The sequence below is a fragment of the Ascidiella aspersa genome, chromosome 8 (genome assembly GCF_963924565.1).
Source record: "Ascidiella aspersa chromosome 8, kaAscAspe10.2, whole genome shotgun sequence".
NCBI lineage: Eukaryota > Metazoa > Chordata > Ascidiacea > Phlebobranchia > Ascidiidae > Ascidiella > Ascidiella aspersa.
In genome coordinates, this window is record NC_139454.1 from 9,714,365 (window position 1) to 9,850,063 (window position 135,699).

The 135,699-nt window shown below is 37.6% G+C and overlaps 7 protein-coding genes and 1 long non-coding RNA gene across 10 annotated transcripts; 6 read left to right on the forward strand and 2 right to left on the reverse strand.

Moving 5' to 3' along the window:
* Nucleotides 1-5,815: 5,815 nt before the first annotated feature.
* Nucleotides 5,816-29,318, forward strand: LOC146136002 (thyroid peroxidase-like). The gene is made up of 19 exons (XM_083395100.1): nt 5,816-6,324; nt 7,412-7,512; nt 9,851-9,993; nt 11,713-11,844; nt 12,529-12,737; nt 13,432-13,586; nt 14,429-14,584; nt 16,056-16,149; nt 16,965-17,064; nt 18,236-18,400; nt 19,198-19,463; nt 20,219-20,307; nt 21,497-21,675; nt 22,830-22,989; nt 25,201-25,366; nt 26,249-26,410; nt 26,984-27,135; nt 27,485-27,585; nt 28,158-29,318. Exons 1-19 carry the CDS (start codon nt 6,225-6,227, stop codon nt 28,252-28,254), a joined length of 2,727 nt encoding a protein of 908 aa, XP_083251226.1. The 5' UTR covers nt 5,816-6,224; the 3' UTR covers nt 28,255-29,318.
* Nucleotides 29,319-34,045: 4,727 nt separating this feature from the next.
* LOC146136003 (thyroid peroxidase-like) lies at nt 34,046-35,973 on the forward strand. The gene is made up of 4 exons (XM_083396123.1): nt 34,046-34,060; nt 34,193-34,358; nt 35,240-35,401; nt 35,951-35,973. Exons 1-4 carry the CDS (start codon nt 34,046-34,048, stop codon nt 35,971-35,973), a joined length of 366 nt encoding a protein of 121 aa, XP_083252249.1.
* A 32-nt stretch (nt 35,974-36,005) lies between these two features.
* Nucleotides 36,006-37,402, forward strand: LOC146136004 (uncharacterized). The gene is made up of 3 exons (XR_014501570.1): nt 36,006-36,128; nt 36,498-36,598; nt 37,171-37,402. It is a non-coding gene; the product is annotated as an uncharacterized LOC146136004 (long non-coding RNA).
* A 748-nt stretch (nt 37,403-38,150) lies between these two features.
* LOC146136005 (transient receptor potential cation channel subfamily V member 6-like) lies at nt 38,151-57,083 on the reverse strand. The gene is made up of 17 exons (XM_083395275.1): nt 56,902-57,083; nt 56,565-56,674; nt 55,892-56,049; nt 55,383-55,523; nt 54,088-54,197; nt 52,230-52,369; nt 49,471-49,624; nt 48,808-48,896; nt 47,764-47,905; nt 46,803-47,021; nt 45,198-45,362; nt 44,649-44,827; nt 43,209-43,318; nt 42,360-42,505; nt 40,962-41,096; nt 40,022-40,128; nt 38,151-38,674 (listed from the first exon to the last, which is right to left on the reverse strand). The coding sequence occupies exons 1-17, from the start codon at nt 57,007-57,009 to the stop codon at nt 38,668-38,670; spliced, it is 2,220 nt and encodes a 739-aa protein (XP_083251401.1). The 5' UTR covers nt 57,010-57,083; the 3' UTR covers nt 38,151-38,667.
* A 5,103-nt stretch (nt 57,084-62,186) lies between these two features.
* LOC146136006 (flavin reductase (NADPH)-like) lies at nt 62,187-64,371 on the forward strand. The gene is made up of 5 exons (XM_083395432.1): nt 62,187-62,276; nt 62,459-62,626; nt 62,698-62,787; nt 63,098-63,255; nt 63,585-64,371. Exons 1-5 carry the CDS (start codon nt 62,204-62,206, stop codon nt 63,720-63,722), a joined length of 627 nt encoding a protein of 208 aa, XP_083251558.1. The 5' UTR covers nt 62,187-62,203; the 3' UTR covers nt 63,723-64,371.
* Nucleotides 64,372-64,389: 18 nt separating this feature from the next.
* LOC146136007 (flavin reductase (NADPH)-like) lies at nt 64,390-68,014 on the forward strand. Its single transcript, XM_083395431.1, has 5 exons — nt 64,390-64,913; nt 65,139-65,306; nt 65,376-65,465; nt 65,937-66,094; nt 67,058-68,014. The coding sequence occupies exons 1-5, from the start codon at nt 64,841-64,843 to the stop codon at nt 67,280-67,282; spliced, it is 714 nt and encodes a 237-aa protein (XP_083251557.1). The 5' UTR covers nt 64,390-64,840; the 3' UTR covers nt 67,283-68,014.
* A 3,792-nt stretch (nt 68,015-71,806) lies between these two features.
* LOC146136008 (uncharacterized) lies at nt 71,807-91,174 on the forward strand. The gene is made up of 7 exons (XM_083396124.1): nt 71,807-71,896; nt 77,296-77,489; nt 84,961-85,201; nt 87,113-87,257; nt 87,670-87,852; nt 88,703-88,791; nt 90,809-91,174. Exons 1-7 carry the CDS (start codon nt 71,807-71,809, stop codon nt 91,172-91,174), a joined length of 1,308 nt encoding a protein of 435 aa, XP_083252250.1.
* A 12,255-nt stretch (nt 91,175-103,429) lies between these two features.
* LOC146136009 (uncharacterized) lies at nt 103,430-112,771 on the reverse strand. Of its 3 annotated transcripts, none has more exons than XM_083395465.1 (6): nt 112,654-112,760; nt 111,288-111,446; nt 108,671-108,898; nt 108,182-108,361; nt 107,726-107,899; nt 103,430-104,950 (listed from the first exon to the last, which is right to left on the reverse strand). In XM_083395465.1, exons 1-6 carry the CDS (start codon nt 112,724-112,726, stop codon nt 104,301-104,303), a joined length of 1,464 nt encoding a protein of 487 aa, XP_083251591.1. In that variant the 5' UTR covers nt 112,727-112,760; the 3' UTR covers nt 103,430-104,300. The 3 variants fall into 3 exon arrangements, with proteins under 3 accessions (XP_083251591.1, XP_083251590.1, XP_083251592.1); XM_083395464.1 differs by having other exon boundaries at nt 111,288-111,449; XM_083395466.1 differs by lacking the exon at nt 111,288-111,446 and having other exon boundaries at nt 112,654-112,771.
* Nucleotides 112,772-135,699: the final 22,928 nt, after the last annotated feature.

Genomic DNA, 135,699 nt, shown 5'->3' on the forward strand with positions numbered 1-135,699 from the left:
TCTATTTCGACGTCAATCACCGTCTCGCGACGTGCATCTGCCAAATTTAAAGAGCCCCGCATCATCCCAAAAACAACTCCAGGCGCCTTAGGTGCTTTGCTCGGCTCTGTTGTCCTCGCGGCGTCAGCGCTAAAGAAAGAGTTGTTTTACGCCAATACCGAACTCTTATCTCGGCGCAAGTGCATTGTTGTGGGAGCGGCGTTTTCCCGGAAGCTACGCCTTGTCTAGTTCACACAACACGCCAGCTATAGGAAGGACCCTTGGGGCCTGTTGCTTTAGTTGTGACAGCAACGACATTACATGGGCACCGGGCGTGTCTCCAGGGTAAATAGGGACAGCAGACAAGATTTCATATAAAAAGTTAATGAATGGAGTTATATTTTTTAATTGATTTTGTTTGTGGGTTTTGCACGCCATTCTAATTCGGATAAATTTAGATTTTGTAAATGCCGACCTCAAACCAGATATTTACTCATTATAAATCAACATTTATTTGACATTTCATCATATTTAGACTGCAAAAAACAAGTATAGAAGTCGTGGCTAACAAACAAAAAACTGTCGTAAGTGCAAATTAATGGATTTAAGAAAAACGCATTTTAATGTTTTTTGTTTTAATTTTTTGGTTTTGTTTTAGTTGACCAAACAGAATAATTTCAATATATATTATTAAGTTATATAATAATACGCACTAAAAGTAGTCGTCCTGTTTAATTTCAAGCATTGATTTTATTCTATATTAAAGTAGTTTTGTATAGTTACAACAGTTTTTCATAATTGAATTTTTCTGTTTAGAAGTTACGACACTTTCCAACCAAACTGCTATAACCATTTTTGAAACTATAGGGGTGGTTTAACTTCCGAAATGCTCAATACGAACAGAATTCCATGTTAACACACCCCTCGTTCTGTTTTTGACGATTTCAAACTTTGTTACGCAACTCTTCATAAGTCGTGAATTTGGATAACGGCTGTAACTGTAAAAAAAGGTAACACAAAATCCTAAAACTAACGTAAATGGACACATACAACACAATTTTAAGAAACATTTTAAGGAAATATTGCTTCTACTACACTTTTAAGAAATTCATATTTCGAGAACTATATAGAAGCTAAAGATACGACACTATCCGTAAAAAACGCGCAACCAATTAATAAGCACAAAACTCGAAAAAAAAACAATTTTGGCATTTATGGACTTACGACAGTTTTAGTTATTAGCGACGAAGTACAAAATGATTTTTTTTGCGTATAAATATCTGTAGAAATAACAAACTGCAGAAAATTGCCTACAAAAACTGAGGATGCCTATTGGTATACGGCGAAATATTGAATTATTTTCTTTTGGGCGGTAAATTACTTCATGCATTTTCACCTGTCTTAACAAAACAGTCTCAATATCAACTAATTCGAAAGCAAGATTATTTTTACTGGTTTTATTATGGGAGGTCACTTATATACGAAATTTTTGGGCTTTTTATATACACCAGGTTAAATTGAGAAGCAACATATCCCAACAGTAAAATTTGCCGCTCCACGAGTGCCACCCAAGGGCACGGCACCACGAAAAAACTAAAAAAAATCTTTCCGACATCCCACTTTAAGACGGATGGCTTAAAGTCGTCGAAAATATTACAATATTGACCATAGGGCATTGTGCGCAGTGAGTGACCGCCCCTCGCTTGTCTTTAACCAGCAATTGAGCGTTTTGTTAGCTCGCACGCAAGTCGCACGTGTTACGTTTTTGGCGTGGGGCTAACGGTCACCTATTCGACTTTTGAAACAACTACCCCAGTCAGTGTTTCTCCGACTTTGTTTTTTTACCAAAACACGCAATCGGAATTTCCATATTATTATATAGGTGTCCGACGCCATTGATGTGGGACACGTCGGCATATCCGGGATGAATTTATAGGCAATTTGGAACAGCAGCGCTTCCTAAGTTATTGCGCAGTCGAATCTTGCCGCGCTGCGAGTAAAAGAAAAAATATTTTAAGATAAAAAACAAACCTTTGTTTTAATTTTAAGAAAACACTGCATTAAACAATTTCTTTTATTGGTCGCCAGGTTTCTTTGCGACTTAAGGTCCTTAAGTGCGCCCTGAAGTAAAAAGGTTAAAATAATACTATTGTTTAAAGACTTGTAAACGGCCTCTTTAGAAAAACTAAGCAACAAGAAAATTAATAACAAAGGGAATTTCCTTTAAAACGATCATTTCTTTAAAACAAATAACGTGTGGGAACCGGAAACCAAAACCAACTTTCCCTAATAGAGCCCTTGCACTTCAATATGTGATTTTAGACAGATTCTATAGGAATGTAAAACGAATAAATTCTTAACTCAGTGGCTAACAGTTCACAAGACCAAGTGTCTAATATAGCCAACCAAGCCCAAATAACATGAATGCTCTTAAAACATATTTCTCTAAGCAATACTAAAAAAACGTTAGGCAAAGTTAACCGACAAGACTGAGAGTAGTCCTAATGATTTTTTTTCAGCCAGAATACCAAAGTATACGGCTAGATAGACATGAAAAATGGCCAAAATTATATTTATGACAAAGGTAGTCGCAATGTAAAACTATTGGTAAGTTATAAAATAATAAAATTGTAATGGTCAACCCATTTCGTCCTCCAAAAACAGAAAACTGGGAGCATTTAGGTTAAGGCAGCCAAATGTTATGTTATACCGCTAGGTGGCGCCTATGTTTTAAAATGTATTTTATGAAAAAAACATTTCCTTAACTGGTCTGTCGGTTAGAATCCAATATATAAGCAAAGGCATGGTATTTGCGGAATTATTTAAGGTGATTTTCTCGGAATTTTTTTATTAATTGCAAACTTAATGTTGGTTGTGCACTGTTAACCTACTAATCAATCAAACTAGGTATGTGGTTCAGCTAAGCACAATAGACACATGTTGTTGGCGCAGCAAGCGAAAAATGAATTCAGATCCTAGTCAGCACCTGTTTTAAGCTAAATCAAACGCATAAAACTGAAGAATGGTTTGCCATTGGGAACTAGAATACCAGCATGGATTTCGTCGGGTTCTTAAATTTGAAAGGAAAATTTGCGTGTTGTATTGCCTTAAGTCAGTGTTTCTTAACCTTTTTTACTTGGTGGCGCACCTAGAGACATTTGAAAACGAGGCGGCGCACCTTGCGAGCGAAGTGAGCGCGAAATTTTTGAGGTGTCCCGGTATTTCTCATAAATTGCTTGCAATTTTTTGTTATATAGGCTTTATAGTTGCATATCTTTAAAGGAACTCTAGCCTTCAGACCAAAATAAGAACAAAAGCAACTTCGGAATGAAAGTCAGTTAGGAATATGGCGAAGATAAGACTAATAACTAATAGTCCCCCCTATAACTATCACTAACTCCCCTAATATTTTCGACCCTAACCCAATTGCTAACACCACCAACTACCCGCCCACAAGCCCAAACAGGTGTCAAAACAGCGGCGACCAAGAGTCGACAGCAAACGGCCAATGCCAGGCAGGTCCCCACAATCATTCCACACACTTTCCCTACAGTCTTGGGCGTTATGTTGTCCACTTAAGTCTTTTTCCGATTAATTTTGGACTTATTTCAACATGTTTAGGTCTTATCTAGACTATTCAATATCTTATTCTGTCGTGGTTATTACTGCGAATTTGGCGTTATTATGTCGATGGTCTTACCACTATGGTATTATAGATTATTATTAGATTTTGTTACTTTGATGGTCTTATTGTGTTTTCTATTTAATGGTACTGTGGAATCAATGAGCTAAGCTCAATAGAAAGTAAAACATACATGTTTTACATATCACAATATTATTCCTTTTGCGGCGCACCTGGCAACCTTCCACGGCGCACCGGTTGAGAAACGCTGCCTTAAGTCAATAAAAGTAAATTTAAATCGATGTTTTAAAATGACCTGCTTTAAGTCTTTCGGTTTAAATGATAAGTCATTTACCCAAATGATTTAATTTGAATGTTAGTGCTTTATTTAAAAATATTTCAGAAGATTTAGATTAGGTTCGTTATTTGATAAAATAATGTTTGTTTTGTTTTTAATCTTCGCTATTCGTAATGTTGCTAAGGATGGATCGCGTTATACGATTTTGCAAGTTGAATTTAGTTTGGATTGCAATAACGTAACATGGATGTGACTTGTTGTGTTTTTGCAATGACGTGGACTGCAACTCTAGGTATTTGTTTAAAATGACTTGACTTGAACTTGAGTTGCTTTGCGAGAGATTTGATTGCAAATTAAGTCATATCATAAAGACACGTTTACATAGTAGCAATTTGAATTAAAAAATAATTTCAAAAATACAGAATACTAAATAAGTTGCCGCGTTTTACTAACTTTTAGGTTATACACTTTGGAGCATAATGGTTGGAGCTTATAGTAAGACGTAGTAAGAATATCAAAGCCTGGGTAGCATTTTAAACGTTTAGAATATATTTTTATTAATTTTGAACATCTTGATGTCAAATAAATAAAGAGATATTCGAAAGGTCCAAACTTTTACCTACTTCTATATTGGCAAGGTAATAATATATGTACTTCTAAAACAAGTCTCCAGCATAATTATAGAATAGAAGCATTTTAATTTTTAAAACCCAGTGCAACAATTTAGTGCTGTTTCTAGGACAAATTAACTTTAACACACCCCCCCCCTCCCCTTTTGGCTGAACACGCCTTTTCCGTCCATGGGCACTAATGGCCTTTCGTCGCTTTTGACCCAAAAGCTAGTTGAAACATAACCCACGGTCGGACGGTCACCCTTCCGCATTTCTCACCTCAACAACTTTCATAGAGATTCGGCGAAGAAAAAGGGGCGTCGCCTGTATAAAAGGGGCGTAGGCTGTGCTATCGCCCCACTTTAGGCAACCACGCGATCGCGTTGCGAAATAGCTCATTTCCCCCGAAAAGGGTTGAAAGACTTGGGCTAGCCCGGGGTTTGTGGTTATCCGACGTAGGCTATACCCAGGGGTCGAAATGCTGGGTGAAAAAGTCGTACGTTTAATTTCGGTATCTAGCGTTCGGCAAATCCGCGCCTATCGCATTTTACGTTAGCGAGCATTTTTTGCTTTACAATACTAAATAACTTTTTTGCGCTAAACAAACACGATAACCGACTTTTTTCGGATGCCACTTTACGAGTTCGGGCTGGTCGACGGTCCTTTTGAAATACGACCATTTCGATCCTTGTATGTGGGTGACTGGGTAAGGAGCTGTATTTTTCCTTTGGGTTGGTCAACTAACAATGGGTGACACGTGAGATGTCGAGAAATGCGTGGCTAGTTTCTTCGCGGGTCGCTACCTAAACTTGCATTGGACTTCGATATACGTCTACGAGAAAATGGATTCCTGTCTAACAAAATGTATTATTGTAGTCTGGCGGCTGTAGGTAAAGTTTAAACAGTTGTATATAAGGTTTGGTGGCGTTTACGTATTTTTACAGTCACTGGAAATGTCGAGCATAGGTCTTAAGTGGGAAACCCCGCAGTCTATTTGCTTTTTTCGGTTCATTGAAACAGTTTTGCGTTTAGCTATCGAGGCAACAGTGAGGTACAGCACGGTGCCATTCAAGCATCAAGTTAATCGAAAGTTTGAACGTAACTACGGCAAAGTCAGAATCCCGCCTACGCTAATTCACTTTCAGACACAACTCAGTCAGAAAAAAGATGCGGATTACCTGCCGAACAAAACCTTAGACGCTGTATATAAAACAACAAGACAAAACGCATTTCTCAAAAAATTCAGTTTTAGCAGTGAAACCTAAAATGCTACCGTAAATTGCCGACAGACTCGTCGAAAATGTCACGCATTTCGTGGAATGTAGGCTTATGCCACACTGTGATGTACAAAGCGTGAAAATTACTGTGTTTTTTCGCTAAACAGCAGTTTGAAGTTATATGGTTCACCAAACACATTTCTTCGAAACAGGAAAGATTTGACTTTGCGGACAACCGTGTTTATATAGTTGACATTATTTAACAGTTTTAAAATAGTTTTCACAGGTTGTTGTTGTTATGAGATGATAACCTTGCGCACAAAACATAACACTTGCCTACATTTATTTTCAGAAAAGCTATAATCGGGCAGTTGTTTCCGACTGGAAAGCACACTCAATCGATTTACAGGCTTCGTTCAAGGCGAAACAAAAGAATTGTTGGAAGTCTTTCTTGCGACACAGCCTTACTTTGATTTTCGCCTGAAACAAAAAGGGCCATGTTTTCTTGTAAAATGGTGATGTTTGTGTTGGTCGCGACGGCCGCCACTGGAAAAGCAAGTGAATCCATTCAAGGGGGCCGGGAACTAAGGACTGAAGGTTGGTTGTGTTTGATCCGCGACACCCGACGCGCTGTTGAATCAAACTTTGTTGTTTTTGTCAAGGAAACGTTTGATTTTCGAAATTCGCAAGCGGGAAATTTGTCTAGTCGAGCCTGATGTATATATAGCACTTTTTGTTTTGTTTTTTCGCTATGGCTTTTACGAAGCCGCGTCACCGCAAGATCACGAAATGTCAATGGGCAAAGTGGTGCATTGCACGCTAAAAATGGTTTGCTATTCGGCTGAAAGGTTTTCCAAAGCCTTACCAGACCTCGAATCTAAAAAATAGCTTTCGGAAATTTCAATTTCGACTGTGTTCGTTCTCAGCTTAAACGTAATGTAAAAATCTCCAACTAAAGTATTTATAGGTGGCAAATAATTTGTTTACATTCCCTTAAGTTGCAATCATAAAATATAAGCTGCCCGCTTTGGTGCCACGATACTCGCCTATGATACGCCGAGTTGGCCCAAGCATTTTTACTCGTTTAATTTAACTTTGATTGAGGGAAACTCACAAACAAGTATCTGTGGTAGTCCGATCCTAGTCGTGTATCGGTGCAGATCCGATATAAATTTAATATAGAAATTTGAACCATCGGATTTAAAAATTACCACCACGTTTCGCTACAACTCTCCCGTCTAAACAATTCAATTTATTTGTTGTTATTTGTACAGTATATCATTAAATTGCTATTCCTACATCCCAAAAAACACTGGCAAAAATCTGCGATACAGATATAGATTTAAAATAGAATTAAATCTGTTGCTTGAGTCAATTATTTTGCCGGATAAAAGTATGTTTTTAATTGAGGCCTAAAAAATTATAAAATAGCTTTTTCGCGCGCTAGAAGTATGCCACGTGACAAAAAGTTTAGAAGCGCTGAGTTAAAAACTTAAAATACTGTATCTCACGATTTTTTCAAACGAGTGTATTGCGTCCGAAGGCGCATCGTAATTTTTGAGTTCAAACACAATGCAAAACAGGAGTGTTGTGGTTCTTATGAGAAAGCGGCCGAATCCCATCAAGGGTGTTCGTCGCCTCGCACGATTTAACGCCGCTAATTTTCACGTGATTTTATTTGCAGATTTGTTAAGCGGAGATCGTTTCGCAACGAGGGCAATGCACGAAGCCAAACAACTGGTTTCTCGCGCTGTAAGGCGGACGGACCGACAGTGGCAGTGCAAGGTAATAAAAGAATAACAAACGAAATAGAAAATAAAAGAGTGTCGTTCGCAATTCATAGCTATGTTCTAACGCAGTGGTCGGCAAACTGTTTTTGTCGTGGCCCAAAGCACTCTTTTTCTAGCTATTGAGGGCCCACTACGTAAAACCACAAGGAAAATAGTGGCGGATTCAGGATATTTGTTTTTAAGGTGAAATATTACACGGCGCCTTGATGCCCAAAACACTGCCATGGCATAATGGAAAACATACTATAAAAGAATAATATACGCACGTAGGGCGAAAATTTTGCGTTTACATATAATTAAAGTTGGCAAAAAATATAGTTCTACTGGCTCTCAGGACCACATTCGGCACGTAGGTCTAAATAACACTGACGAAATATAAAAATTATTATCCCCACAAACTTTTAAAACAAAGTGCAATGAATGTGCGGCTATCACGCGGCCCACAACTACATTGTAACACTAAGCTATCAAAAGTAACTCACGGCCCACTAAAAATGGCTCTGCGGCCCACAGTTTGCCGACCACTGTTCTAACGCAATGGTTTCCAATTTCTTTGGATCACTGTACCCTGATGATTAGACAGATTTGGGGATGTCCGATAAGCGATATTTTAAACAAAAAGTATTGCGATCCGATTCGATACCGAATAACGCAATTTCTATGGTCAAGTAAGCAAAATTGGTCAAACTTAAAGTACAATGGTAGTAATTTTTAAGGAGTTAGGCCGGAATTTGTTTTTGCGCTTTGAAAGCCTATTTATCTTCTTCTTCCAATGTAATATTTTTCTTTGAAACTTTTTTCTTTGAGTAAGAGAACATACGTTGGATCGCAAAACATGGCTGTTAAGCGTAAATCAATTTGGTATCTGATCGGCACCGAGACCACCCTATTATCGGACGAATACCGATACTACCACTTGGTAACGGATATCGGTTTCGATCCGATATTATGGGACATGAAAAAAAACTGTACTGTCACATGATACCAGATTTGAGTCGACGCACATCCACTGTACTCTGGATAAGACAACATTTCCTGACATAAGGCCCGTTTTACATTAAAGCCGAGAAGAGCTAGGTAAAGCGTAATTTGCATTTAATTTACACTGCTTCAACGGTTTGCTAAACTCAGGCCTTGCTTAGCCTTAAGAAAGTTACGCTTTGTAGCAATTTTCACGCTTTGCTGGCCTTCCATCAAGTGTGAAGTGACTGACTTAATGCGATATCGGTCTAACATTCGTTGCTACAACAAAATTGGTCACATTTTGGTGATTTGGGCAAATTTTCTGGGACAACTATTTTGCATTTCACTTGGTAGGTTTCAAATTAAGAAAAACGTAATAAGAGAGAGAGTCATATAAGAAGTAAAATGTATCCTGGTCTCTACGACGAGTATTCTATATGAATCAACATGAGTATGAGTCGTCTATATGAATATAGAAATGGCAGAAACAACCCTTTGCTTTCATGCCATTTTAATTGTAGTGCCACGGGGTCTTGTTTTGGCTTTTTGTAAGTTTCATGTTACAATAAACAAGTAAAAGCACTGCATAGGCTTTAATATTCTTACTACAAAAATTTAATAATATCCCTGATAAAGTCACGCAAAAAATCCGTTTTCGGCATATTGCTATTATTTTATTAAAAACAAGACAGAGAAAACATTTCCATTTTAAACAGATTTTTAAATCGTAGTGATTTGATGAGTTAATTTCTATCGTTGGGTACCCAACGAGCCACCCGTGCATATCGGACATAGGCAGGTTGAAGTCAGTAAAGTCCCTATAACATTGCGCAAGATTTGCATACAGCGATGGGGTTTCCGTCAACGTACTTGATTCAAAGATGATAGTGCAAAAACGCTATACATATGCGCTAAGTGCTGTGTTAAAGGCTGTGAAAGGCAAACGAGGCGTGTCGTGAAAAGACCGACATTTAATGGAACGCCATTCGCCCACAAATTGCCTTCCAAGTGCGTTGATCAACGGTGGACAATCCTGCTGTTGTGATAGCAAATCGTATGTTGTGACACCAAAGCCAACAGCAAGACAAATATATACTAAATACGCAGGGCTTAATCACAACATGTTATAGAACAGGGTCGATTATTCAAACCCATCCCTTCTTGCGGCCACAGAGGAGTCTTCAGAGGGGACAGGACCATGTAATAACAACTATTTGGCACTTAATTAACTTCACAAACCTTAGGTGTGACGTTATGTAATTTTGACGTCAGCATAGAAGCACAAATGGTTAATAGCCCATGGAAGGTGCACTGCTCAAAGATAAATAAACAGGCCAAAATAAATCCCGAAAACTTTGCATTTTTTTAAGGAAATCTGGGACGACTCGTCAACACTCTTCCAATTCTTCAAAAGGCCTCCGAGCGAGGAATCTGCTCGAATGGCGCAGGCTGGCGACATTTTCGACAGCGCAATCGAACTCGTTCAAGAAATATTGGCAGGAAGTCACCTAAGGTAAACGACCGCCTTATAGTGGAGTGGTTCTCTTACTCTCGTTACTGATAAAAGGAACTTCACCGGTTACGGTCATGGGGGAATTATATTGACGGTAGACCGTTCCGGTAAAAATATGCTATTTTTTCACGAGGCCATGTCTCAAGATTGTACGCATGTTTCTTTTAGATGCATATTTGAACGCTAAGCCTTAGGTTTCTAATCTGCGTGCTATGACGTCATGTTTTGATGACGTTCCCAGATTTTTTTATGATTTACGGTAAAAAATTATTAAAGTTAGGATAAAAAAGGTATTCTACTTTCACATCTGGTTTCAGTTTACCACTATTAAAAACATCTGAAAACGTGAACTGCAGGTAAATAACACAAGGATAACGAAGAAATTGGTTACTTAAAATCAAGAATAAAAATTTAAACAATCGTAAAGCTGTATAAACTTTATAATTTTAGCGCTCAAAGATAACATCCTATATACCATTTTATGTATAACTTCTTTCTAAATTGTAAGGGAAATAACTTTAGGAGGATAAAGATATTTGTTACAACCAAGATTAAACGTTAAAACCAGGGATGCGGAGTTGGACTTGGGACTCTGGACTCGAGTAGGACCACGTAAAACTACCCGAGTCCTAATTCAGATGTGGGCATGTGGATTGTTGAGTACCAAATTTTAAAACTGATCAACAATTGTAAATTTAAAGGCAGAATAGAATACGCAACCATGCTCTAGCTAATTGAGTTTCTAGGCTGTTTTAGCCCATTTTGATGAAATCGTTTTACCTCATCGGCGCCGTGCTTTTTATTGCACCCTTTTAAAATAAAAGTTGGGCAACTTAAGCAAAATAAATGCGTTTTGCGCATTGCGCGAATCTATAAAATCGTTCTAGCTTTTGTATTGAGTAGCACCTGTACAATCTAGTTTTGATATGACTTTGTGGCAAACGGTATGACGTAACTTTGCGGCGTTGTGCTGTGACGCAACTTTGTGACGTGATCTCTGAAATAAATTGTCATGCCCCGACAAAATCCCTAGATCCGCGCCTGGCGTTAAGTTGACTCGCTACAAAGGCGATGAATTTTGGATGATGTTTACTTCTCGACTTTACCGCAGTCCGCTTTTGTATTTTTCCTGCCGTATTTCCAAGTCGTTATTGTCGCCGGCCTGCGGTTAGTTGCAATAAATAAATCAACGCCAGATTTATTCACCCTATCACAGTGTTTTTCGTCTGTAGTCCTGTATAGTTTGTTGAAAAATCGTTAGGCGTTGATTTTCGTTTTGACACATATTGTAATCCTGATATAATCTGCAAAAATTGGACAACGTTCATTTTGAGCATAATTTTGCGGACAAAGTGGCTAGTTTATAAGTTGAAAGTGACACACTGAACACATTTTGACATACAACTGTTCGACTTTATCCGATATGAAAAATACCTTCAATGTCCTTTTCGTTCTTTTCTGGACTTAAATAGTATTTTATCATAATTGTTACACGTTGAAAGCAATATCGCAAGCGTGTATTGCACACTGTACAGCACCGTGTATTTAAGGGTTTGTAGTCCAATTCACATAAAACCTTCTCAGAAAAGTGTGCGGTACACTTTTAACATTGATTATATTCCATTTACCTTTTACTGTCGAAACTGTTTAATCAACCAACCTTAGTTATCCAATGTGATACAGGTGGGCCATCTAATGCCGGGCAAAATTTCTTTTCAGGTTAAAAAGGAGGGTTAACGCTACGGATTCGCTTTCCCCCGAAACCCTGATGGCACTGGCCAAGTTTTCCGGCTGTATCGCCAACCGTAACCCGCCCCAGTGCTCCACCAGTTGCTTGGCTTCCATGTACAGGTAAACAGGGGAGTGGTTGTGCTGATGTCATAACGTGGTGACGTAACACAAGGGATCCCGATCTATTTTCTGCAACTGAATTTTGTTTTTGCCACTGAATCTTTAAACCTTAAAAAACAATGGCCTATTGCAAACGACCGTAAAAAAAAAAAAAAAAAAAAAATGATTTGAAAACAAAATATTTAACAAAAATATGTTTTTTCGTGACAGACTTAGGCCGTATATAGTTAACCTTCGTTGTTCAATTCTAAGAATTAAGTGAAGCATTAAAACTCTTATTTTACTATTTTATAAATCATTTTAATTTTTAGTGGTATTCTAGCTTTCTGGTTGTGTCGAAATTTTTACATTGTTTAGCGGTGAATTTTTAGGCTTTGAGTCGTAACAAGTGTTCAGCTTTTTTTAGTCGAAATATACAGCGTGAAACGACGGAAATTCTTTGCTACGTTTTTGTCTTACCTAATAAACTGCAGTATTTTCTAAACTGACTTATAGTTGTCTAAAATTGGTCCTTGCTTAAATACTTTTTAAAACTAAATTTTAAAGACACAAACTAACTTTTAGTTAACTCGCAAAATGCCTTAAAACTGAGGTTCCAATAAATTGAGACCACGTTGCGATGCGCGGATTTCGCTGCCCGGGTTAAATTCCCGCCCTGCTCCATTTTGACAATTTTACTTTTAGAACGGCAAACGCCGAGTGCAGCAACACTGCGAACCCATACTGGGGATCGTCCAACACCCCGCTGGTTAGGTGGCTCCCCGCTCAGTACGAGAACGGCTTCAGCACCCCTATAGGCTGGGAGAAGGATCGGCTGTACAACGGACACAAGCTGCCCATAGTCCGGAAAGTTTCCAATGATGCTATGCATACCTCCAACGAGGAGGTTACAGGTAAAATCGGATTTAATTGTTTTGCACTGTCTACACAAACTGCAGTGTAATAAGATAACGAAAGCTGACAACTTTTTAGTGTTCTAGACTCCTCGAAAACTTGATCAACTTTTAGACTTCTCGAAAACTTGATCAACGCCAATAGTATTATAGGGCAGTTGAGAATTCCCTAGAAAGGCATTTGTTTTTAATTCGGTTTGTTTGTTCAAAATGGGTGGTTGATATTTAACTTTTTGACTAAGCTGCGGCAAAATGTGCTGTTGCTTATAATTTTAAAACAATCCACTTCGAAAAATCACTAATTTATCACTGATTTAGGAATAAATATGCATTAGAACTATTAAAAAAGCTTGGGAGGTAAATTTCATCTATGGCGTTGTAAAGCGCCTAATAAAAACTAATTTATTTTACCAAACTAATCAAATCTAGATGCAGTTTAATTTCTATAGCGCAAATTAAAAAGTAAAATAGAACAATGGATTAATTATAAATTAATCGAACGTCGGAAATACCCAGACAAGAATTGTCTCTCAATGCTGTGGAAAAACCGAATTAAAGCGAAGATGCAATTTTCCATAACTGTATACAGGCGTAATATTCTAAATTACCTTTGAGTATACATTTTCAAACTCTTAGGTTTAGCGGATTACGGAAACAGGATCTCTTTGATTTTTTTCTTTGTATGTAAACATAGAGGACCCTCTCTACTCCCATCTGCTGGTGGTATGGGGCCAGTACATCGACCATGACATCGACTTAACGCCGCAAAGTCTCAGCACTTCAACCTTTCAGGGCTTGACTGACTGCAAAAAAACGTGCATGAACCAATCACCGTGCTACCCCATGCAGGTATTTCTACAACTTGGTCGAAAATGTAAACTTGTGTAAACAAAGTAAATTGAAAAATAGATCTTCGAACCAAAATAACTACCAGATTAAATCCCTTTTACTCTTCTGGCATGTCAACCAGTTTTATATTGTGTAAGCAATTCAGTTTTATTTTGACAAAAACACGTCATATTTCTGACTACGTTTGTGTTTTTATATTTTTTTCACCTTATACGCCATTATTTGATTAATCTATTTTTACTTTTTGACTAACAAAAATGTTGAACTTGAAAAGACAGCTATACTTGAAATATTTAGCAGAAAATATTTATAAATACTTAGCAGAGGAATCTATTTAGTTAGGAGAAGTTTTTTTTTAATTATTATAACCCAGAAACCATAAGTTTGACAAAAGAATATCCTTGCTTATAAGGTGAAAGTAAATACGTTTTATTTGAGCTTGAACAATTATATTGTTCTGCGTTCTGTCCATGAGTTACAGTCAGGTTTAACCGATTGTAAAATAAATAGGTAAAAAACCATTACCTACCAAAATGATTCATTTTGAATAAAAGTAAACAATTAGACCTGGACGTGGAATAACTTTATTACCAAAACGCATAAACGTTTTCCGTTACCCATGCTAGCAAACCTGAAGTTATCGGTGAATGCCTTGCACAAATATGCATCCGAAATTTCGTCGAAATAAGGAGATGGAGGACATAAAAGAACACAATTTTACCGGCAACAATCCTTTCACCAAAACGCTGTTCAGGACCATTCAGGCTTCCCTTAACCATTGCTTAAACATCAACAGCGAGCGCCACAGATTATTGCCAAAACTATAAACTTGTTGCACATAGGTCCCTCCCGACGACCCCCGAATCAAGGACGCCCGGTGCCTTCCCTTCTTTCGCTCAGCGGCGGTTTGCGCGACCGGTAACACTGCCTCACTCTTCCAAAAGATTCAGTCTCGTGAGCAGATTAACGCCGTCACCGCCTACATTGACGCCAGCACGGTAGGTCGGCGATAATGTTGTGCAATGTGCAGGGGTATTCTCCTTTTAAAATTTACTATGTAAATTTATATTTTAATAAATAGCAAATATGTAGCAAGCAGTGGCGTATCAAGGGGGTTGGGGGGGGGGGTTGGGAGTTCGGACCCCCCTTTTTCGTAAGTGACAATATCGGTTTTCGTTCGTTTTTTTCAGCGTTTAAACTCACCGTCCAAAGCTGCGTTTTTTTTAATGTAATTTGGTCACGCGTCTTAAGATAATGCGAATTGCCAAACCAAGATCGAGCGCAAAACGCCGTTTTTCGTTTCTTGTTTGGTCGACCGTAAACGAGGATTTTTTTCTCCTTCGCCTTTCCTTATTCGTTCAGGTTGGCTGATTAGCAAGTGTGTGTTCGACAATTAACAACAATAAATCAAGCGGTCTCCGCCTTTTTCTCGCTTATAACGTTGAGTTGGTCGGTGCTGATGTTTCTCGCTGTTAGCTGTCCGCGTTACTATCAGATGTTGGTGTCAGTAACCTACGGCCCGCTGGCCGGTGTATTTTATCGGGCCCGCTGCCTCTTAACTATACACGAGTCCTTTTTAAATACTTTTCGACTATTTTAACTATGTAAGAGCGAAAGTTTTAGCGCTTCGCGCGAATGAGTTTTCTACAGCCGTCTTGTTTATATTTAATGCTGTCTTTTGAACTAGAACAGCGCTTCTTTACCATTGCGCCATGGAGGACTGCCAAGTGCGTCGCGGACAAACGGAAAACGTATTAAAAAATATTGGACATATATTTTTATTTTTTTAACTTTAGTTTCGGGAATGTACTAAAACTTAAAATAAATTTAAACTTAAAAATAAATGTCGTTATACCAAAAAAATCGTCACAATCGCTATTTTATGATGTCATACTCGTCACTATTTTATGACGTCATAACCGTCAGAGGGAAAAACGTTGAAAATTTGGAAACCCCCCTTTTTAAATTTCTGGATACGCCCCTGGTAGCAAGTCTTGAATTTGAAAAGCCAAGAAGATCAAGTTAACTAGTAAAACATCGACATCATCTAGACTAAGCCGTTTCGATACGAACTGGTATCATCTTAATTTAATGTGACGGCTTCAGATAATGAGATGATACATGTTCGTGTTGAAACGTCTTAATCAAGATGATGTCGATCTACTCGACCTTTGTGACTTTGAAATTCTTTATCAATCTACATTACAGATCAGTACTGCATAGTGCAATCAAGCCAGTCTCAAGTTTTTACCAAACGGCAAGTCTTTTTTAAGTGGCCTTGATACAAGTGCGTATCAAAATGTCTTCATTAAGATGTTGCAGATTCACTCTTCCTAATTGGATTTGGTTTACATTTTTAAGCAAGTTAAGGCCGTTGTATAATTAGTCCCAGCCAATACAAGTCGCTTTTAAATCTATTTAGTCATCGCCCAAGGTGCATTAGTGAAGCAACTTATTTTCTTGTAATAGGTTTACGGAAGCACAGAGAAAATGGCACATTTCTTGCGAAATATGTCCCATGATCACGGTTTGATGAGAACCAACGAGCAATTTCACGACCACGGTATGGCGGTAATAGGCCGAAAGTATTTTGTTTTTAATATCAGATTTTGTATAATATATATTTTCGGTGTATTCATGACGTCGAAATACGTTTTTCCTCTGTGGGTTAACCATTATTTCTTTCCATATTATTTACGTTTTATGTTTGTTTCGTTGAAATCTTGTAATTATACCGTTTTTGATAAAATTTATTTCTCTTACATAATGTTTAAAACGGCTTGATTTAACTCACAAAACGATATTATCATTAAGTGGTTTTACTTTAATTTGAAGGAAAACGCAATGTTACCACGACATTTTTGATCTGGGTTCTGCTTTTTTTATTCGCTGACCGGCAGTTTTGTAAAACAACCCAGATTTGTTTCTTGCTCAGCCTTGCAAGCACAAAATCGCGTTAGGCAGACATATTTTGGTAAAGGTCTTTCCAACAAACTTTATGAACGTTACTGGAGTAAAAAGTGTACCGTTATCGTTAAGGATAATTGTTTAATTCCTACATAATTTTTGAAAAGCAAAAATAAATATAGTTGTCCAAATATGCTCATAACACAAACATATACGTCGTTTCGCTCGAACGAAAGTTATAAGGGATTGTTTTGCTAACGTTTCACCAAATACATGGGGTATTGCGTCGTGCCTATAGTTTTGAAAGAATCGGTTGGCTGGATTATTTATATTGGCGGGCCGGATCAGTCCCGCGGACCATATAGGTTGTCCATCCCTGGTTATGCCATCATTTCGTAAACTTTTAAACCAAGAATGACATTCGATTTGTCCTAACGCGTAGCGTTGTAACTAATATATCTATTCTTGCAGGCAGCGAATACCTCCCATTCAATCCCAACAATCCTTGCGTTCAAGATCGCTTCGATGCAACTGGAGTGAACATTCCTTGTTTTGAAGCCGGTGATACTAGGTGAGATCATTAACATTCGATAATTTGATTATTGTTTCAGTGTTGTAGGTCTATTGGCTGTACTCTAACTCGTTATAGCAGCGGTCTTTGGCCTACGGGTCGCGACCCAATGTGAGTTCAACTAAATATTTCATTGGGTCGCCATCACTCACAAATTCATGTACAGTTCAAGTGATTTCACTGCGCTCGTGGTTTAAATGCAGGCAATTGGTATATTTAAAATGTTGAAACAAATCAACAAAGAATTGTGTTTCATTGTTAACTTTAAATCCAACTGTTAATTTAAACTTTTCATGTGGTAGCCACAGTTCTCTGGATTGCGTATAATTGAAGTTAGCCTACTTAATTCAAACATAATTTTTCCGAAAACAAACTGTGGTTGCATGTAAATACTGATTTTAGTTTATTGAAATTGGGGTCGGTTAATAAAAAGGTTGGAGACCACTGCGTTAAAGGACTTTTGCCATTTGTAATAATTTGCATCCACCATGACCAATATTGGCTAATCCATAAATTCCACTACTTTAAGTAATTTGGAAACCCATCAATGTGCCTAATGCGCCACGTTGCCACGTACCCTTTTAAATAAGACTTTTACAAATAAAAACAATTGCGCAGTTTTTTTTTTAACTATACAGGCGATAAGACTCAACTTGTATTGTTTGAGTATGAGTTCGCTCATAAAGAGCAGGTATTTTGGAGATTAATTGTTTATGGTGTCACGTCCTTTCGTAACTTTATAACGTCATCAATGTATGCATTTGCTGCTGCTGTCAGGCAATTGTAAAATTGATCTTCCGGAAAAAATTGTTGAAGTGCCAACGATTCGATTACCTATTCGGGCACTTTTCTTCTGGCGAAAAAACAACTATAGGCGAAAAACATATATGTAGGTCCATACAGTCATTTGAATTTAATGAATGTGCTGTTGCTGCCAGGCATTGTTTCAATTGCAAAATTGTTCTTTAGGCAAAATTTTATTATATGTCATCAATGTATCACGCCTACATCCTGAACTAAAATCTAGATACATACAACTGAACTATCAAGAGCCAGACACAAGACATAGTAACGTTATATAATTAAAATTGGGGACCGCGTAAAACTAACTTGCGGAACCCAGCTAAAGAACCACTGAGTCAATCGAATACAATTTTATTTTTTGCCCCAGGGTAAGCGAGCACCTCACCCTCTCGGCAATCCACACCCTCTGGGTCCGCGAGCACAATCGCATCGCTCGTCGTCTCAAGGAAATTAACCCCCATTGGAAGGGGGAGATCCTTTACCAGGAGACGCGAAAGATTGTCGGTGCCTACCACCAAGTCGTCAATTACAAGTAAGTTTAAACAACAGCTTTTATATGATGCTGATGGGAAGCTAATAGAATAGTGAATGGTGGCACTATATAAAGACAATTTGTATTGAAATCTTGACAAGATTTCGCACATCCGTGCGAAATTAGGTCAAAGTAGAAACTTTGTCAAGATTTCAATATAATTTGTCCTAATACGATTTAACTGATAACCCTATTTCAAAAATAACGTTGATATGATGCTGGGTAGCTAATAAAATATTGACTTGCCGTATTTTGCTAATTCTGAATATGGTAATCAGGTGGCACTACATAAAGACAAAGTGCATTTAAATCTTGCCAAAATCGTGCTTCATCAGGTCAAAGCAGAAACCTTGTCAAGATTTCAATACAATTTGAGTTTATATGATTTACCTATGATTACCCTGTTTAGAATGTTTCTGCTTAACTGCATTGTATTTTTTTGTATTGAGTTTATGTTTGCCCCATGTTAAGAATTTTTTTGAAAAAATGTTTGCAAATAAGGTTTGAACATTTGAAAGAGTGGCCTACAATAGTCAAGGAAATACGAAGCTGGTTCGACTAGCTAACAGTTTAGCAAAAGACTGTTGAACTTCGAAGCCAGCCAATAGCAAAAATATGTGGCAAAGCGAGGCTTGCGTAACTTTGGTTGTGAAGTTGAAAAAAAAAGGTTGTGAAGTTGAAAAAAGTACATCAGTTAACACATTACAGGCTGCCTTACAAGAACTTTGATCAGGGCTATTTTATAATCACACCCAATCGTCGCTAAAGCTAACATTATACACCGATTACACGCGCAGGGAATACTTGCCAAAGATCTTGGGTGAGGAGGGAATGCGTCATATGGGTGATTACGGGGACTACGACCCCAATGTGAACCCTTCAGTGTCCAACGTATTCGCAACGGCAGCGTTTCGTTTTGGCCACGCCACCATCTGGCCAGAGTTCCGGCGGCTGAACGCCAGCTTCGAAGACCACCCGGAGTTCCCGTCCATCCTCCTTCACCAGGCCTTCTTTGCTCCTTGGAGGATCATCAGACAAGGAGGACTCGATCCCATTATGAGAGGTGCTTTCGTTGTTTGCGAGTTTGCTGTGCTGTAAAACAAGTTACTTTCATAGACCTATAACAGGGGTGGCCAACACGCGGCTCGCGAGCCACATGCGGCTCTTCAACCAGTTCCATGCCGCTCTTACGTTCAGGTTGTTTTTTGAGTTTCAACACTAATTTAAAAACGCGCTTCGCGCTAAACTAACTATGCAAAACGTCTTTGCAACTTTGAGGACTCCTGGTAGAATATATACTCTGTATTTGTCCTTTTTGAATTTTTATTGCATATTTAACGTTTTTACCACGCCCCTTCAACAAAATTATAGGATCCATCCCTGCTCAGATCCTTTTCCTTTTTGTACAATCAATTCAACAACTTTTTGGACTTCGACTGCGTGATGGCATTTATTTACGTAGTCCTATAGTGGAATAAAAAAACGCTAAATGCAGCTTAGACAATATTGTTAGGAACATTTCAAATCAATCTAGCTAAGCAGAGGTTTATGTGTAAGTAGAAAGAAGGGATAATTCATACCCACATGTGCAACTTGTGACTCTTTGCGGTTAGCCAAGTAACAAATGTAGGTCTCGGTATCTTACTGGTTGGCCACCCTGACCTATAGTCATGCCATATGTAAGCTTACTTGAGAAAGGAGGTCGATTATGAGGGGTAGGCTCTTTTTTCCGAGCCATTGCCCGAACCACCGCCTTTTTATGCATCTATTCCAGCTTTAACGTTCACAAAACTATTAAACGGTGATGATTTCGCGAAGGTTTAATCGGAAGATCGGCCAAGCTGATCACACAGACACAAATGATGCATGAGGAACTTCGGGAAAAGTTGTTCGCCATGCAGAATCAGGTGGGAACTAACAAGCTCATCGTAGCCTAGGATGAGTTAACGGTTTGCGAAAAAGCTATAGTTAAACGCTTCACGCTTGATCGACGCTTAAGGACCTGTTCGTAAAAACTTCCCGTTATGGCAAAGCGTTTGTATACAATTAAATGGGATGTAAAAGACGTGTTAAGTAAAATACATTTTCTGCAATTACCATAATGATGAAACGATTGTCAAAGTTTAATTCCACAGTCGAGAATTCATTAAGAAATCTTTAAAATAAAAAGCCCACTTTACAAGAATTTTTAACAATAAAACTTTTTGCATAGCAGTTTGTTTAACCACGTTAACCTAACTGATTGTGAAATTTTTTTGGAACCAATAGACATTAAACCTTGGTAAGAAGGATGTGCTCCGACCAATATAATTTAGAAGAAGCTATTTACTATCGATTTGAGAAAATATGCTCTAAAAGTAAAAAAAATCGCAATACTAAACATTAAGTCAATCATGGTCATGCCCAACCCAACTGACCGGCAAACAAGGTTATACTTAACGAAAAACAAAGGTTATACTTAGATAAACACACTGGTTGACTATTGCCAATTTTTCATGGGAGGTCGCAGCGCTTTTCATGCGCATTTACACTTAAATAGACCATATGATATGGCCGAGCCCTACACAGTGTTAACACCTGTAGCCATATATAGCGGACACACGTTAGATTTAGACGTAAATTATACATTTAGATGATAATCAAGTGGCACTGTTCAACGAAAAAATTCGTCCAATACGAAATTAGTCTTTCAGCACAGCGACTTTCATTAACCCTTTTATGTTAAAGTATACAACAGATTGCTGTAATTAAATATGGCGGCCGCAACGACCGTTGGTTTGCATTTATAGCTTTTATGAAGGTTTCTAAGGACGGCGAGCGCTTCAAACTCATACTGTTACTATTTATGTAACAGCGTGTTTTTTTAAACATTTCACGCAAATGGTATGTTTTTGTTAGCCCTACTTTATTTGGTGATCGAAGCCATGGGGCAAAATATATTCGCTCTTATTTCTGCCAGATCCTTAAATTTTTCACCTTAAAATGTTTCTATTTATCCTGTTTATAAAGATTATAGTGAATGCGGATCCGCGTCAAGTAATCTTAAACACGTTCATTTAAATCCACGCTTGAATAACCTTTCAAAATTCATGTCAGGTCGCTTTGGACTTGGCCTCCTTGAATCTGCAAAGAGGCCGCGACCACGCACTTCCCCTGTACAACGACTGGCGCGTTCTGTGCAACCTTACCCGGGCAGAAACATTCGACGACTTGGCCGGTGAAATAAGCAACGCAACTGTCAGAGAACGACTGAGGACGCTCTATGGCCATCCTGGGTAAGTTGCTGGCTGCTGTGATGATTTTTGCAGGGGTTAGCAATTGGTTATTTATTAGGGATGGCCGACACCTCTTATTCTTTGTTCTCATACATATATTCGAAATGATTGGGGTAAAGTATGGCCGTCCGACCGGATAGCACATGACGTCATCAACGTGATCGAATAAGCAAAAATGATAAATTGAAACATATTTTTCTGGTAAATAGTTGAAAGTAGCTTAGCGTTAGAAAGCTTAGTTACTCTTGATTTTCTATTTACTGCTTTTCAAGAAATTTACATTATAATTATAAAAAATCTACTATAAAAAATCACACAACATGAATAAAATTCACAGAAGGTAATACTTTTTTCGTGTTGGATCGGCATTAATACCAACCTAATCGTTCCGAGTTATGCTAAGTATCACAACTAACAACAACTAAAAATTAAATCTCTATAAAGAATAAAGCTAGACGTGTCAACGAATATTTCTACAAGGGAAAGACGAAACTAATTCACGAATTTAATTTGAGTTTATCCTTATTTAAAAACAAATTTCTGTTAATGCGATCAGATGAAGTAGAACCAATCAAACTTTGTTGACAAAGGTTCCGTCTAATTGCCAAATGGTTGGTGTATATTCGACAAATTCAAAATCCAATGAAAATATAAAGCCAGGGCATTCGATAAAATCGACTATTCATTAAATTTGTCGAGAACAATTATATTATCAATGCAAAATGGGATAATGCAAAGGTGGATAAAATAATGGGCTCATTTTCACAGAAGTGTATTCAGGGAGTTATTTATTCTTAGAGCTATACATATACAAATTGGTGACTCCGAGATGGACTACTTAAGCTGGAAATAATTACAAGGCTTAATATTGAACTTCACGAGGTTCAATGTTAATGGTGAAGTTCACTTATATGCTTCCAGATTCAGCTTGTTATAAAAGCGATAAAGCCGTTGTATACTCAACTGGCACATTGTCTACCCCAAATAGATTCTAGGGACTGATAGGGCATCACTTGTTTAGTTTATACTTAAACCCGACCAATAAATAAAACAACCACGGATTTAATGACGCATACCTTCGACGGGGAGCCCCAAGACCTAATGCGTATAAATCGCTTTAGGAGTTTTTTAAGCCAATGATTGTCCCTTTGTAGGAACATCGATCTTTGGTTGGCCGGATTAGCCGAGGACATTTTGCCTGGCGGTTCGAGACTTGGTCCGACCTTCACCTGCTTGCTTGCGCGCCAGTTTAAGGCGCTCAGAGACGGTGACCGCTTTTACTATCGCAACCCGGGCGTCTTCTCAACAGAACAGGTTTCAAAAACACGTTTTTCTGTTTGCGATTTGTTGCTGGGAAACGGTCACGCATCTGTGACGTTCAACAGGCAAAACAGGGAATGAAACACGTCCAAGCCCCAACCCCCCAACCAAAAGATATTTCAACTAAGCTGGTTTAGAAAATCGAGTTAGGCCCGCATATCTTTCAGATTCATCTGGGTTTGCGGGCTGTTTTAATTTCAACCGTCCCGGTCGTTTTTATTATCTTGACAGGGATTTTTTGACACCCAATGGGACAGCAGTGTTGGGTGAATCAAAGGTTATAGGGGTATAGAGAAATCGACGCGATGTTTGGATTGTACAATGAACCATATTGTCTGGGAGTGTTTTTCGGTCATGATAAGTACACACGAAGGCCATAAATTAGGGATGGGCTTGGGGTTATGAGGGTATATTTATATAAGAAAAAAGTTAAGGTCGACAGCTTATAATTTGACGGCGTCGGGCTGCCATTGGGTCACGTAGTCTTTATGGGGTTCACCTGAGAAGTATAAGAAGCATCACAGTTCAAAAATAAGCAGAACATCTAAACACAGGGATTAGGTAGGAAAATCATCCTCGGTAGGACAACAAACTAATTAGCCTTACAATGTTAACCGAGACATTGAGTACTCATCGGTAATTTAAGTCAATGACTTGACTACAATAAAGTCACCGTTTTCAAATGATATGAATTAAGTTGTTTTGGTAAAACGACTTGACTTCATTGGAGTTTTTTTTTCTATAAGTTACTTGACTTTGTCATTGGGCCAAGTGACTTAGGTATAAGTATTTTCATTTAACATTTTACTATAAAATTGATCTATTTATCTCAAGTTTTGCACGTAAACTAAGTTATTGATCTTAATCGAATGATTTTATCAATATTCGTAATAAATTTTCTTGATGATGACTTCAAGATTAACTAAATTGAATTTTCTAAATAAGTTGAACCCAAGTAATATATTTTTTAACAAGCAGCAAGTAAATGAGCGAAGGATGACTATAATTTCTACACAAATAGTTTCTATATTTTTCCATAGATATTGAATGGGTTTTGAGCGAGTGAATAAAAATCTTTCAGCTTTTCGCTTTTCCACAAAGGTTGGAAACCGAATTGCGTTACAGTTTGGACGGGCGATGTGTATTTGTGTTTGTTTCTGACATGTATCAATTTTTGCGATTAAACGTAACATATAGATAAGAACTTGTATTGTATACAGTCGAAATACCTAGGTGTAGTTTTTTTGTAGTATTAAAACTGACTTTCTGGCGATGTGTTAAAAAAAAACGCAGAAATATTTAGTAAAACGGAACACCTGGCGTGGTCTTACCGGATGCGGAGCAGTATAGCCTATTGCAACAGAACGCTTAGAAATTAAAACTCGAAGCAACTGTGCACGATAAAAATCTCGGCAATACAAAAGCCGAAAAAACAACTATACTAAAGAAGTGATGAAGTGGTCCGATTGCCGCAGTCAGCTATTACTCACGGTTCCAATCGATAAGATAAGATCAACATCTTCTGTTAAATGTTCACAATGTATGAAAAAGCTTCGGCTTACGATTGAGGTCTATAAAAGTAAACAAATGTTGTAACACAATCGGGACTGAAAGTAAACAATCTAAACAATCATTTTGGAGCTACGGAACACTTTATGTGGTTAATAATTTTGCAGAACACGAACAAAAGTTTACAGCAATACCTTACAATAAACAACACAACAATTTAACGCTTTCGGGTTTTCCTAGACCTAGTGCGATACCTCCTAGGCTTGTTTGGACGGGCACAAAATTTATATTCGGGCTGTGGTGCAATCCTATTATTACGCAACGAGTCTTAAGCCTATTACTACATAACAGCAAATTAAAAAAAATACTATTGGAATGATAGTGGATAATTAGTTTCATAAATTAAAGTCCATTTTTTTTATAAACCAGTGACCGACGATATATTACGGAACATGCGGAACAGCGGTTGAAAATCACTGGGTATTGGCCTCGACCCGATATTATCGTACATACTGTTAGTTACAATGCTAATAGTTCGTAAAACTTAGAATGACACCGTTAAAAGTGAATCACCCTTTGAGGCCATCTCAAAACCTAAAGAGGATACACCGATTTCCGTTATTTCGAATAAACCCCACATTCCCAAGAAACTTTTGTTACAAAAGACGCAACATTCAACATTTCTCTGCATTGCAGGCTAGCGCCATCGAGGGATTGAGCTTTGCGCGTGTTATTTGCGACAACTCTGGGGTGGATCGGGTCCAGACCGACGTGTTCAGACGGGTTGAATATCCGCGCGACTTCGTCAATTGTGACGCAATAACGGCGCTTGACCTGAATCTATGGAGGGAAAGCCCCGAAGGTGAGTTTCGCTCATCCAGTTTACATACATAGTAGAGACAAAAGCTGCTCCCAAAGTGATTTGCCGAATAGTAGCGTATTTTAAGTTTTCCTTAACTTATAATTTTTTAAATACAAGTGCTTAATGTTAACTTCAATATAATTCGATGTGGTATGTCTATTTTTTTAACTATCTTTGTTTGATAATTTGAAAGCATTACAAGCCTTGGGCATTTTCAAATGTCTGAGAAAATTAAGTTCTCTGGTGCCACCTTGTATTGAATTAAAGTAACTATATCTATCATTAGGGCATGTGAAAATGGGGGTGCTAAGACGGTCACAAAATATCAACCCTAAAGTCAACTTATCTAACTCTTTTTGCAGCGGTGATGAAAGTATATTAATATTTGCTGATCCATCGTAGCGGTAAAAACAAGTTTTTTTTATGTATACCAAGTGATAGTATTGTTCTGGTCCAATATTAGGGCAGTATTGGTTTCAATTGAATATCAAATTAACATGGAATTTTATCACTGAGTTGCAAACCACTTAGTTATTTCTACATTGAATTGTAAATTTTTAAAACAATTGTAGGTTAACAATTGGCGGTAACTGGACATTTTAGGGCTAATACAAATTTTGGCCTATATTACCCCCCAAAAAAATCACTTTGAACGTTTTAATTGCATCTATTTTGCTTGTTGATAATAGTAACGACGTCATTTGGTATCGGATCGGATCTCCATATTTTTTGTCCTTAATATCGAACATCGGTATCGGAATAAAATGGTATCGGACATCTCTAACTTATCCTTAATGTTTTACTATACGACGGTAAAATAGCAATCGCCAGTAGAAAACTACGACCAGCAAACGTTTGAGTTATGGCTGTGTTTTCTCGCAGTTGGGTCGTGTGGTCGCCCCAAGGACATCGATTACGGAAGTTGGAAGAGATGCGAAGGGCCAAAGGTGGCCTACTATTGCGGGCGAGGCTTCAAGATTTTCGGGGAAGCCGAAATCGAATGCGTCGGCAGTTCTTTCAACGCCGTTCCACCCATTTGCAAAGGTAAGAATTGGTACTGTCAGCAATGTGATGGGAAAATTAAGTCAGGATACGCACTATTGGAGACAACTGCTACAAAAGTATAACTTGAAAACAGCTCTTTTTGTCAATCTGAAGTTTTTTAGGCAATTAGAAATGACCAAGTATAGTGTATGCAATTTAAGACATCAGCCGACAAATTTTTGTTTGGTTGGCTACTTTAGTCGACAAAATATAGTGCATTATTTCCTACAAACTACAGTAGCCTATAATCGATATAACTTAGGCTTCTATTTTATTCATGCTATACCTTAAGAAATGTAGCAGGAAATGTAGATTTATTAGTCGGTTTGGCGTAAAATGTGATTATAGTTCTTACTTGCTGTGTGATGGAAGTATTTATGTTTTACTATTTTAGCTACAAATCAAGTTAAAAATGGGGTGTTTTTAAATTTTAAAGTTAATATAGATTTATGCTTTGAGAAACGTCTCTGCGTGGGTTACTAAATTTAAGCAAATAATTTAGTTTTAAAAAAAAATTAAACGTAAAAAAATATGTCTGGTTACGCAGGGCTAAGCACTTTTGCTTTTTAACAGATGAAAACGAATGCATGGTCAATAATGGCGGTTGTGAAGAGGCCTGCACCAACTCTGTAGGAAGCTACACATGTGCCTGTTCGGAGGGAAAAACCCTAAATGAAGACGGCATAAGCTGCAAAATGGCGCCTGCTGCCGATGACATTACAGAGGTAGGCCCAATTGTGTTGAGCGTAGTGAAGTTGCCTATCACCGGTGAAATTGCCACTAAACTAAACTTTTACAAATAATTTGTCCGACGAAACTGGCATGGGCGGAACAATCAACATCGCACTTTTAACGAAAATTGTTTTTCTTGTTTAATAAGATTAATAACAGGGAATATCGTTTAAAAAAAAAAATCAATTTGAAAATTGCAACGCATTAGGTCGATTATTGGGGTAACGCCGTTTCATTTCGAAGAATCCTTTAGGAAAAGCATCGCCATGTGCACCAAATAGGCAAAAATACCTTTAAAAGTAGCAAAAAATAATCCTGCTATCTTCTTTTTTTGTTTCGCAGCACCCTGGTAGCCACATCGAGGCAATTGCTACTGGTACTGTCCTTGGAATCGCACTGCTGGTTTTACTGATAGCGTCAGGTGTGCTGCTCTCGAAATACATGTGAGTAAAGTGTTGTGAAAAGCATGAGTTCTTACTTAATGTGTATAGAACAGGAAGCTCGGACCAAAAGCAATAGGTATTTTATTTTATAGGCCGTAACAAAATAGCCTATAACGTCCGTTTTACCTACTGTTCTTTGGGGTCAAAGTTTACACGCTTGTTCGCATGATTCGCAGTTATTTAATTAGGTCAAATTTCCAATTAACGTTTGTACAATTACAGTGTTGTAAACAATTTATTTTCCAATGTCGGAAGTCCCAGTCATGACTTTTGTAAAATAATTGTCTGAAGTCAAGTAGTTTTGATTAAATAGCCTAACAAGTGAAGTCAAGAACACCTACCATATATCTGCCACATGAAAAAAAATGTATATTTGAGAAAAAACATGCCACACATAGAGTATGGGGTTATAACAATTTTTTTTTAACTTTCGAACGAATAACCGCCTTAATGCCTTGGGTTTAAGGAGTTTATAACCTAAATAGCTGAAATTATAGAAAAATACCCGATCAAGAGGATTTGATTCTACACTTACTGAACCACGCATCTAAAACAATTTTGAATGCTTGCAGAACTGCAAAAGCCATGGCAAAATCTGCATCGGGATACCACGATGAGAAGAGTGCTGACGGCAAAGTATACGTCAATAAAGCAGCCGAGGAAATGTAGAATCGAGACTGACTTTTCATCGCCCTCTTTGACACCTCGAACACTTCACAGCCATGTTACTTCACGCTTTTCATACGCGACGTACAGAACCCTACTTATTGAAACCTTTGTTTTATCCGTTAAAAGCCCTTTTTGACAGGCCATACGGATGTAAAAGCTAACAGGTGAAAACAGGTAGACCGCCATAAAGTTTGCTTTTAGTTGGAATAAATCATTTTTGTTGTTGTTGTTGCAATTTACTGAATTGAGTTAAACGTTCCGGCGGTGCTTACTGGGTCCTCCTAAATAGACTTGGACAACTAGATAATTCTAGTTTTCTAATTCAATAAATTAAAGCGAAATGCGACTAAGTTAAACAAAAAATGATTAATTTAAAGACAAAATGCGACTAATTCTACATCTAGTTGTCCAAGTCTGCGTCCTAATAACCTCAGGGTTCTGCCTTTACTCTTCAATACAAACCCCTGCGACGTTGTTCTTCCAAACGTACTTTCCAAATGCAACTGCGAAAACTTTTTTAACGAAAGTGCCTTTTGAATAACAAATATAAATGTATTTTCTTTTTAGTGAAAAGCATAAAAATGTGATTTTGTTCGTGGACGAGCTTATATCAGAATGTCGAGTAATGCATTGTATATATATTAAAGACATTTCTTACCTGTGAGGCATCGATGGTAAAAGCATTCTCTGCTATTTAAAAAGGCACGACAAATAAATAGATTTTTGTGGAGGTAGGTTAAATGCATAAATAAAAAAATAACTTTTCACTTTACTAATGTGTAAGATGTGCATTATAACTTTGGGAGAAATCAAGATGTAAAATGCGTTGGTGATAGCAATGAACTCTTTAAAAAAAAAATTGCAAAATGAAAATTGTACAAAATGGTGTGCAACTGTGCATATATAACTCGAACATGTGCGAACCACATAAATCAAATGTAAAAATGCTACATACTAAATTTAACAACCCACTGCGATTTAAGCAACAGAAGATAGTGCAAGCAAAATAAAGAAGTGCAAATGGAACAAAAACATATTTTAAAATAAACGAGAAAGTGCAATGGTGTTCCATACAACTCTAAAATAGACGTAGTCCATGACATAAAAACACGTACAATGCGATTTGTCAGATTTGCGTATATAAACAGTAAACAGTGAATAGGTCGACTTGTAATAACAAACACACCAACTTGAAAGCAATAAATCAAAACTCTTAAGTCAACGTAATGTAAAAAATGCACTACTACCAAATACGCTCTATCTTGAAGAAAGCTGGGTTGCTATGGGGCTTAAAAATATGAGTTTACCCCTTCATAAAAATCGATGAGGCTAAAAATAGAAATCGAACAAAGACCCAAGGCGAATTTATGATCCAAGTTGAAGCTTTCCTGTACACGAGAATAGAGATCCGGTTTTCAGGCCCTGTTCAACAAAAGAAGACTTGTAAAATATCGTATATGTTTTGATTTTTCGTTCTTTTGTTTTTTTTAATCTTTTTGCTGCAAAATAAAACATCGTCACGTGCAAAAAAGATGAATGTTACATCACCGGCGAAATATTTTTTCGCATTTTTTACTAGGGCAGACGAATTTACTCAAATTATACAACAATTGCAAAATGGGTTCTTAACTCGATGCCTTAGGGTACGTAGTCTAGCTTTAGGGGGGGTCCACGAATGCCTAATGGAAACCGTAGTGTATAATTAAAAAATGTAATGATTTTTTTTAAATAAAATACTAGTAGTTAAAAATACGCTTTAGCCTCTTCTTGAATGTATTAAGACTTAATTTCACTTTCGATTTACGCATGAGTTACATCGGAAACAGCAATAACTTTGCCTTATGACACCATCACTGAAAAATTACATGACAACCTTGTTCAAGCGAACCAAAGTTAATTATAGGGCAGGGAACCGCAATCCCAAAATATAAGTTCTAAAGTCGTGCGACCAAAATATTTCGCGGGTTGTTTTTAGTTTAAACGTTGGCCTATGACTGTTTATTTGTAGCGACTTTTCTCAAAACTTTGAGCTTTGTCCATATTGAAAATACTCAACAGGAATTGCGTTTTAAGCAAAAATGCATTTATATATATCAAGTTTACATCTACATTTAAAAAAATAAAAAGTGTTACGTCTCTAGGGCGCTATAACGAAAGAGCTAAAAATATTTTTTCATAGTAAATAAAACATAATAAGAAGCAAAATCGGATTAGCGCCAAGTAAAAAGTTTAAATTTAGATAGTTAATATGGGCAACAATTAGTTCCAAGGATACGAATCAAAAATTGACAAAAACGAAGCTAGCTATGTCTAATATTTTTCAGTGTATTATCAAATTCATAAATTTTAAGATTTTTGCGATCCAAAGTGAACCTTATATCGACCCACTTTTTACGGACCCCTGTTTTAAGAACCCTTGATCTACAAGATGATGGAGTATTATTTATTAAACCAAAAAGTGTAACTGGGAGATTAGGACCAAAGCAAGCTTATTAATACTTCCTATGTACTCGTAGGCAGGTTCAAGGAAAGCCAAAAAATAAATAGCGGATAGCTTTTTGTTTGAAACAGGAGTTAAACATTCTATCGTGAGCGATTTTTCTCCTTTTTTTCTCTTAACTGATTTTTATACTAAACTCTTAATAAGCCGCGCAAAAAACACGGAATTGCCGACCATATAGCTTTGGGCAAGCTACTTAACACAAATACCAGGCTAGAACTTGTTTTTTTTTGTGCTGGTATCTTGACTTACTTGAAGTTTCTGACCACAAACCAACGTTCACTCTCGTCCTCTCCAGGCTGCGAATAGCTCCTCTGCTTTCTCAGACGCTTTTCGGCCGACACCGACTTTTCCATGATCTATATATGAGCAAAACAAAAACGGGTCTGGAAACAAGACTTGGACGACCAGATTTATTTTGGGAACACAATGCAATATGTACGGATCTGTAATGTAGCTTGGTAATAAATTACAAAGTCAAAAAGGTCGAGTAGATCGACATCATCTTAATTACTGTATAGGACGTTTCGATACGACCTTTTATCATCTTTAGTTAATTGTGACTGAGAAGCGATTAAAGCAACACTTAAAAAACTAGGGACGCAATTGTTAGAAGATATAAAAGGTGGGACGCAATTGTTCGATTTATTTTACTTTTTAAAATAAGATTAGAATTTAAATCAGAGCAATTCATTTTATTTTTTAATTTGATTAGAACTAGAATTATATATTATCATAATCACAATCCAGTTGATTTAAATCGCAATTTATTCTCTTAAGAATCGAATTGGCAAATATTCTCGTGCAATATTTTATAAGTTTTTTCCCGACTAAATATTATTATTTCGAATTCTATGTTTCGACTAAGCGACAAAAATTGCCGTTGGAAAAAGCAGCATTATTGATTGTCGAATTAGATAAGAACTCGAATTAGAGCACTCAAGCAATTTACGAATTAGATTAGAATTAGAATTAGCCGCATTTTGCTCGAATTCATTGAATTAGAAAACTAGAATTAGCTAGTTGTCCAAATCTGGTTGGAGCGCTTGGTGTTTTTTTTCCCGAAAAGTGAGCCTGCGACTTGGGGTGCATGATTCTACCGATACCGATACGTGGTCGTTTGAACGACACCCGATTTCAAATATCGGAAATAAAAATCGGAACCCGAGCGTCTTCTCAACAGAACAGGTTTGAAAAGCACGTTTTTCTGTTTGCGATTTGTTGCTGGGAAACGGTCACGTATCTGTAGCGTTCATTGATGTGCATATAAGCTCATCAGTACAGGCAAAACAGGGAATGAAACACGCCCAAGCCCCAACCAAAAGATATTTCAATTAAGCTGGTTTAGAAAATCGAGTTAGGCCCGCATATCTTTCAGATTCATCTGGATTTGCGGGCTGTTTTAATTTCAACCGTCCCGGTCGTTTTTATTATCTCGACAGGGATTTTTTGACACCCAATGGGACAGCAGTGTTGGGTGAATAAAAGCTATAGGGTATAAATAAATCGACGCGATGTATGGATTGGACAATGAACCATATTGTCTGGGAGTGTTTTTCGGTCATGATAAGTGCACACGAAGGCCATAAGTTAGGGATGGGCTTGGGGTTATAAGGGTATATTTACATAGAAAAAAAGTTAAGGTCGACAGCATATAATTTGGCGGCGTCGGGCTGCCATTGGGTCACGTAGTCTTTATTTTTATGGGGTTGAACTGAGAAGTATAAGAAGCATCACAGTTCAAAAATAAGCCGAACATCTAAACACAGGGATTAGGTAGGAAAATCATCCTCGGTAGGACAACAAACTAATTAGCCTTACAATGTTAAGCGAGACATTGGTAATTTAAGTCAATGACTTGACTAAAGTGCAATAAAGTCACCGTTTTCAAATGATATGAATTAAGTTGTTTTGGTAAAACGACTTGACTTCATTGGAGTTTTTTTTTTCTATAAGTTACTTGACTTTGTCATTGGGCCAAGTGACTTAGGTATAAGTGTTTTCATTTAACATTTTACTATAAAATTGATCTATTTATCTCAAGTTTTGCACGTAAAACTAAGTTATTGATCTTAATCGAATGATTTTATCAATATTCGTAATAAATTTTCTTGATGATGACTTCAAGTTTAACTAAATTGAATTTTCTAAATAAGTTGAACCCAAGTAATATATTTTTTAACAAGCAGCAAGTAAATGAACGAAGGATGACTATAATTTCTACACAAATAGTTTCTATACTTTTCCATAGATATTGAATGGGTTTTGAGCGAGTGAATAAAAATCTTTCAGCTTTTCGCTTTTCAACAAAGGTTGGAAACCGAATTGCTGTACAGTTTGGACGGGCGATGTGTATTTGTGTTTGTTTCTGACATGTGTCAATTTTTGCGATTAAACGTAACATATAGATAAGAACTTGTATTGCATACAGTCGAAATACCTAGGTGTAGGTTTTTTGTAGTATTAAAACTGACTTTCTGGCGATGTGTTAAAAAAAACGCAGAAATATTTAGTAAAACGGAACACCTGGCGTGGTCTTACCGGATGCGGAGCAGTATAGCCTATTACAACAGAACGCTTAGAAATTAAAACTCGAAGCAACTGTGCACGATAAAAATCTTGGCAACACAAAAGCCGAAAAAACAACTATACTAAAGAAGTGATGAAGTGGTCCGATTGCCGCAGTCAGCTATTACTCACGGTTCCAATCGATAAGATAAGATCAACATCTTCTGTGAAATGTTCACAATGTATGAAAAAGCTTCGGCTTACGATTAAGGTCTACAAAAAGTAAACTAATGTTGTAACACAATCGGTATTGAAAGTAAACAATCTAAACAGTCATTTTGGAGCTACGGAACACTTTATGTGGTTAATAATTTTGCAGGACACGAACAAAAGTTTACACCAATACCTTACAATAAACAACACAACAATTTAACGCTTTCGGGTTTTTCTAGACCTAGTGCGATACCTCCTAGGCTTGTTTGGACGGGCACAAAATTTATATTCGGGCTGTGTTGCAATCCTATTATTACGCAACGAGTCTTAGGCCCATTACTACATAACAGCAAATTAAAAAAATTACTATTGGAATTATAGTGGATAATTAGTTTCATAAATTAAAGTCCATTTTTTTTATAAACCAGTGACCGACGATATATTACGGAACACCTGACGATATTTTACGGAACATGCGGAACAGCGGTTGAAAATCACTGGGTATTGGTCTCGATCCGATATTATCGTACGTACTGTTAGTTACAATGCTAATAGTTCGTAAAACTTAGAATGACACCGTTCAAAGTGAATCACCCTTTGAGGCCATCTCAAAACCTAAAGAGGATACACCGATTTCCGTTATTTCGAATAAACCCCACACCCCCAAGAAACTTTTGTTACAAAAGAAGTAACATTAAACATTTCTCTGCATTGCAGGCTAGCGCCATCGAGGGATTGAGCTTTGCGCGTGTTATTTGCGACAACTCTGGGGTGGATCGGGTCCAGACCGACGTGTTCAGACGGGTTGAATATCCGCGCGACTTCGTCAATTGTGACGCAATAACGGCGCTTGACCTGAATTTGTGGAGGGAAAGCCCCGAAGGTGAGTTTCGCTCGTCCAGTTTACATACATAGTAGAGACAAAAACTGCTCCCAAAGTGATTTGCCGAATAGTAGCGTATTTTAAGTTTTCCTTAACTTATATTTTTTTTAAATACAAGTGCTTAATCTTAACTCCAATATAATTCGATGTGGTATGTCTATTTTTTTAACTATCTTTGTTTGATAATTTGAAAGCATTACAAGCCTTGGGCATTTTTAAATGTCTGAGAAAATTAAGTTCTCTGGTGCCACCTTGTATTGAATTAAAGTAACTATATCTATCATTAGGGCATGTGAAAATGGGGGTGCTAAGACGGTCACAAAATATCAACCCTAAAGTCAACTTATCTAACTCTTTTTGCAGCGGTGATGAAAGTATATTAATATTTGCTGATCCATCGTAGCGGCAAAAACAAGTTTTTTTTATGTATACCAAGTGATAGTATTGTTCTGGTCCAATATTAGGGCAGTATTGGTTTCAATTGAATATCAAATTAACATGGAATTTTAGCAATGAGTTGCAAACCACTTAGTTATTTCTACATTGAATTGTAAATTTTTAAAACAATTGTAGATTAACAACTGGCGGTAACTGGACATTTTAGGGCTAATACAAATTTTGGCCTATATTACCCAAAAAAAAATCACTTGAACGTTTTAATTGCATCTATTTTGCTTGTTGATAATAGTAACGACGTCATTTGGTATCGGATCGGATCGCCATATTTTTTGTCCTCAATATCGAACATCGGTATCGGAATAAAATGGTATCCGACATCTCTAACTAATCCTTAATGTTTTACTATACAACGGTAAAACAGCAATCGCCAGTAGAAAAATACGACCAACAAACGTTTGAGTTATGGCTGTGTTTTCTCGCAGTTGGGTCGTGTGGTCGCCCCAAGGACATCGATTACGGAAGCTGGAAGAGATGTAGGATAACAAAGGTGGCCTACTATTGTGGGCGAGGCTTCAAGATTTCCGGGGAAGCCGAAATCGAATGCGTCGGCAGTTCTTTCAACGCTGATCCACCCATTTGCAAAGGTAAGAATTGTTACTGTCAGCAATGTGATGGGAAAAATTAAGTCAGGATACGCACTATTGGAGACAACTGCTACAAAAGTATAACTTGAAAACAGCTCTTTTTGTCAATCTGAAGTTTTTTAGGCAATTAGAAATGACCAAGTATAGTGTATGCAATTTAAGACATCAGCCGACAAATTTTTGTTTGGTTGGCTACTTTAGTCGACACAATATAGTGCATTATTTCCTACAAACTACAGTAGCCTATAATCGATATAACTTAGGCTTCTATTTTATTCATGCTACAACTTAAGAAATGTAGCAGGAAATGTAGATTTATTAGTCGGTTTGGCGTAAAATGTGATTATAGTTCTTACTTGCTGTGTGATGGAAGTATTTATGTTTTACTATTTTAGCTACAAATCGAGTTAAAATGGGGTGTTTTTAAATTTTAAAGTTAATATAGATTTATGCTTTGAGAAACGTCTCTGCGTGGGTTACTAAATTTAAGCAAATAATTTAGTTTTGAAAAAAAAAATTAAACGTAAAAAAATATGTCTGGTTACGCAGGGCTAAGCACTTTTGCTTTTTAACAGATGAAAACGAATGCATGGTCAATAATGGCGGTTGTGAAGAGGCCTGCACCAACTCTGTAGGAAGCTACACATGTGCCTGTTCGGAGGGAAAAACACTAAATGAAGACGGCATAAGCTGCAAAATGGCGCCTGCTGCCGATGACATCACAGAGGTAGGCCCAATTGTATTGAGCGTAGTGAAGTTGCCTATCACCGGTGAAATTGCCACTAAACTAAACTTTTACAAATAATTTGTCCGACGAAACTGGTATGGGCGGAACAATCAACATTGCACTTTTAACGAAAATTGTTTTTCTTGTTTAATAAGATTAATAACAGGGAATATCGTTTAAAAAAAAAAATAAAATAAAGCTAAACTGATACTCAATTTGAAATTGCAACGCATTAGGTCGATTATTGGGGTAACTCCGTTTCATTTCGAAGAATTCTTTAGGAAAAGCATCGCCATGTGCACCAAATAGGCAAAAATACCTTTAAAAGTAGCAAAAAATAATCCTGCTATCTTCTTTTTTGTTTCGCAGCACCCTGGTAGCCACATCGAGGCAATTGCTACTGGTACTGTCCTTGGAATCGCACTGCTGGTTTTACTGATAGCGTCAGGTGTGCTGCTCTCGAAATACACGTGAGTAAAGTGTTGTGAAAAGCATGAGTTCTTACTTAATGTGTATAGAACAGTAAGCTCGGACCAAAAGCAATAGGTATTTTATTTTATAGGCCGTAACAAATTAGCCTATAACGTCCGTTTTACCTACTGTTCTTTGGGGTCAAAGTTTACACGCTTATTCGCATGATTCGCAGCTATTTAATTAGGTCAAATTTCCAATTAACGTTTGTACAATTACAGTGTTGTAAACAATTTATTTTCCAATGTCGGAAGTCCCAGTCATGACTTTTGTAAAATAATTGTCTGAAGTCAAGTAGTTTTGATTAAATAGCCTAACAAGTGAAGTCAAGAACACCTACCATATATCTGCCACATGAAAAAAAATGTATATTTGAGAAAAAACATGCCACACATAGAGTATGGGGTTATAACAATTTTTTTTTAACTTTTGAACGAATAACCGCCTTAATGCCTTGGGTTTAAGGAGTTTATAACCTAAATAGCTGAAATTATAGAAAAATACCCGATCAAGAGGATTTGATTCTACACTTACTGAACCACGCATCTAAAACAATTTTGAATGCTTGCAGAACTGCAAAGGCCATGGCAAAATCTGCATCGGGATACCACGATGAGAAGAGTGCTGACGGCAAAGTGTACGTCAATAAAGCAGCCGAGGAAATGTAGAATCGATACTTAGTTTTCATCGCCCTCTTTGACACCTCGAACACTTCACAGCCATGTTACTTCACGCTTTTCATACGCGACGTACAGAACCCTACTTATTGAAACCTTTGTTTTATCCGTAAAAAGCCCTTTTTGACAGGCCATACAGACATAAGAGCTGACAGGTGAAAACAGGTAGACCGCCATAAAGTTTGCTTTTAGTTGGAATAAATCGTTTTTGTTGTTGCAATTTACTGAATTGAGTTAAACGTTCCGGCGGTGCTTACTGGGTCCTCCTAAATAGACTTGGACAACTAGATAATTCTAGTTTTCTAATTCAATAAATTAAAGCGAAATGCGACTAATTCAAATAAAAAATGATTAATTTAAAGGCAAAAAGCGACTAATTCTACATCTAGTTGTCCAAGTCTGCGTCCTAATAACCTCAGGGTTCTGCCTTTACTCTTCAATACAAACCCCTGCGACGTTGTTCTTCCAAACGTACTTTCCAAATGCAACTGCGAAAACTTTTTTAACGAAAGTGCCTTTTGAATAACAAATATAAATGTATTTTCTTCTTAGTGAAAAGCATAAAAATGTGATTTTGTTCGTGGACGAGCTTATATCAGAATGTCGAGTAATGCATTGTATATATATTAAAGACATTTCTTACCTGTGAGGCATGGATGGTAAAAGCATTCTCTGCTATTTGAAAAGGCACGACAAATAAATAGATTTTTGGGAGGTAGGTTAAATGCATAAATAAAAAAACAACTTTTCACTTTACTAATGTGTAAGATGTGCATTATAACTTTGGGAGAAATCAAGATGTAAAATGCGTTGGTGATAGCAATAAAAAAAAAAAAATTTGCAAAATGAAAATTGTACAAAATGGTGTGCAACTGTGCATATATAACTCGAAACATGTGCAAACCACATAAACAAAAGTAAAAATGCTACATACTAAATTTAACAACCCACTGCGATTTAAGCAACAGAAGATAGTGCAAGCAAAATAAAGAAGTGCAAATGGAACAAAAACATATTATAAAATAAACGAGAAAGTGCAATGGTGTTCCATACAACTCTAAAATAGACGTAGTCCATGACATAAAAACACATACAATGCGATTTGTCAGATTTGCGTATAAACAGTAAACAGTGAGTAGGTCAACTTGCAATAAAAAACACACCAACTTGAAAGAACTAAATCAAAAATCTAAATCAACGTAATGTAAAAAATGCACTGCTACCAAATACGCTCTATCTTGAAGAAAGCTGGGTTGCTATGGGGCTTAAAAATATGAGTTTACCCCTTCATAAAAATAGATGAGGCTAAAAATAGAAATCGAACAAAGACCCAAGGCGAATTTATGATCCAAGTTGAAGCTTTCCTGTCCACGAGAATAGAGATCCTGTTTTCAGGCCCTGTTTAACAAAAGAAGACTTGTAAAATATCGTATATGTTTTGATTTTTCGTTCTTTCGTTTTTTTTTAATCTTTTTGCTGCAAAATAAAACATCGCCACGTGCAAAAAAAGATGAATTTTACATCACCGGCGAAATATTTTCTCGCATTTTTTACTAGGTAGGACGAATTTACTAAAATTATACAACAATTGCAAAATGGGTTCTAAACTGGATGCCTTAGGGTATGTAGTCTAGCTTTAGGGGGGTCCACGAATGCCTAATGGAAACCGTAGTGTATAATTAAACAATGTAATGATTTTTTTTAAATAAAATACTAGTAGTTAAAAATACGCTTTAGCCTCTTCTTGAATGTATTAAGACTTAATTTCACTTTCGATTTACGCATGAGTTACATCGGAAACAGCAATAACTTTGCCTTATGACACCATCACTGAAAAATTACATGACAACCTTGGTCAAGCGAACCAAAATTAATTGTAGGGCAGGGGTCCGCAATCCCAAAATAAAAGTTCTAAAGTCGTGCGACCAAAATATTTCGCGAGTTGTTTTTAGTTTAAACGTTTGCCTATGACTGTTTATTTGTAGCGACTTTTCTCAAAACTTTGAGCTTTGTCCATATTGTAAATACTCAACAGGAATTGCGTTTTAAGCAAAAATTCATTTATATATATCAAGTTTACATCTACATTTAAAAAAATAAAAAGTGTTACGTCTCTAGGGCGCTACAACGAAAGAGCTAAAAATATTTTTTCATAGTAAATAAAACATAATAAGAAGCAAAATCGGATTAGCGCCAAGCAAAAAGTTTAAATTTAGATAGTTAATATTGGCAACAATTAGTTCCAAGGATACGAATCAAACATTGACAAAAACGAAGCTAGCTATGTCTAATATTTTTCAGTGTATTATCAAATTCATAAATTTTAAGATTTTTGCGATCCAAAGTGAACCTTATATCGACCCACTTTTTACGGACCCCTGTTTTAAGAACCCTTGATCTACAAGATGATGGAGTATTATTTATTAAACCAAAAAGTGTAACTGGGAGATTAGGACCAAAGCAAGCTTATTAATACTTCCTATGTACTCGTAGGCAGGGGACAATTTTGCTTTTTACATTCAAGGAAAGCCAAAAAATAAATAACGAATAGCTTTTTGTTTGAAACAGGAGTTAAACATTCTATCGTGAGCGATTTTTCTCCTTTTTTTCTCTTAACTGATTTTTATACTAAACTCTTAATAAGCCGCGCAAAAAACACGGAATTGCCGACCATAGCTTTGGGCAAGCTACTTAACACAAATACCAGGCTAGAACTTGTTTTTTTTTGCTGGTATCTTGACTTACTTGAAGTTTCTGACCACAAACCAACGTTCACTCTCGTCCTCTCCAGGCTGCGAATAGCACCTCTGCTTTCTCAGACGCTTTTCGGCCGACACCGACTGTTCCATGATCTATATATGAGCAAAACAAAAACGGGTCTGGAAACAAGACTTGGACGACCAGATTTATTTTGGGAACACAATGCAATATGCACGGATCTGTAATATAGCTTGGTAATAAATTACAAAGTCCAAAAAGGTCGAGTAGATCGACATCATCTTAATTACTGTATAGGACGTTTCGATACAACCTTTTATCCTCTTGAGTTAATTGTGACTGAGAAGCAATTAAAGTATGGCTTAAAAAAATAGGGACGCAATTGTTAGAAGATATAAAAGTGGGACGCAATTGTTCGATTTATTTTACTTTTTAAAATAAGATTAGAATTTAAATCGTAATTCATTTTATGTTTTAATTTGATTAGAACTAGAATTATATATTATCATAATCACAATCCAGTTGATTTAAATCGCAATTTATTCTCTTAAGAATCGAATTGGCAAATATTCTCGTGCAATATTTTATAAGTTTTTTCCCGACTAAATATTATTATTTCGAATTCTATGTTTCGACTAAGCGACAAAAATTGCCGTTGGACAAAGCAGCATTTTTGATTGTCGAATTAGATAAGAACTCGAATTAGAGTACACAAGCAACATAGAACGTAGATTAAATTAAAGTTAGCCGCATTTTGCTCAAATTCATTGAATTAGAAAACTAGAATTAGCTAGTTGTCCAAATCTGGTTGGAGCGCTTGGTGTTTTTTTTCCCGAAAAGTGAGCCTGCGACTTGGGGTGCATGATTCTACCGATAACGATACGTGGTCGTTTTAACGACACCCGATTTCAAATATCGGAAATAAAAATCAGAAGAAAACACAGAGATAATCCAATCAACGACTCACCAGAACCATCTTGGCCCACTGTCTTTGCCATTCCCACCGCGTTTCGGCAATCTTGTTGAAGGTTCTTCCCATCATGGCGATGAGCACGTTAATGAGAAGGATGGTCACGAACACCATGTATATCACGAACAGTGTCTGTGAAGCAACGTGATGTGTTAGTGAGGCTTGTGATAAACATGGAATATACGGTGATCTAGAGTCCTGCTGAAGTGTTACTGACCAACGATTGTGACATACCAGCGTCGTAATGACTTAAGTCAATAATTTTACTTAAGTCACTGTTTATTAAAACGACTAGGCTTGATTTAATTATTTTGAACTAGTGATTTGGCTTGGACTTAGTCATTCAGTCAAAAAACTTTGGTTGAAACTGACTTGGGTAAAACGTAAAAGTATTTTCTAAACATTTCTTCCTAGGTTATTTATCTCAATTTTTGCAACAATTTGTTAGCAAAATATTACGTTTTGTCATTTATCGTTGAGGTACCGCTCATATTCCAATGATGTTACCAAATCTAAAAGTTAGCCGTTTATTTTCAATTCATTGACTGGATTGAAATTGACTTGCACTATAAATGACTTGGGCTGCAACTTGACTTGGGCAACATTTTGCTTGGACTGGGACTTAACTTGTTGTTGTTTTTTGCAAAATACCTGGACTTTTGTTAATTTACCGTGTGAGTAAAGCTAAATCGAACACAGCGAAAAGAGGGGAAATAATAGTATAAAATAAATCTTCACACAATTATATCATTTACTTATCTAAAGTTAAAAAAACGTGCTAAAAAGCCATTTTTCGTACAAAACAGCCTAACAAATGTTGTTGAAATTTGACATTTGTACCATGACTACTCACTTTTTTACTGTACAACAGGTTTAGCTATTCAATTGCAAAGTAATGCAAAAACAGTAGAAAAAAATTTTTTTCAGGGGGAGGATAATTTTTTATTTTAGCCTAAATCTGAATTTTCAAATTGACGTAGCACGGTCAATACTGAACTAAACGTGCTCAGATTTGTTTTGTGGTTTTTTTAGACGCAACCTAACAATTGAAAATTTGACAAAAGAGTGTATTTTGAACAACCCTAATAAAGATCTGTATAGATTCCTCATAAAGCGTTATTTTTTGCTCTTTCCTACGACTGCATATATTGATTTTGTTAAAAATTACTCGGCAAACTTGACTGATAACAGTTTGGTACTAATACAGCAGTTATAACACTTCTAATTTAAAAGGTGATATTCTCTTGCCGTATTGACCTAATAATAGGCGCTATTTCACTTGAAGGATAAATTAGTCTTAAAAAGCGGTTTAAAGGGTTCAAGCGGTATAAAATAGGTTGAGAACCACTTCGGATAAAAAAGCAAACAAACTAACAAAAAATGTAATAGCCCAACCTTGGCTGCGGCTGGATGACGCGCATTGTCGAAGTCGGCGTACAAATCACCAAACTCCCCCAACGTAATGACGAACATGCCAAGGATGGAAAGCGCAGGGTGCGAAAACAGGTCGTGGGTCGTTCCACGAAAGCAGATAAACATCGCTGCAACACAGGGATCGAAATGATTCGAGCATAATGACCATAGTAAGATTTAGAACATAACAATATTGGGCCAGATCTAATTATATTTTCTGTAAGGCATTGTTGTAATGACTTAATTCACTGTTTTTAAATGACTTGACTTGACTTGACTTAAGTCTTTTAGGCAAAATACCTTTACTTGACTTAGGTATTTTTGACAAATTACCCGACTTGACTTGACATAAGTCTCTTGTACAAATGACTTGGGTTAAAGTCAATGATTTCATCAAGCAAGTTTTTATAATATTGGGTTAATTAATTTGCTTGCTTTATATATATATTGCGTGTATTCATTTTTTATTGCTCTTAATCGCCGATGACTTAGACTTGGACTTAAGTTATTTTACGAATGACTTAAGTAATTTCAAAATGACTTATTTACAACACTGATGTAAGGTGAGATAAGGTTATTGAGAATATCCAGAATATTAGTTTTTTAGCCATGAAAACAGTGGCCCGGGTAACATAGAATCAACAATTCGTTTGGGGAGAGTTCGGTTTTAGAAAAAAGTAGTTAATTTTTTATTTAGTAATAGCCAAAAAAACAGGAGGAGGGGGCAAAACGACAATAGGGACAACATCGAAGTACACCCAATGGAGATAAATACCGAAAAATTGTACCAATTGCGAATCAGTTTATCAACTAGCACCTCGAAAAATTCACCTTGTGAAAATCCCAGCAGGAAAATGGCGTAGATCATAAGAAATCGCAAGAGGTCGCCCGAGATCATGTTGTACACGGCGACGATGAAAGGACCCAGTAACTTGAAGCCTCTAGGAGAGAAGACATAGTAGAGTGATTTCATATCAAATCACCCAATTTGAATCACATTTCTGATCTGACCCTTAGTTTATTTAATGTGATTCACACAGCAGCTTACGAATGAGAAAATACCTATAAGTTGTAAATTTTATAAAAAATCGGTCAAATACTTCCGGAGATATCGCACTTTAAGATAGGAATGATTTCGTCAGTGGTTGGCGCTAGAAACTTTGTGTTTTTGATAATATCCTATGATTAGGGATATTCGACAATCGATAATATCGAAACGGTGTCGATACCCGATGCTAAAGTATCGGTATTTGTTCGATACTAGGCTGATATCGGTTGCTATCCTCTACCAAATTAATGTAGGGATTTTAGCTTTTATTTGCGATTCAACGGAGTGGTTTCTAACTTAAAAAGTTCATTTCACCAAAAATAGTAAAGTGACAATCAAAGGTAACGGTGATCAACACTAACCAACTTTTCGCCTAATAATCTGAAAATCATTACCTTCGCTCGTTTTACGATTAACAATTTTGCTTGTTGGCCATAGTAATGACGTCGTTCGGTATGGGATAAGATCGCGACACTTTTTGTTTTTAAGCCCCATTTTTATCGCTGTCGAATTTTGGATACAAACTTCTTATGGGATTTCAGCAATGAATTGCGAACCAAGGCAGAGATTCTAGCCTAAAGGTTAATTTCTTCCAAAATGTTTGGTTAGCAACTAGAGGTAAATAAATTTCTTAACGCATAACCAAATTTTGGTGTAACAACATGAAAAAATACCTTAAACGTTGCAATTTTATTGACTTTGCTTGTTTAAGCACAGCAATAACGTTATTTAGTATTGAATCGGATCGCGATACATTTTGACCGAAAAATCGGTTGTCGGTAACAAAATAAAATGTCGAGCATCATACATCCCTTATTCTAACCATTGGAATTATACGTTCCTTCACAAATTACTGACACCCATAGGTTCACACAAACACAAGTACACTACAGTCGGCCCAGAAATTCCGAAACAAGCACAAAAAATGAGTCAAATGACACGCCACGATTAAAGGCCCGTTTACACTACAGCTGAGCTGAGCTGAGCTGAGCTGAGCTGGGCGTAAAAATCGCTCCAACACGTAACGTTTTTCTATAGCTGCACTGGGCTTGAGTTTAGCAGAGCGTGAAAATCGCTCCAAAGCGTATTTTTTTTCAGCTGCACGGGGCTTGAGTTTAGCAAAGCGTTAAAAACTCGAAACAATAGAATTTAAATGCAATCTCAGCTCAGTGCAGCTGTAGTGTAAACGGACCTTAAAGGCAAACGGCCAGAACAAGCCAAACCTGAAAAAGAAGAGCAGGTGCGGCAGACAGGTGCAAATAGCAAGGGTGAGGATAACGTTCTCGGGCACCACGGCGCACGTCAGTCTACACGGGAGTAGTGCCAGCACCAGGATATGAGCTATGTAGAAACTGGCGTTCATCGGGTCGGTGAGTAGAGTGCCGCCGAATGGAAGGATTCCCTGCGCGAAATACACCAATTAATACTATTGGGAATGTACGGTAATATCGGTTAAAATGCGATACCCGCTGTGCACCAATAACGCTTGTTCGTCGTACGATAGTATCGGTTGAAACCGATATCAGTGCCAAGTGGTAGAGTCCGTACTCGTCCGATACCAGAGTGCGATCGCTGCCAGTCAGATACCAAATTATTGTAACAATTTCAATTTTAGCTATTTAGCTTGTTTGAGCTTAGCAACAACGTAGTTTTGTATCGAATCGCGAAAACTTTTGCCAAAAAATATCGGGTATCGGCATCCGAATAAAATTTCAAGTATCGGACACCCTTATAGTATTAATCACACGCAGACTGAACAGTTTTTTTCTCACCTCCTTGTGAATGTCGACGACGGCCAGCGAAAGATAAGCGATACTCATCAGGTAAGTGAGAATCTCCAGTGTGAAGCGAGCGTACTGCCTCGCGTCCGTCGCCCTTATCAGGTAACACTCGTCTGTCAGACTTGTGACGTTGGTCGCCTGATTTGTGACGTAGGTCTGTCGCGAGGAGGGGCGTGTTATTGGCCAACTACGTACATATATCGGAGGACTGACGAGTCGGAGTAACTTTTTTGGACTGGGGGGTTAAGACTCGAGCAGGGCAATTTGTTTGGTTTTTTAAAAACACAAATTTCCAAAAACTTAAGTTATATTTATTATAGTAATTTCTATGGAAGAATAATTTAACTTTTAATTTTCTGTTTGGTTTACGGTGTTCAGCATCATGCAAAGTTTGTTTATATTATGCATTATACATATATTTAATTTACGTTATATTTTTAATTATAAAATTGTTCTATCAGTTAATATTATTTTATTGTTAAATATACCGACTTTTCGATAACCTTTACAAGAAATCTTCAAGTTCATTACCCTGATGAAGCATTCCTGTAAAGTTATCGAAACGTCGGTACACTTACTAGGATTTTTTTTGGTCGGAAAAAAACAATTTGATAATGGATACAATGCCCGACAGCAAATGTATATTCATTATATTTTTAATCAAAGGTATTACTGTATCTAAGGTATTTCAAGAAATCGGTTTCGGGGAACGGCAGAGATTGTCAAACTGTGACTTGCGACTTGTGACGCTGCGTCGTTTTATTCTTCCACTCGACTGCAGTAATAAAACGTTCCATATTAAACGTTCTCTAAAATATATTTTTGGTCTATAGTTGCACTTATATCGCCCTGAAGAAGATTGCCCGAACAGGTAATCGAAACGTTGGCACTATAATAAAATTTTGCCGGAAGAACAATTTTACAATTGAAACACGTCTGGCAGCAACAGAATATTCATAAAGCAAGATGTACGCCAAAAAAAACTCAAACCAACTGTTCTATAGTGGAGATAAACTACGTTATCGTTCGGAAAAGTCATATCGGTCGATCTCTATCTTAGATAAATACTTTTGGACCGGTAAACAGAAAAAAAAACTTACGGACAGCACAAAAACCAATATAAAGCGAGATGTACGCTAATAACAACTCAAACCAACTGTTCTATAGGCAAGTGGTGGAGATAAACTCTGTTTTCGGTCGGAAAAGTTATGATGGTCAATCTCTAAATAAGATAAAACATTTTCGACCGGCAAACAAAAAAAAAAATACTCACCGACAGTACATAAAAGCAATATAAAGCAAGATGCAAACCAACTGTTCTATAGGCAAGTGGTGAAAATAAAAACTGCTATCTATCAGAAAACGCATATCGGTTGATCTCTAACTTGGATAAAAAACTTTTAGACTGGGAAACAGAAAAAAAAAACTTACGGGCAGCACAAAAAACAATACAAAGCAAGATGTACGCTAACAAAAACTCAAACCAACTGTTCTATAGTGGAGACAAACTCCGTTATCATTGGGATAAGCCATATTGGTCGATCAATCTCTAACTTAGATACGAAAGTTTCGATGGGAGAACAAAAAAAAACTCACAGGCGGCGGCTGGAGGAAAAACGCCGTTAGGAAGACGACGAGGTAGAAGAAGAAGATCAAGCCGGTGGTGTAGAATCGAACCTTGCCGTACTGCTTCCACTTTTCGTGGAGTAGTTGGATGAGGACCCCGTCGAGCATCTCCAGATGCTTCCGGGATTTGTCCCTGAGGATAATGGCCAGGGCGCTGTGTGCGTTGATGCTGCCGGTCTTGGGGTCGATCTGATAAGCGGAGAAAAGGAATTTTACGGATCTAGCGCATCACTAGGGTGATTATTTTTAGACCTAAAAAATTAGCAAAATTGCAACGTCAAAAGTTTTTTTTTTTATTTCTTGTTATAAAATTTGATTGGGTCCTCTACTATTTCAATATACTACCCAGGAATCAAACTACTACTGAGAGATTGGGTTTCGCATCAACTCCCGAAATATATTACTCAGACATGTCTAATGTGAGTGACAGAGTTGTAAACAAGTCATTTAGAAATAAGTCCCGGTCAAGTCATTTGAAAAAAACTTAAATCCAAGTCAAGCCTTTTTTCAAAAATAACAAGTCATTAGTTGCCCAAGTCAAGTCATTTTTACAGCATGTCAACTTCAAGTCAAGTCATTGACATAAACATTAAACGTTTAAACTAATGAAATGAAATTGTTTAACGTACAAAAAATGGAAACAAATAACCCAACTTTATCAAAAAATAATGAAAACAATTAATTTTAACCCTAGATATTTGACTTAATCACTTTTAAGTCCATGTCAGGTTATTCTTCCACAAGCCTTAAGTCATGTCAAGTCATTTTGATGAAAAGACTTAACACAAGTCAAATCATTTAAAAACAGTGACTTTAGTGCACTTTAACTCAAGTCATTTTAAAAAAACAGTGACTCAAGTGCACTCAAGTTACTCAAGTCATTGACTTAAGTCATTGACTTAAGTCATTGCAACACTGGTGAGTGCGGTACCGTGTCAATGCTGGAAAGTGGGTACTTGGCGCAGGTGACTTTGGCGAACACCCACTCGATTTCGCCCTGTCGTTCCATGATCAAATCCATCATCTGCTTTCTGGCAAGCTTGGCGGCGAGTGTGAGTGGCGTGAGATGTTGCCTACAAGAGAAGATAGGAAAATGTGCGACGGTCGCTGTTATACGTATAACACCCTTATTTTAACACTCTTGTAGATAATATATAATTTGCCAAAATAGCAATTCTGGATTCTGATTTTGGATCATAATGGTTTGAGGTTGTGGTTAGACGTAGTGTGAATACCAAAGCCCATGCAGAACATCAGATGTTGAAAAACTATAAAGAGGTATTCAAAACATTTAAAATGAAACCTACTTCTGTATGGGCTTCGATATTCTTACTAAGGATTTCGCTTGTTACCTAATTCTAGCTTGTTTTTCTTTTAAAATGGGTTTTAAGAGATCAGAAAAGTTTTTGTATCTTCGGTGACATTTGACGAACTGTAATTCTTCGCGTGTTGTTCTAGCCAGCTGATACTACAACGTAAGCTCCGGGGATTTCGCTAGGCTCTGGGAAAAAAATGTTTTGAGTAGATTGAAATTATCTATATACGCTTGCTGTCAGTTTGAGTTGGGCGAGTCGGCAACATTATTTTAGTTAGAAGGGTATTGCTGAATACAACAAAGAGGCCACACTGCCCGCTTACAAAGGCTATGGCTACTAATTCTCTGTTGTATAGTTACAAATGTACACAATTATATTTAATACAACCGTTCAATAAAGTTGAGAGACCATTTCAGTCTTTAAAAAAAATAAAAAAAGCACGAGTGTTCAACTGAAATGCGGTCCTTCTATTTTCTGAGCAATTAATACAAAAAAATCCAGCCTGCACTAAGATTCGAACTCACAACCTATGGTCTAAGTTGTGAGTTGTGACAGTCGCTAGTCCAACTATGCTACAGGAAGGCAAACTAATAAGACAAACGAGAACCAACCACAACACTGTTGTGTGCTATCAAACCTTTAGAAAAACGGAAACTCACTTGTTTTCCTGCTTTAAAAGGGTCTTTCCAATTTCCCTAAGTTCGCCGTTCACCTTTTGCTTGTGGCCGTACACCAAATTGAACATATCCTGCAGAAAGGTTAGCGTTTAAAAATATAATGTCAGAGGACAGCTAGAAGCGGGTTATAGACCTGAAGAGACCAACAAACTACAAAACCGCCCAATGAAAGATATTAGGGATTTCTACACCAACTCAAAACAAGGGCAGTAAGTTCAAAAACACAATTTGAAAGGTTTTCGCTGCACTAATGCGCAAATGTTGTCAAATTTATTAAAGGGGTGCCTTATATCTACAACTGACTTTACGAGTCAGGCCAGCTTAAACCAGGTAGGCAAACTGGTTTCAATTTTACTATAGAGCGTATACATGGAAGCAAAATAAGCTTTATGATAAGAATTCAATACCGCATGCTCCCAAGGCGGTTGAGTTCGTGTGCCAAAGGATCACACTAAAACGTTTTGTCGAGAAAAACTTAGGCTCGGAAAAGAAAATGAAAATATTTTTATGGACAGCAGAAATTAGAAGAACAAAAAATCGGTGCGTTAAAGTGTTGCCCGTCGATCTCGTGGTGTTAATTATAGATAAAACAAAGGAGTACGGTATCGTTTGCTACGGGCTCGGACGACCAACGAAACATCTTACCTTGAGATTATGAATGACGGTCATATGGAGAAGGTTGTTGCCGTTGGTGTCGGTTACACAAAGGTCCGCTCCCTTATCAAGCAGCAACTGAAAGGCGTCCTTCTGAACGGCACATACGGCGAACGACAAGGCGTACTCGCCCCAGTAAATCATTCTGCGGGTAAAAACAAACCAAAACAGTGTTTTTATCGCAATTTGAACGTTTAATTTACGACATACCTAGACCGATATATCGGTTGACCGTAAAAATCGGCTGGGTATCGTTCAATTTGGGCCGATAATTTTGGCAATATTTTGCCATGAAAATATTATATAGCGTTTCCTTTGAAATCAACAAAGTTTCTAATTTTCTTCCGAACTTCTGAACTTGTCATTTGCTTTCATTTTCACGGCCTACTTTTTAACATAGTGTTTTGTCACCTTGTTTAGCATGATGCAACTTTATCATACAAAAAATTTGCGAAACAGCGTTTTCTGCTTTTGAAAAGTATTATTTTACAAAAACAGCAAACTACTGACCAAAGATAACTTAGATTCCTAATGCTTGCGAAAATTTTGGCCCGTAAACCAGAAAATGCATTTTGTTTGCAAACATTTTAATCTTCCCAAAACATTAAGTACTGCTTTCTGAATTCTGAATTGCAACGGTCCAAAAGTGTGTCCGTTACTAACAATTTACTGGGATGGGCAACAAACAAGTGTTTGCTTAACAAAAATGAATTTGATACTGTCAAGTTACAGCAGTGGCGTTTGCTTTATGATTTGATTTGCAACTAATTTTATACCAATTCGACGGGGTTCAAAATTATACACAATGGTCATCAAGTATGTTTTGGGTGAAAATTACTGAACTTGCTGAACATGACAAAGGTTTAATCTGAACTTTGGTATTTTCCTATAAAAAGTGCAAAACATAACGCTTGAATCACCCAAAATCGTTTTTTTTTTCAAACCTTAACTAGAAAAGGTAATTTTCTCCAACAGGGGATTGGGGATTTCTAGCAGGGCCTTATCTCATGGGTAAGTATACTGTAGGTGTATCGAGCTATAAGCCGTCAATGACTGTGCAACAATAGCGAACTAATAAGATTCCGATGCCGGAGACGGTGCTTTGTACCCTTTCACAAACAGAACGCACCCAGCCGAACACTGTAAAAACGCCTTTGTGTCGTCACAGAAGAGCGAGCGGGTGTTGTTTGGTTTCAAATCAGCCAGCAGGCGAGGCCAAGCGACGGCAAACACATTACAAAAACAAAGCGAAAAACTTGTAAAAAACAATATTAGGAGAAAATATCAAAAGAGAAAGCGTGCGTGAATTGGTAAAAACTCTCTTTAATGAAAACACATTGGTAAAAAATAGTTTGAACCTAAATTCTAAACCCAATAGTTAATCAGCAGTAATCCAAGTTGCGTAAACAGTTTTGTAGGGACAAATGTATCACGAATTTTTCTTCTAACATTACTTTGGGTAAAAAAGTACTCGAAACACTGCTAAAGGTTAACATTTTGTCCCGCTGCCAGTGGATTTACTATAGGCCTGTGTTCTTAGGCGTGTAATCCGTAGTTTCGTTGGCAACGAATCTCTAAAAAAACATCAACGCTGATTTTTGACGGTAAGCCGCGTGCCAAATAGCCTATCTTGGCCCGTGAAGGGTGGAAGAAGTCTATGAAAAATCGACAACCGCTTTGATGTAACTTTCAGTTGACAAAACTTGCTGTTTTCAAAAAAGCTTCTAGAAATATGATATTAGAAAATTGCGTATAATCCTAAACTGGGTGCGATGTCCAAGCGAAATACGAAATGTGCTTGGTCAGCGGGCGAGGAGCTTAACAATCTACGTAAATTTACGGCAATATTATTTTCCAGTGCTATTTTTGTGTCAATTCACTGTGGTGGACATGGTCTATCTAAACAACGAGTAGAATGAGCAAAAATGAGACCACGCAACTTTGCTTAACTAAAAGCAACACATTGCATGTATTTTGGACTGAGCACAAACAATGCCATATTATGCTACAGTTAAAAACACCTTGCAGATTTAAAAAAGACAAGATACTTCGGACTTTGTGGTTAAAGTTACTGTAAATAAATTAAAATGGATTATAATCTAGTGTCTAGCCTAGTCGATATATTTCCACAAATTTAAAGGGTAGGGTTGCCCGATAATATTAGATCGGAGACGATACACGATGCCGAGTGGTAGTATCGGTAATGAACGATATCAGAGTGGTATGGGTGCCGATCTGATAACAGTGTATGAAATAATAAAAGAATAGCGAAGCAACGCAGTGATTACACCTTGTTGAAAGATAAATTTATAATCTGGAAAACATTGCCTTGACGTTTCGATTTTGTCTATACTTTTGATCGGATCGCGACAATTTTTGTCTAAAATATAGCGTTTCATCGCCTGAATGAAATGTCAAATAACGGACATACTATAGGGTAATATGGGTGCCGATACGATAACACATTGATTCAGCCAAAGGTTGCGATATAACCGAGTGTTTCTACTTTAAAAAAATAGTACAATAACAATAAAGGTTATCCAAGTTGTTTTCCTAATTGGCAAACAATACGTGTTCACGGTTCAATTTTATTACAACTGCTTTTTAAACGCCATATACCGCTTTTCAGACGCCGTACGTTTTTTTCAAAAATATAAGAGTTTGTAAATGAAGTGTGTAGTTTTAAAAAAAAAGATAGAAATTATCCGAATAGGTGATCGAAACGTCGGTACTTTTTTCTACGAACTTACCCGTTGTAGTCGGTGTTGGGGTTCACCATCACCCACTCACTGTCGGGTGAGTCCCTCCGGGAATCCTTCTGATCCAGGGGTGAGAAAAAACTGCCAACACAGCGTTCCTGAAGGTTGATGGGAAATACCCCGGGGCCTCGCTGAAAAGAAACGACTGACTTTCACGTACGTGTCGCACAAAGTAACGGTTTTAAGTGGATTTGCAGTTGGTCGTGTGAGGGATGTTATGGGATTAGTACCGAGGCCAGATGGCAGGTAGTGTTGGTACTTGTCTAGTGTCCATACGACGATTGTAGCGGTGCATACCAGATAAACCATAAATTTTGGCATTCTAACACAGGGTTTATTACCTAAAAGGGTTTAAATTTGTCCAAAAATATGTGTTTACGACAGACGGTAGTTGAAGCGAAAGCATATCATGGCTTATTAACATGGTTCTCATGAATGGACTTTGTACGTTTTAATTTTTAACAATGTTGTTGACCACGATAATGACGTTATTTGCTATCGGATCTAATGGTCGAATTCGAACGTTTGGCCCAAAATACCGAGTATCGATTTCACAATGAAGTACCAAGTATCGGATATCGAACTGGGCGAAGTTGACGCGCTGGATTGGTTTTGGGCAATATCTCCAAAAGTTGTGACGAGACAAAGTTCAAATTTCTACACAATCCTTATATTGCTTACATCTTTCCAGCAATCACACTTTTAGCGAAAAAATATGAATATTCATTTTCATAAATATTAATATTCAGCTATATTAACACCCAATTTTCAAACTTTCTCGCTAATTTTTTCACGAAATAAACTACAAGACATACTCTTCAAAATGAGCCATAGGTCGCAGTCAATATAAATCGGGCCTTGCTTCAATATGCGATCAAAAATTTCATAACTGCTCAAGTTCGACATATGGCCTTTCGATTTCAAATACCCCAAATACCACCTAATATTCAGGTAATATAAAAAAAATATATATATTAAAAAAATATTAATATTCATTTTTATAAATATTAATATTTTTTCGCTTAAAGTGTGATTGCTGGAAAGATGTAAGCAATATAAGGATTGTGTAGAAATTTGAACTTTGTATCGTCACAACTTTTGGAGATATTGCCCAAAACCAATCCAGCGCGTCAACTTCGCCCAGGTGGATATCGCTACAAGGGTTTAGAAGTTGGACATTGGTGTAGATGTACAGTAGAACAAATGAAGGCAGTAGGATGGTATTTTGGTCGAGGTACAATATTTTCCGAGGTAAGGCCAATCAAAATTTTATGAGCAAGATTTGGGTACATTTTGGGTTAACTAAATCCGACGTTATTAACCTTTTTCATAACCTTCACGCCTATAATGTATTTCACCTATTTTTAATTAGGCCTGCAATCAACTAATCAGTAAATATCACGTCATTTCAATATTAAACAATTGGAACGCTAAGCTATTCGGCCGTCCAAGATATTATCTCAAAGCATTATCAAAGTCACCTTGATTTTATACTATAAGGCAGTCCTTTTCGGTACTGCATCCCAAGAATGCTTTTATCAGGAAATATAACAACACGATAACGAAAAAATTCTGACTTCCCTATTGAAGGAATCCTGGAATGGTAGCCGAAACATCGGATAACATAAATAAGTACCGAAAGAACTCATTTTCAGTATATATATACTATGCCTGGTAGCAACAGCATATTAAACGGTCGATTTTACATTTAGTTAAATAAATATTTAAAACCGTCGTCTCTTAAGACATGTTTTAACATTTGGACATCCACCATCAGATGTTTAGTTCTTTATAGGTCCTATTGCGTTTGTCCACAATTGAGGCGCTGCAATATCTTGTGAACACCGACCTCTTCGTTTTTCCTCAGCATGAATCGCAGCATCTCAATGTCCTCGTTAGCGATTGCCATGTGAAGGCACGTCTCACCGTAGTAGACGTCGCCCTGGTATATGTCGTGCACTGTACAAGTTACGCGGGAAATCTGTTAGTCATTGACTTTAAAGTACTTCCTAATCCAGTATCTCAATTAAGCAAGGCAGTGTAAACGGGTGTGTAAAAGGGAATTTTTTAAATACTATAAAAAACAATGCTCAATTCAAATAATTGCCCAATTAAAATGGGCACAAAAAGGGCTAATGTTTACACCTATGGGTTATACCTAATGGCATTTTTTTTTACTTAAAAACAACTTTAAATAGAGTGTTGGCAAGCTAGATAAGTTTCAAACTTATTTCTGTTTAAGATTTAGAATCTAAAACTCACTAAAATATGCGTTTCTTTGTCATTTACTTGCAGGACACGTTTATATTAGATTTAGGGAAGATGTTTTTGGCTTTCAATTACTTTATAGAAATAGATATTGAAACCCATGAAGGAAAAATTGATTTACTGCAGTTTTTGTTAAAAAGAAACAATGTAATCTTGCTTTGTTCAGATCTGCTTGCAGTATAAAAATGAATTAACTACTGGGTAAACGTTTCTAACTAAAATTCACTGAAATAGAACGCAATACACAAAAACTCTTTTGTAAAGCGAAAACCAAAATAGACAAAACGTATTAAACTTGGCTGCCGTGTGTGATGTAACACTGAGTAGCATTGCACGCACAAGTTACTTCCTGTGAAGACTATTTGCTAAACAGAACAAAATTTTGAGCTAATTTCAGTAGTTACAATTATCGGTTTGGATTGTGAATATATTGGCGATATATATTTTATACAGTACAGTTAAATTCCGGACATATAAGCAGCTTTTGCCATTTCTTCCTGACACAGATTTCAACACTAAAATAAAAGTTAAAAAGTTCTTTTCGTAAAGTTAATAAATTCCAAAAAAATAAAAAAATACTCAAAAGTTTTACTGGTAATAACGCAAATAACAGAATCTTTACAAATTTTGCGAAATAGTCCAAAAATAAGATTTAAATGATAAAATTTTAGATCAATAAATTATTTATATTATTTCAATTTAACCAAAAGTTGCAAAAATTTTTGAAATCAAATGCACTCACTTTTTTTAGAAATCATTATTACCTTGCTGCTTGCTTTCATTACTAAGTTAGTTTGCAAAGATTTGCTAGTGAGGAATACGCATATACAACTACAGCACAATTTTGATTTGCATTCTTTATGCAAATGTACTCACCCAAGTTGGGAAAGACGTTAATCATTTCTTTTGCAAGGAAGTTGTGCAACTGAGTATTGTTAAGGAAGCAAATATGCAGAGCTGTTTCACCCAATGGACCCCGTTTGTTGGCATCCCAACAACAATAACGAGTTTGTGAACCTGCAGCAGAAAAAGTTGCTCAAAAGGAGTATATTAATTGTAGGTTAATTTCAAATCAGTTAAATGTGATGTTATTGTCAGCCTAAATAATGTTTCTCCGAAATTGCCGGAAGGCCTTCTTTTTAGTGTATAAGCCATGGCTTGCAGCAATAGAATATTTATGACAATTCTTAGGCTGATAAATGATTCTATGTATGTTTTTATACTGAGAGTACGAATGTTAACTATACTACAAAAATAAACTGATTTTACAAAATTGCATATTACTTTCCAAACAAAAACGATTTGTTACCTTCGAATTTCAGCTTCAAATAAGGCGGCAAATGTACGTACACAGTGCAAAATTACTAAAAAAATGTATATCTTACTTTGGAAGTTCACAGGTTCTACACTGGAACTGCCAAACACCAAGCCGGTGTTCTTGACAGGTTTGTTCTTTCGAAATTGGCTTCTTCTTTCGATGATATCCTTGATAGGAACATCTTTACCGGCACCATCGTTGTACACATATTCACTGAGTGATTCTCTGGATATACAATCATAAAATACATTTGATAATATTTTCATTATGCCCAGAAGAATGAAAAAATTAATAAGGTTTTTTAAATCTTCACAGAGTTGTACAAACTTCTGAATGGGATGTGCTATTTATTCTAAACATGACTACAACCTCCTAAGATTTGAAAAAAATTACATAATAAATGATTTAGTCTATACTTTAACTTGCAAAGTAAGCCATGTCAAACAGCGTCAGAAAAAAAGAAACTATTTTAAATAACTCATCTTATAAAGGCTTAATATTAAATTCAAATTTAAAAAAGTCACGTATTTCCTCTTGATAGAGTAAATGTTTTTGCTGTTTGGACACAAGACAACACTACACAAAATTTTTTTGTTTTAATTTTGTTTTTTTGAATTGGTGTAATGATCAAAGCTGTTATTTTAAACCATTGTATTTCAAAGCTGCATATTGTGAGGATCCACACATAGACAGACAGACATTTAAGCACAAATGGTGATTTTATTTGTGAAAAAACTTACCGAATAACTTTTCTTAGTTGCTCATAATCTTTGGTCTTGTATGCTAGTGATGCTGCATCAACCAAGGAGCCCTTTCCAGCAATAGCGAGACTTGTGGGTGGCTGAACTAGCTAGAATTTGAAAATATATGATGGTGCTTAAAATTACACATTTTGAAAGAAAAGTAACAGCCTAAGAAAATAATAAATCAGCACATTCTACAAGGTTTTAAAAAAGTTTCTTTTTAAGCATTTCAGTTTTTGTTTTGATTAAATTCTAGGAAATTAAATTTAGGCACAAATTCCTAAAAAATTGATAAAGTATGTAACTTAAGTGTCAACCAGTAAGCGAAACCTACCTCAAAAATTTTGTGTGTACCCTGAGCTTGGGCTTTTATACTTGTGGTTGCTCGTATGCTACTGTCCACATCCAAGGAATCACTGATTTTGGACAAGATAAATCCCATATCTAGCTAGTGGTACTCAAAGAAACAACACAGCACTTTTAAAACTATTCATAGCACTTCAGTACTTCTGTAGTAGCCTGTCTTTAACATAGCAATATATTAATAGATAAATATTATCGCAGTTTATTATATAATATAGTTGGATGGTCAGTTCAAAATAACAGCGTTCTAACGTCACTAAGTCTATGACTTGACTTAAGTGACTGTTTTTTTTTGACTTAAGTATTTTGGGGATGACTTGACTTTTATTCATTGATTTTGCCTTTTGTTTTTATGTGAATGACTTGACTTAGACTCAACTTGCTCTAATGTTGGAATTCAGTTACTACACAAATGACCTGACTGTGCATTACGATAATTTATTACGAAACAACTTTATTGCAACACTGCTAAATGTAAAGCTAAATGTTTGAAATACCCACCTAAATTACTTGCGCTAGTTTATAGGCACTATGGCAAAGCCTAAAGCCTGCTTTTGTTTACATAACGGAGATATGTTTGCTATCGAGGTACTACAATGCGCCTTTAGTATAGCTAAGTGAAGGAAATGTCGTAGTACCCGTATAACATCACAATACACAAGCTACGTTACTTTAGGGACGACGGGAAACAATACAGTGTATATCTCAGCTTTGCTGCAATTTAAATCGAAGTCATTTATTTTACTAGAAGGGTGATCTAAATCCTGACTATCACTATCGATGGCCCGTGGAACAACATTTACTTTTGTAAGCCTCTATGTCTATAAGTTTTCTGTTCCACGATATTTGCGTACCGCTGAACTCCCGATATCTTAAAAATAACCAATAAAAGCTAAAAAGGTCGTTTAATCAAATTCAAGAAATACTAGCACGGCAGTAGGCCTATACATCCACTATAATGTGTAGCCCGCAGAAAACTATTTTGCCTCTCCAGATGCTGGCATTCCTTCTTCACCCTGGCCTATATAACAAACTTCGTTTTTCCACATGTTTTTTTTTCTGTCAATGTGCATTCGCACGACGGAAAACATACGTCATTTCCGCTCGACGCTTTACCATTAAAATTTGAGAAGAACGCGGACGTTGTCTATAAAGCACAATCTGATGTTACAAACAACAGAAATAGGCACGGCGTGAATTTAGTCGACCCTGAATTAATATTTCCGTGAAAAGCTTACACAATTTTTGCGTTAGATATATAGACATTTTGGCGCAGCAGTCGTTAACCAAGCAACCAAGCCCTAACCATCGCATAGTGCTTCACACAACAACGCGGTCGTTGCCCTGTCTTCTTAAAGTTCGTGTTATCGAGAATGAAATGGGTGTTTGATTCACCCAAGACATTATCACATTACGCGTGCTACAGTTAGCAACGCTGGACATCTCAGTAGCGCGGTTAGCGGACGAATTGTTTGACACCTCAAACTTAAATATACCTACAATCTGTGGCTTGTGATTAATATCAGGTTCTTTAAACCTATTTTGGATTTAATAAACATTTGTTTTCAAACCCTGGTGAAAGGCAGCGAAATGTCAAGCAGGGTGTTAAAACGTTTGAAAGTTTCGAGTTCAAGATTTTTTCAGAATCCGGTTAGTTCCGGTTTTGAGCTCAGGTTTGACCATAGTTATTTTAGAACCAGTATTTATAGGCCTAAAGTTCTGTCCCAAGTCCAATATAACCCGCGTTTGATGGCTTGAAGCTAAATGTTATTTAATTAGAAAAACACACACGGCGTATTAAGTTAAAAATAGTTTCGTTTAATGCAGAGCAAAAAATTGACCAAAAAGTGGTGCGCCTCTCAGCACTAAGTTCAAAGTCTAATCTAATTCACAGTGCCAGAAAATAGGCTTAATTGTTACGCCTAAACCGCGATGTGTCATATACCCATGGATCACTTTGGCCTTGACCTAATTTAATTAAAAAATGTAATTTAATTTACTTACTATTTAATCGATTGCAGGGTTTTCTATTCCATATATTGCTTAAATAGAATGAATTGATGCCAATTCTGAAAGTCATTATAACTTCACATTTTTTAACCAGCAGGATAAAAATAAGTGGAGGGCAAACACCATGGATCCTCATGGAAAACTTTTTTTCTCGATTTTTAATATAGAAGTCAGTGTTGTAAACAAGTCATTTTGAAATGACTTTAGTCCCAGTCAAGTCATTTGAAAAATAACACAAGTCCAATTAAGTCGAGTCTTTTGCAAAAATAACAAGTCAAGTTCCAGTCAAAGTCATCGGTTGACCAAGTCAAGTCCCGGTTAAGTTATTATGAGAGCAAGTCAGCTTTAAGTCATTTCCTTGACATAAAAATAAACTGCTAAACTATTAAAATTGGTATACTCGTCATTATGAGCAACACATGAACTAAAAAAACTTAAGTCAGCGGTATGGTCCAGCTGCAGGTCCGCGAGCCTAGTTGCGCTTTATTGGCCCGCGAACTGATATTCAACTTTGCTGCAAATTTTGTTTTTTTGTTATTGTATTTGACCAAAAAACTTCGTAAATGATCCTTTGTGATTTCATAACTACCGTAGCTGAATAAAGGTGTACATTTCATAAAGTTAGTATATATGCCATAGGCCGGCGGTTCTTAATCTGGTTATCTTTTGAAACAAGATAACGTACTGTTTAAATCAAAGTGTCGAGCACGAGCAATTTGTTGTGTGGCCAATGCGAAAAGCCTCCTAAATTTACAGTTAGTGCCAATTCAACCAAATAAACTAAAAAAAAAATTTCGCGCTTGGTGATATTTAATTGAAAATGCCGAATTACTTTTTGTAGGGGGGGGGGGGGGAATTACCAAGGGGGCGGGTGAAAAAATGTTATGAACCAATGCCATAGGCTATGTATAATTTGCCAGCAATAAGCCTAAGAATCGCTATTTGAAAACGTTGGCCAGCAAGTTAAAAAATAAAATAGTTTTGGGCCCGCGATGAAAAGAAGTTGGACCACACTGACTTAAGTCATTACAACGATAGAAATGCTAAAATGTTTTGGTTAAAAAGGATTGATTTATATAATTCATGGTGGTTCTCAAAGTGGAGCCCCCTACCGGAGGGGCCTGGCAAAATTTGGGTCATGCATGACTATAAACACATATTTTCATGACAAGTAGCCTATACTGTGTAGTATGGGACTGACCATGTTTAAAAAGTTTGAGATATTTAGTAACTTCATTTTTTTCTTTGCTTCACAGTAGCCTATAATGTATTAAAGAGATTGTATGACTGGTTTTGATTTTACTTTTGAGTAAAACAGAATAATCGAAAAAAAAAAAAAAAACAGCAATTCGTCAGGACTTTATTTACTCAATTTATCATTACGTCAACGTATATGATCATGTGAGCACTAGCTCGTGTGATATGCTTAAAGTGCACGTGTGAGTCTTTTAGGGCCACGTGCGCCAAAATAATCTATGTTAAACCCATGGTTGTGCAACCAGCCATAACAGCAATACGGGTTTACTTTGAAATCGGTTAAGGTTGTCGTTTTAAACAACAATTTTAAGGACATTTACGTTTTGGAGTTTGCCTTTACTGGTTTAATTTACTGCTGTTAACATACATTAAAAAAAGTATTTTCGATGGTTAATTTAACACAAACACGAGCTTTTTAAAATGTGGGAAAACGGAAGTAAGCCTATCCATATTTTGGAGATACAGGCAAACATATTCATAGAAACTGTCGTAAGTCACTGGTAAATTATTTAAAAGAAATCAATTTATCCAGTTTTCTTTAAAGAAACTTCAATATTTACTGTTGTGATTTTGCTATATTGTAAAACAACCACGTGACTTATTTGTTTTGTGTTCGCACGTGACTTTGCTATTTACGTTTGCGTAAGCACGTGATCGGCATATGTGGCCTTTGCTGCATTCAGCCTTGTAACCGTTGCGCAATTTCGTTAAGACGGTTTCAGGTCTTGTGTTAGGACGTTTAGCACCCATTAGGCCTATAAAAACAATCTATTTCTCCAGTATTCGACAGTTGTACAGCTTTGTGTTAGTAAAATATTGACAGTTCCGCTTTGGGAAAATGAGGACGCACAAGTTTTGAATTGTGGGCGTTGTCATTTCTGAAAGTAATATGTAAGTGAGCTAAAATTATTACCCATTATATATATTTGGGTTTTGTTTACCGAAAAAAAAATATAAATAATAATTTTTAAGTGTATTTGGTAAGTTGAGCTGTGTAGCATTTTGCTTCACATTGTTACCGGGTTGAAACCTGGTGATCTAATTGCATGTGTTTATAAAAACTGTCAGCATATTGGCTGCTCGTGTTCTGTCAATTGTCCAGAATTTCCTGTTTTTCATTAGTCGTGTTGAAGCGTGTTGCCCCAAAAGTTAATTGCCGCCAGCTGGAATATATTATTTAAGTGATTTGCATTTATGCTAAAGCAGCAATATTTTAAACTGTTCCTGGACATAAATTATTGTACGGATTGTAAGTACCATTTCTCATTTTGTTTATTCTCAATAAACAATTTTTTACTGTGGCTCATACCCATAACTGTTTAGTTTTATGCAGTACTGTATGTCTGTGTTAACCTCAATATTTCTATTAGAAGAAAAATACATTCAGCTTTGTAACAACATCAGGTTTCTTCGGGACTTTTATCAAAATTTTTTTGTATCGTCATTTGACAAATATTTGTTAAATCTGGTAGAAAATTCCCAATTTTTATTTATTAGAACAGGCCACAAACTTTTCGCTAGTGCCAAGTAAACTTTACGCGAGTGCAAGGAAAGGGTTTTCTCTTAATTCCTGTATAAAATGTTTGATTGTTCACTACACTGAATGAGGTATTCAAGGATTTTATTAAAATCTGTTTTATTTTTTTCGTTGTTGCAATATAATGTTCGGTTTATTATTTAACGTATATAACAAAGCGGCCTATTTACCTGGCTAACATATTCTTTAAATCAACGTATAATCACGAATGGTAACTGCGGAAACAGTCACTTCTAAAACAAAAATCACACCTAATTTGGGTTTAAGGTGTCTGTTTACATTTATTTTTTTATACAAAAGTAGGTTAAATACCAAACAACTCTTGTTTGCTTTTTTGGCTCTATTTGTGTTTACTGTTATCAATATGTTTTCTATCGGAAAAAAATCTGGTAACTTGTGCATTAACAGCTTTAAAGTTTACTAATTAACCTGATTCTTATTTTTGTGAATTCCTCAACAATCAGCCAAAATGAGATTAATAGTGTTTGGTTCAACTGGACAGACAGGACGGGCTGTTTTAAGATTAAGCACAACAGACTCCGGTAAGTCTAATGTTTATTCTCTATTTATTTAAAACAATTGACATGTCTGATCTCTATGTTAACTTGTAGTTATACCAACCCTTTTTATCCATTTACCCTAACAGATTTTTTTTATCACATCACTAACACCTTTGCATTTTCAATCACCTTTGTAGTTTAAAAACAAGTATGACTTTTTTTAGATTGCAACGTTACTGCTTTTGTAAGAAAACCTTCCAAGATTCCCGACGACATTCGCAGCAAAGTTAAAGTTGTGGTTGGTGATGTCCATAATGTGGAAGATGTGAAAAATGCTCTGGGTGGACAAGATGCAGTCATTTCTTGCCTCGGTGGACCCATCTCCTTTTTTAGTAAGTATTGGAATTGACTTGATAAATGTATGTATTAAGTTTAAAATATCTTAATGTTTAACATTTTACAGCTCCTTTTTATGTGCTTTCTACTGGAATCAAACATGTTGTTGAGGGAATGAGAGAACATCAAATTAAAAAGCTAGCGGTTGTTAATAGTGGTAAGTTAGACAATTAACATCAACTTTAATTCAAAAATTAATTGAAATTGTTTATTTTTTGCATATTCTTGCCTGCCTAATTCACAACAATAAGGATCTTTCATTATTTTTTCAGGTTCATATATATAAGTTACAAAACTATTTACATACTTTTCAATAAACATTAAAACAGAATATAACTAAATAAATTTCTCAGAAAGAAAAATAAATTTCTATTCTCATTAGCAATAATGACAAAATAGGAATGATGTTTAATACTACCGTACTATGTAGGTTATATCAATTGATGAGCTGACTTTTTATTTTTAAGCTTTACACCTGCCTGGTAAATCTGTTCCCTTTTTTCTGAAGAACCAACTGGCAGACCACAAAAGAGCTATTGAAGTTCTTAACGACGCAAAGGATATTGAATGGACTTTGTTAATGCCACCTTTCATAAAGGATTTGCCAAACAGTTCAAACTATGATGTACGTTGGTATTTTTTGTGTATTCTTCTGTTCAAAGTATAAAACCTCTTTTGTCAACTTTTGTTTTGTAGCAGCCTGCCACTTAAATCTAACAATTTTAAAGCGGCTGTCTATATACACAGTGAAACAATAAGCTGTATACAACAACTTACTTTGAATGTTTGAATGTTTGATTGTTCAGACCATTACTTTTATCCATTTTGAGTAGATCAAAGTGTCATTTGACAGTAGTAAACATGCATTACACAAAAGACATTGTATAATAGGGTTTAAAATTCACATATATAAATTTGTTGGTTTTTATAATAAAATATGTACTTTACTTTAAGGTTGCTATTGACAAGGTTCCAGGAAAAAATGTTGTGGGCACACTTGACATGGCGCATTGGATGATATCTTATATGAAAAACAGTGAAACTTCCGATAAATACCACCACCAAATGGTCGGTATATCGTCCAAATCATAACTTCGTTTTTTGGTATAAACGTTTTCGATTTGTTAAGCTTTACAGTTCACATTATTGTGTTTTTTGTGAATCAACCCGAAATAGTATAGTACTAAATTTCCCATGAATTCCAGTAAGGATAAAATATTCTTCACCACCCTTATACTATGTTATTGTAAAATTCTGTGTCAAAAATCACTTGTTTTATTGTCCTACTAAAATCGCTTTATATGTTAAACTCGCCCTTACCTCAATTGCATAAAGCTTATATTTTGCTGAAATATGTAGCTCTCTATCTAATGTGTTATTATGCATTTTCGTATGGGTTTTCAAATCATGTTTTATGTACTTTATTGGTATCGTTTTCTATTTTCAGATGTTCTTAAAAGTGGCATATTAGAAACAATGTTAGTTGTACCTTGCCTTTTTTGATGTATATATTGTTTTTTTACTTTATGACTCAGGCTCTAGTCCATGACAACTATTAGTTGTACAAAACTAATTTTGTTTAATATTATACTGCAGATTTTTACCACAACATTGTTCATGAATTATTGAATTATTTAGTGTACATTTTTCTCTTTATGCACATTACGTGATTGAAGTCAAACAGTATTATTGACCACTCATACATGCTTTACATCAGTGGTTCTTAAACTGGGGGGTGCACCCCCCCCCCCCCCCCCCCCTTGGGGAACGTGTGAGGTTCACAATTGGGCGCGAGAAATTGGCAAACTCTGTATGAATTATGACTAAACATTAAGGCAAAGTGATATTTACGGCTACTAATCCTTGAATTAAACATTTGGTATCCAAAAAACTGTTCCATCCATCGCATTAATGCAACTTACCTGGAAAAAAATTGCTGTTTTGCTTGATGTTTTTTTTAATTTTTAAACAAGGTGGGCACGAGTTTTGTTAAAATTGTGAAAGTGGGGGGGCGTGTCTCAAAACGTTTAAGAACCACTCCACTGCTTTACATTGTTACAACTGTTCATGTCTGTGAAAAACACTTTGTAATAATTGCACCAGCGTATTTCGCAATAGCGTCCAGCAATCATTGAATTCTTAATCTAATTCCAGGTTTAGGTTCCTTTTTTTAAATAAATAAATATTAAGGCTTAAAACAATCCACTGTTATGAGACTAATAGTGTTTGGATCTACTGGTCTGACAGGGCTAGCTGTGTTGAAATTAAGCACGTCAGATCCAGGTATACTTAGTTTTATTTTTTAGAAAATGTTACCAATTAAAAAACACCTAGAAAAATTATGCTAATTACTCACCTTATGTACAATGTATTTAATTCTTGATTTTTAATCAACTTATTCCGCCACTATGGATTCTATAAAATTTTGCCTATAGATTATCCTTATGTAAATTAATAATAAAAAACAACAATTGTTCACAATATTCGTATGAAAATATTTATTTTTAGACCTCCAGGTTACTGCTTTTGTAAGAAAACCATCCAAGATTCCAGAAGACATTCGCAGCAAAGTGAAAGTTGTGGTTGGTGATGTGCACAATGTGGAAGATGTGAAAAATGCTCTGGAAGGACAAGATGCAGTTATTTCTTGCCTCGGGGGACCCATCTCCTTTTTTAGTATGTATTGCAATATTGACTTTTACTAAATATATATGTTAAGTTTTATATATGTTTTCCATTTTACAGCTCCTTTTTATATACTTTCTACTGGAATCAAACATGTTGTGGAGGGAATGAGAGAACATCAAATTAAAAAGCTGGCCGTTGTCAATAGTGGTAAGTTTCACGATGTAACTTTTAGTGATGTTTCTTTTTTGTCGGCTCATTGTAAAAACAATATCCTTTAGTTTAGTGGGCCTTATAAGCAAAATTGATTAAATTATCTGGAATGGTAATCAGTTTACAAGGCATAAGTCTGCCTAATTGTGTAGGGAAATTTGTAAGTCTATAGTTACATCTTTTTAAAAAAATACTTTTTTAGTGCAACATACTATGTTGGATCTTAAAACCTGGCCGTACCGCACAAATCAATCTTCTATCAGATTGAAACCTGGTGTCAGACAATTACCAATACTACTAATTGATATCAGTTCCAGTCCAAAATTATTGGACATCAATTGTGAGGATTAACACATTTCAGTTAAAAATCTGCTGTTTCAATCAACATAGTCAAATTTATTGCATGATGTGTAGCCTGATAAGGTACATTTTGAGCGAATTTTAAACTGAGAAAGACCTGTGTTTCAGGGATGTTCCTGCCTGGTAAATCTGTTCCGTTTTTTCTGAAGAACCTCCTGGCTGATCACAAGAGAGTTATTGACTTTCTTCACGGTGCAAAGGACATTGAATGGACTCTATTAATGCCACCTTTCATCAAAGATTTACCAAACACTACAAACTATGACGTACGTTGTTAGTTTATTTTTAATGTAAGTTTAATGAATTGAACAATAACGCTTACAGAATTGGCTGTTTGTTGGCATTTTATTGCCCTAACAAATAGAAACCTCTCTTTAATAAAATGACTAGCCTTTATTGAATATATACTCTTTTAAATCATGACCTACGTCAATTTTTAAGTCGTTGGGATTAGTTACCATATTTTCTTGCGAATCAAACACCAACAAAATAAATAATGACAAGCAAGCTGTTTTGTACGCCAGAAGTAAGAACAATATGTCAGTTATCAAAACTCTATTAAATAAAACTCGTATGTCTACCGTTTTGATTCTCTGAAAGGGCCGAGTCCACTAAAATGATTAACTTCTGTCCACTAGTTGAGTGCTGTACATTCGAGTATACTGTTCACCAAGGTTTATACACGGTCAAAACTAGGGTATACAGATTATGTCAGTGTTAATGTATGCCACAGCTGTAACAGAATGTATTTGGAATTCATCCTGGCCTAACTTATATTTATTAAACTGCCAAGAAGATCTTATCTGAACTATCTCAATTTTTGAACAACTAATTTAGCATGAAGAGGTAGATGCAGCATGGCGGGACTGACAGTGACTCTATTGTTTCAACTACGTAACTGTCCAAAAAGTACATTCCTTTATGGGTGTTTATATCGTTACTTGATTTGAAAAGACCTTTTTTGAGCCCAAATGCGCTCAACTTAACAAGGTTGTTCGCGCTTCCTGTCAATCTTTACCGTATTTTAAATAGCAACATAGCATCAAGAGTAAGGCCTAATTCATATTACAATTTGCGCCCATTTGGACAATTAAGACAATCAAAATATATCGCGTCTGCAAGTTTACGAATCTGATCACGATACTCTTCATCCAAAATATCGGTTATCGGCGCCGGAATAAAATGCCAATTAACGAACATCCCTAATATAGTATGCTTTATACTTTAAGGTTGCAATCAACAAGATTCCAGGTGGTAGTACAGTGGCTGCGCAGGACATGGCTCACTGGATGCTTTCCTACATGAAAGATGAGAAAAGTACAGACGAATACCGCCACCAGATGGTCGGCATTTCCTCTACCTACCCGTCGGCTTTTCCTCGCAAAAGCGTTTTTGCAGTTGCCGGCCTAGCAGTGCTTGCTGCTGCGGTAGTGTATTACGTGAGGTATCTGTGAGAAACTGCAGCTCACATGATATAACTGTATCAAGTTGTGAAACTGTAAGACTATTTCCGACTAATAAGATTTGTTTTTGGTAAATCGACGCAAAAAGTTTTTTCCACTTAATTGGATTAATGTGTTCTAAACGTATATTTGTCGTGGATATAACAGGGTTTCCGCAAAATCCTTAAAAGTTTTTCAATGTCTTTAAATTGATTTACGCAGTGAAAAGTCTCAGATAAACCCTATGTTTTTTTCAGAAGTTTTTGAATAGTCTTTCAATTTATTTTATATACAGCTTAAGTTATGTATTTATAAAGTTTAGAAACATCACTAATCATCTAAAAAATTTCTTTGAAAAATTTATTCATTTGTGTGACAACCCTAATCGTACATCGTTTGTAGTTTTCGATTTAAGTATTTTTTTATTTCATATTGCATCTTTTAATTAACATGTGTACTCTCGGCATATTCGTGAAATTATCAAACTTTACTCGTATAGTTTTTCTTTAATCGCAGTATTTTGTTAAATATAAATTGCTTTCAGCCTATAGTTCACTTTTGTTTCGTGAATATTTGGTTTCGTCCTTTGCACTACTATACTCTTTATTTCATTTCTCTGTGATGATAGCTTGCTGGAACTATTTTAAATATTGCGTTATATTTGTCTTATGTTTACCCTTAAATTGTCTTGGCAGCAGTACGTTAAAAAATTATGTTTTTTCATGAGGATAATAAAGTACAGAGTTCAAACTCAATTTATTTTTCGCACCACAATATGGTAGGCTGTAGCCCAAAAACGTTAAGCCACTGATCAATGGTTTGCACTTCCAATAGCAAACAAATTATCACAATTTAACTGGATTTGAGAACAACTTGTTTCAAGTTTAAACGAATCTCTCTTGTGCCACCTGCCGCCTGCATGTAACGCTATTTAAACCAGTGGTCGGCAACCGCCGGTCCGCGAGGAGTTCGTTACCGGTCCGTAGCTGGGTTTCCAGATTAAATTTTTGATTAAAAAACAAAAGACATGAAATAAGTCAAAAATAATTAAATGTAGTATTCTATTAAAAACACATTAACTTTCGTTTAAATATACTCCATGGTTGATTCTAATGATAAAAAATCAATATTAGTATTAAGCAATCGTTCAAAACAAACCAGTGTGCTGTGGCCATATGAGTTGCATTGCAAAATTATTTATTATTTCGATGTTCAGGTAGGAAAGTTTTAGAAACAAACGTATTTTGTAATACATTACTGAACATTTGTTTTCTTTTAAGGCTGGTCCGCGGATAAATTTTAGTTTCAAAACGGTCCGCAGGGCCAAAAAGGTTGCCGACCCCTGATTTAAACGACAATAAAATATTTGATATTTCATTTTGACGATCTACAGTAGCCTTGTCTGGTAATTGTAATTCTTTCGGCAACCTTAGCAAATCGTCTTCGTCAGTTTGGAACAATTACCAGAGGAGCTTATTTTGATTAATTAAAAAAAACATTATTCTACCGCATAAAATAATTCTTTATTCGTGTCAAAGGATGTAGGTCTCAATACGTTTGCTTGTTACAAGCGCCCGGTTATTTGACAAATAGATGAATAGATCTATCAAATAGCATTCCATATGCCAGCGTTATTACGCAGTTTCAAATAACCAAGCCGACTTACTCAATCGGAAAGACAACCGCATCAAATAGCCTTTTGTAGGCGTTTCGTAGGCATGTGCCTCTATTGAAGCGATAACATGTATGTGGAACAGAATGTCCAACCGTGGCAATATAATAGCCTTTGATTATTTATAATATTTCCGGTTTTGTAAACACAGCTTTTTTTCTTTCCAGTCAGTTACAGTAACTCGACTACGTTTACGGTTTGTAATCTGTAAAATGAAGCAGGTTGCTTGGATGACAGAAAAAAGTATACTCTTCTAAAACGTCAAGGTTAAACTAACTTGCCTATGTATTCGTAGGCCTTCAGTGTGCTTTACAATTTACATAGAATCTTTTTAACAAGATTAGCCTACTGCTCTTTAACAGCAGCCACTAGACATAAATAAAAGTTTTTTTGGTTATCAGGGTCTTTTTCTTATTAGATGCCAGGTTCGTTTACTTATAGGACTTCAAAGAGGTTATTCTCGTCTATATTTTGAGCTATTCTTTCTATGCTAAGATTTACAACGACTGAAACCAGGTAAAGTATTTTGGTCGCCTCTTGAAAACCTCGGTTTTTCGTAGGACGCGTTAGCGCTCCCTATAACAAAGATTTAAACACAATAATTTCAAATTAATTTTAATTTGTGCGTGGTAAAAAATAAAGGTGGTGCAACAAATCAACTGCTGGGTCCCGTAGTCTTGCTTGATTGTTTCGCCTTGTAAAAATCCTGCATGCCTCGCGCTGACCGCCGCCGTTGCGTCATACCAAAAACCTCAACATCAAAACCCACGCACAGTGATCGATGGGCCTACGTAGCCGCGCCATCCATTGGTATGCTTCAACAAATTGGAGCAAAATAGTTCTGATCTAATTTGGATATTACCAACAAATTCTACTTTGTCCAACGGCATTTTTATTATTTCAGTCAAAAAAAGATATTGAATTAAACCTCTTTCGTCGGAACAACTGGTATGTAATTTCTACAGTTTGAAAAACATATATGCTATGCCCAAAAGCATAACATTAAAACAGGAATATTTACAATTCACATTCTTATTAGAATAATTTGCGATTTAAATTAAATTGATTGTGAATAACTAAATGTAATTCTAGTTCGAATTTTAGTTCAAGTTCGTTTTTTTTTAAATTCGGTAATTCTAATTCCAATCTAATTTAAGAAAACTCAAAATCATCTAATTCTAATTCTAATCTAACTTGGAAAAAAATGAAATGATCTAATTTTAATTCTAATCTAATTTTAAAAAGCTAAAATAAATCTAGTTGTCCATCTGCTCGCAAGCGCTCAAACCCTAGCAAGGGTACACGGCTACACGCGCGTATCAAATTACCTGCAAGAGAGGAAGTCAGTCAAACAGAAGAAGGCCGCCGTCAACTCTGACTGTAGCCAAAGTGCAGGGCAAGGTTTGTGTAGTGAGCGGCTGGCCACAGGCGTGCTGGGGTTTTATTTTTGCTTGTCGCGTTCAGGGAGAGTTTGCTCGGCGACAAGGTGACGGGATTTCCTGTTCACGCTGGCGTACCGCGTGATCGCTGCCAGCCAAAAGTGGCCAGTCGAGCGTGCTTGACTGACAGCGGCGCCCAGAAGATCAGGGGATGTGCCGAGGGGTGTCGAGTGTTAACAAACCTGTCGCGGACCATGTAGGGCAGAAAATTATCGAGTGGTCTCTTTTTCTCGGTAGAGTTCGACTGTTGATTTGAATCAGACGAGGCGAGTTTCGATTTGTTTTTTAGTGCTGTATTGCTGTCTGCGCCCGAATTTTAGTTTGCTTTCAGAAAACAACGGAAATTAGTTTTTTTACTCCAACTGCAACTTTATTTGAGCGCAAGGGTTGGGTTCGCTTTTCTACGGTACCGGTTTACGCTTAAAAAACGAACGCGGCGTATAAGCCCGTACCACAAACAGACAGGAAGTGCATGTAATTACACATACAAAACAATGCAGTGACAACGAGAGAAAAAATCGGCGTCTGAACGAATTGTTTTGAGTTTTCGACGAACGCTGTAGAAGTTTTTCTCGCTGTGCAGAACATTGTTAGCATTTCACATCGGTTGTCCGACTTAGTTACGCGCTTATTGGAGTTTTCAGTATAAAACGATTTAAGCATTGGTGTATTGCATGTTTATTTGCGCATTTTTGCAATTGTAATTTGTCGAAAATCCGTCGCCAAACGGCCAACAAACTTCAGTAGAAATAAGTGAATAATTTTAGAGCATAATGGCTGGAGTGGAGGTAATATAATTGGCGTATAATGAAAATCAAAGCTCATTCCACTTATACTATAGTGTATGGCCTTTTTACATTCATCTACCGCATTGATCGACAAACTTTGGACCGCGGTACAAATGTAGGCCTTTTAGCAATTTTTAGTTAGTCGCAAGCTATTCATTCATATTTCAGTTAAACTATAAATGCCATTATTGCGAGTATATTGGGATTTCTGTTACGTACCTCACGCGTCAGGTATCCTTTAACTCCCCATTAACAATCCTGGCGTATTGGTTAAACGTAGTTTGTCTGAAAATGCTTCTGAACGAGTATTTTGGCCACGACAAAAATATTTGCCGACCACTGATGTACAACTTAACAAATTTTTTTGTTTTGGAAAACAGAAATATCGCCGAAATAGGACAACAAAACAGCATCAGGGTGCGCGTCACTGCCCAAATCAGATTTGTTCGCCGTTTTTTTCTGGAATCTTTTTAAACGTGAGAAGCAGGAAGCAGATTGGCTCTTTTTCAGCGCCGTTTTCTCGCGGCATTTACCGATAGCATCACCGAACGTAAATACTCGCCAAGTTTGGCGGGAGCCGGCGAAGTTTTCAAGCAAACAAACAACCCGACCCCCGAGCGAACTTTGGGTCAGTGCTATGGAGAATGGAAGCGTAATTTGGCGGCATCCTTGTCGCCTTCACTTCAGAAGCGACCTTGTGCCCTACACCATGGTCGTCGTGGTCGAGGTGAGTCTATCGTGGTTTGCAAATAGAACGACTGTTTCTACTTTAAGGCACTTGCTCGCCATTGAGTACTTATTTTAGCTGCCGTGTCTTGGAGATTAATTGGGCTTAAATGAAACGCGAAATAAACAGAGCACGTTCTATATACGTCGGTGGTCGACAATATACTTAATTTTCTTATTCATGGGACTTCTTGGTTAAAACTGGTACCAAACAGTGTACGTAACCGTTCAAATGGTACGCGAATAGAAAACATAATGAGGATCACTAAGTTGATCAAAGTTCCTTGGGCAAAGGGCAATGATTTTGTGAGCCACATGTTGCTCGCGGGATGGGTTTGGACCACCTGTATTCAGATAATTAAATATGTAATGATATCGAAAAGCAATAAAATGTTACTCTTATTTCAACTGTATTCAACTTACCTGTTTTAAAACAAGGGCGAAAGGAAAATTTCTGACGTTTTCTAGAAATGCTGAAGCTTTGCGGAGTTTTATATCTTGAACGTGACGTTTAATTAATGTTGACAAACGCTTTGCCATGCCAATATCTGCCGAATGAACCCCTAATTTTTATTTCACGCATTTCCGGTTGCATTTGGGAATTTACGTGGTGCCTTTGGCTCACGATCAATGGTTGAATAGAATCAAGCAGAATTTCGCTCGTCTTTTTTTGTAGGGGCCAGCAATTATTTCGGGCAACATTGCTAAACTAAAAAATTGATCAATTGACGAAAAGGTAAACTATAGGAAATCCTGTCATCAACGAAACATTGGGCAAAAAATACATTTTATTTTGAAGCGGGGAGCGAGCATAAGTTATTCGGCCGCGTACTACCTATAGCTCGCAATAAAACAAGGCTTAAGCCGCATAACAGGCCCAATCTAACTGCCAACAATGCTGCATGCGTCAAACGCCATTGATAAACAGTCGTCGGTGTTGGCGCAAACGGAATACGGGCCGTGCGGGGCCTTGTAAAGCGACCCTTGCCGTCATTTCCTCCACTTGTGCTTCGCGATTCTACCTGACACTTGTACCTTAAGCCCGCCAGCAGTTGCCTTTGAAAAAACTCGTTTCGTTCGTCAGTTTTGTACTCGTATGGGTCAAAGACGGCTACCAATTATTAAACGAGACTTAGTTTTAGTTATTTATTGGAAAACAATCGATCTTTTCTCGACGCTGAAAGGTAAAAAACAACTTATTTGCCCTACAAGCCTCTCTGGTTTCAGTAATCACCTTTATAAGTCATCTACCATCATTTTATTTTTTTGATTTTATTATGTCTTAACTCCAATCTTTAGAAAATCCTGGCCCTTTTTGTAACCTCCCCAAAACTTTTCGAATTGGAAGAAATTGGAAAAATAGAAGAATTTGGAATAAATAAAAAAATATAAAACAAATTAAAATACGCATTGTATTTCCAATGCAAGGATTGTGCTCACCTTGCATGAACATAATAGCATTTTATACTGATGTCTTGGATTTAAAATTGGGCCCTTCTGTTGTTTAGAATAACAAATTTACTACAATGACGTTATGTAGTTTGGCGATTATTAAACTGTTTCAACCAGTCCCCTCGTCTGCGTTCAAAACGTTTGGCATTATACAAAAACTAATACATGGCATGAAAATACTTTATCGTTTGCCAGTAAAAAAACAATCATGCCCCACCAAGTTTTTTATTTTGCCTCACTAAAATTTTGCGGGACACATTTGGGGCGGACCACCACATAATTACTTTGTGTTTTTTTCGAAATAAGATTCGACTCTATAATGGCAAGTACACCAAGTTAACACATGGTTGTACATTTACCCCGGTCTGCGGTTATGGTTTAGTCATCACTTCGGGAATGGCGAGTGCGGCGCAAAAGGTGCACCTGACGTTTTGACAGACCAAGCTAAAACGGGCAACAACCGTTTTCATCCGTCACGCTGGTGACTGACTAATTGCAAATGCGAATCACGCTCCTAGTTTATTTCTGCACAGTTTGCAAACCAGCTCGGCGAAACATCAACAAACCGCTCCGCGCCACGCACGTGACAATCGGGGACGGAATGACGTCATCCGGATGGTTGACCCGATGCGCGTAGGCCCTCTGCGCAGTGCGACAGGCCGACTGTTGGCCTTCGTGTTTTTTTGCCTTTGTAGAGTTCTTGAATAGTTTTAGAAATACACCTAAATTCCCTAACGCAGTGGTTTGAACCCATCGGGGCATTTGTACAATCTTTCGGATGTGTGGAATAAGTAACCAAAAGTTATTAAGTTGTTTTTGGGTATTAATACACAACAAGTGTTAAGGCCAGCGTACGAGGGTTTGTATTGTTGTATGAAGAAACCACCCAACCTGTGAATAGAAACGAGTGACGTGAGGAATAAGCATATGGTTAAAATTTCCAAAGAAAAATCCAACTACGACGTATCACAAGTAAGCACTTTTAGGAAACCAATCCGAAAAAAAATTTGGATAATTATATACACAACCATACACATGATCATATGTTATCTTTTCCTCATCACTCACATGTCTACACACTATATTCAAGCGCAATTATTTCGCAGCTGTAGTTGCAATGCGGGGAACTAGGCCAGATGTTCTTATTATTTTCGATGTATGATTGTGGTAAACACTCCGTGTGCGGTTTTCGGGGAGTTTAAGATTAGATTCGCAGCCGTTGTTTATTTGCTAACTATCGCTCTGAGGCCGACTGGTTTGGGAAATTTCGTCTTCCTCTAATTTTAGACGAAAATAAAGTATGGTTGAAACGTTTTGTAAGTCTAACGCCGCTTGAACGGCGCCTCCGCTCTATTCAATGTCGATCTTTGAGAAATCCACGACCTCGTGAGTTTTATGAGTTGCAAATATTTATTTTTTAGGCGTCAAAAATATTGCCACTAAAATCTTCTAATTAACATATTTTTTTTTCCTATTTGTTTCGATTTTTGCCACGCTTAACATCGGAAACAACACTTTATGCCAGCCCTGGGCAAACGACGACCCACGAGCCAGGTCAAGCTTGCCAAGCAATTTAGTCCGACCCGGGGCCAAATGTTCATAAAACTTTTTGAAGCAAATATAGGCCTTTACGATTTTTTCAAATTTTAAAAGATGTTATTGAACAAATTACACTTGATAGGCATCCTTACGTATTTCTAATCACATCGGCTTGTCTAAACAAGGATAATTTCTGCTGACAATTACATTTTATATTAGGTGTATTTCCGATACCTTTTTGACTCAGTCCTCCAAGATAATTTCTGTTTCTCAAGTGTCCGCCTGTCAAAAATAATTGCCCACCCCTTTTATGACGTACATTGTTTGTTATTGTATACACCCGTTGAAAGTGATTATTGTGTAAATTTCGATACACGTTAAGTACACTATACAGTAGGATATCAAACACATGTAGTCATCTAATTTCTTGAGCAGAAACACTAAAAAAAAGTTTTCAAACAAATCTCAATATTTGAAAGTATGATGTAAATTTTCGCTAATAAACATGTGCCATATATCGTATCAGTAACAAAATTACCTTGTGGCCAAACTCAAAATACACAATTATGTGATGTAAATGTTTCAAACGAATATGTAATTTTTAAGTAATGTCAATAGTGTACAAAATAGTCTTTTGGACTTACAAAGTCAAATATTCGGCGAAACGGACTTTTATTCCCGCAAAAGTTTATTTTTAATTTTTATTAAATTTTGTAGTCAAAATTTCTACCTATATTAAATAACTTCCCTCTTTTTTACCTATATAGTAAGGGTTTACGAACCACCGGTCTGGCGGGGATCTCAATGTAAATTTGCAAACTTTTCAGGAAAACGGAGTCCGCATGCAAAACTGACTAATTGCTCGTATTGTTTTCGTGTCGTGTCCATTCTGTCAACAAACGAGGCACGCAATATAACCTCATCTGTTTAAAACAACCGCTGAACGGATATCCGGCTGTAGTTAAAACGCGCAGTGGCTTAGCTTCGAGGAAAATATATTTGACCATTCACTGTTTAGGCTTACCATATTTCATTTCCTAGACCAGTGGTTCTCAACCTTTTATGCTTCGTGGCAGGGCTGCGGAGTCGGTTAAAAATAACCCGAGTCCGACTCCGGCGAAAAAAATAAACCCGAGTCCGACTCCGCTCAAATGTGCGATTTCGTCGAGTCCCGAGTCCGGCCCTGACTCTACAGCCTGTATTTCACCAATTTACGTAACTAAAATAACGTGGATATTCAGCAATCCACTTATAGGGGTGTCGTATATTTCATTCACTTACAAATACATGGTTGGAAAATATTCCACCTTTACAATTTCCATTTGGCGGCCATGTCAGTTTTAAAATTCGGTTCTGCGCATGCGCATGTCGGACTCGAGACTCTGGTAGTTTTACAAGGTCTTACTCGAGTCCCGAGTCCGACTCCAGCAAAAACAAACCGACTCCGACTCCGCATCCCTGTTTCGTGGCCCCTTCGATAGGCTCTCAACCCTTGTGCCCCCCTGCTTGTAAAAAAGACCTAGCATTGCATTTACGTGTTTTCACTTATGTTACTTCTCCACGTCAGTAACAAACAGCAATTAAATGAAGTCTAACAAATAAATTTATGCTTACTTTCTAATATATTAACAAACTGTTTTTCACTTGAAATTAGCGTAATTATAGTCATTGCAAAACTCATTCTTGTACTCCGCCAAGGTATTTTAATTAGGCTCGGTTTTGTTTCAAGCCATTTCGTTTAATTCACGCAAGATCAGAAAATCCAGCTTCGCAAAGATATTAATACTGGCGACTTAAAAGCACATTACGACGGCCTTATTGCTGAGTATAGTGAGTACGAATCTCGAATAAACACAAAAAACGGGGGGTGTTACTTTTGTTATTATGTGGCAGTTTCATTGCAGTCATGAAAGTGAAAGTCTGTGTTTTATATAACGCCTTTTCACGCCAATTATAGGTTTGAACTTTCGCGATAAACTACCCATAATAGTTCTGGTTGTTTAACAAGATGTTTGAAACATTTACGCGGTTCCACATACAGTTATACGTGCAATCAGTGTTGTAAACAAGTCATTCATAAATAATTAATGTCCCAGCCAAGTCATTCGTAATTAACGTTAAGTTCAAGTGAATTTTTTCGAATAGATAGCAAGTCGCAGTCCAAGTCAAATTGCTAAAAAAATTCATTTCAACCCATGCCATTTGTCCTAAAGACTTGAGTCAATTCAAGTCATTTAAAAATAGTAATCTATGAGTATACGTAAGTCAAGTCGAAATGTTCTACTCCATTGCTTACACTTTGCCATTTTCTAACAAAACTATTTAAAACATTTTTAAAACGGTAGCCTTCTTTAGTGTACCTCTTTAACCTACAATGATTTTGATGTACAGTTTCCCATTTTTTCACAGTGCTTATTCAACTTGCTTGTCGTGGTCGCCATCGCCTTCAATCGAAGCAAACTCAAGCACAATCACGTCTACTGTTACGTCACAAGCGTGCTGACCGCCAACATGGCACTGGGCCTGCTGTTCACCTACACACTGGTCAACTACATGATCGCCTTCGAACGGAACCACAGCCCAGCGGAAAACGTGACCCACAGGTGGGAGAAGGCTACAAATGGCCAGGTTTTAGAGGTTTAAAGATATTAACGTAACTTCCTTTGCAAACCTGAAATCGCGATTCCATCGGACACCAATTGGCGTCATTACTGTACTCACAAGCAAACCGACGAAATTAAAACTTCCAAGTGAAACTGTGTTTATGGTCATTAGGAAATAATTTGCTTCAGTGTAATTAGTAACCTACTGATGTTAAGTAAGTTCAGCTTTTAAATTCTCTGCGTTTCATCGAAAATCATGGCTAGAATTGTTGTATTAATTTGGTATCAGATATGAACGGATACTACCCAATAGTATCGTACTAGTACCGATATGACCACTTTGGCATCGGGTATTGGATCCGATCCGACATTATCGGACATCGCTACCATAATGTAACGACATGTCTTCGTTCAATAAACAAACACGACAAGAAAAACTATTGGCTAATGTTTGGCTCGGGCATTATTAAACTTAGATATCTGATTCGTGATTGAAGCTAACTGTGCTTTAAAGGCACGATCACCCTTTTTTGTGAACCATATATTTACTTTACCTTAACCGCGCATAAAATAAATTGAAATCTGCTTTTCGCTCTCGGAAGAATAATTTCTAATTTAAAAGAAACTAAAACGCGTTAAAAACGATGGGACGATACAAAAGCTTGACAACTTTGCAAATCGATTTGCACCAAAGGGAAACTTATTTGGCTGGGCCTTTGCTTATAAGCTACAAAACAAACAAAATATCTGTATTAACGACAACTTTTTTTATTTGGAGAAAACTAATTTGGATTCCGAGTAATAAATTGCGAAACGAATTAAAGCCTAAATTTCGGCAGCCATTTTTGATCACAAGCACATACCCGGTAATGTGGTTCACTTGAAGCCCCACGAAGCGCAGAGTGGCGTCCGCGTGGGTTGGTAGGGCGTAACCCTATTTGACCCCAAACTTACCCAAAGCGCCGAATAGACAAAGCACGACGCTTTGGGGCTAGGGCGTCGGGCGGTCTGTTTTTTCTCGGAAACTGTACGCCGTATAGCACAGGCGCCCGACTAAGTCTAAAATCACGAGCAAACGTTCGATTTATATCGCGTCGTTCCCTGCCCGCTATACTGAGACATGACTCAATGAACGAAAATATTTTTCGATGCCAGGGTATATGAAAGATTATGTATTCGCGCGTCGCAATTATGGGTGGCGATACGTTCGGATCACGGCTGTTACGCGGGGACTTGATTAAAACTATGTGCTGGTAATGTCGAAACATATTGGCATTATAGCCATGTTAGAAAACTAACGCAACGTTTTCTAATTAAAAGGTACATTTAATTATTAGAATGTATGATACTTCGCATTTTATTCCGATACCGATGATCACAGCTTTAGGCAAAAAATACTTTCGATCGAATCACAAGTGACAGTATGTTAGTATGGTTTACAGGCGAAATTGATAAAATGGTAACGTACTAATGTAAAGTTTTCCAAGTTGTTAAGCTAAACATATTCATCACTCGGGCAAACTGCAGCTTCTTATAAACATGTTTGTGGCGTCCCCAACTCAATAGCAAGACTATAGTGTCACCTATTTCGACACCAATGATTTTGCCAGTGTTGTAAACAAGTCATTTTGAAATAACTTAAGTCCCAGTCAAGTCATTCGTAAAATAACTTAAGTCCAAGTCAAGTCTTTTTGAATAAATAACAAGTCAAGTCCCAGTCCAAGTCATCGGTTGCCCAAGTCAAGTCCCAGTCAAGTTATAATTAGAGCAAGTCAATTTCAAGTCCAGCCCTTGTCAAAAAAATAAAACTTTAAATTACGAAAACCGGAAAACTCCTCCGATTATTATGAGCAACTCAAGTAAAAAATAACATAAAAGCAGCACAAGCAAATTTTTTTATGTGCAAAGATTGGAATAAATAACGCAATTTTATAAATTGCAATTGTTAAAACAATTTATTTTAACCCAAGTCATTTGTCCAACTGACTTAAGTCAAGTCAAGTCATTTGCCCAAAAGACTCAAGTCAAGTCAAGTCAATTCATTTAAAAACAGCGACTTAAGTGCACTTAAGTCAAGTCATTGACTTAAGTCATTACAACACTGGATTTTGCGAATCGCTCGTGTTATTAACTTTTAAGATTTTAATTTCCTCGTAAGGTATAAGTTAGCTAAATTAAATCCAAATTGGCGGGAATTCATTATTCACTGTACATGTCACCCATGGGAAAAAACATGTGAAAGTACAACAATTATGTATCACGTAATCCACTTCACTTGTTTATCAGCAATTTTGACCCAGGTGTTGGCAAAATGTTTTAACGCAAGTGCGTTTCCATTTGCAAAATGGATTGGCTTCTAATCGCAAACGCCTGACCCTGCAGTTTTCACATATATGCAACTGGCGAAAACATAAGTGTTTAGTGACTCTTATATAGGAGGCGTAAGGCTATAGGCCCCTAAAGGGTTTCATGCAAAGCAAAAAATCCAACGTATACCGGTACAGTATTAGATTTCAATTCATAATTCCAGTTATTTTCGTTAAATCAGCGCATAGACAAACAGCCTTTAGTGAAAATCAAACCCCAATGCTTCGCCATGCTATAGGACTTCTGCTTATTGGCAGAGGCGTTTAAACATTATTTGTTTTTATATAACTATATGTGTCTTGGGAAATGTCACAAGCATTTAGGAAACGTCACAAGCCACAAAAATGATGGATTTTGTGTGTTTAATGACTTTCAGTCGTAACTGGCCATCGTTGAAGTAATTTGGACGAAATAGTATGCACCTGGCTAAAGCACATTGTTCGGGGCGGATTCTGAATCATTTATTTCGAACTATAACTCTTGTATTAAAGATTTCGACCGAAATGATCAACCTTCATAATTTACGGATATTGTCAGATTCATCCTTTTTCAAATTTCTAATTCGTTTTAATTACTCAAAAGAACAGTAATCAATAATCTTCATCAATAATTCGAAGGGTCTACAAAACATTCACTACAACAGCTTGGTAAATGACGTTTTGCATACAATAATACCAGCTGCTTAATTTATATTGCTGATTGATCCTTGCTGATATTTTTTTATCTGAGCCTCAACAAATATAAATTGCGAAATCAACCGCGTATATGTTTATGTTTACGGCCGCATCAACAAAGCAACGCAGGAAGTTTTTTGTTTGATCGTAAGCAACCGCAATGTCCGCTGCGAATGCTTGCAATCTGAAAAGTTTGCGCCTAAAGCGACGTCCATACTTCACACTGCTGTAAACAGATCATTTCGAAATCACGCCAATGTTAATTTAGATTTTTTTGCGAAATAAATTTAGTATAAGTCAGGTCATTTACGACAAATATGAAAGCTGAATTCGCAGTACAAACCAACAACGAAACATTCACACATATATGTGTGTTAATAACTAAGATCATAGATCAACAGATTCGGTGAGTCTGCGATGGCTTTCGGTGTACAAACCAACAATTGATTTATATTGTAATTATGTCATACGCGTAAATGTTATCTCAAGACACGTCTAAAAGACAAAACAAAAACTTTTACACAAAATCTGTAAATAAACCAATTCTGTCAATCATTTTACCTTGACACCACCTAAACACGTGAGTATAATTTGAGCGATTTGCGTAAATGACTGAACTCCAAGTCAAGTGATTTGTCACAATGCCACACCTAAAGTGAACTGCGCAGATTAGGTCATATCAAGCGCAGAAAGTGAGTGTGTAAAACAAATAATACTTCGGAACAGTTCGGTTAATTCACTTTTTAAAGGCACAAATTCGAATTTAAGTTTTTTTCGGTAAAAAGGCCCAGGTCAAGCCTTTTTCGATAAATATCCAAGCTAAAATCCCTCTCCCAGTATTTCCAGTTAATATAGAAGTGTCCCAATCCACACCAGTGTTTTTTTATTTGAAAAAGTACCCTGAAACAAGGTTGATGTAAATGTAATCATTGTAGCGTCGAAAGCCTTAAATCATCAATATTTTTTTGTTAGCCCCTTTGTATGTAAAAACAATACACATTTTATTGTTGGCTCATTTCAAGTCAAATGCCAAAAAATCTAATTATTCTTACCGTTTTTAACATGGCATTATACGTTTCAAATAAAGTCCAGCACGGGCGAAATTTTACAAGTAAAATCCTTGTTGAATTAAACTACAAATCCCATTATTCAAGCCATTATGCAAATATCGTTATGTGTTTATGCATCACGTAATTCTTTTAACTAAAGGTTTTGCAAGTTGTATCTACATAAACGTTGTTTGTTCGCGCTTCGTGCCTTTAGACCACATTTCAGCTGCACATTTGCGTATGAGTTCGCTTTACAAAACAATTTGCTTTTAAGATAAATTGCGTTGCAGCGTAACGTTTTGACGTAAGTTTGTGACGTCATCTCTACTAAATTTCATGGACTCTCCCAAACAAAAATCCTGGGGTCCGCATCTGGTCAAGACAACCTATATCACCGCTATAGGCAACATTTAGATTTCGAAGTCGACCTGATTGATTCCCCTTAGCGCAAATCGACCTAACTGATTCCCCTTAGCGAGTCTGTGATGATGACGGTGCCCAATGCGACGCGAGTGTTTTGTTTAATCCTCGTGTTGTGTGTTGCGAGCAAGATGCAACTGACTTTCCTCGCAGTAAGGGAGGAGCGGTACTCAAGAGAGTTCAGCTTGCCCCCTTCCGGTTTAGGGTCGACGCCGGAATCACACACACCGCAATTGCTGTCATGCCTCTATCAATCACTGGACGAGGTCATAGAACGTAAACACGTTTTCTGACTGCAAGTAACATCGCATCGAGTATGTTGTGTTTCGAGATTGAGCCTTGAATGAGCCAGGGCTCGACTGCTTGCCTGCTTTGCATTACTTGTGTTGGTTTAATATTGGCTTCATGATATCGAAATTACGGATATCCGATATTCCGCGTTTAATTCTGATACCCGAGTTGGGAAACTTCAGCAGTCGTATCACATGCGTTTCGAAGCTTACTTTTTCTCGATTGTTAACTTACAAAATTTGTAAAAAAAATCACCCTCTAAGTTAGGAAACGATGTGTTGTTAACGGTGGTTTAAATACCTATAGATTATTGACTTATTAGCTATCACATAACAACCTACTTTTAATGATTACATCAATGTCATATCGGACCTCCCAAATCAGAGCAAAAACACTAACTCTTTCAGCAGGATTAAATTTTACCTTAAAGACTTTAATTTACTTAAACAGAAACAGGCCCACGCAATTACAATCCTATACGCAACGTGTCTTAATATTACATAACAATAAATAAGAAAATAAATGGAAAACATAAACTGGGGTGGATACTTACTTTTAATACATTAAAGTTATTTAAATCGATTGTGTTAGAGTTAGACCAATGATCTTTGACCGGGCGTGTATTCCATTGAATGTAAAATTAATAAATTACTTGTGGAACACCTGGCTAGCTTTCACGGAAAGTGTTCCGCAGAACACCGTTTAAAAATCACTGAGCTATAGCGATACAATTGATATGTACGAAATTATCGATATGGTTAATTAATCTTTCGAAGGAGCGTTGCAAACGTTTGTTGTGGAACACAGGCTCACTTAGGTTAATCTGTCAGCCAGGGAAATCGCACAACGAGAAACTAATCATTATCCCGCAGCTGGGTGCAAATCGAAAAACGACAACAGCATAACATAGTCCACGGCAGGCGAATATCCGCTCTTATTCAGTAATCAGTAAAAAGTATTTGGATCGAGCGGAATTAATGAATTGCAAAACACAGCGACGTGACAAATCTGTGTCACACAAGTCGCTTAGAACGATGGCCTGGGTACGAAGCAAAAGCGAAATGTTAAATGATTGGCTTTATAATCACCGGCGGAAATGAATAAGCAGCTGGCAAGCTTACACACGTAAACCGACGAAAACAATAGTGGGTCGAGAGGAGCTTTTGTTTTGTTTACAGCGCAGTTTTGTGGTTGACCGTTGTTGGGCTTAATCACTTTCTCGCTAATTTTTCGCGTCTACGACTTCCGAGGCCTCATTTTACTGCGAACTGTTTTTCATTTATTTCGAAATTGCGCAAAACAACATTTGTTTTACTTTGTCAATTGTCGAACAACCATTTTGTGGGAATAAAAGGTTGCAGCTTAACAAAAATCTAAACGGGCCCGGGTAGGCAAAAATCTAGTTGTCGATAGCAATTCTCAGGTCTATCGTACACTAGACCGGTGGTTCTTTAATTTTCTAAGTTAAAGAGGATAATTGTGAGATGATGAAGCCGGATTTCAATTTTGAATCTTCGTTGAAATAAAACCAAAAGGTAATCCCATAATGTCGTTTATCCATAAATTCCATGTTGCTATTCTTTAAGTGAGTGGTTTTAAATGTACAAACTTTAAGAAGTAACGATACTTGTTAGAAACCAGTGTGTTTCACCGAATGCCTGACGTTGCCCATGTAAAAGTAAATGTTTTGTGTTAAACTTGTCATGGTTAAATTTTGCAAAGGAAGCCTTTTAGTGTTCTTCTGGCGATGTAACGCGTTTTCTTACATTAATAACTATAATCTGGTACCGGAATAGAACTAATAGTTGTTCCCAATGTTGTAAAACAGTCTCAGTCGATTCATTTGAAAAAAACTCAAGCCCAAGTCACGTCCTTTGCAAAATAACAAGTAAAGTTGCAGTCGACGTCATTTGTTTCCCAATTCAAGTCATTATGAGAGCAAGTCAATTTCAAGTCATGTCATTGACAAAAAGGAATCTGGTAAACTATTAAAATTGGTAAACTCGTCCGACTATAAAAACAATTTAACGAAAATATAACATAAACGCAGTATACAGCAATAAAAGTGTTTAATGTGCAAAACTTTAGATAAATTTTAATGAAAAACACTTAATATAATTCCAAGTTATTTGACAAAATGACGTAAGTCCAAGTCAAGTCATTTTGGTCGAAGGACTTAAGTCAAGTCAAGTAACATGTAAACAGTGACTTAAGTGCATTTAAGCCAAGTTAATGACTTGAGTCATTTCAACACTGGATGTTTCCTATAAACGCCGCAAACCGATGAGCACGTACAGTATACATTTGTTGTGCAACATTTTGCAGCCTTACGATTTCGACAGTTAATCAAAATATTTTTTTATACTAAGCAAATGCTTCGGAAGCAACTTTACCAAATTACGAACACAAGTAGACGAATTTAATTCACACGGACTTTAGTTGTTTTTGTGCTTTCTAAAAGCATAAGCACTATGTTGAGGTTTAATCCTAGATGTCAAATCGCTGGCGTTGTTCATAAGTGCCCGATAAGCAAATTGTACCGCGTAAATGGTTTGTGGTGCAGCTCAAAGAGACCAACGGGTCCCAGATGTTATCGTGGACTAATCGCACTGAACGGTGCTCAGCTAAGTTAAGTCCAAGTGAAACAATCAGCCTCCCTTGTGTATCCAGGTACGACCAGGACGACAGATCCCAAACTAGCATCATGACCTGGTGGGCTTTCCGCAAGGCGTTCATGGTAGCCTTCTTCCTCATTTTAAGCGGCAACGTGTCGGCCTTGATCCACGGAATCGCCGACAGCGCTTACTTTGTCGGCCGAAGTGGAGGCTCCAACGCCAAACTGAGACTGAGGCTTCTCAGCACTTCAAGCAGCTCGTCTAGCCGCTGCGAGAGCCACGGGGAAGCCTTGGCGGTAAGTGGGTGGAATTTTGATTGCCATAAGGCATAAGGTATCTCTTTTGAGCCGATGCCGGATGATGGTAAACCAGTAATGATAAACCTGGAACAAATACCATGTGGTATAGTATCGAAACTACACCGCCAAACGGGCCTTAACTATAAACATAAAAAATAGGTTGAAACGGGTATATATCACTAAAATGCAGGTCTTATTCTAAACATATTGGTATACCCAAGCATATGTTAAAAATCGACTGCTCTGAGAAGTAGCTCCAATCTAAAAACCTTTTATTTTTTTTATGGATTAGTTTTCCCGCCATTTTTTAATTACTTGCTTTTACACGTATATAATGAATCGAATTTTGCACAGACTTTGTCGGGCCTTTTATAATTTTGAAAAACACAGTTAAAACATTAATACCAGTTAATTTTAAATATAAGGAATAAGCAAATCATTCCTATTCCGACTTTATCACATTTAAGCCCGGAATTCCATCCAATTAAAGCGATACTGGCCCTTTCCAGTATCGAAATTTGCTAAAGTCAGGTAGGCCTTGACTTTTACAATTTGACGATACTAGATCGTATAGTATCAAAGCTCGACAAAAAACTAGAGCCTTGATAATTGCAACTTTTATGATTTAGGTCATAAAGTATATGGCAATTAAACGAATACTATAGGCAAAGTGGTAAATGGATCAAGGTCTAAAACTTGTGAATATGTCAGCGTCGTTTAATGCCAATATCAAGTCTGTTGCAACTCTTGTCTCAATTCAAGTCGATCCTTTAACATTGACCTATGAATTCGTTCAGCCGAACCGATGGCTACTGAATATTTTCTTACTGTTGTATACATATGTTTATGCAAAAAATAAGTAAACTTTCCACAACACATTGTTATACGTAAAATAATTACGTGAGGTCAACTAAGTACGGTGACTAAAGTGTCAGCAACGCCATATAGGCCTATAGCTTTGATCTTGCTGCTGGGCTTAAAACCACCGCCGAAAGGTTAAACATATGGAAATTGATCATGCGAGTCGCGTGATTAGAGCTTAAAGCAAACAGCAAGTACACCATCCAACCGCTCTGTGAAATCGACACCCTTCCTTGATTAGGCATCGGGTTGCCCGTATGCATCACGGCCAAGGCTGTGTTTTTTCGCAAACCATCAGGCTTGCTGTGGTTTGGAAAAACAACGAAAACCGTATCCTTGATTAACAATGTACAACGGCACGTGCAATGTTGCTGCTGCATCAGTGCTAAGGCGGCTAGTTTTTTGCTGGTTTGGAGAGAAGAACTACAAGTTCTTTACATGAATAAGGGCTTTGGTAATCGATAGCTGGGATCAGCGCGCGGGAAATTGATCTCTTTTTTCCATCCATTCGACTGAAAATTTGTGTCTTTGAGTGAATCTATTTACGATCGCTATAGCGCTGAATCTTTAACTGCAATTAAGAGACAATCTATTCTTCGAGTGACAAATGTAGGCATGTGGACAAGCAGCAGGTCTTGAACACAATATCGATTAGATAATATAACTGGCAAATAGCTACGGGTACATTATACACCGACTTGCAATTTAGCTTGATAATAAGTAAATGGACATCATCTTGATTAGAAGTGTTTTCTATACGCACTTGTAACACACTAAATGTTGATGATACAAGTGCGGATCGAAATTTCTTTATAAAGATGATGTCGATTTATGCAACTTTTTCGGCTATGGCATTAATTATCTAGCTACAACTGGCAATATTATGATGTTAACTTATTGCCTTGTCCAGGCTAATATAATGCAATATTGTGTTAAGAGCATTATTACTAAAAAACAAGATAAGTTATAGCGCGAACTACAGTATGCGGTAAACAAATCACAGCTGAAGTCTGCATGGTCATGTTCAATACATTTATGAAACTTCAGATGAAAAAGAGGAGGGCCTACGTCATCATTTCGATTACGTGGATCTTGCCGTTCATCTACAGTTTGCCGGCTGCCTTCGGATGGAACTGCATCAAGCATTGCGACTGTATGCCGGGTTACTACGGAGGGTACCGGTGCATTTCAAGTTAGTAGCGCTCATGGCCTTTTTGTGAACCCATCTTTGCATCCTTTAGATTTCCATTGTGACTTCACATAAGTGCAGTTATTTAGTTTAGCCGCACGTGAAGAACTTAAGGTTTGTCGGCAATTGAATGACTTTAAACAGGGGTAGCCAACGATTTGTCTAGTTTTTTTTCACGCCCAATTGAGATGCGTTTCGATACGCCATATTAACTTTTATTCTGTTTTAGAATATCATTAATTAATTTAAAACGCAGTATCAGCTATTTAAGTTACTATACTCCCGTTGCACTTTTAACGAGTCTGCTCTATTTTTTTCCCTATGCTATATCTGGGGATAGCGTGCCAAATATAATAGTGTTTTTGGTAAGATTCTTTCTTTTTAACTTTTTTACAAAAAACGTCTCCTGCCGCAGGAACAGACGCGGCTCTCTGCTCCCGAGTCTGGAGTCCAATGAACAACGTCCACCTCCTTCTGGCGGCCATTATCTGGTTCGTAGAGCTCATCATAATCGGGGTGAACCTCTTCTACGCCTTGCACAAGTACTACCGCACCTCGGTGCGACCCGCGCCCCATTCGACCGGCGAACGGGGGCTGGGTAAGTCCCAGGGAAAGTCCCCGACTTTATAGGCCTTAATGTACGTTGATAAGTTGGTAGGCGCGCTAAGAGCAACAACTCTACCAATTTATGATAGGGTTAAGTAAGTTAGCGCTTGTTCCCCTCAGAGTTGGTCAAGGGTTAGCCCAATGGTTTATTTAATTTGTAATAATAATGATTTCTAAGCATAAGGTTTTTCCAGGATTTATTTAAATGTTAGCCTAATGGTTGCACATTGATTAGCCACTTGGATAGGTTCTAGGGTTATTTAAAGAGTTATCCAAATCATTGTCGTTTGGCTATCCTTACGATTAGGTAGAGAAATAGCACTTCCAGGCTTTACATCAACTCTTATTCAACAGTTATTTAAGAATCGTAGCCTACTGGAGTATCCAAGGATTAGATCTAGGTCAACCAATGTTTATCTAAATATTTTGCGCCTGGGCTAGTTCAGCAATCTTAAGTCATCGACAGCCAATTATTTTAAGTATATCTTCTGGCAAACCTAAAATTTTCAAGAAAGTGTTTTACAATTTCCAAGATACAATTTTAAGAAAACTGTTCTACGTTTAGAAATTGAAGTGAATAACGCGATTACCCAAAATGCTTTCAAACAAACAATTATATACAAGTCGATCAATTGATCGAAATAGATTAAGCTAAAGTCACTCGTTTAACTGACTTCATTCGAGTAAAGTCACTGGTCCAAATGACTCGAGTCAGTTTAGGCATTTTGCCAAGGAGATCAAGGACAAGTAAAGTGAAAGTTTAATTTAGATACATTTAACGTACAACTGTTCAGGATAGCCGTGGTTTTATACTTTCATAGCACTTTTTTCTGTTTGGGCAGACGAGTCTACGGTATCAGCTCAAACTGCCCCTCCACCGACCACAATTCACAAACGCTCCATCGACAAGGCACCAGCAACCACGACAAAGGTAACCCTCGTCCTTAGGCATTTCGAACTCATTTCCAATTTGCCAGAGGCCAACACTTGGTTGAGTATTGCATGGGTTGTATTCGTTGCCACACTTTAAACAATATTGAGCGCGTCTATCTCTATAAGATCTTGCGAATACGGACCAGGATTTTTGCTACGAAGCAGAACGAAAATTTTATCTTAGATGGTAACCTTAAGTAACTTGCTCTGCCCGGTCGATCTCGTGCGCAAATGTGTAATTGCAATTGTAATTGATGTATCCATGGAGATTAAGGACTGCAATGGCGTCAGGGAATTTTATTTGCCTTTATGTGATTAAACATAACAAAATTTATTACTTTAAAGGGGTCGTGGTGCACTGGATACACAGAAAGTCTCAAGTTCCCAGATACAATAGCCATTAATTCGAGATGACTGTCATAATCTTAGAGGAGAACATTGACCCAAGCCTTCTGGCAGCATAGACCACTATTTAGTAAATATTTTACAGATAGTTTAGGTTTGCAAAAATTATTTTCAAATAGGAAGATGACTCGATGCTATATAAACGGATCAATCCCGGTGTATAATCCATCGTGCTCGGAAAGAAATGTCCACCGGGAAACGCGTTTTAAATTTATACTAGCTGTCTTTAGGTCAATTTACGTTGATTGGGATTACGTTGCATGACTCATCTCGGCAATTATTATTGGGTGTCAAACAAATGTTGAGGGACTCGGGACTTGGGCGTTTTGCGGGAATCGGGACTCGAGTATGACCAATCTGCCGTAATTTTGTGCAATATCTTGCACTTTTTATTTTAAGCCAAGAGGTGCAATGCCAACAATTTCAGTTAGGCCTACGTTTCTCTTTGATTGCATTCGCGCAAGAGAACCCCAACGTAAACGTGACTGTCGGCATACAATTTTTACAAATTTTACTACAGGTAGTAAAAAAGGGAAAGAATTGTTCAAGAGAAGACCTAACAAAATTGCGAATATGCGGGATTAGGTGGGCAAAAACTGTTAGTTCTAATAAACATGACGCAATGCGCGAACAAACAATATGTTCATATTGCTCGATATAATTATTATAATTGTCTAATCTTATAAAAACTGACCTTTCAAGAGGATATAAATTCACACTATACACAACACGATTTAGTTACATGAGGCCTTTTGGGCAAAAATTACTTTGCGGGGGGGTGCACTGGATGATTTCATTAGATTTTAGAAGGGCGGCGTAGTTTTTAATCAGATATCAGTTTTAACAACTACAAACTAAGTCTTGTGAGAGGGATACAGGATCCTGCTCAGAACAAATGCGTAACTTTAACAGGTTGTCTAAGGCGATTTGTGTCTTGTTTATGCAGACTGCACCTAACCTATCACTCGCGTCATGATTTCCTTCGTTTGGTTCCACGGTTATTTTACATACAAGAAACCGAAGAAAGCAACGTAATTGACATTCCCTTAAACAATAGTTTAACATTTACGCCAGATTAATATAATTCTCACTAAAATTGTAGAAGGTTTTGCCAAGTCTATGGCGTAGATAGGTTCAAAAGGTGCGAAATATAGCTATATTTAGCGGATCAACATTTCCTTACTTTAACCTTTTTGAATTGAAAAATATTTCATTAGTTTGCTCTAATTGGGCATTAAAAAACTATTTTATTATTGGATGGCAAATATGTTGATACTTTAGACTTTTTATAGCTGTTATTTCCAGGTAAGAATAAAGCCCCGATATCACAAATGTTCAAATTTCGTTTGACAAAATTGTCTAATTCCGCTCATTTTCGCAGCCTTGCTTTTAGATAACGAAATTCAAAAGATAAAAAGCCAAACTACAATTATAAAATGCAGGTAATATCAAAACCCATGCAGAAGTAGGTATCATTTTGAACGTTCGAATAACTCTTCATTCATATTCAACATGATTACTTATGTATGGGCTTTGATAATCTTATTACGTCTTACTACAACCTCCAACAATTATTATGCTCCAAAATAAATAGCATTGTTTCATTTCAGGCGATGCTGACCAGACCGATGCACCCGACCGTGAAGTTGCTAATCCTCATTTCGGTCGCCTACGTCATGGCCACGGTTCCGGTAATGGTGTGCGTGGTCACCGATTTTGTTGGCGCCACCAGCCTGGGGGCCACATTGGTCAGCGACATGGTCATGACGGCCGTGTCCAGTCTGGTAGTACTCTACTGCTTCGCCTGTCCAGTTATTTTGATCGCCTACATGCCCGGACTCCGCAGCGCCATCGTGCGCTTATTGATGCCTTGCTCGTGCACCTCGACCAAGGTCACCGCCACTTTTATCCGCGGCGCCAGGGTCAGCGAGAGAAGGTCGAGCCAACGGAGGCAGGCCAGCCAGCAGAGCGCCTAGTAAACTTCACAAAGCGACTGGGGCTACTCCCTAAATAAAAGTTTGCGATTTTTGGACACAAGTTTTCTGTACACTGGGATAACAAGTGTAAAATCCAGTGGTCCACGGCATTTTTTTTGCTACAGACAGGTCAAGATACGGAAATTGATCAGCGGCCGGCTGAGAAGCAAACTGTGTTTATAATTTTAGTTAAATATTTTGATTTAATCCAATTCAAACTTCGTTACAAAAAATACAGTTCCACAAAAAATAGTAAATTATACATATTTAGCTCGAACTAATTTTTTTAACTTAAGGCAATAAAAATTTAAATAATTGAATATCGCTTGCCCAGATCTGTACCACGGATAATGCCCTTCATCTAGAAGTTGTGGACAATTGGTTTAAAAAAACACAATCTTTCATCGCTATCCTAAGATTCTTGATACAGATATTATACTGTTCTTCAATTAAAATGACGGTCGGTTAATGCCAATTTGGGCAATACCTTTCTATTAATGACAACCTATTGTGACCAGCTTTCTTTTAAGCTGCGCTATTAACTTTTATTACAATAGTTTACACCGAGTGTTCGACGGCAATGCAGGCAAGTAAATCTTTAAAAGCGTAGTAAAACATATGGTTTAGCCACAGAATGTCACCATTGTGATGTACTGCGGAGTCGGAGTCGGCACTCGAGGAGTCGGTTTGATTTGCGGGAGCCGGACTCGGGACTCGAGTAAGACCGCGTAAAACTACCCGAGTCCCGAGTCACGAGTCCGACATGCGCATTCGCAGTATTAAATTTTTAAACCAATATGGCCGCCAACTGGAAATTGCAAAGGTTGAATATCATATGGTGAAATATTTCCAACCATGTATTGTGAGTAAATGAATTATATGACACCCCTATAAATGGATTGCTGAATCTCCATGTTATTTTAGTTACGTAAATTAGCGCAATACAGGCTGTAGAGTCAGGGTTGGACCCGGTACTCGACGAAATCGCACATGTGACCGGAGTCGGACTTAGGACTCGGGTTTTTTTTTTGTCCGGAGTCAGACTCGGAAGTCGGACTCGGGTTGTTTTTAACCGCCTCCGCAGCACTGAACAGGAGTGTAACGAAATGGAAACTTGTAGATATCTGCAAATTTTTCCATACAACCAATTAAACAGAAGCGTATGTCCCATACATAAATCAAATAATCCCCATAGCAACATTTGCTATGGGGATTATTGGTACTGTTTTTTTTTTTCTTTTTTTCTTTTATTTTTTTGGTTTTTTTTTATTTTTTTTTAGCAACATTTGTACTGGGTTTTAGTGCGCAAACAAAATATGACGACTAACGCGAGATTGATTGCGATAAACATTTTCTCTCCGGCCTAATTACTATGGTTGATACATCCTTTTATGTGGACAGCTTTAAGCACTGTATGTATACTTTACTTCATGAGTAAATGGCTCTTTATAAATACTGTTTGTGGCTGAAATGCGACACGTTTACAAAAAAGCTTATCCACCTTTGTCTTTTTGCTTAATATGGAGGCCTAATCTTTTGTATTTACCACAATTTGTTCTGCGCCATTCCAAGAGCCATGTTGTAGTATTTATTTTCCGTATAACTGCAACAAGAAGCCATAATGCTTCCAAAGCCATTTTCCGTGTGTAAAAAAAAATCTATTGAACCAACCTCAACAATTTGTTTCATGTATGTATAGTTTTCCAGATCTTTACCCAAAATACAATATAGTTCAACGTATAAGAGTCTTACGTTCAAGGTTTTGTTAATTTTGCGCTACTTTTTTCGGTCTTTTAATAATGTCCGAAAACTCCGTCCTAAATATATCTTCATTGTGTCAGTATGAATGCAATTAACTGAAATTCCACCTACGATACAAAACTCGTTTGAAATTAAGGGCAGGTCTCACTGTGTTACCTGTGCAGAGAGATTAGCGATGTCTTTAATCTTAAGTTTATAACGATTCTTAAATCTCTTTCTACGGTCACCCTCTCTGTTCGACAATTTTTCGCAGTTTTCCCAATTTCACCATTATTACATTTTTCTGTGCCTATACGTTGCAGTGAAGTTCTTCTTGCGGAAGTTGCATGCTTTGTATATATATACTTTCTAAGCCGAGACCATTTCTGTCAACTCTTGGTTGGATACGAATAAAAGTCTGTACTGTGGTTATCGGCTGTGATTTTTTTAAGGAATGTTTTAACTGGAAGACTCTGCTTTTATTCGTTCAGTTCGTAGGTTCCTAGCCCGACAAATTTCGATGATAAACGTGTCAAAAATAGCATTATGACATTAACAAAGCCTAATACGCAGTAAGGTCCTCGAAAATAAGATCTTAATCTATCGCAATAATAAGTCACAAATGCATCGGAGGAAGTCCTATAGATGGACAAAATATCGACTGTAGGGAAAGGATATGCGACGATCGGGGCCATTAGTCTGGCATCGGCCGTTTCGGTGTGAACGTTTGAGCGCTCCAGTTTAATAAAGTTGAAATTACAAGGGAGCTAGTGAAATGCAGTTTTAGTCCTTTTACAGGGCTAGGTCTTGTTATGATTAAGACGTTATTTCTACTAAAAGTATTATTTCTATAGAATCTGCGTTGATGTTATTCAATTTCTGTGTTAAATCTTATATTCCTTTATGTAGTGTCACGCACAAAATATTTTAAGCACGTTAAAAAAAAAACAACATATTACCACACTGGTATAATATTTACCAAAATACTCGGATTAACAAAACATACTGCGTAAATGCTTTACCCAGTACCTCGATGCAGATTTCAATTCATTTTCTACTAGCTTATTATGATGAATTAATTCATTTTTGCGGATTTCTGAATTTGGAAGAATCAAAAGTAGGGTTGATCAGCCGTAATTATCCCAATTATTCGAGTGGGTTAGTTTTAACTCCAGACTAGATATGTCCAATAATATTATCAGAACAAATACCCGGTTCGGTAATCGGCCTATTTGACCATACGTCATTTGGTATCGTTTTGGACAGCCATACTTTTTATCACAATTATTGCTTATCGATATTAGAGAAAAAGTTTAGTATCGAACATTCCTAGTCGTGGTCAAGTTCGTAATCCGGACTTTTCAGATCCTATCCTTTGTATGACAGTTCAGACACTATATAGTCTTTTGGAAAAACACCGCCAAGTTGAAACTGAATAAGTCAGACGCCAAAATGGCGCTATGTTTACAAACGTTTAGACCAAAGGTTTTCAACCTATGTGCCATGGCCCCGTAGTGGGCCATGACGCTGTTTTCAGTGGGCCACAGAGCTTTACATACAGCGATATCAAAAATCATGTCATTATGAACACATAAGAGTCCGACAAATAAATAGCAAGCACCTCGACCTAATGCTATGTTTGTGATCATTTATTTTTGCAATGTGTTAGATTTCTCGACACCTTACGTGTGGTACGGATGCCGGAAAGGTTGTCCAAACGTAACAATCGCCTTGCTTACGTATTATTCATTGTTACGTTTATTGTTTGGTTTACGAGAAGTAATTTTGCTTGGTTTAGGACAGTGCTCCGCAACCGGTGTGTCGCGACGTTCCCGTGAGTGTGTTACTTGTGTTTCAGGGTACTTTTTAATCAGTCAAATTAACGCGAAAAATGCGGATCTCATCAAGGCAGATATTTGACCTTATGCGATATTCCAGGTGTAAATTTATAAACTTCAATAAAATTTGAAACTTTTTTTAAACCTATGTTACCTTCTATCGACATAAATCTAATACTGACTTAACCACGAGGAGTGTAAAAATACAACATTTTGTTTTCAAATTTTACAACAATTGTTTTCAAATTTTACACTAACGTGGAAAGGGAGATTAACCATGCGCTTAAAACCCATAAAGTATCACTGTAAATATATTATTGGCATTTTGTGATAGTATAATTAGGCTTGGGTTTTGTTTCGAAAAATATCTGAAGCTACAAAATGCTAAGCACCAGTGTCCGGTTTCATTTTTCAAACGCTATTTAAAGCCCTCTGTTTATCGTCAGCTATTGCAAGGGAATGCAATATTTAGAAATTTGACTGGCTTCAGAAAGTCTGTAACCGCAAAGTCAGAAAATAAAGGACGGTACTACGTAAAAGTTACGGCGCATTTCATTATAAACGGTTTTTTAGCTATGTTGGTGTGCCGCAATTAAAAAAGGTTTTAGGACAGTGTTTTGTAACGATAGGTTCGTTAAATTAAAAACAATTAATTGACGACAACGTAAAACTGCCTGGCTTGACATTGCCGGTAAGAACTTGTTTAATGCTTTGCAGCAAAGTTAAGAGTTGTGGTTAACCGGTGGCCATTTTAAACGTATCTAAGCAGAGTTATATTATATTCTCTGTGTAAGAACGTTGACGTAGTTTGGAATGATGTATATGTTGTACATATTGAATGTCGCGTAATTTTGCTATAGTACGCAATTATGGCTTATTTTTTTGGTGTGGTGATTTTTACTTGCAGCGTTTTAGCATCTGCGTCAATTGAACAGCCATTTGTTGCTTGGCTTGAAAAGATCATAGTTGGTGTGTATATATGTTACTGTTGATTTTGCGTTGACGCCCCTTCGTTTTCCTGATAGAAAACCGCGCTACAGTAGAAGGCATGCGTCTTTCACTTACCTGTTTATATATTATTGAGCTAATCGCCTGGGTCTCAAGCCACGCCATTAAGTATGGTGCGACGTAACACATTTGAAATATTCTACAAGCGTTAATGGGCTAACGCCATTGTTTTACTAATTTAGTGGGCCATGAGCAAAAAAGGTTAAAAACCCCTGGTTTAGGCGAATAATATTGTTATCAATGAGAAAGTCGAATCGAATCGAATCGAATCCAAATTTGTATGAACTGTTTTAGCTTTCTTTTATAATAAAATACAGCATCAATAAAAAACAAGCATTTTTACCGCTAAAATATCAACTCCATTCAGATACCGACCTAACCCATATATACGTCTCTTCAAAATTATTGTGATATTTAGAAACTGTGGTTCCTAAATTGACCTACCTTAGCTAATTAAAGTAAAAATCCAAAAAATTTTAGAACGGTAGCTTGGTATTCCGCCAACCATTTAAAAAGGTCTGCTTAACGTTTACCAGAATCAATAACTTTTAACCAGGGAGTCTAACCAGAATAATGTGTTCGGAAACCGGTTTAACCATAACAATTTAAAAGTTCCAGTTCGAATACATCTATTTTCAAAACAGGTTTAGAAAAGGTTCCGTTTCGGATACAATCAGAGTTGCTAAATGCAGGCAATTTTATAATTGTCACTCTTATATTAAATTGAAGTTTCTCAGCGTATTAAAAATTAAGCTGTTAATTATCAAAATATCTTAAAATAAAGAGCAACGTTTCATTTAATGAATATTCATTTTTATTCATAAAATATCGAACACGGCATAACTCGATGTAATTTATTCGAGTTGTGACGTCCTGCTGGAGTGAACCGCATTTTTGACCGGCTAGGTAACCGTGAAGAACATATGAATGTATATTCGTTTAATTCCACGGTTCATATTCGATTACGCTTAGTGAAAAATGGCCGAAACGGATTTATAAACTTCCAATTGGCTTCGGCTCGACTTCTTGTTTAGTCTAGATTTAACTATTAATGTATATCTAGCTTGGAAAATTGAGACAAAAACCAAGCATAGAACGTAATACATCATTACGTTCGTTTATTGTGGGAAATCAAGATGTTTTTATTTTTCATATAAAATAAAATACGATTTTTTTTATATTACGTTGTATTTTTAAAATGGCGATAAACGCACACAGAATAAGTGGCAATATTTTAGCTTTATTACAAGTTGAAATCCAGCGTCCTGAGTCATTGTTTGACCACGAGAGAAAGAAAACGTCGTTCTGCAAAAAAAACTTCCGTATCTCATTATTTATTTTATCGGAGCTTGGAAACTACAACTTACCTCTACCCCCTGGAACAGTGTCAAACAATTTGGACTCGAAAATAATCAGTATTATTATAAAATCCTAAATTGCAATGAACCTATACCTACACTCTGTAAAAAAGATGATTAAACCTGAATAGAAACAAAACATGTTATACCTGAAAAAACAGTGGTTAAGTTTCTGGGAACAAATGAACAATTTAACAATAAATTAAGCAAGTTCACGCGAACTGAATGTGTACTGACATTAGGCAACTAAAACTGCTAAGAAAACGCTTTCCTCCTCAATAATGCTAAAATACTCGCTGCAGGAGTTATATATATTGGACTACGCTACATCTAACAACCAAACGGCTAACCGGAATTAATCCAAAACCAACAAGTTGTTTACCCGAAATAAAGCCTTCGTGAATAAGGCCAAAATCTCACCCGATTAGTTTTGGTAACACTAATAACATTAATTTAAAATATCAATTATAACCACCTGTAGTCGGTTCCATGCGCACAAGTTGATAGTCTTGAATTCTTGATTGTTCATGCGATGTTCGAATCCTTTCATTCAGAGAAGACTGGGTCTTGAGAACATAAACCACAATAATTTGTTTTATTTAATATTGCGAAGATTGCTCTAAAGCCTCTTTTGTTTTACCTCTTTTCGTTTTTATGCGGTTTTCAATTTTAAGGTGTCGGTTTAACTTTAGGCTATAGCTCCTAGATCAGGGTTTCTCAACCGTGGCCCTCGGCCCCCCTGGGGGGCCACGGAGTGGTGATTGGGGGCCACGGGCATAACTCTCAACCTAGGTCATGGTATTACAAAAGTTCTTCTGTTTATGTGGGGTAATTGAAAACGATATAATTTATTCGTTTTATCGCGGAAAATTTGGATTAACGCAGCTCATTGCTGTGGAGAAACAATCACTGTGCTGCAGCTTCAAATGCAGCCATATATGCGGCGTAGCGTTTTTTTTTTCAGCGACTAATTACTGGCCCATAACCTTCGCCTAATCATTAGGTGTCCGTCAAATGCAATTAGGCGAGCAACTAACGTGTAATGCCAGGTAGCCTACAGATATTTCCTTAAAGGGCGTTAAGTTGCAAAACAAGCATTCCATTGTAAAACGAGAAGTAAAACAAGTGAAAACACGTTAAATGCAATGCTAGGCATTTTTAAGAGCAGGGGGGCCACGAGAGTTAAGAGCATATTAAAGGGGGCCACGAAGCATAAAAGGTTGAGAACCACTGTCCTAGATCATAGGCTATAATTAATTCGAATTGTTGCACTTAATTGTAACAAACAAATGGAATAAAACGCGTCTACGGTAAAATTAAAATATAGGACAAGTAATAGGTAAAACTTCTAAGTGTATTACAATGTTTAGCAGTGACAATATCAGTTGATGGCCAACCTGGATATGGTCGACCAGATATTAGTGGCTTGAATCGAACCGTGTCCGTCAGGTGGCGCTAGAGAAACGCAGAATTGCCGTCTTTCTATAAAATAGAATTACAATCGCCAGAAAATTATTATACCGTGCGCGTCATTACAGAACAACATAACATACATTTGATTTCTTCTCTTTTTCTTTTTCTTGTATTTTTCTTTTTGCTTGTATTTTTCACTCTTCTTTTTCGTGTCTTGTACACTTGGCTTTCTTTGATTTGCTTGAGACTTCAAACACTGTGTCCTCCTAATACTTAACTCAGGCGCAAATGTTACCGTTTTACACGCAAAGGCGAAACTAAACGCGACAAGCCGAAATGAGGACTAAGTATGGACCTAAAACCGATGTTAATTTACATTGATCGTTTAACATAGGGTTTAGAATAGACATGAACCAAAAATAAATACCAAATTTTAAACAAAGTTAATTGGCTGTAGGGCAGTTTTTACAATAGGGATAAATAATTTAATTTATTTTGCCAGCAGTTTGAGTGGCGTTTAAAAAAATAAAAAAAAATTAATAAACTTTAAATTCCAAATAAGGGGTATATTTAGTTTGTGAATTGTTGTTGGTCAACTTCGATTGAGGGATAAGTTAGATAAAATCAATACAAAGATGTTAACATTCAGCGGCGATAAGAAAATTTTTACAAAACGTTTAACGCCAAACACGTCCGTTACATTAGCCACGGGACTTTAAACCTTAGCTAAGTTCGAAAAACGCATGCGTGATACGTAAGTCCTACCCTAATACGTAATACCGTTTCGAACACGCGAAAGCGAATAAAAGCAACCGACCGAAATCGCGACGTATTCAGAATATGTCGCAGGCGAAAGAGCAACGTATCGAATAGGTATTTTTCGATATAGTACCGCACGAAAAAAAGGCGTTCAACGTGAAAAAGGCACGTTTCCCAGGCGATTTATACCTGCGCCGAAAAATATCAAACAAACAAAAATGCTTGCCCAAGTCCGACAATCGAAGTTGACCTGCGCTACAGCCAATCAAATAATAAGTTTTATGTCACTTGGAATTTTTGACGAGGTGACCCGGTGCGTGAAAGGCCTTCGTGATGTAAGTGGATGATGTGAAATGACGACGAAGAGCAGTTCAATCTGCGGCAAAAAAAATTAAAAGGCTTAGAAAAAATGCGTTGTAGTAAATGGCAATTTTTCCATTATCTAAATTGCGAAGCTGTGTATATATTAAAACCCATTTACAAAAAAGCGTTGACAAAAATGACAATATATCCTTTACCGAAATTGCGAAGCAGTGTATAGATTAAAAACCATTTACAAAAAAAAAACGCTGTAGTAAAGGCAATATTTCCAGTATCTAAATTGCGAAGCTGTGCACAGATTAAAAAACATTTACGAAAAAACGTAGTAAATACTATTTCCATCTGTGTCTAAATTGCGAATCTGTGGTTAGATTAAAAACCAATAACAAAAAAAATTGTGGCAGTTTCTAAGTTACAAAGCAGTGAACATATCAAGAATCGTCGTAAATGTCCACGAAAATGAAATTATTTGGTGAATTGACTTGACTTTATCACTTCACTTATTAATTCTTTGACAAGTTTTAGTAAACCAGACTCACCAATGGCTCTGCGGCTATGATGGCGTGATGACTTGACGATGACGCCATTTCTTGCACAACCGAGGTGGGCGAGAATCCTCTGAAAACAATAAGTTTTGTAAACAGCGCACGCTCGTGTTAATAACACGTAACAAATGTTTTAATCTCACACAAATATAACTGACGCCATTCTGGCGATTTGGGCATTGTAAGCTATAAACTCGGAAGGAATCATGGGTGTCACAAAAATGTCCCTTGTTGTTGGGCATTAAACTCCCAATTTTCAAGGAACTTGGCAACCTAGGCGTAACTAAATGACACTGATAGAATCGTGTCACAAATGGATGCCTAAAAATCTTCCCCATGTATAAGTCGTGTATAACAGTTATTTATTGAAAAAAAAAAACAGCTAAATATGGGATAGCCGAATTGACAAAACATATTGTCTAGCTGTGAAAATGCCAGACACGCGATTGTAACTGTTTACAAACAAGCCGTCGAATACCTTATTATTACCTACTCACTGGAAAATCCAACCAATGTTTGTCGCTCGACGGTGGCTCTCTTCCGCGCAGACTGCTCCTGGCAAACGAAATAAAATTTTAAACCAAGTGTTAAGAGCCCATGAAAGGGTAAAAACCACCGATTTAAATTATGGTAAAACGCTCAAACTGCTCCTGCTATAATTGAGACATCCTTTGCATATCATCTACATTCATTATTATAGCTGTGACAGCAAATTAGCAGTACACAAATACTATATTTCTATGAAATATATATGTTTTAATTACAGCAAGGGGTTTTAAGCAAAATTCCATCTTACCAGGAGCGTAGCTGGGACTTTGTTTATCTTTTCCATCTGCTTCTTCCGCAGTTAAGCGCCACTGAATCCTTAATAAAAACAAAACACGTTCAGGAAAGTGGTTGTCGATATGTTCCCAAGTGATTTTTATAGTCCGTTATGCAATCATAACACGGAAAAAAGTAGGTTTATCGTTGACAAAAATATTAATTTCTGGTTTTAACTGCTATAGTGTTGAATTACCTCACTTTTATACTTATTAGCAAATCAAAATCGTAAGCGGAGTAATAACTTATTTTGTCCAATATTGGGGATGCAGGTAAGTAAATAGGTTTTTACATACAAACCCAAAATCGACACCCTAAATAAGTTTGGAATCGTTGTATCTAAATCAGCAATCCAGCTAAAAAATATTTCAAAAAACAAAATTTTGCTGCTTTCTTATTAGTTCGCAAAACAATATAATGGAATTATTGTACTAAAATATTTGTCCTTTAAGAAAACTGAGCAACTAACACTGTTCTGCGCAACTGGCACTGGTCATTTTTTTCTTATTAGATAAAGCTTTTCATCTACTAACCCACTGTCATTCCAACTTTTCCCTACTCACACACAACCTCCTCGTCGTTTAACTGTGGTTTATATTTGGTTTCAACTTTTTTTGCTTTAACTTTTTTTCGCCTTTTTCTTTTTGGTGAACTAGTTTACGTCAATTAGGCTGAAGGCTGTTCATATAGGGAATGGAGGGCAACCTGTAATCAATTAGTTACAGATTGTGATTTTGTAGAAATCGCTTGATTTAATGAAGCCCCCAGTCAGTGTAATAGCCAGAAGACTTGCCGTAGGGCGGGCTTTATTTTTCCTTTTGACAAGTGTTAGATTGGTTTCAGCCAGTTTGTACCGGTTCCTAAAAACTTGTTCTTTAAATTCGTAGGGTTAGTTAACAGGTTGTCAACGGCACCATCACCTTTCTAGGATGGTTTCGGCGAACCTTGGACTTACACTTATTGCAAATTGGTTATCCTTCATTGTCATAATTGGTGATATAACAAGAAATTGAAACTTCTACTAAATAATCTGGAACTCTGCTTCTTTCCTTTAAAAAAATTGTTTGCTTTTTTTTTAATTTTTATTTGCCATTATTGTTGATCAGTAAGATTTGCGAGGCGCCACTACAATCTGGTCTTACACATATTTCATGTTAGAATTTATTTGTTGAATAACTGGATTTAAGCGCCTTTTTTATAGATAGTATTGTGTTGGCATTCTACTTTACGAAGTCGCTCTTTGAGATAAAACAATTTAATGTCTGGTAAATGGTATTTTTTTCATTATCCGCTCATTGTTGCTTAATGTTCAATTTGGAAATTGTTAAGTTAAACTTTTACACCAAGTTACGCGCTTGCTTTGATTGGAGGTATTTTGTTGAGTCAAAATCGGAACGATTGAAAGCATGATAAGCTGCGCGGCTCTTTTTGAAATACACACCCAATTCAATTGGTCCAATCATCCAATTTCTTCTCTGTGGGTTAAACTGCTCAAATTCACTTAACTTGTTTGCACCGCTGCTATAGTTTTCAACAGCATTTCAATTGAAAACTCTTTTCACTATTTATCGAGCGTTTACCTTTCACATATTCGTTAAACTGTTAAATTTCATGGTTATATAAAGATGAAGTAACACGAAGACTGTCTTATCTCTTTCCGAGCCTTACGTTTAAAACAGTTTCATTTTAATGTGTTTTTAACCTAACATGTTGTATATTGAATTTGAGTGTTTTTGTTATAATATGAACACGAGTTTTGCAAAGTAAGTTCCACTTTATACCACAAATTTGATATTTGACATATAAATGACCAAGGAATAGATGTTGGTTAATCTTGGCAAAAAGGGCGTAATATTGAATATTGAATGATTTGATTCTTATATTGCCACATACCTTATTCATTGTAACACTTATACCAAGGCTGTAGAAACTGTTTGTATGTAGCGTTTTACGCTCTCGCCCTAACAGTTAACACGGATTATTATCTTCTTAAAAACACGCAATATGTTTGGTGTTTCCCCAACGTTAAGAACAAAGTCAATATACGAATGTTCGCAGCCGATTAACCTAATAAATTCTAAATTAATAAAAAAAAAAATTCTAAAATAATGGTTCTAACAAACTAGCTAAATCTCATGATTGCCTATTAACCTCGAATATTGTTTTTTAAGTTAAAATAGGATTCGTCTTTGTTACCCTGGATACTTCAAATCCACGTGGATGTCTATTGTCACTGTAAACCTTGGTAAACTAAATTGATGAAATAATAATAATATTTTTATTATATTTGTTAATTTTGGGATCTAAGCCTGCTCCAACATTGCTAGTTGTTGATCTATTTTCCAATAGAATTGTATTTGAATAAGAATCTTAGCAGAATGACGATGTCTTTTTTACAACCTTTGGTTTTGCTTGGTGAACTAAACGAAGGTCTTAAACAACACCAGTCAGTGCCGATATGATGCGTTGGTTTATTGAAACTGCATGAACAGCATGCGAAAAAAAAATGTCTGTGTCAATAAACCATTGGCGACAGGCACCACGTATTCGTGATAATAAAAGTAAATGTCACGCGAAAAAGTACGTTTTGCGAAATTGGGAATGCACTGCAATAAAACTAATTACGTTTTTTAAGTAGAGTCTCGGATTCAAAAAAGCGTTGTAAATATTCAAGCGATGTGTTACAAACATCATAAAATTGGAAATCGAACTCCGTTTAGGACTCTTTTAAGTTGGCCTATCCGGCAACATTGTGCTCAACAATAAGCTGAAACAGCATTCTCCTTCACACACACAAAAATCACAGTGCCTGAAAAGCGCGCAAAATAAAGAAAAATTAAACCAAACGAAAGAAAAAGAAAGAAAACAAAGAAAGAAAATCAGACAGCAACAGTATATTCAAAGAAAATCCTGCTCTGCTGGTCGAAAGAACGTTGTCCCGCGATTGTTGGCGCATTGCCAGGCGACTCAATCGAGACACGTCGCGCAGTTTGCCGCATAAAGCACCCAAACATATACAAGGGTAACTGCAAAGCGCAGAATGAAGGCAGAATGCAAAAAAGTACTTGGGTGGCGTGCACTGAAGAGCGGCAAGAAGTAAGTCCGAAAACGTCCACAATTCTGAACGCAGCCGTTTAGTTTTACCGGAAGCTTCTAGGCTGTTACTTTTCAGTATAGTGTTCAATACTTTACAGATATTCGTCAATTCCACAGAAGACTCAGAGCTGCTTTACGGCTTTCATTCGGCCGACATCTTTCAACGTAGAAGCGCAAATAGAACAACGCTATTTAAAATGCTTCGATTACGGAAGTCTCGTCTCCATCACTCTTCCTCTTCCCACCATTCTTCCTCTTCCTCTCGTACCTCTTGCTGTGGCTCCTCCTGCCTCTGCGGAAGATCGAGTCGTGGAACCTCCTCGGTCGAAGCTGGAGTTTCTTCCTGGATTCGTGGCTGTTCCTCTTGGGGTGGTTCTTCCACTCGTGGAGGCTCTTCAACAACTGGCGACTCTTCCAATCGTGGAGATTCTTCTTCTATTGGCGACTCTTCTTCTATTGGCGACTCTTCCTCTATTGGCGACTCTTCCTCTATTGGCGTCTCTTCCTCTATTGGCGTCTCTTCCTCTATTGGCGACTCTTCCTCTATGGGATACTCTTCCTCAATTAGTTGCGGCTCTTGTGTTGGCTCTTGTGTTACGACCTCTTGCTCTTGTTCCGGACTTTCTTCCTCTTCTTCGTGTCTAGGCTCCTCAAGATGTCCTTGCTCCGGGATCCTGTTCTCGGTTTCTCGGTGGACGGACATCTCGACGTTGAGGTCCGTTCTTAGGACATCCTTTTGTTCTGGAGTCGGACGGATGTACTCCGGCTCTTCTTCTTCAACTTCTTCGCGCTCGATTTGCTGCGAAGTCTCGTCAATGGCTGGGATCGGGAGCCGGATGTGCTTTTCCGTGGCTTCCTTGCCGTTGGCCGGTGTTTCTGGAAAAAGACAAAATTTGTTTATGTATTGAAATATTGACGCATAATGGTTGGAGGTTGTAGTAAGATGTAATAAAAACATCAAAGCCCATACAGAAGTAGGTACCTTTTTGGACGTTTTGAATAACTCTTTATTTAAATGCAAGTTGTTGGGCAAATGTTATTCATCCATCAACTTATCGCAAATTATGCCGTCAGAGTTATTTAAAAGCATTAACTGAAATCCATGAAGTTTTCCTCGGGGGTAAAGTGAGGTAAAAGTATAAGAACCGCGCTGATTGGGTTGAAAAACGTTTGCGTGAATCTTCACTAGCCACACGTTATGGAATACAGTTCACTTAAATTACACATGGGCCACAACGCTTACATTCCACTGTTAGAACGAGCAACCCGCGTTGACTTAACTGTGTTTACAAGTGTTTTTGTAGGGCTGTCACATCGTTACAGCTCTCTTGTTTATCACCTGGTGTCCCAAGTCAAACAGAAATAAAAAGTCCCGACCGCTTTAAGATAGGTTTCGATGCTTATCTGTTTGCGCGCCTACATTTCAAAATCGATAGGTTGAAAACAACAACAGCAGCAGCAGCACGAAATCGTCTAGAACGTGCCGAGTCAGTGGGATCGCAATTACGGCAAATGTGCAGATAACAGGGCAGGGCGGCACGAGACACGAGCTCTGACGGCAATTTTAGCCCCGGCTCTGACGCGGTATGGTTCCAGCAGCCGGCACTAGTAGTAAACAAACACAGGGCAGTCGGGGCGAAAGATAACGACTGACTCGTGAGTAAGTCGTGTCGGTTTTGCCGACGAAGAACTTGCTCGGTTGTTTCCAGCGCTGCGGTTCATGATCGTCACGAGTCGACCCGCGCGTTTTTGAACCCCAGTGGTTTTTCGCTAAACTTGTAAACAGCACGTCGCAAAATGAAAGACGCACGTCGCCAAAGAGCAGTGAGCGGTTTGAAGTCTCGTGTTGACTGTTTACGCCTTTTGCATTGTTTGTATATTTATCTGTTTAAAGTGCGAGCTCGAGAACACTTTTGATGTCGATTTTTTTATGATTTTTTATTTTGAGGAAACTTGATCGTTTGTTTGAGGAGGTTGTCAAGGTTTAGACGTTGAATGTACAATGTTTGGTGTTTTACAGAAGAGTTTACCATATATTTTGTAAAGTTATGAATATTTTGGTGCCAAATTTAAGATGCTATCCCCTTGTCTCTTTAGATGGAAACTGAACCATTTATTTTGTAACGTTATAAATGTTTGATGTCATGCAATTTACGTCAGACCCTTGTCCTTTGTCAAACAAACACCGCTTATTGTGGAGATTACGACTTAGTTTGGTAAATGTTACCCCTTGTCCTTTGTTATGCAACCTTACTGTTTACCGTCCAAGGTCACAAACTTCGCATCATCGCCATAAATAAAAGACACACACGTGATGCCGATTGTTGTGTCACGCGATTAAAGGCAGGAGCGTGGGTGCTAGCGAAAAACGTTCGACAGGTGTTGCAGTAATGAGACGAAAATAAACTCCTCCCCTCAAAGCGACAACCGTATAAGAGAGTTTTGCGCAACTGATACGGGCGCATGACGCACTCCATGCAAGGGGCGTGCGCAATTCGACGCGCTCCGAGAATTACAGGGCCGCCAAAGACGTCTAATAGCCGAAAACGGTCTGTAGTTGTTTCTGGCGGCGACGGTCGCCGAATTTTCGGAATATATCTCCGCGATATATGGCGCATCTTTATAAAAGTGAAACACATTGGCGGGAGGTTTTATTAATTCCTTGTTTCGATTGGTTTTATTTTTACGGGAATTGGTGATAAAACTTTTATTTTTATTTCTTTAGAGATGAAGATAACGCCCCAATTTGCCGCCTTTGTTTGTCATATAAACTTGGGAAGCCGTCTACCTAACTGTGTCCGTGGTAAGTAGTTTCTCCCTCGCTTGTGATCTCAGTTAACATGCAAAGACCACCAAGACGTGGCACGACTTTAAGCGTTTTAAGATCGACACAAACCAACCCGTTTGCTAGTTTTGGATTTGACGAAATGCCACAGTCTGCGGTGTGCGGCCCACGCCCGTGCAAGAGGGCCAAGCCTTTGCTGATCCTCTCGATAATGTTTTGCAAGTGCATTTCTCATCGTCTACAGCACGCCAGTGTGCACGGCTACTTAAAAAAATGCCAAGTGCTCGCTTGAAAACAAGTGCGTGTCTACCCTTAATTCTACCATGTCTTGAACATCATTGGGACGATTATGGCAATAGATGTTAAGTCGTTAATAGGTGTCACGCGAAGGGCGTAACCCAATGCAAAAGGATTTGGTGGCCAATTTATGCACTTGTTATGTTGTTGTTGCTGCTGCTGCTGTTGTTTAACATACAAGCGACATGCTAACTTTTGTGTTCGCGCTGCTTTGACTCTTGGCGGTCTACCCGACTGTTATTATCGCTGGTGGCAATGCCTTGTTGGCTTGATCACGAAAAAAGTTGTTGTTCCGTTGTCGGACGTGACTAGAATGTTTAGTTGTTATTACATTTTTAATTGATTTATCCCTTGCTAGAGTCATGGAAAATTACATAAAAACGCATTAAAGGGATTCCTCAAAAGTCTATGTTCAGTCATTAAATCAAGCAACCAAATTGCAGGAGAATTTTCGACTTGAGAATTTTTAGCAATTTTACCAACACGTGAAACGCTATGGCAAAGACTTCCGCCAACTACAAACATAATGTAGCTAACCCTTATTGCGTGCTCCATTAAATTCAACTTACCTATGCGAACAATAGGCGCTGATGCCTGGAACTGCTTGAAGCAAGTCAGTGCCTTGAAGCCGTAGCTGTCGATCCAGCAGGGGAGGTCTGTGTCGCAACTGCGCTGCGTGTCGCGTGCCGCTTTCGTGTCGAGCTTCAAGCAGCGCGATACGTTGGCCAGAAAGTTATCGACTTCTGCAACGGAGAAAAGAAAAACCTTTATCAAATTCAATCACAAAAGAGCAAGAGAACTAAGGATATTTACAACATTTCTTCTAAAAACTGTAATAGTCAGAAAACTCTTACTAGTTAAAGATTTATATTCTTTAGACTTTGCTGTCTTGGTCAAAGTCAGAAACTTATTAATGACTAACTTAATATTTGCTCCCATTTGAAGTAATTGTCGTCATTTACGTGTAAGGGGTTGAAGACTTAATCAAAATACGACTAAAAATACATTAGACTATTTTGACTTACGTTGATCCGCCTTGCAAGCCGCCAAACAGGTTCCGGTGGCCGAACCGACCAGCTCCATCCAGCAAAACGCGTTGGTGCTGCATCGCGAGTATCCCTGAGCAATGGTTCTCCACGGTTGGCGCGAGCATTCCCAAACGCACTCGAGAACAGTCCTGGCTCGTCGTCCGATCAGAAGAGATTCTGCAAACGAAAAGGCGATTATTATCACGGATTTTGACTAGTAAGATATGCTCTTTTTTTAAATGTAGTTTATTTGTGTTATGGGCTTTTTGTCGTTAACTTAGTGTTCATTGCACACCCTAAACACAAGAATAGTGTTGCTGGTTCTTAATTCCATAGGCCCGTAAAATGTAGTGGATTACTTCTAGTATGAATACAATTCTATGCTAAGCCTGAAGCAGCTTTGGTGAGTAGTCTTACTGAACTCCCCTTGAACTGCAGTTCTTGAATCATCGACTCAGTTAGACAAAGAGAAGCATATTGTTTTACCTGGCTGGTAGCATCTGGGTCCGTCTTTGCTGGTGCTATCGAAGCAGCAACCTCGCGACTCGCACACTTTGTCGGAGATTGAAGGCCAGCCACAGTCGACACGTTCCCTCGTGGTGGCCACGCAAGATCTCAAGGTCGACTTGTCATTGGTGCTGGCGAGAGAAACCGGGAAAAAGGCGCTCCTCAGGTTGACCTGGTTGGATGGCGCGCGAGGAGCGAGAGAAGCGCCTGTGACGAAACAAGAGAATGTTTAGGTTTGACATTATTTAACTATTAAGAGTGGTTTTATACTTCTACTAAAAACATATCACACCATGCTTTGTAAATCTATTGTCTATAACTATATTCGGTTTGCGAAATGCTGATTGATATGTCGCCTTATCATCAACAACATGCCACACAGTTATTTGTACACCTATTTCACAATAAAAATAACTTTTGTTTGTTTAAATGTGTTTTTATTTTGTCGCTCTTTTGCCAATACAATGCCTTGAAAATCTAGTTTAAATTCAACAAATCATGTAAGCTACAGTAGCCCGATTGTATGGGAAGCACATGGGAATTTTGCTTTGTCATTGTTGTTTTGGTTTAAAAGAAACTGAAACACGAACTACACAGTGGATCATTGTTGATTCAAACCGTTGCACTGCAATCGCGCGGGCTTTGGACGTCTTAATACCTTTTAAAACGCTTTCGGTCGTGTAACTACAAGCCAAAAGCTTCTTTCACTTCGCACCATACTTCCTTTACACCGGGATGACATCTACGTTATTATCGCGCTGCATTGTAAGCGGGAGATTAGGTTTAATGTGCAACACAGCTATTTTTAGTCTAGACGCAGCAGTCAAATCGGCACGCAATTAAAACGTCTAGACCTGTCTCACAAATGGGAATGCTGTGCTTTAACGGATTTAAAGCCCCTTTTACTGCTCGTAAACAACACATGTATACGGTTATACGTGCACACGTGGCTTTAACAGCTTCGCCCAGTAACTCTGTTTATGGAGCCATAAATCAGCGGGCAAAAATAAACCGCCTGATGAATGTGTTGATCATAAATTCCGCCATCAGCAAATGGCCACGTACGGTAGAATTGCAATCGCAAGTCGAACAAAGTTCAACGGGGTATCGCAATTCCGAGATTTAAGCGTTGTTTTGTTTTGACAGTTTACTACAGCAGTTTAAAGGTGGACCGTCGACAACAATACAACACAAGTCGTATGGCACCTTTTATCAGGCCAGTGTATACCATAGTTCAAAAAGTGCCAGCTCAGCGTTACCAATTATTTATTTTGTCGTTTAACGCTGTGAATCAGTTCTTGGTCACTTTGGCATGGTAAGCTTTATCTACCCCGTTTCAATTTTTTTCTTCGTGCCATGGCCCACCCATTAACCAGTTCAAATAGCAACCTACCTTCCCTTAAAATCCAGAACAACTTGAACCAACGAAAAATACTATTTACAACAAAAGTTATATTTAGGGGACACACAGCTCCATTAAGGAAACGGCACCTGGCCAAAACAACGACTTCAATGGGATTCGTCGTAACGGTAATTTAGCTCGGCGCGCCGCTTTTGATTGGCCAATTTCCCGCGCGATCGCACCGACTTGCTCAGGCCACGCGATTCCGGTGGGAGAAAGTTGGTCTGCCGATCGTTATGGCGAGATATTTTCGTTTCGAAATGAAGCGACCGGTATTTATTTTCTGATGTTGCTAAGAGCGAGATTATCGTTACCACTTCATAATTTTGTTTATCAGTTTTAATCTAAAAAATGTTTCAGACCATAGGGAAGTCGTATATATTATCGGAGCTGATTTCAAAGTGGTAGTTTCAGTACTCTTCCAATTTCAGGGGTATCTATGCCGATCCGATGATATTTTGTTTATATCATACATTGTGCCAATAGGAAAATGCTTTCAAGCAGGTCACACTAAGTGCGTATGTTGCAAGCTTGCATCACCAACCAATAACCATGTTTTAACTGCGACCAAGGGTTCGGCCGTCAGTCAAAACCAGCACGCACTGGTTGCGTCAAATTTTCGCATGCATTTCACCAGATCGTGCGGCTTGGGGGTCGCGACCCGAACGCTATAAACACATACACGACAAAAACATGCGGATAGGCCGTTCGTCGCCGTTCTTCGGCGCATTTGTTTTATCAAGTCAATCGCGTCCAGGCATGCAAAACCGGACGAGAAATACGTCATCAATTAGCGGGCAACTTTGACTTGTGGTTCTTAAAGTGTGGGTATTATCACTAAAGGGGTAAACTGATGTTTTTATATGGGGAATTGTAGCATAGAAGATATAGAAGATATCTTTGAGAACTGAAAAGCAGATAAGAAGTACTTAGCTTTAATTGACATATGAAAATCAGTTGTTAGATAATTTATTATTCTTGTCTTAATTGATCAGTAATTGTTCATGACTTTATAATGAAGTCACGACTTTATAATCTAATCGAATTACATTGTGTTCTTCACAAGTGTGAAACGAACCACTTATCTAAAAGATAAAGTGCAAAAAAACAAAGCATGTTCAGACAGAATTGCGATGGCATGCTACATCGAATTCGCAAAAGCACACAACACACACAGTTTCAAAGGAGACTCACTCTGCGCGCTTTCTTCAGTATTCGGTTTAAAGCAGCGGATTACGTTTGGTATCGTTTTGTCAAAGCAGCAGCCGCTCGCCAAGCAGCGCTTGCGTCCGAAATGGACTTTTGAGTTGCACATGACTCGGTTTTCCGGACGTATGCTTGTGCATTGGATACCTGCTGACAAATTATACAACCTTGAAGAGCTGTATTTTGACTCAGTTTTGGTGCACCCGAGATTGCAATGATAGTACAGTGTTCACGCTTTAAAATAAATGCCGTCGATTTGAAAGCAATTGTTTTTTAATTTAAGCAAGCCAGAGTTAAAGTGGAAATGTCAAGCTTGAATATACGTAATAAGATCACCGACAAAGCAGTTAAAGTTGCAGTCAACCTTTTTTCCTTTAACAACTATTGTTTACAGTCGTGCCATCACAATACACTGCTGACTCTGCTGGATTACGTAGCCAATAAACATTGGTGTAATGTACATTGGATCACGTATAGCTAATAAAGTTGGTCTAATCTTTTGTAACACGTGCGCTAACCCGATTGTAGCACTACCCTCCCAACAATCAACAGTTAATGTTTACAGTTTTAGCGCTGAGGAACTCTTATCCTATTTGGTTGATAGCCTTTTGTTATCAGTCGTTTAGGTTTTGACTTTCCCCGATAATTCCTGATCATTACAAGGCGTGCCTGAATGAACGGCGACTAAAACTACAGGAGAAAATACTGTTTTCGAGAAAAAATAATTCCCAAATCTGTAATTTCCAGGGAAAACTTGGATTACCTTTATTAAACGCCCACAGCTAGCCAGTGTAATAATAACGCTGAAACTATGCAACAACAATGAGCACTGTGACGTAACACTGCTCCAAGGTTGTCTGTGGAACACGTCCGATTGTTTGTCCACTTACATGTTTACCACTTGAGGATTTGAAAGCTGATCGGTTTATTGTTGTTCGATTACAGCGAAATTCAAGTGTGATTACGGGGAGAATATCCTTGGCCTAAACGACGCGACATTCCAGAGGAGAATGCCCTGGGCCATGTGTAAATTGGCAAATCGGCGAAAGATTTTCGTGCAAGTATAAAGGCCTCCGGTTTGGTGAGCGTCAAAAATACGATTTTGCTACTTGTCGCATGTGAACATTTTAACGTCATTGTTTGTATTTAACAATCATAGACCGAAAAAAACGGACATTTTATTAAAATATATTTATGTTTAATGCCTCCAAATCATTTTAATATATGTTTATAATTGAAATTTCGCAATTTGCAAAAACTAAAATATGTTCTTTTACAATTGTTGAGCGTTCCGTTACCGAAATAAATTAATCTCGCAATTGAGCAGGAAATATAAAACTGAGTTTGAACTTACCACTCAAGGTTGGGGCTCCCGAGCAAAAAGCAATGCAGATGCTGATGGCGAAATATAGAACGATAGAATTCATCTTGGAATGCAGTAGTTGACAGTTTGATTAAAATAATAATAATTCTGAATATGAAAAAAATATGCTTATTAAACATTTGCTTGCTATTTAAAATCCTTTTTATTGTAACTGTAAAGTATCGCGCACCAGGCACAGACAAACGTAAACGATTTATAAGCTCATGCAGTCCATATTGATTATTCTGCTAAGGAATTTCCGACAATACACGCTTAAAAGTAACGCAAAAAATAAAAAGTAACAATAAACAACTGCTGTCAATTGCAAATATACCGCGTCACCGTAATCGAAATTCAATAACCAACAGCACTGCGTAAACGTGGAAAACTACAATCCTGCAGCACAACAAATACTAGTCATAAGCCTTCAACTTAGTTAAGCCGCTCTCAAAGGCTCCGGGCGACTGTGAGCATTCGAAGCGGCGGAGCGCTATTTATACCTCCGCGCTGAACGATCCCAACAATCACGCCTTGTTACGTCACAATCCTACGCAGATCACGCCGCGTCGTTCGAAACACGCTAACGAGAGCAACCTTTCGCTGCAGGCTGGCGGGACGACTGGCTGGTTGGCCCGGTGTTTTTCGACGGGCGTCATTTAACAAAAGAACCCATCGCGACATAACATTATATACCGCTGCTGCTGCTTCTGCTGTTTCGTCTGCCAATTACTGCCCACGCTCGCTAGCGACTTGAATTTGACCGGCACATTTCCAAAGAGAGGCCAATTTACGGCCTCGTAATGGCGCGGACAATAACTTCAAGGGCCTGCTGAGCGCTTTTCACAATTGCTCGGCGGCGAAAAGGACTCCGTTGCACCCGAACAGGTAATTGGCGCCGGGACAAGGTGCTTTCCATGGCCAGGCTCGAGTAAATTACGGAACGCACAAGAGCGATTGACAAAGTTTTTGTAAACATTTCACTTGCGTCGGTGCTGCAAGAATTTCGCTAATCACCATCACTTTGCTCGAATCTTCTTGAAAGCTGTCGATTTACCGCGCATGACATAATTCCACAAGGATTACGGGATGCATGGAAAGTTTCCCAAAATAGCAACAGGCAAATCGTCCGTAAGCCTTGTGTCGCAATCTTGCAAGGCACCCGACTCTTGCACCATAGCTAGGCATGGCTCTTTGTTGGCAGCTAATATGCCCAGTCATATTTCGCAACTCTATAATTAGAACTTATGGCCTCTAACTTCATTGTTTCGATAGAAAACTTTTTTACAGTATATTTAGGCAGATCTCTGCGTCATATCCACGTTTCGCATTGCCGTACTGTATGCTTTTAGCACTTTTGCATAGTTTCGAACGCGAATAGAGCAATGCCGTTATTTTAAACGGCGAATAATAATTCATTACACGGAATCAAAAGCAGGCGAAAAAATGCCGACCAGTGCTAAATTGGTTGGCAAATGTGTTTGACTGACGCAAGAGAGGAATTCGTTAAAAGTGGCTCATAAAACTACACACCTAGACGCCACGCCGTTAAGACCAGGACGAAAGAGCGGCTGCACCCACAACTAAAATAGGCCAGCGCCACATCAAACGTCGACCGGCCAGTTAGCGAGCCAAAGAGGCCTTGCCTACTTCGAAGTTTGCCATTAATCCGCTCGCTTCGTCGTATCCATCGGAGCTGTGATATTTTTCCGACAACCCGTTTTGACGCGGTTGAAGTGGATTTGTTTTGGCGATCTTGTTTTTGCTAACAGCGCTAAGGTGACTCGCGGTGATTGTTGGGTCCAACACTTCGTATCGTGTTGCGAAATCGATACCCGATTTTTAAGGGATCAGTACGACTGCCCGCTTTGCTACCGACTGACATCATTATTGTGATAAAATGGGCAAAACAGATTAAAAAACCCTTTGAAAATGTTAATGTTTTTTTATTTGGTTTAACGTCAAAATGCTGGGTACCTTCGATTTCTTATTAAATATTATTAGCTAAGGAAATGTTCTTTTTTAAAAAAAAAAAAAAAACTGCGTTGGTTAACAAACCATGGTTTAAAAATCACGTGTTCCCTTTGGAAACGATGTCACCATATATAGTGTTATATCTTCGAATATCGTTACAACCATTTGTCTCGAGTATAGAGTATCGGCTCCGATATTATCGGACATATTTTTCGCGCGGTTATAATAGTGTTTTTTGTAAAGCGGGACCTGGAATTGTTTATCCAGTTTTTAATTGAGATTGTTTTTGCTTTTTTGTTGATAAGAAAAGTTGTTTTTAAACGACAAATGCTGACGATAGAAAACATCCACTGACGCTGTCTCATTCCAGCAAATTCGAAACAACGATGTGATATTTTCAAGATTCTAAATGTGTAAGCTAACTCACAGTTATACAAAGACATAATGGTGTATCGTATTTTATACGCAAGAATACTAAATAAGAGCATTTTTCGACTATTCAATAAGTGTTGTTGAGCAAGAAAATGTATAAAGGATGCGGGTTTTAGCGAATTAAGTGATATTCGATCTCACAAACGTTACGTAAGCCCTGTAAATTAAGGGGAAAGTTGTCCAGTGAAACCAGGAAATTACATTGACAACATCCTCGTGATATTAGTCACAAAAAAGAGGATTTTATTGCTCAATACATTTCGCGACTATGTATAGATTTGGTTGTTATATTTATCAATGCATCATGTTGGCAGATGTTTGATGCCGAAAATACGTTAAGCCTCGCGTTAATCTCAACAAAAAAGTATTTCGAGCGAAAACAAATTGCACGACAGCATATTAGCGCCGGGTAAATGTTTATTTTATCGAGAAAATATTATATTTACACCGCCCGGCTTATAAGGCCGTTACAACAAAGCATCTGATCGCGTGTTTTGCCACACTGTCCAGTCATAATAGCCGAAATCCCCACTGTGGTGGTGCACTTTGGGCAAACACCCGATCGCCAACATTCCGTTCCGACCGGCAATGGTTCAAACGAGCAAAAACCACGCATTGACGTCATTATGACGTAAAAATCACATTCCTAATGCGATAATAATTCGCCTTACGTCGAAAAAAGCCGGGTCGACTATTACGCCTAAAAAGACAGTTAGTTTTTTTATTCAAATTGCGTTTCGAATAATCACGACGAAACCCGTTTTGCAATGAAATCAACCTTGGCGGTTATTGCCGGTCATTTCCTCGAACGCACTTTGGTCTTCGGCCTTGCTGAAATTAACAGGCTCGTAACACGTCTTGACCTTCGTTCGTTTCTTCAATTGTTTTGTGACGCGCAAAAAGAACATTTGTGACGCCGAATTTTGCGTAGTTTAGAATTCGGGAATAAAAAAAACGGAAAATTTACTGAGAGACTTCCGCATTTTTTATAGCTTTTTTAAAGCGGCGCGTATATCCCGAAAAATGACATTTTGGATTTAAGCGATTGCCTGTACACTGCGTGGCGTACAAGCTTTCGGTTTTTAAGCAAATTGTCAAAATAAAGGTCGATCTAAGTCCGACTCTGTGCCATACGTCAACTGCCAATCTTCCCGATCTTCGCGTGACGTCATTCGTGACGTAAGTGTTCAGTTAAGACGGACACCTCGGTGTCGAATGTCGTGCCACCGGTGCCGCATCTCGACTTTTGCCGAAATCAAATCGCTTTAAAAGCTTTTGAAATAATCGGCTCGGTGAAAGTACATGATCGAATTAAAACGATTTTGCGATTAGATCTCGGATATGAGCGACATAGAATACTTGTTTTGGTTATGCTGCAAAAAATATAACCGTGCTCTGCAATAGTAAGGCAATATATCACTGAAATGAAGTCTTGCTTAAAAGGTTATCTAAATTTTTTTTATATTTTACCTTTATGTTTTAACTTAATTGTTTTGTTCCATTCGATTTTCAAGTGTCAGTTTATGCAGCATATAGTGCAAATCGATGTAACATCTTAGTTTACTTAACAGTTAATTGACAGGCAATTTGATAACCGACACAAAATCTTGCAAATAGCAATATTCCTTATAAGCAATACTATTTCGACGAAAATAACAAAAAAGCTACGGGTATATTTTAACCAATTAACCTCGTGATTCCCGCCCGAAATAGACAAGCTCTTCCATTCGTTGTCGTAAATTGAGCTATTACGATTATATTATCGTTATTACACTAATATGGAACGGTCGGCAAAACCTCATTCGCGGAATTTATCAAGAAGCGATCAAACCATTAAAGCGCCAAATTCGGCCGCGTCCATAAGGACAACGCAGCCGGTGCCAAGGCGCGCGATTTAAGTTGTTTAGGGAAACTCCTGTTTTAACAAGGCCCCGGGGCTCTGGCCTTGATTCAAGTATGGGCTACGCACTAAAACAAAAGGGGAAACGCAGTCAGGGCTAAAAAAACTTTGAAAAGATGTTTTTGATGCTATGCGCAAAATCGTGGTATGTACGAAATAACAAAACATATGATGATTATTTTGGAGCATATTGGTTGAAGGTTGTAGTAGGACGTAATAAAAATATCAAAGCCCATACAGAAGTAGGTATCATTTTGAACGTTGAAAAAGAGACGATGTTGAAAATTAATAAAGAGTTATTCGAAACGTTCAAAATGATACCTATACTCTGTATGGGCTTTGATATTTTTATATGGTAATTAAAAAATGCAATAGCAGAAATAAAAATGGGGTGTTTAGCAGAAAATAAAAAATACAAACACGGCCAGCATAACAAGGTTAAAAAGTTTAATCACATAAAAAATGAAGTAAAAAAGTGACCGCCAACCACAAAATGTAAAGTGACAGCAAAAAATGACAGAAATGAACACTAACCCTCAAAAATCAGAAGATAAAAAAACGTGTCCAACAAAAAATAAAAAAATTGTCCAGTAAAAAACAAGAAAAAAAAGAAAACAAACCCGGATGACAAGCACAAAAAGGAAAAGAAAAAGGGTGTAATGGTCGTGCAGCAAACGCTACATGCGCGTGATATTTACATTTTGCCACGGCGCCAACGCATTTGCTGACATTCCGACGCTTTTTGGCTCGCTGCTATCCCCGGGCATAATCAGGACATTCTCTCCCGACCTACGTCATCATTACCTGCAGTGACGTCGGCTGTCTGCCACGTGACGCAGGTGCAAGCCGTAAGTCGCGTTGGATTAATTCGGCCGAAAATAGTGCATAATTTGCTCTGTTTACATAACAAAGTGTTACATGAGGCGCCCTAAAGCGTGTTAGGTTTGCGGTCTTCTTCTATACTTTTGCATCAAAGCATGGTTTCTTAAACAGGGGTGCTCGTACCCATTGGGGTTGCGAGAACTTTTCCAAGGGGGTACGAGGATGCTGAATTAGACATAGAAAATGTATTACTGTAATTTATTTATCTGCTCAGTTAAATGTAAATAACTCACATTTGGGTATTGTGTTGCTGCGTTATTCTGTTACTTGTATAAAAATAAAATTCACTATGGTTTTGTTATTTAAGCAATGGGGGTGCAATAATTGGCTGGTATAGTTTAAAAGGAGTGCAATAAGGTAAAAAGTTAAGAAACACTGCTTTAAAGGGTTAACATTTTAATTTCTGGTATCATTTTCTTGACAATGATTTGTAATCGTTATATGATGATTTGTAATCGTTATATATCAAATGATTTGTAATCGTTATATGTATTCGCATTATGAACACAAACCTAATTCTACAGTTTGACTGTAACAATGGAATTTTCATTTAATATTTACCGCTCATCCCTATCGAGCTTATACAATAAATAGGTGATGTCCCGGTCGCTTGTTAAACAAACCGAATCCCATCAATCCCATAAAATATCTTACAACAAGGACCAATTTTAATTGTAAGATTTCGGTGTGAAAAAAGTGAGTTTTGCTTTGCCTATACATTTTTAAATATGCCTCTTGCAACTGTAAAACGCCGCGAGTCACGAGTCCGGCGCTTGACCCTCTAGCAGGGTCGCCTGCGTTGTACAAATCTACAGTGTAAATACACAAAGCACGGAAGCGAACTGCCGAAAATCGTCGCTCCTTTTCGAGCCCGACCTCGCCTCCGTGACCGCGAATAAACTGCGCAAATGTGGCTTGTGTACTCGCTGTATACGGGCGCGGAAATATTTCGCGGTGCAGACGCAATGACGAGGCGTTTTAGTCTTCACCTGATTAAACCTGCGGCTAATTTACCAATAAACGAACGCGCCCGGGCGGAGTTGGGAAAGTTGGGCAAAAATTCACACTCGGTTAATGACCTTTTTAGCAGCTGTGTGTCTTGTTTTGGCGACTAACAGTAACGAAAGCAGCCCCGCCCATGACACGCCTTCCCCGCCAACTTAGACTCGAAACTATTTAAACCAGTACATGGTGACTTCGATCCCGACCGGCTAGAAATATACCAGTTGCGGTTTCTTTTTGGCTCAAGGGAAAAGGCGCGATGTTATTGTTAGGTTAGCGTTAAAAAGGAAGGGCCTAAGCATTTCTTTTTTTGTTTCTGCTTCGTGTTAGAATGTGAAACATCCAGGGCGAAACCGTATCTGAGGTCGCGTTACGAGAAACGAGATATGGCCAAGGCAAAAATGTGACGTTTTTGATAGCAAAAGCCAATGTAAAACTGATATCGTTAAATCAGATTGCGCTGTCGACAAAATACTATGTTCTTCTTAAAATGTATTTTATGTCAATGTTAAAAGTTTGTCATAAAATGCTTGGAAAAAAATATTATATTTTTTTCAAATATTAAGTCATCAATCCAACAAATCTATATCACACAAAAGCACAATGCAATCATGAAAAATGAGGGCTATTTTATAACTAATTTGTCGCCCATAAAAAAACGGCTACCAGCCAACATTAAAATTAATACGCTACATAACGTAATTTAAAACCTAATAGTTTACAAATCAAAATTAGCACACCCGTTATCACGCCCATGTTTATCCGCCTTCTATTTTTTCATTGCAAAAGCATACCCATTTTAGGTATTACGAATGTCTCCTTTGGACGCAAGTTCTAAAAACACGGGTAAAAAATTAGAAGTTCTCAAATTGAAAGGCACGTTCAGGGTAGTGTGACATAACGGTGTCACGCCGCAAACCTTCCCCTAAGCAATCCGTGAGTAAACGGACTAGCCTTTATTTAAATTGTTCCTTAAAAAACGCGCACGACTGAAGACAACGTCTGGCAACCTTTAAAAAAAGAAGCGAAGTCGAAGGTGCACCTAATACAGCCCGACGCTGCGTGTAAAGTCAAAAGTAAAATCGGGTCAGTACTGCGCAGACCTGACCTTGGCAGACAAGTTGTTCACCTGAATAGTAACACCAAAGCACGACGTCGTGACACTGCGACCGTTACGTATCGTCTCACTGGTCACGTAGGGGCCATTAGGTCAATTAACCTTGCCATCTAGATGTTCCCTTATAAGCCGCCCTCTCCCCAAATAGCTGACGGCCTATAACGAGACCGTATGGGAGAAAGTGCCCAATAAAAGGAACCGCCGATCCGAAATAGGGTTTCCGCGAAGGTGTTGGCTGTTTGGGACGAGGCGCGACATGAACGTCGTAAGTTTTTCTCACGATTCGGTGACATCGAAATGTTCGATGTGTGGATGACTACACGTGGCTTTTCGGCTTGCCTGTCACTTCTAAAATGTGTAGGCTAATCAGTACAATATGCTGTTGCTGCCAGGCATTGTTTCAATTGTAAAATTGTTCAATATATTGCCCTGAAGAAGATTGCCCGAATAGGTGGTCGAAACGTTGGTACTTTAAAAAAAATTTACCGGAAGAACAATTTGACAACTGTGTAATCAATAGCTTCGGAAATTATGTCCTGAATAACAAAAGTGGCCCATTTGGCAAATTAAGTACCGTAAACTTTTTAAGGATTTTTATTCAGGTAAAAATAACGATGAAATGGTCGCTTTTAACAGTTCAACCGTCTGTATGTGACGGCCCAAGTTCTAAAGTCGTACGAAACATCGACATAAAATTTCACATATCAACACAATATTTCAAATTTTAGAAGGAAGTAAAGATTTCGCATCTTCAAATTTTAACTTACAAGCAAGGTATGGAATCGAGCTCGCGACCTTGGGCATTGAGATACCACCGTTTATAAGCGGTCTGCTCATACGACGTAACATTCATGTATTGCGCTCTGAGTTTTCTTGTTGATTAGAGGTGACTCATTTCATGCATTGTTTAGCACTTCGGAATTTTTCTTAACAGGGATAGATTTATAATTTTGCAAATAGCCAAGAAGCAAATTTTGCTGCGCAAAGGGATAGTGCTGATGAGCACAGTACAGAGGGAACACTGTTTATATTACAGCAGTTCTCACCAGAAGTCTTACGATATATAACACCATAGGTTGCGTGAGAAAACGTGGAATACCAAAATTTTAGTTAAAAAACGTTTGGCGTTTCATGACAAAAAATGGGTCTGGCAAGTCAAAAAGGCTGAGAACAACTGTCTTATTGCTTAGGCGCCAACGTTTGCTTATATTTTATATGTCTTCTTGACACACTAATATAGGCGGCCAGTTGCAACAGCAGCCCGCAATCTTGCCAATATTTGATTTTAACTGCGATATCGTTCGTTTTGAACTTCTTACAAACATTTTCACTCTTAAGAAGATTCAATTTTGGTTAGCGAATCAAGATAGGTGCTTCTTTCCCAAGGGGTTGGTACGGCTGTAAATAATGGCACTGTAATTGTAAAAATAAACAAGGTCTGTAAAAGGCAGACAGGACAGTTCGAAAAGTTACGTCGAAGGCACTATAGACATAAAATGTCATTCTTGATTTATAGAGGTCGTATATTTTGTAGTTACACCCTATGTAGGACTTTTATTTGACTTTAGGGTGTTTTATAGTCCGCTAAAGTTTTCAGCAACTGCAAACGTAACTTTATTTATTTTGGCATTAGAACCCTAAAGAGTTTGTGCTTTAATTAGTTTAAAATAACATTAAAACATGTAACCAGTGGTTCGCATTTTTGGGAAGTATTTTACTGCGATTGTAAACTTTGATCAAAGATCTGCTTTTAGAAAATCAGGAATATTGAAACGGGTCATTTTTTGTTAAACTCTCCGCAGAAAAACTTTCCAATCCAGCAGGGGAAAATTGGATTCCGTAGTTTCAGAAATTTCACAGGGCCCTACATAACACACAGTGGGTTATTTAAATAGCTTTTTCCTCTGCCAAAATTGTCTGAGAATTTGTATAGCTCGAGGCTTTCGCCATTTGTGTATCCGGAACAACACACGGAACTTCGGTATTCTGGGACTTTTAAGACCCGTAACCAGTATTAGTTGAACCTAAATTGGCGTACAGCAAAGGATGGCGACGTGCAAATTTGTCGGGCAATTTGCAAGTTAAAAAGGTAGTGTCGCAGATGGGTTTCCGAACATTCGTGCCCGAAAATCAGAGATTACACGTCTTAAAGCGAACTGGCGTCTTTGAGGTAAATGTTAAGGTGAACCGTGTTTGAGGTGAATCCTAAGGTGAAAAGTTTGCCGAGATCTGACACATACAACGAGTAAAGTATGAAAACTCATCTCTTTTCCAACTTGACCATTTTTCGATAAAACGGCGAATGAAAAAAACAAATTATAATGCAGCTAACAGCCATTCACTTTTGTTTATTGACATATTTCCTATTTTTAAAGCCGAATATCGCCCGGAAGTTCGCCCAAAAGATTACAGCGCGATAAAAGCGCAAAGTTGTCGGAAAACAATTATAAGTTTGCAAAAAAGGTAAAAAATTTACCCTTCAACCCAGGAAATCGATTACCCTTAGCTCTCTCTCGCGATCTTACCGTTAATGTTTAGTACAAGTCACGAGTTGATTTGCAAATTTTCAAGGACTATACCGAACAAAAATAATGGTAACAATCCATGTGACCAGTGTTTTTTTTAAGGTGTTTTGGGAAAATTTTTCAAATTTCTTCAGCGGTTTCCCAAATTTTGGACTTGCAACTTTTTGGTATTTAAATGAAACACTTGCGGTCTCTTAAAACTACTTAGCGGTCACCCAAACCAAACCTAAAAAAAAAACCTGCATGTGACAATAGCGTTAGCGTTTTAAACTTCGCTCAGCTTGAAAAACAACGGCAGAAGTGGAACACGCCAGGTTGGAGGAAGCTGACTATACGAACTCAGTAAAATATCGTCACCTATATCACCGAGGTATTAAACAGTGCTGACCCTATATTTGGACAACCCTAAAGTTTAAAAACTAAATGATAAGCGTATATCAACTGCGATATTCAGTCATTTAATCCAAATCATATCACGATTTCAAGAAACTGCTTTTCAGGAGGCCACTTGAAATTTAAAAAACGCACAGCTTGACGTTTCGCTTTGCGATTTCTGTGTTAATCCGGAACTTTGCAGACGTAAGGTCAAACTGTTGCGCATTAGTCTTAATCCAGATCTCGAGAAGAATGCGTTTGCTCACGACAGTTCGAAAAAATGCGCACACGTCGCAAAAAAACCTGCAAAACTCGATTGAGTTTGGCAGACTTAGACATTACCTCACTTTTACAGGAAACAACAAGCAATCGACATTCTTTCAAATATCAGATTGTGAACAATAACACACCTGTTTAAGTTCGCATATAACAAATCACATTTAGCCGAGATAGAAAGAGATGTCAAGCGTTAATTGTGGCCCTCGGTTTTGATTTACAAGCCACATAATGCTGTAATAGGGCAGCTATAAATAGTACGAAACGACGGTGGAAATTAACGACGGCAAAATGCGACAGCCGTTTCACGAAATTGCATGGTGAAACAGCTCCGCTACCTATATAAAAAAAATCCACCGAATTTGGGATTGTTCTGAAAGTGGGCACAAAATTCGGAAAACTTTTCACAGTGATTTCTCACACGTAAACTACAGATCACCCCTATACTACCATTTCCATTGTCTTCCAGCAATCATCATTAAGGTGATCGCTTACATCATTTAATAAACTTCTTGCTTTTTCCTTTAAAAAGATAGTTCAGGTCAAATATAAGAGAAAAAAATTGGAATACAATTGCGATGGAAACTTCATGTCGTAAAGTGCATTCTCTTATATATTGAACCTAAACTATCGTTCGAAATGACAAAACTGAAAGTTTAACAAATAATTTAAATAATCAACTAACTGATGATGGCTGAAGTTCAAACCAAGTTTGTCAGCAAACTATGTGTGACGTATTTACTAAAAACTAACCTTTCCTTTACTTATGTTTCAGGAACCCTTGTTTTATTGGTAACAATTATGAAGATAATATAAAAGAAACATTATTTTAACTCGTTCAATCAATGTTTAGAACTTTAGAAGCCATAAGTCAATGTTTAACGCTTGATTGCGACTTTTCGGCTGACACCATTAAACGTATTGCTATTTTTGTTTGCCACCTTAGCTTTTCGATTTGTTTCTTTGATACCGCAGCTATACTTTTGGGCACAAAGGGCACAAATGGCGCCAGCTAAATAACAGTTTCCCATACGGCTTTCCCAGAACGGGTCCAACTGCTCTCTCAAGAGATCTTTCGTCAAGAAAAGATCATCTAGCGTATTTTTTGCGGTAAACAGTCGCGCGCAAAGTCATCGACAAAAGCGCTTTGCGGGCCAGGACACGATTTAAAAGGCCAGGCGAATAGGCCACCGGCGCCGCGAGATTCCTGGCGAAATTGCGGCCTCCTAATCCGTGACGTCACGAACAGCGAACTCGCTCGACGTGCCTCAGCACACGCGATGTCGGATTCCGGGGTTCACCGCAGCACGGGTCCGTCTGTTGCCGATCCGCTGATGTTGTTATCACCTCTGGTGCTACGGCGTCAGCTTTAGCGGCCGACTCGAGAGGTTAAATAAGGTGTCAAGTCCGGCTAATCGCCTGTCTGCAAACACGAGAAGTTTTGCTGTCGGGCTGTTTAGGCACGCGGTGTTACGGAATGCTGCTGGTGCGACTGCACGCCAGAGAGAAGAGATTGGACAGAGGAAAATAGCCTCGTCTTATTTAATTGCAGCTGTCGGGGATTGGACACGGATTGTCGACGAGCTCCGCGAATTGCGAGGCGGATTTGCGACCGCAGTCAACACTCCCTGTCGAGCCTTCAATTTGGCCTTCGATCAAAACCAACGGCAGCCGGCCGGACTGTTTCTGCCCTTATAAGGAGATCGTGATTGCCTGTCCATTTCGAGGCATATCGGCTCACTTACGAAGGCCTTTGCAATTAGTTAAATCGGCACCGAAGTAGAAATCAGTGGCGGGCAGAGGTTTGGCCAGGCCCGACGCCAACATTATAAACCTGTGGCAATTATATAACCTTATAAGAAGACTAGACGACCAACAAATAATTCTAGTTTCCCAACTCAGTGAATTACGGCAAAATGTGACTAATTCTAATATATATCGTGTTGCTTGTGCGATGTAAATTATATTTCTAATCTAATTCGGATTTTTACAAAAAATCTATTTTGTCTAATATAATATTTAGTCTCTCAGTCGAAACAACAGATTGGAAAAATATTCTTTGGTTGGAACACGAAACAACTTGATTTTTACAGTCTGATAAGTGTAGGCTATGTTAAAACGTATAAAAATCGTCACACAAATATTTACTATACACATTCTCATAAGAACAAACTGCGATTTAAATTAAATTAATTGTGAATAAATATTATTGAATGTATTTTCTAGTTCAAATTCTTGAAGAACTCCATGTTTCTAATTCTAATCTAATTTGAGAAACCTAAAATCATCTAATTCTAATTGTAATCTAGTATAAAAAAATTCGAAATAAACTAATTGTCCAAGTCTGCTTATAAGTGGTTATATGCTCTAGAATAACTTGGGCATATGAATAACGTTTTAAAAAGTATAAATGTATGACCTGCGGTTAAATAATTGTTAAAGCAGCCTACAATAACCGAATAATTGGCCCCCACGTGGCCAACAAAATTAGCAACATGAAAAATGAATTTTACTTTTTCTTTTCAAGTTTTAAATATGTTATCTCATATACTCGCAAAAATAACCCCCCATTTTTTTCAATTTTAATTCCGGGGCAATCAATCACAAGTTAAAAACCACTGTTCTAAACTGTTGTTATCTTCAAAGTTACCTCGACTTTTTTCAGTATATTCGAGATAAGAGCAGATCTAATTGTTTGAGAATCATCAGGCAGATCCGAATACTCAGTTTTGATTTATTTTCTTAATACAGTATACTCGTTTATACTTGCCGACTAATCGTTTGTATTGTGGGTTGATTCCGTTAAGAGTTATACAAAGGACGGTAGCTTACGCATGTCCCTCCTCTATTCGTCAATTTCCAAAACGTTTTTTTGAAACCGTTTTTGTGGCAAACTTTCAGTCAATTTTTGATGGACGATATAATTCGCTATTTAATCATTCTTGTTAATGAGCTAAAATCACTTGTGTGAAATATTTTCTGCCATGCGAACCCTGGAGGTCTTTCGGCTAACCGTATGAGTTGCTGTTTTGAGGCTATAAATACTGAGATCTAAGCTTTAAATTTAGTAGTTATAAAGGCGCGTAAAAAATGTAGGTTGTTAGGGTAGACTTAGGGTAAAGGAAGTCGAGAACCTATATAGGTTAATTAAATACACTTTGGGATTTTACCAGCCCATTATCAGTGTGGCATGATGTTGAAAATGATGCACTGAAGTTGCAAGGCGTTTTGCTATATATTCAGATACATTAATTGCGGTTTAATCGAACATGGTGCGATGTAGTTTCCCGCAATTTCCATTCGGCCAATAAAACTGTATAACGTGCCGTGAGTTAGATCCAAACATATCACGTAGTGGCTGATTGCTACCGAAATGTTGCGACGATCAGCGTTTCGTGCAAAGTTTACAACTTTTACGAGTTGGACAACCGCCGCTGCGACATTTCGACTGAAAGGACAGGCTAAAGGCACGAGACAAAAAAATGCAAAAAGGTATATTGCGACATCTGTTGCAAGCATTTTTCATACGCGAGGAGAATACTTTATCCGACGTGCATCAAGGGCTACGGATTTATTGGATAACGGTTCAAGCAAAATCAAACAGTTTCTTTAACTAAAGGCCTTTTTTAAGTAATTTTTGTTCGGTGAAAATCTATGAGTTTTTATTTACAAATTCCTTATTTCAGATTGGTAATATATACATTCGTCAGGAATTCTTATATACTATAACAAATACAGGTCGTTATATTGCTCTATAGATTGTTTTTACAAGTTTTCGTCGCAATTCTGCATATAAAGATATTATTTTACATAAGCGTCTTCGTAGCAAGTTTGAAGAAAAAATATAGAAAAACTAAAAAAAAGATCCCTGCTGCAATTTGATGCCACTTAATCCTGACATTGTACAGGTTCCTTACGAAACAAAAACGAAATTTAGTTTTTTTTTAGTTCTTATTTGTAAATTAAATAGCATTGTAAATAAAGAAACTTAAATATTAAGATATTTTACCAAAAGGGCAATCGCGATTACGATAAATCTATTGATTTTAATTATACAATTTATTTAGATTTCATCTATAAAATGAGGTTTTCCAAAGAGTTATTTTTTCATAAATATTGGGTATTGTGAAAGGCGTTATAGGTTTACAATCATTTCTTGAAGGGAGAATTTTTCGAAAAACGTTATCTGCCAACTAAATAATATTTGATGGGAAAAGAAACGGAAATAAAAAGAATATTAAATTAAACATTTTGAAAAACATAGAATTGCTAGGGTGGTTGTGTTTTGGCTGGTGAAATAATTTTTTTTTTCGACCGAGTTAAGCTTTAGTTTATAAATATTGACACTCCTTCGTATATATCTACAGTCTAGCAAACTATAGGAAGTTAAACAGCCCTTTTTCAACCAATGTTAATCACATCGCTGGCGAAAAACATGCTTTGAAAAATTCCAAGTATAACTATTGACATAAAACGTAATCCATCAGTTCTGACAAAAATATTTGTTTTAAACCGAATAATGGCGTCTTGATACTAAAAACTACTTTACATGCAAATTTCTGTGTCTGAATTGAAGAAATGTTGTGTTGTTAGGTCACCCTTAATTTGAAAGGTTTCACACCCCAAATATGGGAAGGTTATTTATGAATAATATAAAAGCCGTTATCGGCGTCTGTCAACCTTTATTAGGCCCCGACCTAAAATGACCCCGAATAAGGCACAGACGAACCACGTACTACATCACGTAAGAAAGCGAACCCATATGAGATTGGAACTCGCATTGGATTGTTTTACTTATATTACAGTAATGGTCGTTTATTCACGGGCTGATAACATATTTTGAATACCGTTTAAAATACAATATTTCCCATCAAACGATACCTTGCATTGACAACGTTATTTTAAGCAGTTCGTAGGGTACAACTTATAGTTGGTGGGACTTTGCACGGTCAACCGTCTCTGTCGAGTAACAGAAAATATAAGAGTTCATGGGATAAAATACTACAGCGTCCCCGCTAAATACTAGCCAAACAAGTCAGTACGGCAAATCGTATAGAGCTGTCAAAGGACGCTTAAATAAGATAGAGGAACAGTATAAGATAGAGGAATCGATAGAGGAACAGTACAGACTTTACAGTGCAGTAAAAAAAATGTAGAATTTAACTGAAATGCTAATTTCAGTCGGCAAATAAGCGGTTTTGGTTGAATTTCGAATATGCTATTCTAGAGGAGATGAGGTTTAACTTGTTATGGGAAATGGTTTAATCCCGAACATGCCCTGGATTACATCCGCTTGCAGACAAACAAAAAGCAAGCGGAGCGCACGCATAACACAAAATCGTCAGCAGTCACGAACATGTCAAATTTTGGTAAAAACAATAGAACTGACAATACTGCTGGCCCTTTTAGCCTGGTCCACCTTATAAAAATCCTTTTTTTCAACGGGGATTGTTGTTAATTTTTTGTAATCGTTTATAGGACCACTTTGAAAGCACCATACCGGTATACTCACCTGGAAGTTTTAAAAATAATAACAAATAGGGTTATTAAAACGCCGAAACCACTTTTAAAGTGATTGTGTTCAAACTGACCAAAACCGGTAATACTATCCTTCGACATTGATTATAATAACTCGGCAATAATTGTTTCGAAAGGAAGTTATTCGACCTAATATTAATATAAATCTAGTCCCAAACTAGCTATGTTGAAGATGGCACTGATTCTGGGGTACATTATGTAGATTTTCGGCAAGTAAACTTTTTACCATTTGTATTCGCCCGGGTTAGGCCATTTTCCTTTTATTTGGCTGAGCCGTAAAAGTGTAGGTACTTTTATTTAAAACATTGTACCCACTTTTTAAAATCGCGCTTTTAATCCAAGTTTGTGGATTTCGGAAACAAAATTTTAATTGAAATAAAACGAAAGTTATTTCATATTCGATAATAATGTACTCGACCAGCAATCGCGCAATATTTGTTGCTAGGCGAGCATGTTCAATTCCCCATCGTTAAAAGTACAATTACAGGTTACAGGTTTTTTTTTTAACTTTTCGAGAGTGCTCCATTATTTCACACTATATACTTTTTATACCGCCGGCCGGCATTTAGCCAAGCAAGCACTTAAAAACGAGACGCATTCAAAAAACGGTTGGCGCGCCAGTGTGAAATGCGTCTGTTACGTGAAGGAAGAATTTCCCCAGAAAATGATCCGAAAATGGCCACCTGAATTCGGGAATTCCCCACGAGGATCCAAAACGCACCGGTACGACTAGATGCCCTTCAAGAGACTGCTGGCATCTTAATCCGCATCTGGAAAAGACCGTGAGTTACAGCCTACAGTTTACAGTGCCACAGACGCGACTAGATTCCGTGGTACGCCACAGTGTGTCCTCTTTTTCGGGATTTTTTTGACCGTAGTCAGCCGACATGTTAGCTCAAGAGGTTAAATACGGAGCGTAGGCGAGCTAATTGACTGTTCCTAATGCGCTCGTACCAAAATAATGTCATTGTTAAAGTGCCATCAAAATCGTCCGCGTGTAGAGAAAAAGCGTTGTAACAATTAGGTGTACGATGGCTGCAATTTTATGTGACCGCAACGTGAAAAAGTTTCCGATTTCAGAGCTCTGCCGTTTCTATAAAATGTTTAGAACCACTGGACTTTGGCTAACAAATAGTTTGGTTTTGTTCCGAGCCATTCCTTATCCAATATGCCCATTTGTTTTTCCAGACCCTTTATTTAATAAGGTTACAAAAACGGACCTTTAAAATAAAAACAGATAAACAAAGACAACGACATGACCTCCATATCATTGTTTAGGTTGTGTTTTAGGTTGTTAAAATCACTTTAAACAAAATCAGTATTATGCTGTATTACCAGTAATGACACGGTTAAAGTTTTTTAAAAATAGCTTCGTTTGATTCAAATCAATGCTGGTATATGTGTTGGATTTTGATTCTAATTTTTGCTTTCGAACTTAACTTGTGACAGTTGAGTGTATAGCTATATGATAAAACGCAAAACGGAAACGCCCGTCGTCCAAGTTGCTTACACACGAGCAGAAAAAACTGCATAGTTTCTTCGCCGGAAGAGCCAATTGACAGTTTTAATTGGAGTTGTCGCCTATTTAACGAAAACGACGGCGACCTGTCAGCATCTGCGACAGATTTACGTCCCACAAAGATGCCTGAGTCAATCAACGCTCCTCGACAAGCCCGTAATTTGCTTTTCGCCAAATTAACCGCCGGCCTGAAGTGTTCAAGCCTTTTGAGGAAACAACAAATTGCGAACCATTTTCGGGCATATTAGCGTCCGCAGCCAAGACAGTTAATCAATGATGTGAATAAACCCAGCTGCAGCTTAACGTTTACGAGGTTATGGTGCCTCATCATCTATTTAATAGATTTTGAATGAATGTATGTTTTGCCAACTTTCGAAATTGTTTGCCAACTTTCGAAATTGTTTGCCAAGTTTCAACATCCTGACATAATGAACCATTTTTTTTGTCGATTAAAAGCTCGCATTTTCGAGAGTGCAATCATACAATTAAAGCCAGAGTTTTATCGGGTTATCTGAGTTTGCACGGAGGTTATGCGGTTTGATGAATCATTAAGCATGTACTGGCGCATCCCAATGCACTATGCACCCTCATAACGAGTCAATAAAATTCTTCCGCCACAAGCCAAGATCGATTGGGTTATATCACGCGAGCTCGCTGCGGTCAAAATGCCACGAGGGTTGTTGAATTTTGACAGGCGATCAGTGTGTTAAGTTCACAGCGTTGTTACAAGCTTTAACGCTCTGTATCAATGTATATCGATCGAAAGGGCAAACGAAATGCCTTCGACGAGATGCAACTTGCCAGTGTCGCCTCGTACGTCCAGTATACATGATTTAAACAATTTCAAAAGCAGATCTCAAATATTGTCTTTACTTTGACATTTTTGTCGATATTTTTATTAATTTTATTTAAATGAAGTCTTAACAGTTCGCCCTATGAATCCATCGATCCAAAGGGTCCATGTTGGCCTTTAGAAGGGTTCCACAGGATTTTCGCAGCGATAAAGATCATGTTTTTAATAGAGATCCGTGTATTTTATGGTCAATAATTCTAATTTATTAAAGCTATACTAATCATGTAATGGGTTTCTAAATAGGGTAGTCAGGTTGCAGTATATAAAGACACTTTGTAATGAATTCTCGACAAGCTTTCGCACAACCGTGCTTGGCCCTGAATTTGTAGTTTAACCTGATGAGGTAAGGTTTTGCGAAAGCTTGTCAAGATTTCAATACAATGTGTCTTTATATAGTGCCACCTGATTATCCCATTATCAAATTTAGTTTCCGTATATGCATTAATAAGATAAATATTGGGTTGAAACCCTATGTTGGCTTTATGGTGTATACTGGCGTCCTTTATTAATTACGCCATTGGCCAGAAACAGGAGATCAGACGAACAATTGGGACCTGTTAACATTGGTCAGATAAAATTAGCATTTACACCAAGTGATGTCACACGCTACTGCTACAATCAGTATGACTCAATACGCGTCCCAATATTTTTTGTGTTGGGTCAATACGTGCCACCTTTCTCATTAAAAGCATCGGCAGTCGATCACGGTTCTATGCCTATCAAAATCAAATCAAACCTCTGGTTTATTTTTCCAGAAATCAGTAGAAAATACAGTGCAATGCAGTCGCCATGGCACGTTCAGGGTTTGTCAATGGACCGATATCAATAAAATCAGATGTAGCAGACAGTTGGAATACCACATGCCCTCCTTATAAAGGACATTCCCGTTTTTTAAGCAAACAAATTGCTGTATTTTTGGGGCAGAACCTTAGCGGTGGGCGGTTATCTTTCGGTCGTGAGGCCTATTATCTCAAATGGACGTAAAAACTAGCATAGAAAGACAACCATCTTTCCAATACGTGACGTCTAAATAAATAAACTAGCGTTTTCGGAATTTTCGAGACTGCATGAATTTGGTGACTCAGAAATTTGAGTTCCAATAGAGTCGCGACCGAAATTCACGTTAAGTTAAAATATAACCAAATGCTCATTTAACAATATAGTATAACACGCATTACGAACTGACAATCGGCGAGATATTGGCGACGATTTGATACTTTATGAGATTCCATTTAATTACATAACGTGTCCATTTGCGCGTTTTCAAATTTTAAACAGTGCGGTTCAAATCAAGGCGAAGTCATTTTGCCTGGCCTCTGGAATATATTTAACTCAATAAAATATTATTTCCAATCAAGTATCATTAACCTACTAAACAGTAATAACGTTTCAATTGTTTGGTTATGGCAGTGGCACTCAACCTGTGGGAAAAGAGCTGGTTTCACAATTGTAAGGGTTAATTTTAACAATAAAATTATATATCTAAACGTTAAATAGCACAATGAAGTGTCAACCTTTAAATGTTTAAACATGTAATGTTAATCTGAATTCAAATTTGAGGCCACATTAATGTTGTTCTTTCTAAATGATTGAACGCCAAAACTTCATAAGTTTTGACCTGGTTATTTCAAACCCGTGAAAAACAAGTGTTCTTCGGGACATGGGTAGTCCAGCAGTGCGAGGAATCAAGATCAGACATTTTATAGAGATGTTAATTTTTTATTTTGTTTTATTTATTCTGCCTATAACTTTATTTATATTTTTATTAATTGTGATTAAACTTAACACTGCTTTCCTGGTTTCCTCAGATAAATTGAAGATGCCATATATATATATATATATATATATATTAATATATTATGCATAACGTTTCTGACTTGACTATAACATTGTCGGACTATACTCATGTCATTTAGCAGACGTTTAAGTCGACATTTGTCTCCAAAGGTCAAGGATATTTCGAACATCGCACATTAAGTGCAACGTATACATTTTCATGTTAACCTGTTAAACAGGCTGTGCGCGTTTTCTCAGTAGTTGTTTAACGTAAGTATATTGTGTGGGAAATGATAACGTGGCCAACAATGCTTGACAAGCATAATGGTTTCAAACATCAAACCAATCGAAACAAATAAAACACGGAGTAACGCCTCCAGCGCCTCGCCCCGTTCCATGGACGTACATTTCGGGCCAAGGTATCGTCGGTGAGGATCACGACAAAAACGTGGCCGGGACTTGGCGTACCAGTCGTCTCCGCGACCCCGCTAGTACGAGCTGTTTGAAGCCGCGCCCGTTAAGCCGCAAATCAACGCCCTTCGGCCGATATCGGTGCGGTTTGTTGCCCGACATTCTTACGATCGAAGTCCGCCTTTGCTTAATGCGCGATACATCTTGTATTTTGCCTTTTCGTGATGCCAAGTAGGAGTAGTATACACTCGGTTTATTTCACTGCGGATGTGATACTGGTTAAACTATTACGTTTCGGTCGTGGTTGACAATTAAGAAACGTATTTCGTATACATTGGAAGGTTTTTTTTTCGAAAAAAGTAAACATATATGGTAACTTGTTGCACTGAATATGTGAAAAATAGAAATCACCTTGACCCTTGCAAGATAAATGTCGACCTTAATTCCTGATCAGTAACAGCAAAATAATCTAGCAATTCAGGTCAGACACATTAACCAGATCTTAAAAGATATATATATATATTTCGCCAACTAAGGCATCGTCAGTAGATCTTAATTCGAATGACGATGCCTTAGTTGGCGAAATATATATAATGACGATGCCTTAGTTGGCGAAATATATATATATCTTTTAAGATCTGGTTAATGTGTTTGACCTGAATTGCTAGCTTTGCTAGATTTTTTTTGCTGTTATATGGTAACTTAGATTAAACTTAAAACCAATTTAACATAACCGTAATGAAACTCACATTGATCTTCGATTACGCGAAGCAAATTTTAGCTTGATAACCTGAAAATATTGCCTTCAGAGGTTATAATTTTATTTAATTACAGTAATAATGTCATTTTGTATCGGATCAGACGACGTTGCTTAACTATCGGGTATCGGATGAAAATAAAATCGAAAATACTTTAAAGGAACTTAACTCGATCGGGTAACGAGTATAGAGCGATTTCTGGATGAGTATACCATAGGTCAGAGTACTGGTTATGTTCGTTTGCGGAAATGTGAGTTTTTAAATATAAGAAAAATGTTTTTAAACAGTTTAGTTTAATGCTTGATTATTTGACTGTGCGACACAACAACATTTCGGCTACACTCATTTTGCTTTAGATATATAGCAATGTTTTCCGAGTATAGATCGATCGTTTTATGCCCGTCCGTATTTTGCAGATTTACTCTGATCGACAGAGAGTTCAAAAATAGCGATAGCCTACTCGCCTTTCGCAGGTCGCACCAACATACGTGTTAAGTTGGAACAGTTTTAGCTCGCGTGCAATGGAGGTGTGTTTCAAAGTTGGGCTGGGCAGCGATTAAAACTGATTGAGCCCGTTTCCGCAATAAAACGCCCAAAGCGAAAAGCCCACCATGAGCAGTAAAACAGCATTTATTGTTAAACACGTGCAGGCCATTTCCATCTGAGCTGGGTACACCAAAGGGTCGCGACCTCTCACAGTGATGCAAGCTTAATCGAGCACCGGGTGATTAATGGATTTTAACTGCATTGTGCAAATTGCATTTCGCCGCCTCCCCCTTACTCTTTTTTTGCACATCTTTCGCTTACTGTGTATGTAATATTTGGCATCGAAAGTCAATTTAAACTTAGGGCGTGTAAATGAAACAACTCCACTTAAATGTTTCCCAAGAGCTAACCGTATAAAGTAAACATAGTTGTGTTTCATCTGCCATTCTTAAAAGAAGATAAGTACCGTCAACAAGAAAAATCCAAGCCCTATTCCTGTAAACCAGTGGTTTGCAGCTTTGTAAGGCTTTTCGGAAAAGTTTTGGACTCGCGGCGCTTCTAGAAATAGGAAATTTACTTATTTTCACGACATATTACACCAAAGCCAATTTATTAATTTGTTTGCACATTTGGAAAATATCACGATCAATTTCTCAATCCTTTCATAACTTGCATGCAAATGCTTTATTAAGTTACGGCGAGTGGCACTATCAATAGTTGACTGTATATGGCCAACCATTTAGACAGAAACGAACTGTGAATTTACACAGACTAAATCCTGGTAAGCTAGTCCCTTTTACAGGCTTCGGAAAATAGCAAGGGCGTGGATCGCCGGTTTGACGTCAAAATTCCAACTTTGTAGGCAAGTTTTCTTCCGGTCGTGTGATATCACCAATAAACCATCACACGCCCATCTTCGCTTAGAACCCTCGCATTTTCCGCATTCCATCTCCTTAATTGAACTGTCGTGTCGTGGGTTCGGGCGTTTATTAGCGGCGGCAAATGCCAGTTCCGTGCCGGGCCGTGATTTGCAGCTGTTGCGAAATTGTGCAAAGTTCGTGTTCAAATATTCGTGCAGTGATCGTAACACCCGGTGCTGTAGTTATGCGGCGGGTGCAGCGAACGATAACATACGAAATGTGAATGGTTTAAATTTCCGACAAAAGTATAGTACTTTTTATTACGTGCCAGTATTTACCTCTTGTGCAAATCCAAT

Coding starts and splice junctions, on each gene's coding strand:
- LOC146136002 (XM_083395100.1), top strand. CDS start 6,225: ATGTTTTCTTGTAAAATGGTGATGTTTGTGTTGGTCGCGACGGCCGCC. Junction 11,845..12,528: donor TGCTTGGCTTCCATGTACAG/GTAAACAGGGGA, acceptor TTTTACTTTTAG/AACGGCAAACGCCGAGTGCA. Junction 16,150..16,964: donor CGAGCAATTTCACGACCACG/GTATGGCGGTAA, acceptor CTATTCTTGCAG/GCAGCGAATACCTCCCATTC.
- LOC146136003 (XM_083396123.1), top strand. Junction 34,359..35,239: donor GTGGAGGGAAAGCCCCGAAG/GTGAGTTTCGCT, acceptor GTTTTCTCGCAG/TTGGGTCGTGTGGTCGCCCC. Junction 35,402..35,950: donor TGATCCACCCATTTGCAAAG/GTAAGAATTGTT, acceptor CTGGTTACGCAG/GGCTAAGCACTTTTGCTTTT.
- LOC146136005 (XM_083395275.1), bottom strand. CDS start 57,009: ATGGGATTTATCTTGTCCAAAATCAGTGATTCCTTGGATGTGGACAGT. Junction 52,370..54,087: donor TGCTGAGGAAAAACGAAGAG/GTCGGTGTTCAC, acceptor GTTTCTTTTCAG/CGAGGCCCCGGGGTATTTCC. Junction 44,828..45,197: donor TCGTCGACATTCACAAGGAG/GTGAGAAAAAAA, acceptor TATTTCGCGCAG/GGAATCCTTCCATTCGGCGG.
- LOC146136006 (XM_083395432.1), top strand. CDS start 62,204: ATGAGATTAATAGTGTTTGGTTCAACTGGACAGACAGGACGGGCTGTT. Junction 62,627..62,697: donor TGGACCCATCTCCTTTTTTA/GTAAGTATTGGA, acceptor AACATTTTACAG/CTCCTTTTTATGTGCTTTCT. Junction 63,256..63,584: donor CAAACAGTTCAAACTATGAT/GTACGTTGGTAT, acceptor CTTTACTTTAAG/GTTGCTATTGACAAGGTTCC.
- LOC146136007 (XM_083395431.1), top strand. CDS start 64,841: ATGAGACTAATAGTGTTTGGATCTACTGGTCTGACAGGGCTAGCTGTG. Junction 65,466..65,936: donor GCTGGCCGTTGTCAATAGTG/GTAAGTTTCACG, acceptor CCTGTGTTTCAG/GGATGTTCCTGCCTGGTAAA. Junction 66,095..67,057: donor CAAACACTACAAACTATGAC/GTACGTTGTTAG, acceptor TTATACTTTAAG/GTTGCAATCAACAAGATTCC.
- LOC146136008 (XM_083396124.1), top strand. CDS start 71,807: ATGGAGAATGGAAGCGTAATTTGGCGGCATCCTTGTCGCCTTCACTTC. Junction 85,202..87,112: donor GCCACGGGGAAGCCTTGGCG/GTAAGTGGGTGG, acceptor ATGAAACTTCAG/ATGAAAAAGAGGAGGGCCTA. Junction 87,853..88,702: donor GACCGGCGAACGGGGGCTGG/GTAAGTCCCAGG, acceptor CTGTTTGGGCAG/ACGAGTCTACGGTATCAGCT.
- LOC146136009 (XM_083395464.1), bottom strand. CDS start 112,726: ATGAATTCTATCGTTCTATATTTCGCCATCAGCATCTGCATTGCTTTT. Junction 108,899..111,287: donor TACTGAAGAAAGCGCGCAGA/GTGAGTCTCCTT, acceptor GTTTCGTCACAG/GCGCTTCTCTCGCTCCTCGC. Junction 108,362..108,670: donor ACCCAGATGCTACCAGCCAG/GTAAAACAATAT, acceptor TTTCGTTTGCAG/AATCTCTTCTGATCGGACGA.